Genomic DNA, 135,734 nt, shown 5'->3' with positions numbered 1-135,734 from the left:
ATAGTTTTCTCAAAAGATAGATGTTAAATTGAAAAGAATATCTAAGTGCAAGAGTATAATAAATGTAGTGTGTATATTTACTTAATAAATCAATGTTAGCGACTGTATATTCGGATAATTCAGAATCCAATTAGATTATCCTATCTCTATAACTAAATTTATGAAGTACAATCACACAGTGAACCAGTTTCAGCGGACATACGTTAGAAAAAAATCCATAAGCCAATTAACTTAAATTTATAATTAGATTATCTTAACATACATTAGATCTAATTATCTTAAAATAAATTTATAATTAGATTAACTAAATTAACATACATTAGATTATCTTACATTATAATTAACTTAAATTTTTGAATAATGAATGACTTAGAAGAAATTATTCATGTACTATTAACTATTTTGAAAAACATTGAATCTTGGTGCCAACTTCTGCACGTCTATTTTTGTATATTCAAGTCCATAAGATTACGAATCGTTTTTATTTTGATCTTTAAAGAAATTTATGTAAAAACTTACTATAATGGTAAAGAATAAAATTTTAATACATATTCGTGTGCATATGCAATGCAGCTTAGGAAACGAAAGAAGAAGAGCTAGAACAATAAAAGGTTACGTAAGAAAAAGAAAAGCATATCCGCAAAGGGCTAATGGGGCACATCTAAGGTTTATGTCAGTTCTCAAAACAAATAAAATAAGTGAATAAAATAAATTATATATATATATATAATATGTTCATTGGCCACTCATTAAGATATAGTTCATGTGTAAAATTTTTGAAAAAATAAAGTTAATTAGAAAAGGTATATAAATATAAAGCAGGGTAATAATTGTTAATGTGTGCATTCGTATGATAGGTTAGACATGATTTAAATGCATTAACGAATGTCCAATAGCCACTCATTCGAAAAACCCATATAATAAAAGAACCGACGAATGAATAAAAACTTAAACACTTTACAGGTTACTGGTTTTACGTTGTCCAATTCCCTGATGTGTTAGCTGTAAACTTGCTAAAAATGTTCAAACTGGGATGGTGTAATCAATTGCAAAGAAAAGGACATGGTGCACTATTTTTAGTTTATGACAGAACGAGATAATCAGATAACCGTTACCAATATATAGTGAAGTTTGTGCACCTTGATTTGAAACATAAAACGAGTTACATTCTTTAAGCATATGATATGCTATATTGATTAATTTATGAAATATGATTGTTAAGAGGCCGCCTTAAGCTTGAATTGAGAGGTGTTACTAAAGAACAATTCAGCAAATATATATATATATTGTAAGAAAAAGTTTGAATAGATTCAATTACGATCGCTAGCATAAGTCAGAGGAAGTCTCCGGGACCATAAGTCTAATGAAAGTACTTACAAATCGTTAATCAACACAACTCTTATACCGACAGCGAGATTTGAATATATGATTTTTTGTGAGCAAATTTATATGTGCAAGAATGAAATCGTCCCTTACCTAAGACCAAGTCCTTGTGCCCTGCTCCTTGCACCATCGCCCAACTCATTGACCATTTACACAAGACTTTTAATAGTTTTATGCCCCGGCCATGAGAGGACAAACTGAGAAAACAATAAACACAAAAAAAAAAGGGGGGGAGAAACTGAAGCAATTGAAGAAAGGGGTTAGGTGCGACTTGAGAGCCCTATGTTAATGCTGGCAAAAGAGTGGGTCAGACATGAAAGGAACCCAAAGCCCCACCAATGACAAAGCAAACAATGGACGTGGGGTGGGGCAATTTGGAGAGGGGAGGAGGGGGGGGCATCGGGCAGATGTCTCTTATCTGAAAAATATGGACTTGTTCCTTGGTTTTGGGAAATATAAAAACAAGACTAAGCACTGGCCTGATGAGCAGATTTTGATCAAAGAGACGGGTAGGCAGATAAAAGAGGACAAGTGAGTAAGGTTACATAATTCAAAGTTCAAAGCTAATTGCACCGGGTTGAGGTTACGTGGGGTTCATCTTTGATTTGACATTTATGATTCGTGTAACAAAAACAAATCTTGCTTAATTTTTTGGAGTGTTTGACAAAAACCCTTCAGCCTTCAGGGCAGCGGACTACTGTTCACCCATCACTTTCTTCAACTTTGATCTTAGCCTTCTCTGGCTGGCCATTTTTCCCAATTCTTCCTAGCATTTTCTTTGCCCTTTCCTTAAAAGATAGAGTCATTTGATTTCATCATTTGGGTTCCTACCTCTTTTTGGCTGTATAATTACATCTACAAGTACAAGTTAATCAACTTGAGGGAGAAATTAGACACTGTGGACTAGAAATTGAATGGCCAGTACAACTGAAAAGAATGGCCATCCTAACACGGAACAACTGTACGTGTAATTTGGTCAAAATCAGCAGATGTAAGACAAGGAAAATCTTGCTGAAAAGAATTTTAAAAGATTAACTACCATTGTGCGCCTCCAATAAAATGTACCGTTCACAATTTTCGTTTAAAGAGACACATAAAAAGTACTGATAAATTGGAAAGGAAAATTCCAAAAATAAAAATAAAGAACATATGGTACCTAATTATCTATTTGCAAGTACTGATCGATTTTCTTTGGATTGTCTTTTGTGTAACATGTATTGGTATATTAAATTGAAACAATTAATTAACAGCATTCTCACACGTGGCTCCCATGGTATGACTGATCCCAAGAAGAAAATTTTTAGCTGCTATTGGCTATATATGCAGCTTCTATTCTACCCGTTATACACTTGATTCTCCACTCATAATTACAATTAATACCATTATAAACAAATAAATTAGCAATTATAAATTATTCTTCTCGTGTATTAACATTGCAAAGTAATCGACCATCGTGATATTTGAAGTCACACCCCCTCAGCAACCGCAAACACACATGCACACACTATTTAAGGGGAATTCACGGTACAACTCAAAAGACATGTTGACTTTCAGGCCACACCGAGGACCTTAGGCAATCGATGTGAGATATTTGAAGTCACACGATGTCCTCAAAGATGGACAAATGGAAGCTAACTGAGGAAGTCAATTGCAGCCGCTGTACCAAATTTGACAAGGCATTTTTCAAGCTTTTGAGTTGAGACATAAATTCCAAGAAATGCTACTTTCTAAATCGTCACGCATGATCTATGAGGAGAAAATTTTTGTTCTTTTCTTAAATTGGAAGGAGAATGAAAGCAGCTAGAATAGAATTCTGGTCTAATATGGAAAACAAAGCTCTTTACATATACAAGACCGATATAACATTCTCATATTATTTGTTTTGCTAAGAAGATGTTGTAACATTTTCTTAAGCAAACGACACAACACTATTGTGAAGCTCCTTATGAGCCGTTGTTCAAGTTGTATAGCTTGTTTTGATATCAATACGATTCCAAATGTTTCCGTAAAAAAAAAAAAAGAAGAAGAAGATGCTGTAACAAGATAAAAACGAACATATTAAACAAAAACTTAGACTAATAAGAAATGGGCTTAATGCCCACTTGAATCCTTAACTTTGTGCAGCCTATATCATCACCATGTATGATTACTGCTTCCAATAATGCATAATTGTATAATCAGAGAGTTTATCTATTGGTGGATTGGGTGGCCAATCTGCTATCTTCTTATTATTGATATAAACTACTACTAATTGTTAAGATGGTTAGGTAAGTCATGGTCAAACTTCAATTTGGCTGTCCACGTAAGAAAACGCTATGCTTGATCCAAAGTCGAATTCTGAACCTCTGACTTGTCTGCTAAAGAAGACTTTCTGCGCAACACTAGCTCTGTAAAGTCCGCACTCCTTAGTTCATTGCCAAAAAATGCATTTCAAACTTCAATTTTGATCCTTCATTCTCAATTGTCTCCTGTTTGTTTTGATTAACTACGGCGTAACATTTTGTTGTTATCTCTTTTTTTTTTTTAATAGGGGAGGGCTAAAATATAAAAAGAGGAAAAGAGATTTGAACTAAAGATTTTTAAATCTCCGGGCCTCAAACTAACATTTCGTTGTATCCTAAAATTCGACGAGTTTGATTATTACAATTACATGAAAATTTTCTAACTTTTGATAATTACAACAACATGAAACAACTAGTTAGTAAATAGTATGTTCTTGGGGAATTTTTTTTTAAAAGTGGCTTAAATTTCATCATATGCACTCATTCATAGAATCAGATTTTTAACTTTTGTACTTTATGCTTTAATCTTTGCACTAATAACCAGCTTATGGGGAAGAGACACGAGACTAACCTAGTTAATAGCTGCCCTTAAATGAAAGGAATATTGACCTGGTGATTTAGATAGTTGTATCATATGCTATCAAATTTTTGTTTTGGTAAAGCACTTATTATTTAAAGTTGTAGCCTGCAAAAATTGTTCCCTTATAAAATTCTATTACAAAAAGTGGTCTTGGAAGATCATTGGGAAGAATCAAAAATTATCTTCTAGCTAAGGGAGGGGGGGGGGGGGGGGTGTGTCAATCAGTATCAAGACAATTCTCTTGGAAAGGTCCATGAATTCTTTTTGAGGGGCAATCTTTAATTGTCTACAATTATGTATGTGTGGTGGAAAGAGAAGGTTTGAGGAAAATGGGATTCACCAACAATGGAGCAAACTGCACTATAATTCATGGACAGGGTGGTCCGGATAATAAATCTCGTATATAATCCTCGATGACAGAATAGTTTTGAGAAGAATGATTTTGTTTTCGTGGTCGTCCATCAACCTGCGGAATAAGACTCCTTCAGCACCAATGATTAAAAAAAATTATATTTTTCACCAATAACCAACCATTCTTAAAGTCTCCCAGATTTGTGTTAGGCAAAAAAAAGAAAGAAAAAATCATGACTTGTACTTAATTTTTTCTTTCCAACGTATCTTCCTTAACTTTATCTTCCTTAACTTCTTTCCCTTTCTTGTGGGGGTAATATAGTGTTGTTTAATGTGGTGGCTCCAACTCGTTAATGACCTTATTAGCTTCTCATTCCAAAACCTCTAATTTAGAACAACTTGTTTGCTTAAAATTCAAAATGTTATGATTAAAACCACAATAAAAATGCCAAAAAAAAACCCACAATAAAAAGAATAGATCACGTTTATTAAAGTGCTTAATCTATGATTAATTTATTTGATAAATGCTTTTCGTAGGCATGTTATATACTTATCACTCAAATTTGTCAAAGTTTATACTTTTGAGAGCTGATCATGAAAATCAAACAAAAGACTACATCCATAAAGGTTGTGAAGATGTATATAATTAAAGCATATACCATTTTCAAATAATAGATATTGACATTTTTCAAGGAAAGATTTCTTTTCTGATTGACATTTCTATAATATTAATAGTGCCGACAAAATATATTTTATAAGTTATCATGTTAAACAAAATGCAAAATGAGTACATTTGTCTCTTTAGTTGACAATCAATCAGAGTGCTTATGCTGAATGCCAAAGTACGTATTTTGGTCAAGGCAAATAACAACGCTTAAAAGATAAACAATATGGCGCAGTAAATGGTTCATAATTTAAACATATCTTATGTTTTGTCTTGTATGGAACAAAATTTTATTGTTTATTATTGCTCTGATTCTCCTTTCCAACCTTCTTACTTCTTACATTTCCCTCCCACAAACTTTATCAAAACAAAACAAAAATGAAGAAAAAAAAGGAAAAACTCATGCAATTTTTCTTTTCTTTTCTTTCTGAGAGGAGGGGGAAGGGCTATTTGAACCAGAACCTCTAATTTCTTTTTTACCCGTGAGTCAAGAACACACGCATACAGTTAGATTAAACACTCAGCGGGAACCAAAAGAACGGTCCAAACGAACAATTTAAGGGGGACCCACAAAGCAACCAGATTCAGCCAATTGGTCAGAACCTCTAATTTCTCGACTCTCAACTTTTAGCTATTTTTAGGGATAACTTGTGTGTGCACAAACAAATTGTAAAGTCCAAACACGCCATAACCTAAAAGATGATTAATTTGCAATTAAGGTGGATGAATGAATTCAATTAAGGCGGTCAAACAGGGATGGCCCAAGGGGGGGAAGAATAGGGCCGTCCAGGGTGGGAGAGTGAGGACAAAAGTGGGATCCAGTGGCCGCAGCACCATCTCCCACTTGCCCATTCCCACCCGCTCTCAATTTACTCTATATAAAATTCGTCACACCTTCCCTCACGTTTAAGCTCAGCATAACCTGGTCAACTTAGCCCCCTTAACCCTGATTAGTCAGGTTTGACCCCACCAAGTCCAATTAATACACAGGTCTGAGCTCTGATAATAACAAAACCAGCATCTAATCATGATTGTAATCCTATTGACCCAACATAAATCCAGGTTTTATTTGCTTAAACAAAGGATCGATCTACATTGTGCCCTGGGCATGAATTAAACTCGTGCAACTTGAAATTTAAACTGCTGTTCTAATTATTCCATCAAACTCCTTTAATCCCTACTTCCAGCAAATTCCAGACCAAGTACTCGCCTCCCAAAGCTCCAAAACTATCCAATTTGCACCTAATTTCCAGGCATATGGCTATGTTTTGGAGGTTTCAAAGCATATGTAGGATCATTAGAGGAATCATGATGATGTTACAATATTCTAGGTCTTCCTCACAGTCAAAAATGAGAGGGGACCAGATTACCAAAAGCTAATGTGCTTGTAATAGAATAACTACTCTCATTTAAAGATGGAAGAGAGAATGTAAATCGCGACGGTCCGAGTTAATTTCACTTCGATATGGAGAATAAAGTTGATTCTCGGGTCGAGAAGATTTTGATCGTTAACGTTGAGATCTCAGAAATTAGAGTCACGGATTCAGATCTCTTCCCTCCTCCCACTCCGCTTCTTGATAATGAGCATCGTTATAAGCACTCCAATTAATTGTTAATGACACATCAATTGCTTTGTATATATATATATTTTAACAAAAGTTCAAGAAACAAATAGAGGGCATTAACAAAAAAAAAAAAAAAAAGGAGTGAGATCAAAATTAAGCAACAGAAATCTATGTTAATTATTTTGAGAAGATTGCGTGATCCATGTTGTTAGCTAAATTGTGTTATAGAGGAGTGCTTCCATTTGCATGCCTTCTATAGTTTTATAGAATTTTGCTTCTATGGAGAGCTAGTAGCTTGAGAATGAACGGTTAAAAGACCATTAAAAAAGTTTTTTTTTTTTTAAATCAACAAATCTAATCTTGTCCTCATGACAAGAATGATGTTCTTTCATTATTAATCACTGAAATAGCTTCGTTGACATATTAATCCAAATTTTTTATGAGTTCGGCCAAACGAAAGAGTAGAGTTTTACTTTATTGTATTTCTAAATAACCATTTCTTTTCACTGTAGCAAGTGATAAAAATTAATATATATCATGTACTTTATTGCTCCCCCCTCTCTCCCCTAATATTGAAATCTAACTAATTTATCATTACAATGCTGCTGCATCCTTGGTTTTACTTTATTAATTTTTCTCGTAAATTCATAGTTTAAAGTCGTGAATAAATTTTTCTAACAGAATCCAATAGCAAAACATTTATTTATGCCAATAAGCATTCCTTCATTTCTCAATATAAAATAGGGTTAACAAAAGCTATTATATTCTTTAAATAATTAATCCGAATCCTACCATGGCTAAGCTAGCTTTAACAAAGTCTTCTTAACAAGCTGTTACCACAAGGATCCCATTTTCTAAAACACTGCCTTTGTCTAACCCCACGCGCGCTACATGAAACTTGTCTTGGATTAACTATGGGGTTAACTACATAATTTTACCTCCAATCCTAATCTCTTGTGTAAGTCTTCTAAAACCTCCCAAAAATCTTGCGAGTTTTTCGGAATTTTTTTTTAAAAAAATCATTGTTAAATTATTTTTTTAATCTCACGTACATCACACCGCTGTCATACAAATTCTAAAAAGTTTCAATCCAATGAGGCTTAATAGCGTTAAGTTAGCTTAACCTTCTATAGAATTTACCGTTATACATAGTTTTACCTCACTTTAAAGCTTTCTTTGTCAAGACAAAATTATGGTAGCAGTGGCATTAGAGTAAAGAAATATTTTTCAACTTCGACAATATTTTAAGTCTATATTTAAGCATTTGGGGCGAGAGAAATGACTTGGTATCGAGTCCTTGTCCCCCTCCCGTCCCATCCCGTCCCTTCTCTCTCTCTCTCTCTCTTGCTCTTCCTCTCCTTCTTCCCTTCCCTTTCTCTGCAATCAAAATCTTCCGCAGTTGTTTTCTAATCTCTATTCAAATCTAGGGTTCGAGTTCCGGAGCTCTTTTTCTAATCTTTTTTTTTATTGCCTTATCTTTTCCCTCCCACTCCATAAAATATACTACCACAAAAAGAGGGAAAAAAAAAAACTGTACTCCTTTTCTTTAAAATTTCCCACTTTGATATTTTTTTACTTTTTCCCTTGTTTTCTGTTGTTCGTGCTTTGTGTTAGTATTTCTTTTTTGATGTTCTTGTAAACCATGGCCGGTTTAGATTTAAGCACGGCTTCTCGTTTCATCCACCACCAGCCGCAGCCACAGCCGCAGCTCCACCACCGCCCTTCAGACTTGCATCTCCAGCATAATACTCAAAGAACACTAGAGGATGAAGATGATTTTCCCAGTGATGATCACCAAGATGCAGATGCATCCCATCAGCTCGACCTTATAGGGGCAAATTCCGGGGGTCCCGGGGATGTCGTAGGTCGAAGGCCTCGAGGACGACCCCCGGGATCCAAGAACAAGCCCAAACCACCAGTGATTATAACCAGGGAAAGCGCCAATACTTTGAGAGCACATATTCTTGAAGTCGGCAATGGCTGTGATATTTTTGACTGTGTTTCGACTTATGCTCGTCGGAGGCAACGTGGGATCTGCATACTCAGTGGGAGTGGAACAGTCACAAATGTTAGTCTTCGACAGCCAGCTGCAGCTGGTTCTATAGTAACCCTGCATGGGAGGTTTGAGATTCTATCGCTTTCGGGATCCTTTTTGCCTCCACCTGCACCACCGGGCGCGACGAGCTTGACTATATTCTTGGCTGGTGGGCAAGGCCAGGTTGTTGGTGGGAGTGTGGTGGGAGAGTTGACGGCTGCTGGGCCGGTTATCGTTATCGCGGCGTCGTTTACTAATGTTGCTTATGAGAGGTTGCCGTTGGATGAAGATGAGCAACTGCAGATTCAACCACCAGTGTCTCAAGCTGGTTCTGTTGCTGCTGCAGGTGGTGGTGGTGGAGGTGGAGGAGGAGGGGTTAGCAGTCATGCTTTTCCGGACCCCTCTTCCGGGCTTCCATTCTTCAATTTGCCTCTCAATATGCCTAATTTGCCAGTTGATGGATGGACCGGAAACACAGCTGTTCGACCTCCATTTTAGTTAACTACTCAAGCTCAGATACGGAAGGTCGAGTGATAGAAAAGGAAATTCTGTGGTTTTGGTGGGCTGATTGGATTGGATTGGAGGAGAAACAGGATTGGTGAATGATGATGAAAAGGTCAGGAAATTAATTAAACCATTGTATTTTGATCAAATATGATCATTCTTCTTCTCCTCTTTCTTCTCTTACCTTGGGTTGTAAGGGGTTTTTCTTCTTCTTTCCTTTCTTATGCGGGGGTTTTTGTAACACTAGTTCCTGGAAATAGTCCTCTCACTGTTTTTTTTTCTTGTATCAAGCTCTTTTTATAAGAAATGGTTTGAGAATCAGATGTGGATTTTCCCCTTGTTTAACAGTTGCCTACTTAATGTTAAGTCTATCTATATGTACATGCTTTTCTTGTTATTTTTTTTCGAGCTTACCGCATTTCTTTCTTTACTCTTTTATTTTTTTTTATTTGTTTTTGGTTGATTTAATGCACGATATGCCAAAAGTATTGTAGTTTCACTTTTTTTTTTCTTCTCCTTTTCTGGTATTTAAGACTTTTAAGTTATCAATTCAAACTACGGATGGGTTTCAGGACTAAATCTAGTGGGATTGGAGAAATAAACCTGTCTTGGACTGCATTGCTTTCAAGGGATGATAAGTATACTAAGAAATGATTAAGGTGTTGTCTGAAGGATTCCTTTTGTTGGATGAGTTGTACTACATATGGTTTTTCTAAGACGAGCAACACTAATGTTTTTGCTGAATTTCTTGATTTACTTCTTCTGGGAAATTGATCCAACCGTCCTTTTACTGAAAAAACATATAATTTTCTCCCTCTCTCTCCCCTTTTCTCAGCTAAATGTTCTGGAAAATGTAAATCTGAACTGAAACCATGGGAAGTTGTCCATCACAATGTTTGAGAGACATTTCAAGAAATTAGTCATCTTCCCTTCCATCAATACAGGATGTAAAAATATTCAATTAATAGTAGTCCATTTTCATTTGGCTTCTTTCTGATAAGGGGTAACACCCATATATCTCAAGAGATTTGTATTGAGTTTTCTATTGCTGGTCAATATTAGAGACTTGAAACATACAATAGAACGTAGACATTTTCAGCAAGGCCTAATTGGCCACCAAAAACTCTACCCTCGGCATCCTTGGTCAATGTCCACCTGGTTCCACACTAAAAGCAAAGATATACATAGGGAAATTGCTCCATCTCAACAACTTTCCTGCCACAAAGATCGCAATTCTTCATTTAGTTGGGGAAGCAGACTACTGTGCCAGTACTCTTGTTCTGAGTCCACCATGCATGCAACCTTGCCACACTTGAAAGAATCAAAGTTGCAGAAGCTCGCAAGTTTTTTTAGTGTTAAATTGTGATTATGATCATGAGAACATGATGCTTTCTATCCAACTTTTCAATAAATGTTATTTGGGTTTTGAACAGTTAGTTGATACTTGATAGGACAAAAGAAAATATAATATAGCATCCACTCCTATAGCTATCGTTCTCCTTTTTGATTTTGTCCATGATTTAGATAGTTTTCTGATCAGTGTACAGTTTATCACAGTTTCATACCGTTTTGCATATTAGTATCCAATACCATGTTCTTCTATAGGTTGTATCGGTATGCAAGTCCCTATACACCCCTAACTCTAACAAAGTAGCAATAATCCTTGTATTAACATATGCAAGGGTTTTCTTTAGATATTGAAGTTTCTTCATCAGTTTGAAAGGCAGTATGAATTTGTTTTGAGTTTGTATAATTAGTCTACTGCGACAGATTACATCCCATTAGCTCAAAGGATGAGCAGTTTAATTTGCAGGTTCATTTTGTCGTTTGGTTTCATTGGGAAATGTTCAATTAATTTAGGAACTATTGGTTTCTCAGGACTGTTGATGCATCCACCCAATGCATTTGGTTTTCTAGTAGCTTGAATTTCTTCTCAAACAAGACTCAATTAGCTTTAGTTAAGGGGCTACATTTATCTGATATCGGCGGAACTGCAATACTGCAGATTCATATTAGAGATGTCTGATCTACTGATTGGCATGAACCAATACCCTATATGTCATTAATACTTCATAAACTCTTGAAATTCTCCAGCCTAATACCTTCAATACTGCAGATTCATATTAGACATGTCTGATCTACTGATTGGCATGAACCAATACCCTATATGTCATTAATTCTTCATAAACTCTTGAAATTCTCCAGCCTAATACCTTCAATACTGCAGATTCATATTAGACATGTCTGATCTACTGAATGGCATGAACCAATACCCTATATGTCATTAATTCTTCATAAACTCTTGAAATTCTCCGGCCTAATACCGCCTTTTTCAATAGAAGTATTTTATATTCCAGCATTCTTCTTCATCAAGAAGATTTTGAATAAACAACGGACCTATGCTACATAGATGCAATATCAACTCCCTTTATTCCCCACTTGAGATGCAATGCCAAGGTGCTACTGATTTGAAAGAAAATGGCCATTTTGTTTTGCAATTGGTGAGATCCTTACTGCACTTTCATCAAACACATTTTCTTCTGGAATCAATTTAGATTCATTAACTAAAAGCATATCCCTGGACAAATATGCTTGATTATGGACGTTCATACTAATGTTCTGGTGAGATCATCCTTAGGTCAGTTTGTAGACTAATTAACAAACTTATCTTATGTGACATAGAAAGATGATAGAGACATGGTTGCTTTGGATATTTTATATTCGAATGTTGCTTTATTTTCTTTTCACCAACTATATAAATCACTGTAAAGTACGATTTTATGGACTTAATTACTGTACATTTTTGCTCATTACACCATAAAACAACCTAATCTGAGTTACAGACATGTTAACATGCCTTATTTTTTGTCTGAGATTGAAAGAATGAAGCGCGAAAAATGATAAAACCAACCTGCAAAATGTAAAGTATTTTATTTGGCAACTTCAACGGTTGAGGCCGGAACCCTTAGACGTGCATGGACAAGGGTAAAATAGCTGAAACAACCATACCAGACTTCCAGCTATTGCCTGCAAGAACAAGTATACTGAATCCGTTTGAAGCACACAAGTAACTTGATGTCAGAGCACCTATATGTATGCCTTTGTGGGGTGGTGTTGAAATAGGTATAGATCGCTAAAAATGACCAGAGCAGAATCTATATGTATGCCCTCTTCTTTTGCCAGACCCCTCGATCGACACCTATGGGCTACATAAAATAACTTGATTTGAGACTTTTGCAGCTATACCGTGATTTTAGCTGCCAACCTGGTTTTACAAGATTTAAGGGAGAAACTGGATCTTGTTTAGTACAACAAATATATTAACCAACAGTCTAGCATCCATACAAGCTTAACTAGCTAGGCAAGAAATTATTGCACGTATAACACCAGCATACCGCCCCCTACCGTACTAATGAGCTCCCATTATATTTCTTCTACTTTTTCTAGCTATTTTCTATTAGCAAAGCTCAAAGCTTAATTATTTCAACATCTTGCACAAAGCATATTTTGTCGAGAAACACGGTTTGCATAATTAACCCGCGAGCAGGGCTAAGTCGCAACTAATTATTGTCTGCTTGTATTACAAACATATTTTAAGAACAAATCGCAAGAATCTTTGAATTTCTTGTTATTTGTCCTTGATAACTGATGATAGATGAATTATTGTTGGAAGACTTTGATTTTAAAATTCCCAATTGACTTTGTTTTAGGCATATTTACGTACATGTACAGTACGTGGAAGAATTTGGCCACATCTAATCCCCATGGGACTGCTAATTGGGGCATTTCATAGTGATATTTGAATAATTAAAACCTACAATTAGCGTGTCACTTTCACCCTCACGGTTGGAAATAGAGATGTGGACCAATATACACTTGATTTATATGTAGGAATTAATATACGTACAAACTTTTGTTCTTTATCATTTGTAAATCGAAAGGGAAGTGCAATTCAATCTCGACCACAATCTTGCACACTTGTTACAAACTGATAGCTGTGGAAATAGTATAGCAGTTGATGGAATCATATACTAGTCGTTTTGCTATAGATTTTCTATTGGCTTGAGAAGTCAAAGAGTTGACCACAAGTTTCTCAGGTGATGCTACAATTTTGTCTGTTCAGGTTAACAAAATAAAGGTGGTCCTAACATTTATGTAGTAGTAGTTTTGAAAGAGGCAAATTACATCAACTTTGCATTAATTAAACATATCAGGTACAGCTTAGGCAGACAAAGAAAGAGATTGGCTTAACTCATATTCCTGCCAGCAATGTGTGTGTGAGATGTCATGAAAAGCACATAGTATTATTGAATTAGAAGAACCCCATTACTGCAAAGTGAAAGGTTCATGAGATGATAAGATTATGCAACATGAACGATTTTGATTTTATTTGGACAAAGATTTGATGGTTTTGATCGAACTAGATTTGAAGAAGAAAACCTCTGGTTAGGACACCAAACAGATAGATAGTTCAAGAAACTCCTAGGTGATATCCTTTTATACCATACATTGAAGATTGAAGATTCTATAGCCCCTTGTAATTTGGATTCGATGTGCTATGTAGATTCTTGCTCACCCAAATATGCAAAACCAAAGGCCTTAAACTCTGTGGATTTTTCGTCATCCCTGAGATCATCTTTCTATTGGCGAAATCTGCCAAAGTTTGAGATAAGATAAGGAGAAGAGGGTAATCAACCATGACAGTATCCAACGCATATATGACCTCCAAAGAGGGACGAAAGGAAAAGAAACGTTCAGCATTGTCCAAATCAACGTTATGCATAAACAAAACTGATTTAACATTCTTCAACATTGCCAAAATCTGTATCATGCGTTGTTACACCATACCACTCTTAAACACTGAAATGTTTATTAGCTCTAGCGATTGCACCAAGAACTGGCTTTTTCTCCCACCTTTCTTACCTCAACTTGTAGAAGAACATCCAGAAATTTACGACCTCAACCCCAAATCATATGACCAACAAAACCGTGCACCATGGGAAGGCCAAAAGCATAATCTCCTTCTCCATTCAAGAAATAGTCTCTAATTATATCTACTACTACTACTAATCCCGGTTTGGCAAAGTGGTATGCATGACAAAATGCGATTCCTTCAAACTTTATATTGAGTTTGCATTTGGTTATCCTAGATAAGATCAATTCTATGTGGGAAAAAAATATCATACCATGGTTTTGTTGATGTAATTCCCATTTTCCTGTATATTATGTGAAGATTTTTGACTTTTTTTTGTCGATACGATAGATTTTATTCTACACCTATTCCTACTCTGTATTAGGAGGAGAGGGGATCTAAAGAGACGAAGGAAAACTCGATGAATCACACCAATCCAAACAGATGCCTATGCATCGTTAGCCAAATTTCTAAAAAAATCAGATATTAGAATGCAGTCATGTCTGCTCCGACCATGTATTATCCACTGGTTCAAGTCGAGTCCATTTAAGGTAGACAAGACAATATTTGGATGTTGGATATAAGCACAGAACAAGACCAAAATCTAAAAATTGGTCAACCCAAAATATACAAATCCAAAGTTGTAAAATTGTCTTCTGGGCCTTGGCAACTTTAGCAGCGCTTAAACATTTGTTGTTGTAGCTGGGCTTTGCTCATGTCGAAGTTGTTAAACAAAAATGTTGTGTTACAATTATGAAGCTCATCATCGGAATCGCAAGGTATTGAGGCCCTATAGATGTTGTCAATTTAACCCACAAACTGTGCCATTCTGGTCAGCATATGATGACCTTAAGCAGCCATATATCTGTTCTATTTTGCTGTCCCATTTTGATTGTTAGGTTTCTTTGCTTGAAACAAAGAGTTAAATACGCTAAGTCTCCATAACGTTTGGTGTGTCTGCACTTTCTCTACTCATTATTTTTTCTGCATTTTGTCCTTTCTATTAAGTCCCATCAGTTTTGTATGTTGAAAGATGTTGAAAGTTTCAATTTTGTCCTTATTTCTTCTTTTTTTTTTTTTTCCATTCTTCTCTTTGTTGCCTGAATTTGTCGTATCACTTATTTTCGTCGGCAAATCTTTTCTTTTTCTTTCTGAAAAATAAAGAACTAAATTCGGAAAATATTGCACTTGCATTTTTAAATAAAAAAGGAACATATCACAAACTTCAGTAAATTCGAGATCTTGCTATAGTTCAAATATTCATCCTCAAATTTTGAACAAAATAAGCGGATGTGATATGCAAATATGGTAAAATATCTCGTATACATGTTGTTGACATTTGAAAATTGTGAAATAATATGTTTTGTTGTTAAAATTACATAATATTCTTTTACAATAGTTATTAAATTAAAATTTTTTCCTACATGAAATGACTTTATTCTTACACAGTTCGCACGCAAAATTATTTTGTTCTTACATTTACCTTAAATTCCAAAGGTATGTGACTTTTTTTAAAGTGGTTGGATCCAACTTTTAGGTAAATTTTCTCAAAAAAAAAAAATTGTATCTTCTTTTTTGGTATTGTTTCAACTAGTTGTCAATTTGTGGGCATTTACGCATTTTCACAAAATTGTTAGTGCTAGCCATTAGTAAAGTAGGGAAAATACAACAAAAGGAACATTACATTAGGCCGGAAACCCCAAACCCTGCCTAACTTTAGTGGGCCTTAATGCATTTAAACAAACAAAAAAGCCAGCGAGATGAAAAAGTTAGGAGAGACCTAGTCAGTTGTTTTGGTCACTAACATTATCAGATTTTCATTTCATATATAGTCAATTGAAATTGCCGTGAATAAAATAGTAGCCCGTGGAAATGCGGCTTGATATAAAATGTTCCAGTTCTAAAATTCTAATTTTTAAAGGGAACCAAAACATTTAAAATAAAAATTATGTAGAATAAGCAACAAGCCAGTGCAAAAGTGCTCAATTCTTTCTTTTTACTTTTTTTTTAATCAATACTCGAGCATAAAGATTAAATTAAAAAAAAAAGGGAAACAAAACTTATTACTACAAGTATGAGTTGCGTAGTTCAGACAAAAGACTTCTTTCAAAAAAATGATTCTACAATAAAGTATTTGTCTCTTAAATTGAAGCATAAATTTTACTACATCTATTTAGCATAAGTTACGTCATTTGACCTTTGAAATACTTTTTTTTTTCGACACTCGGTAATAGTCTATTCAACATCTACTCCTACTTCTACTTTTACTCTATCCTATTTTAGGGGGAGACCCAACTCAATCTATGGAAGGGCCGATGGGGACTGAATCACCATTGGACCAGAAGGATTAACTACACACTCGTCTGGATTTGAAGAACCACATTTATGGCAATTAGTGGGAGGCAATCCTATCAAATTTTAAAGCCTTGATGGTGGCCAACTCCTCTATTGGGAGTTCATTTGACCTTTGCAATACCAAAGACAAAGTTATGAACTAATTTCAATTTCATGACAAACTGATGTACGAAACTGAACTCCAAAGCAAACTCTTTTTATAGGGAAATACAGGATGATATGCCCACGTTTGATTCAGGGGAATGCCACCCTCTTTGTCATAATCATAAACCTAGTATGCATTTTGACCATTCACCATTTTCTTCCGAGTCCTCCCATCTCTCTTCGCACTCTTCCACTCCAATTGTGAAATACAATATTCGAATTCTAAACTAAAAAGTGAAAAAAAAAATTCAAGAATTCTCTCTTAACCATTGAACCGACTATAGTGATTGATCATTCACACTTGCATGCTTGGTTTAGGGGCGGAATGGATTTTATTCTATTAAAAGTTAATGAATTTGAAATTCAAAGTATAACTGGAGAATACCATGAGGTTAGATCTAATACTTTCAATCCTATTAAATGTTTCCCATAATGATCACCAAACAATAGGTTACAAGTATTGTTAACTTTGATATCATTTTCTGCCCCTCATTTCCATTTACCAAACACCCCACACCCCTTAATTCTTTCTGATTTTTTTTCCCCTTCTTTCTGATTTCTTAACTCGTAATTTAAATCAAAGGCGGTCTCCAATTGCTATCTTATAAAAATGGGACTCAACCTATTGTTTCTGTACACTTATGTTCATCAAGAAATTCATCCATTTTTATGAATAGCTAAGTTTAATACCCATACGGAACAGGCATGGACTGAAATTAAGTATGACTGAGTGCTAGATGCATCCGTATGATTATATCTGCAGAAACTCCAGATGCAAGATCTTTGTCTGGTCGAATAAGTGGTCTAACGTTTGCTATGATCAAAATTGTAGTCAACATCGGAGGAAATGGAAGAATGGAACTTTTTTTTTTTTTTTAACTTTCATACCGTGGGGATAATTTTAGATGCTCTTAAATTACTCATGAAAATAAACCAAATTTCCTAATAGCATTTGTCCTTGACCCACAAGAATGAAAAGTTTTCATTTGTGGTATTATGTTGCAGAAAATGTCAATCTGCTACATGAATTTGCATGACCACTCGATGTTAAATCACGTGAACAGCATTAAGAAATCAAGAGGAAACTTCAATTGTAATAAATATCAATATTCAAGTATACATCATGTTATCTAGACCCTCTGTGTCTTAGTACACTTTTATAAAGTCCAAATTGAGTCCTTGCTCATATATTGTACTATCCTTTTATTCCGGAAAAAAAAAAAGTATACATCATGTTACCTTCCCTCAAACAGCAAGAGCAACAATTAATTATCCACCACCAACATCAAGTACATATATGAGAACTTTCACTTTTCTTCTTTACTTTTGGTTGAAGCCCATGTGTGAGACTGAAATTATATACACACACTAATGGTTAAAGAAAGTTGCCGGATGGAAAAATAAAATTTCAGAATTAGACAGCTTTCTCTTGCTCCTTTGCAGGTCCCCCTGTGGTCAAGCCAATGCCATGGACATCACATCTAAAACATCAGCCTTAATATATAGGCCAATCTTCCCCCTGTGAAAATAACACAAAATCAAGATTAGAAGAATATTCAACAATTGGGAAGGCCAAAAGGTGAAGGACTAGCTAAGAAGCATATTCTTTAGATTCATAATCAACATATACATACAATGAAAAAAATTTCTTATTATTCACAAAACACATTTGTAAGGTACTTTTTTATCTCACATATATTACATTAGATGAGTGTTACAATAAATAATACGAAAAAAAATTCAAATGATCTTTAATCCAAATGGACTCCTTATCTATTGCGTACCTTCATGACTAGCTTGTATAGCGAACCCCTGATTAATTCTCTTGTGCATAGAAGTCAATAATCTCTTTGAGGTTAAGTTGAAAGAAGGAAGAACAATCATTTTGCATCAGCCACAACATATGCTCAAACAAAATTGCATCAACATCCACAAATATCACTCTTTTAGCTCCCTTCATGTACACCACTCCTCCCATATTTTCCTTCTTCACCATATCAATCAGAACCCTGAAAGGGCTTTCTTCTAATACAAAAGGCTCAACCAAAAATTCCCTCTTCTCCTTCCCAACCACGACGGTCACCGGATCATCAGACTTGCCAAAGACATCATCCGTCAGCTGCCGGTAGCCAAGTCGTGAGCCCGAATAACACTTTCTCAATATTGCAACTGGCAAAATTATGCAGTCCATAACGAGCTTTCTTCTAAGAATATGTGTGTGAAAGCTTCTAGCGAGCCTATAGGAAACTCTTGGGGCTATATAGAGGAGAATCTATATGGGAGTTTGGCTATCTACGGTCTTTGACTTTAAGTATGTTGGCTATGGCTTGCTTGTTTTGGAGCGTTGTGGAAGGTTCTTAGATGCTATAGGAGATTTAAGGAGAAAGGGTCATTTGGATTGATGTAGTTGAAGTGGCCAGCCAACGGCTAATGAAGCTGTACATATACAACAAGCAAGAAGCATAAATTCCATGTTTCCCTATTTATAGTCCAGCAGGCATAAAGGAGCCGTTGGGATAAATAAAAAGTTGAAAATCAATTCTTGTATAGCCTCCTATCTTAAAGTATGTACAGCTACATGTATTTTTCCCACATATATGATGTTTATAGTCACTTTTTTCACATAAACTGTAAGTAATTAAGTGGTATGGAGTTTGGTAAACAAGAATCTAATGCATGATGGTGCAAGTTTAATTATTAGTGCAAAAGAATTTGGACAGAAAACTGTTTTTTTTTTTTCTAATACGGGAAGGATAGAATTTAAGAAGTAAGAAGGCAATAGGGGATTAATTTAACCGGCAGGAAACTGTTGCTAGTTCAATGTATCCACAATTTTGGGACCCAAAAAAATAAAATCAGATGTGGGATCTTTCTATCAAATTTATTTTCGTGACAAGGGAAAAAAAATAAAAGGGCAAACTCCACTTTACCCCCTTGTGATTTAGCGTTTTTTCACATAACCCCCCTGTGGTTTCAAAAGCTATACATAACCCCCTCATGGTTTGGATTAAAGTGTCAAAGTAACGGAAATGATCACTCGTAACGGCGTCACCTAAAATGTCAAAAATACCCTTATGTAAGGTTGAAATTTATGTATTAACCAAGGGGGGTTATGTGTATATTTTGAAAATCATAAGGGGGTTATATGGTAAAGTATTAAACCATAAGGGGGTTATATGGTAAAATATAAAAATCATAGGGGGTTAATGTGTCATGTATTTATAAGGGTAATTTCGACATTTTTAGAAGTTCCGTTACGAGTGACTATTTCTGTTACTTTGACACTTTAATCCAAACCATGAGGGGGTTATGTATAGCTTTTGAAACTATAGGGGGGTTATGTGAAAAAATGCTAAACCACAGGGGGGTAAAGTGGAATTTACCCAAAATAAAATTTGGAATGTGGCAGAAGAGGTCAAATTGGCGGATAGATCTGGACGAGTAGAGAGCGTGTGATGATTGACCGGGAGTGTGATAGGTTTATCTCAACCAAGCACATATGGACGTGTTGTTCCAGGAAACTTTAGCCATGTGGGCTTCCACTTTCATTTCATGCACTGAAAAGAAATTGCTTGGTGAAAATGAACCTCCACCAACTTCTTAATTTTCAGGGGTACTAGAGGATGCAATATACTACACTTACAAATTTTTAACTCCTGAAGAAGAATTTAATATATTTGTGAGCATTACAGACTGACTCAAAATTTATAGTGACAGCGAAATCTTTTCTTTTCTTTTTTTGAGTCTTTGGTAGGTCCTTTTTTCTTTATATATATATATATTTACAGGATGAGCTTGGAAATAACATCTTTTTTTTACGCAATTATGAATCTAATCACTTTTTTGGAAAGCTTATCATAAGTTCAAATGAAGTTTCTTTTTTTTTTTCTTTCGTCTTTCTTATTGATTGAGACATTATAGCAACTATTCTTGATAAGGCCATTGATTTCAAACAATACGTGCCAGTTGTGTGTTGGGATCGATACGCGTTATGAGCTTGCACCTGGTTGCACACTTCTACAGTTCTACCAGCTTCAAGTCTCAAAGTTTATTCGAGAAATGCGAAAGAAACAAATATAGTGGAAAATAGGGATCCCTATATATATATATATATGAGTATTTTACATGACTTGCCAACAGGTGAATGACACTTTTGAGAATTCAGCTAAAAAAAAAAGTTATGGTTGGAGAATTAAACAGCAAAAAATGTGACAGAACAGGATAGAAAACACATAGCCAAAATAAAGTAGGGATTTCTGGTTAAACATCAACTACATGGATAGGTGAAATTTAAATCCTCTCATCCTGTCATATCAAAGGTGTTCACTTGTTTCAAAATTGGTTACTCTTGTATTAGTGTACATGGTGATTGACAAGAAAGAAAGCCCGTTTGGATTACTATTTTTTGAAGTGTGAAGCGGAAAGAGAATTAAAAAATGTATTTTTTTTGGAAAGTAACGTACTGAGAAGTTATTATTTTCTTTGATTATGTTGTATAATTGTGTATGTACAGATAGATTATAGTGTTTAAGTTTGACAAGTCAAAACTTAATTTTAGGCCGTGGATTCATCGCAGCTCCATCTCAGAATGAGAGAAAAAAAATATTATATGCGTCACATTTAAGGATTTTATGTTTAATTTTTCAGAAAATTTCGGGGGAATACAAATTTTAATTTTCTCAGTGATCTTTTTGAAGATACAGAAGTATTTTGACTGGCTTATGAAAATCAGAGGTCAACTACAAATTGGTATTGTCAGGTTGTTCCGCAATGAAAAGGAGTCGGTGTTAGGCTACTTAGACAAATGACATACTTGGAGCTAAATGGCCAAATCTCATCATAATTTCGTTTCTTTCAAGTCAAACTGAAAAGTACTAACTCATAGGGTAAAACGTTAATTTCAACGTATTTCAACATGATTTAATTACCAGTATGACAATTGCCTAAAATTTATTAAAAAAACTAAATGACAATAATTTTTTGTACAGTAGACAACAAAATCTTTACATTCATTTTCAAGTACCAAAAGTTTTAAAATTCTTTTTTTTTTCCCTAGATTTTCAACCAGTACTTGGTTTCATGCCATCATTTATAAACTAAGTGTTCATTGGAAACATCAAGAACATTAGGGGGGCAAAGTAAAGGAACATAGAAACTTTCAGAGGGGTGCAATTATAGGATAAAATGAAAATTCCTCAGAGTTAAGATGGGGCAATTACCCACCTACACTTGAATTTGGTTCCTTCACTGCTTATTGCAACTGAAATACATAGGTTAGCTTCATCTGTCATTTTTCTCTTTTCTTCTTGATGCATCAGCTAGTTTGTAGCTTTCTGGAATTTTTTCCCCTTTTTTGTTTAGCTGATTAATTTTTTTGAGCTTCGTAAAATAACACCCAAAGTATTGTTAAAGTTTGTACCCCCATTCTAAAATCCGGTAGAGACCAATATTAGGTAATGATTGAGGAGGATGCCATGCTAACAAACCTTCACCAAAGCAAAAGAAATTGGTCCAATTGTCTTGGTTTCTTCTACAAATTAGACTCTTCTCGTGTCTCTTGTGTAGTATGTCAACCCACCTATTTATAGATAACATTATTATTTGGTCAAAACCCAAATAACAATAGGAAATCAATTTTAATTCCTAAACTTGTACAGAATAGAAAATAACTTCTAATCCTAAACAAAATAGAAAATTCCTTGACTACTATTTCGAGTAACTAAAACCAATTAGAAAACTAGTTACTTCCATACAAAACAAGAAATATGTCTAAAAGAAATTAAGCCAATTTCCTAACATTTTCAATATAAATTTTCTAAAATTACTCCAAAGAAAAAAAAAAAACCATCCAAATAGAATTGTCAATGGATTAATAGAATTCTCTACTCTTCTTAGAAGAGAAGGGTAGTTGTAAGTATCCGTAGTTGTCTCAAGGGTCAAAATTACTAAGTAATCTCTTTGTAGAAAGAACACAAATTACGCATTCGATGTCGGTAAGTATACATCCTCTCTACTAAGTAACTACGCGGCTTTGTTTAGAGTTGACGTTAAACAAGTGCCGGCTGTGGCACTAGCTCACCGCGTTTTCTTCTGTCTCTCTCAGCCCTATTTTGTATTTTCATGCCATGTTCGTGTGATTTGAGGGTTTTTTTTTTTTCTTTTAGTTTGGTACGAGTGAAATTTAGGAAACAGGAAGAGTCACGGAGAATTTGAACTCGAAATCTTTAATTTTTGAGATTTTAACATTACTAGACAAAGGTCTGCTCGAGGTATGATTTGAGTTGAGTGTGTCTTTCTTTCTTTCTTTCTTTATTTTTTGAATAAATTCCCGAAAAATAGGTGTTTCTAAATCCAAATCCTTGATAGTAGTAACGCATATTTCATGTGTGTCTAAAACTGAAAGCTGCAATTATCTTCATATCCTAACTTATTTTACAATATTGAAGAGATTAGATCAATATCAAGTCACATTTTAAATTTTAAGCTCTGAAATGAGAATAATCAACTTTTTATTGTGAATATTTGTTGATTTTCTCGTTCTTGCAGAAGCATAAAGTAACACTTGAAAAGCAACCAATGAATCTATACCATACTTTCATTTTCGTCTTGTCCTAATCTTGGGTTTAAAGCTACGGTTCTTAACTATGAATCTACGAACAATTCTAGCAAACAAAAAAAAAAAAAAAAAAAAAGAGAGGAAGTTTTGGCTTTACGAGTCCAAAATTGACAATTTGGAGCAAATTATTTGCAGCCAAATTTAGTTGCTCCTTCTCTTTTTCTTTTCTTTTTTTCTTTTTTTTTTAATATGATTACAATTAATTCATAATTGTAAAGTCAATAAATACGGACTATGATTCAATAACATGACTAATTACCACAATTACTGAGATGAAAACTAACGAGTAATTAAAAGAAACTCATATTTTGTGAGACTTAGAACCTACTACTTCTAACTCTTACTATCTCAACCTTGACAATTACTATCTCAATCTTGGACTCAAGCATCTTTTTAAACCGGTAGAACCATTTTTCATTCTTAATGTTCGCCTAATTAATAGAACGGCCCACTTAAATCTATAAAATAAATTTCAAGGGAGACATCGCAACCAACCGTTTCTCTAAGGGACTGGCCAACCGATTTGGAGTTATGCTATGGTTCTGTCCATATCATACTCGTTGATTACTCATAATTAATAAGAAAAGTGCACTCTAGATTTGCCTGTAATCCATAGTTATTAAATCCAGTCTGACCTAACAATTGAATCGGCCGTTCTAATGACCCAGGCATTAGCCCGGGCCAAGGCCCGGTCTCTAGTTTAATCGGACAAAAAATTGATCCAGTCAAACCCGAACAAACCCATTTAACCCGGTGGTTCAACTAAAAATTTGTCTGATTTTTCAATTGATCCGATTTACCCTTTTTTTTAAAAAAAAAAATTATGGGTCATTGTTTTGAAACTATATATATGTATGTGTGCGCGCACTTTTGATTACTAAGAATTAATAAGAAAAGTAAACTCTAGGGGTTCATCTGCAACCTGCATCTCTCAAAGGCTGTGAATAAAATAAAAAGAATTCGTAAGCAATGACCCACAATGGAAATTAATATAATCAAATATATGCTGTGACAGTTTTGCCGAGTAATTTACTGAATCATTTGCATAATCTTTTGAGAAGATTTGTGTGATAAAAATGGATTTAGAAATACATTGATACATGAAATATTTGAAAGAACAAGGAACGACAGGAAAAAAAAAAAAAAACTTAGAATACTAAAAGAGTGGCGACATTAGCCAATGATCGAGAGATCATTGATTTGCCTCCCAAGTTCTCACTTTCCACTTTCTACCTTGTAAGGCATTAAGTTTTCCTTATGCTGAAAATTAGTAAATTAAAATAAAATTTACAATAATTGCATGTATTTACACTACATTATATATATGGTTATTCATTGCCTTAGAAATGCCTCTTTACACAACTTTTTTCTATCAATTTCCAACCCCCACTGAGTTCATTTAACGCATCAAAGGGAACCCTGAGATTTTCTTGATTGGTTTTATTTCCTTTTTGACCTTTTTTCTAGCTGAAATAAAAATTAAAAGTTGATCCCTGTAATTCAGCAAGGTGGGAACCTAAATAAGATTATCTTGATTAGATTTATGTTCTTGTTAACCCTTTTTCTTGGGGAAAAATAGTCCTAATTAAAATCCAAGATCAGATCAAGCTTTTTTTTTGTATCTATTAATATAGTGGTAAGAGAAATATTGGAAAATCGACGTGGGAAATATTTACAATAACCGACTTTAACATTATTTGATAGGATGAACAATATATTCAAGGGGATAGCAATTATTTCTATACAAATATTAAGGGATAATTTCTGAAATTGTAGCCACCTCTCTTGAGGTTTGTAAAATTACAGAAACCTCCTCTAAAAGGTATGTTTTGGGTAACAAATGGTGATGTAAATACAAAAAATCTAAGGAATAGTCTATACTACCCCTATTTGATTTACAAAACAAATTAAATGATAAAAGAAATCAAATATCAGCATTGCTTACTGAGTAAAAATTTTTAAGGTAATTCTTTGCAACGAAATTAGGTTCTGTTTCAATGCATCATTGTTTAATGTTTGGAGTTTTTTAACAAATGTACCCTACTATTTGGCTGTTTATAAAACTAAGTAAGAAGTCCATTTAATTGACTAAGCAAATGAATACAATGTATTAGTTGAGATGAGTTTAGAGTTTCTGGATAAAAAAATATTTGCAAAATGCTGCTTTCCTTTCCCTTTACACCCACTTTTCACTTAGAATTTGTAGAGTCGTCAAGATTATTATAGTCTTTTCATACCACTAAGGGGGGGTAAGTACAATTTTTTAGACCTCAAGGGAGGTTTATGAGATTATCTCAAATATTGAATAAACTTATGCATGTTTGCTGCGGAAACTAGTTTACTTGATAAATCAAAAACTTCTTGCACTCCCTCTAATTTTAATTATTCAGTACCTTACTTTGATTGGTAATTTATGACTTTAGGGGTGCAAAGTGGAAGAAAATTTATCAAAATATATAAAAATTTCCTATAATCTATCGACTGTGAACCATTTTGCGGGAAACCTTCGACAAATTCATTCTATAATTTTATCGATTGTGAGCCATCTCGTGGGAAACTCGTTTCCTTAACAAATGCCTCTTTACTCAACTTTTATCTGCCAATTTTCAGAACAAATTAGTTCCTTTAACCGAGCAACGAGGCCCTAAGATGGCCATGATTAGTATACTTCCTTAGTTTAAATGTATAATCCATCAACTTCATGCACTCCCTCTTGAGCAATTTAGTTCCACTTACAAGTGTGTTTGGATAGGAGATTATTTGGAATAATTTTTTTTTTTTTAAATATTGTAGTACTTTTTTGATGCAATGTATATGAGATTATTTGACTTGATTCCATTCCAGTTTTCAATTGGATTTTAGGCACTGACCAGGCAAACAAATATTCACCCACACAGAGAAAAATAGACCCTTTTCCCAGCCTGCCTCAGTTTCTACGGTCAAATTCTAAACTTTAATGAATCCAATCGTAGTGGCATGGCCACGGTTCCAGAACCGGCGCCGGTTCTGATTCTTCGAAGAGGTAGAACCAAAACCGCACCATCTAAGATGGTTCTGATTCTGGTTCCATAACCGCCGGTTCTAGTTCTTCAAAGAGATAGAACCAGAACTAGATGGAAGAGATAGAACCAGAACCGCACCATCTGGTTCTGGTTCCGATTCCGATTCTGGTTCCGGTTCTGGTTCCTTATAGTTATGATTTCGATTCCTTATGGTTCTGGTTCTAATTCCGTATAGTTGTATACAATTTTATTTAATTTTTTATCCTTGCAAATTTTAATACTAATATAACAATATATTTAAAATTTTAAATAGAATGTAAAAAATAAATACAAAATAAAGATCATATTTTAATTTTATTATTATTCAACAAAGTACGAAGTAATAAATAGATAATACAAATTTTATGAAAAATACGTTACATTGTCAAATTAAAAAATACTTTACACTATCAAATGGTAATCATTTTAAATGAAAAAGAAAATACTTGATTTTTTCATTGAAATTGAGATGAAATATCAAAACAAACATTAATTATTTAATCATCTTCATTGCTTGCGACGATACTAGAATCAGTTGTATAATGGAATTCTTCTTCTTTATCTTTTTTCATTTCTTGTTGTTTATATTCTGCTCTAGTCCAATCATCCACGCATGCTTAAGCAAGTGTTGTACTTTTCAGCTTTTTTTTGCTGAAATATATCATGTTTCCATAAAGATTCCGTGCCAATCATTGATGGCTAGAATAGGCCTTTATTGAACCGATAATTCTATTTTTATCTCATTATTTATATTAATTGTTTTTAATTTTTTTAACAGTTCTAGTTCTGGTTCTATTTTTTAGAGAATCAGAACCGGAACCTTTATCTAAGGTTCTACCACAATTCTGGTTCCACGGTTTTGATTTTGGTTCTGGTCCGATTCCAAACGGTCCGGTTCCAATTCCGATTCCGGTTCCGGTTCCAAGTGGAACCATGGCCATGCCTACCACTACACTTTACTGTCACCCCTCAAAACCATTGCCCTAACAATTCAATCCTATGGCGTTTTGATTGATCCATCATCCACATGCAAGAAAGATGTGATGTACATTAGCCTGCATTTGATAGAGATGTAGCACACAACTGCTGATGACTTTTGATGCTGATTTCTCCATGCACATGCTATAATGTCATGATAACTAATAAGCCAAAAGCGACAAAGAAAAGGAGGCTTCTGAAGTGACAAAAAAAAAGTATATGCAGAAAAAATCAGCCAATGCAAAATCCGTAACAGATCGACATTTGAGCTAGTTACTAAATCAGTGGTACAGTAAAAGCTGAGACAGCTTCATTGGGTGCCATTATCACTGCAATGACAAAGTGAAAAACAGTGCAATGTTTCAATTTTTTTGTTTTTTTTTTTTTGGTTGCAAAACAATAGTTGGAACTTTTTTTTTTTCTCCATTTAGTCGAAGAAATCATCTGAATGAAGAAAATTTTTAAACAGTATACACCTAATAATAATTCCTAAAGGCAAAACCCAAAAGCTTACAAATAAGCCAGTTAGGTTAACAGAAATTAAATATCATGGCAGAAAACCAACACATTCTGAGAACAGGGGTGGCAAATAAATTATGCCTCGGCTGGCCAGCCATATCCAGATCTCTGACAGGAGCATACTAAACACGGACAGAACAAAAAAATGAAAGACTATGAAAGGTTGGGGAAGAGGAGAAGTCTACGAAAAGGAAACAAAAGCCCTATAATCTGCCTGTTAGCATTTTAGTCAATCTCTAACCTTGGCGCATCAACTAAACAAGTCAAGAGCCCAAGAAACATGAAGTCAATTTGGATGCATCTTAACAGTGGAGTTTGGCCAGCCCATGTTTGTGTACATTGGAATGTTTTGGATTGTTTGGGCATTATTGTAAGGCCCTGAGCTACGATTAAGCGGACTACCATTGTCGTCTGATGAATCACTGGATGCACCCTGGGAGGGAGGACTGGCTCCTATAACTGGATTACCAAAACTCAACATGCCTGGGGCTGGTGCAACAGTTGAGCCTTTTGGCTTTTTCCCATCTGCAATGAAGCTACCAACAACCACCTGGAAGAGACAAACAGATGGTACAGCCAGCACTGCACAGACACGCATCACTGACAGAAAGAAGAATAAAACAGTACCTGTACAGGTGTAGCAGCCATAAGCATTCCTGCAACTCCACCACCCAAGACTCTCCCGTCTGACCCTGCCAAGGACACGCTCAAACCTCCAGTTCTACTGCGGCTACCATTATTTTCAGATAGCAAGAAGGAACCTGATAATGAGATAATCTCAAATCGACCCTGTAAATGAAGCAGCACAGTCCATGAATATGAAATAATAGGTCAAAAAACAATGATAAAATCTCAAACTAAACAAGGTATACAAGTTCAATCAATTAAAGAAAAATGCCAAACCTAGAGGAGGACAAAAACAAGATAAGCAGCAAACTAGTCATCAATTGACTACATGAAGAGGTTTTTCCCACTTATGACTGGCAATCATTTTTTCAGCTTTGCTTACCCAGGCACCCCAGACTATCACAAGTGTAATCCACACATACACCAGGGAGAAGAACAAGCTTTACTGGCTCTGGTAGGGGGGAAAAAGAAAGAAAAATGATGCAAAGATACCTTTGGTAGTCATTATGGTAGCAATTTGGCTGTAATACACACACTTACAACATGTTACCTAGCACCAGTACACCATAAACCTAACTGAGAGTACATTAAGTCACATCTCCTCCAGGGTCCACCTCTAACATATACACTCAAACAACACTGAAGCAGAATAACAGAGTCGAGAAGATCAACATAAGGCACTATTACAGGTATACTCATGCATGTTTCTGATCAATTCTGTTCTCTGTTTTTAAGTTTCAAGTATCTGGTTCCTTAATTTCACGAATTTGACATTCTAATGTATTTGAAGAGACATAATACAATGGGAACTGCAATAGGACATGTCAAAAACACCAGTTTACCATATCTGGTGAGTTGAGATGTGGAAAACAAACTGAGATATTGCATATGTAAAGAAACTGCAATTTTTCCTCAGAAACTTCTGTGACAAGGAATAATACTGCTTCAGTATACAGACTCGTAACTCTGTAATCAATACAAGTTTTACTTATAGCTCAGCATTAAAAAACAAAGACTAGCCATGTCAACAAGTTAGGGTAAGATGCTCTAAGACTTAAGCAACACTATGAAAACAGAAGCAGGGAATGGCCTACAGCCTTGTAAGGTCTACGAAATTCAGTTTTATTTGTGCTTGCTAATGGAATGTTCTAGTGTATGTGTATCAAACCCATAATATCCATGCTAAAACAAAGGAATCTCACATTGCAGAAAATATGAGTTCAACATCCTTCTGAAATGCAAAACAGCTGAGAATTTCCTGAAAGAGCTAACCTATGCAGCTTTATTCCTGCTTATATATACTATCATACACCTCACGCCATGGTGACAATGATGCAAAGACTCATTTTGACACTTCAATAAGGGTAAAACAAGTATCTCCACTTCACCTCCCTAAAATTGCATACAATTCAAAACTCATGTGCCTTAAGTTTAAACCAACCACCACATAAAACTTGTTGAAAAAATTCAAACAGATGCCAAAAAAAAAAAAAAAAAAAAAATTTGTTTTGAGTTGGGGTGTGTGTGCACACGCACATGTGTAGCATCAGCCATGCAAATAGGAATGCTTTTTCCCTGAACAAAAACGACAAATCTCCATAAAGCTCCCTCTTTTTTCCCTCAGGAAGTTGACTTAAATTACATGCTTGAACATGTCCCAACTATTCCCATGTATATCACACCTCTACAGTAATACAAGTTTTTGCCAATTTCAAGCCTATTTGCAATAAGCTTGGCATTGCACCATTGTATTTGGGCTCCGAGTGACATTTGGTGTTGTAACTTTCTCAATAATTTGAAGTGAACAATTTCAGAAACAAAGTGAGCAAATCTCTAAGACTTGCCATTTTATTGAAGATAAGGGTAGCTCACAAGAAGGTATTAAGTCACGTAACACTAGCTGCCAACTTGAGTAGCATTTAAGTGTCACCACTTCACCACAAGCCCACAAATGAAAATTACCCAAGTAGATTAACAAGCTTCACTTTTATTACACAAAGGAAAGGCAAGGAACAGGATGATAGAAAGAGGGTTAGTGCAACACATGGCATATCATCATGTAATCTGGAGCCAACTGATCAGAAATTTACCAGATCATTATCACTACTTTGCTTTCATCAAACAAAACTACCTACCCCTTTATCACACAAGACTTAAACACAAGGCAAGGACTTGAATTGGCAGAAAACACTGGACCACTACAAAATAGCAAGACTTGTAAACAGCAGAAGTCTCAAACTCTATAAGTATCTGATATAACTAGCGAATAATATTTCAGAAAGAGAAAGGCTAGAAAATCGAAAGAAGTAACAAGGGTAGGATGAGATTGTTCCAGGCAATTCATCAAAAATCTGTAAAAACTCGCACATGTAAAAATTCATATATGAAGGATCATGTATTGCAGACCATGTTTATTTTACAGGAAAAAATCATCCCCAAATGAAGTGTGCTTTTGGGCAAGACGGAAAAGATGCAGAGCATGCAGCACCAACATGCTGGAATAGATCATGGGCCACACTAGGGAGAGAAAACCAAAAGTACACCAACTTGTCACCGAAAAGGCACCAACTTATACCTTTTTAACGCTTTAAGGGAGTGGGTGAAGAGGGGTCTACTTAGAACCAAGGCCAAGTGCTTGATGATCGTTACTTTCTATCTTTTGTCCTAAGATATACTTTCGCGAAAAGCATGACCTGATCAACCCAAAAACAAAGACTACAAGAAACGATGCATGAGCAAAAGAGAATTCCATAACCAATAGCTCAAGCTGAAAACAAGCAAGCTGGGTTATCTGGGCAACGCTGATCAATGCATATCAGGGTTGCCAAAATTGGATAACAGAATCTCTAGCCATCAACACCTTTACATATTCAACCCCAAAATACCAACAAAAAGACATGGAAAGGGAATGAAGATGTAGGACTTGTGTGAGAATAAAGACAGCATACAGGGCAAGTATATTAGACCAACTATTTCAGGGTGGGAACAACAAAAAGAGTTTGGTACTATATGAGTAAAGGTCAAGCTTACAAAAATTAGAATAAGAGCAAGCTTTGAATATCAACTCCACGATAGTTAAGTTCCAAGTACTTTCTGAGAAGTCAAAAAACAAAAGGTTGGCATCTCCAAGGACTGCAGTAATTCATGTAATAAACTCTAAAATTGAGAAATTTCCTCATTTTTCTCTCTTGATACTTGAGTCTGACATCAAAAGCCAAGTTCAAGTATAAACAAAGGCCTCTAACAGTAAAAGGACCATCAAACCCATGATACTCGAGGACTCTACATCCCACCTCTATAAACACAAGAAAATCAGTACAAAACAGGAAAGAAAACACTGTAATGGAGAACAAGTAGTAAAGCTCGAAACTTCATAAGCATACTACGTACAATAACACTGGGGAACCCATATTACAACAATAAAGAAAACTACATAAAAAACTGCACTTATTCTTGGTAGATAGGAATAATATCAAATATGAATTTGCATCATAATGTCAACAACCTGCTAAAATAGACTCCATTGTCCACAAATTAGAAACTGATAATATCCCAATCACAACAGTTGGCGCAATTATGACCTTCTGTACATGCATCCAGCCACAAAGGTACATGCACAGCAGTAAAACATGTTATCATGGGAGCCTAGAAATTGATTAACACACTCACTTCATATGTCACAGTGCCACCAGACATTGCTGGTTGTCTGAGGGTCACATTGCAGATGGCACCATTTGCAGATAGGATACAAACAGTACGTGGCCCTTGCTGTGAAAAAGCCATGATCTTCGATGCTATATCCTGCAAGACACAATTAAAATCAACAAAAGATAAATTAATTTCAACATATATTGAAAATAAACCATTACTATGATAAACTCATTTAAAAATACAAGTTGATACAGAAGAAACTTAAGCAGGAATAAATTGCAAAACTGTCTTCTCAAGATTTTGATAATTATGTTTAAGAAGCATAAGGCGTTCAAAGTTCTTTAGTCAAGTTGGACATTAGCAATTATGCAGCAATAAATAACAAGAACAATGAGATTCAGCGAACCGATTTTACAGGCAAGTACAACGAAAACCGTTTTTTCCTTGGGAACTAAAAACAAAAGGACAAATTTCGCATTAATTATTTTACCAAACTTCATGTTGCCAAAAACCGTGTTCATAAGTATACCAGAGATAGTTTTAGATCACATTAGTAAGATGTACAACTTTAAGTACTTTAAATAATTTTCAAGGCGTGTAAAATATTTTCCATATACATGGTGCATGTTTTGTTCCCCTCCTTATTCTGCCGACGATGTAGTGTGCACATAGAAACATAGGTAATACGAATTGAAGAACAAAAGCTTTGTCTCTACACGGTCAATGTCTCTGTAGAGATGTAGCTTGAATCTCATTAATTGATATCAACTGGAATAGGATAACACCATCACTACTTTGGGGCTCTTTAAACATACTCAAAAATTCATTTCCTAAAGGCACAGGTTGCAACTAGGAAACATGTAATGCAAATCCAATTCAACCCTCAAAAATTAAGTCAGTTGAGAAGCAGAAAAGTTCAATCAATTGACATTGTGATGTAGGATGATCAAAGTTTAGTTTAAAACATCACATGCATAAATCTTTGAAATGCAGAACCAATTTAGAGTGTCCGGTAGGTGAGAAATAATATTTCATATTTAATAGATTTTGTGCATAAAAACGTCATTTAGGATGCTAGCACTCCAGGCAATGGGACCATGCGCTAATTTACATATTGTATCCCACCTTTCGTAAATATAAGGAAACAGCTCATTAGCATTTCTAGCTCATTTATTAGTCAATGACGTGATCGTTTTCCAGGGCTCCCAACAAAACTTCTCCTCGAATTTGCATTTGACAGCAAGGCTCAGTTCAACTTAGGAAATCGATTTTTAAGTTACACACTCACTTAAGATAACTTTTCTATTTCCTTAATTGAGCTTCGTATAAACCAGATGAGCCAAAGACAATAAAAAGGAGCTATTTCCTTAAAAGTGATCAATATTTCTTTCTTCTCAAATTCAATGCAAAAAAATCACGAACAAGACAGACTAATCAATGAGCCAAATTACACAGCTCCCAGACAAATTACACTTGAAGGAACCGCATTCACGATTTACCTCGCCAGCTTTCACTGTAATAACATGCGGCGTAAACCCAACTCCTGCAGCTCCTGCCAACCACAATACCAACCCCACAATCATAATTTTACTCCATTATACTCTAAAAATGTAACTTTTAGCAAGAAATAAACAGAAGAAGCTCAGAACTACAACTATCATCATAACTATAAGAGGTTTAGTCCAATGATCAGAGTAATATGAAGAGGGGTAATTAAAAAATCACCTAAAGCATCAAGCTGTCTCTTTCCAGAGCCAGGGGGACGGCCACGGTGCTTCTTAGCTGGAGTCTCGGATGAAAGGGTCCCGCCACCGCCGCCGCCACCAGAATCCGCGAGGCCCACGACAGAGGCGGAGGAAATCGGAGTAACAGGGGTGGGCGAAAGCCCCAGAGCAATGCTACTACCAGCCCCATCAGGCGAATACTTCCTCGGCCTGCCTCTCTTCTTCTTAGCAGGTTCAATGTTAAACCCACCCCCAGGCCCACTACCACCGCCAGTGGTCGGCGACGACTGCCCACCACCATCTACATAGTCTGAAAACGGCTTCGGCCCGGGCCCGGGCCCGGACGAACTCACCATCGACGAGTTAAACGGGAATCGCGGGGGGTTCTGCTGCTGTTGCTGCATAATACTGTTACTATTAGCGGTGGGGTTGGATTGAAGAGGGTAAGAGTTGGGTTGGTGCTGGGATACTAAAATGGAGGAAGGAGGTGGCGGTTGATGGTGGTGATGGTGGTGTTGTTGGTGGAGGTGGAAAGATTGGGGGTGGTGGGACGGTGCTGCGGAGGAATCTTGGGAATCCATTTTTTTGTGGGCTTTGGATTTTTTATTTCAAAATTTTCTTTTTTTGGGTTTTTTTTTTCGGTTTTTGGTTTTTGGTTTTTGGTTCTGGGATTAATGGGGATCGAAGAAGAATCAAATCTAAAGAGGGGGAAAATGAATCAATGATGAACTAATGGAGGAATCTAAGTTCCAAGAAAGTAAGAAACCCCTACTCAGTTGTGACTGAGAAGGAGGGAGTCAAGAAGAGGAAAAAAAAAAGAGAAAATGAAATAGTAAAAGAAATAAAAGAAAGATGGGACTTGGGATGAAGAAAAAGCGGAGCCGAAAGATGGTGAAACTTGGGGGGCGGGGGGGGGGTGGGGGTTAGAATTTAGGGTTTTATATATTCTTTTTTTTTCCGTCCGTTTTATATGTGTTCGTGTGTGTTTTAGTGCGTGAGTATATAGATACAGGTCAATATATATATACACGTAGTGCAGGTGTCTTCAGTTCTGGGCTGGCTGATGCAGAGTTGTTAAGGTTGGACTGTAGTTGGGTCATAAATGTTTCAATGGACTTTTTTGTGTTGCTCTTGAATAAGTTTTCTTTAAAAAAAAAAAAAAAAAAAGAACTTCTTTGTTTCGTTTCTCTATTGAAAGTCTAATGAAAATGGGAAATTGGAAATTTTGCACCTATATCTAAAAAGGTGTCTTTCGGTATAGGTATTTAAGAAAGAAATTAACCTCCAATCTAAGGGCACCAAATAGTACATCCAATGGAGTCACATTTATTACTCCTCAATATGTTTCGTTTTAAAATTAATACTAAAGACTGCTCTTAATAAAACAATTAACACTTAAAATTCATTTCCATTAGTGTCCATTAGATATCTATCTGCGAGAAAATTCAACAAATTATAGAGGTCAAAGTACAATAGCTCCATCTATAACGTAGTTTTAGATGTTTTTTAGAAGAGAAGATAAATAATTGAAATTGTCTCTCAGGAAAATAATAAGAGCAACTTATTTAGGGTGAGGAATATTGGGTAAATTATAAATATCTGTGGTTAGGAAAAGGTTTCTAGAGTATTTTTTTTTATTGTCAGATTCAGGTTCGAATCTTATACATGACAATTGCAGTTACGAAAAGTGTAAGGAGGGATGAGAGAAAAAACAAAACGAATTATAAATAGAGTCATTCACAAAAAAATTAGAAAAAAGAAAGAAATACAAATAGAGTTTTTTTTTTTTTTTTGAGGGAAACTACAAATAGAGCTAAAGTTCGCTTTTGTAATTGGCACAATCTTCTGATTTTTTCTATCGCGTCAATCAAGGATCTTCAACTTTCTTCGTTGAACCTCCAATCTACAGCAAAAGATGTCACATCATTCTTCAATTTTGAAACCTATAGAAATGTTTACCTTGAAATCCATTACTAACACATTCTATAGTAATTTTTGGGAGGTAATGTACCTACTTTAATTATTGAAATATACCAACCCTAAGGGCCAAGAGGATACTTCTTTAGACGTGACATTTTCTACTTGTCTTGTCACCCAAAAAAACAAAAAGTTATCTTTGAGGTACATAAACTTGTCTGCACATAGCTTCTTTAGCATGAGATTTGAGTCTGAAAACAAATTGGATTTCCTTTAAAGAACACAATTCTAAGGAGTAGGTTCAAACAAGCAACAGACATTAATCGGTCTGTTTGGATTGTAAGTTATTTGAGATTATTTGAGATATTTTTACTGTAGCACTTTTTGTGATGTGATGCATGTGAGATAAAAAGATATTGGGAAGATAAAAAGGTGTATTGGAAATTGTAAATATGATGTAAGCAAATAAAATTGGGAAAATACGAAGCAATCCAAACAAACCGGACTAAAGGGCATAGTTCATTAACTTGGGATTTAACGCAAGGACATGGTTGGAGTGATGTCTTCTCCGCAGGAGCTAACAATCATCCAATGCTATTTGTACGTCAAGGTCTTCTAAAATTGCATCCATGCTTCAAAAAATCCAAGTTATTTTTAAAGCAGGAAGCCTGTCGTGTTCCACTAGTTATTTTTCTGTTGGTGGTAGCAGGTCAAGGCAACCTTAAATTGAGGTCAAGGCAAAATTCGGTCAGGGTCCTAATTGAGGAACCAAGAAAGGGTAAAGAAATAACATTGAATTTGACACCGAAAACTTTCAAAACTATTACATATACTAAACAATCCAAATCCAAAACTTTCATTACTTAGATGAAAATTCAGGAATTACTTCATTTTAAAAGTACAGCATTACAACTTCTAGAACATATGGACCATAAAATTTCATATAGTGTTCAAAACTAATGCAACATCTTCAATTCCAGCAAACCTTACTTCTGCCTTTGCTTGCCTTCAAGTACAACAAAAACTAAATGCAGCAACAGACACAAGCCAAGAACAAATATATTTTCACTTTTGCCTTCAACGTGTTGATTTCAATCTTCAATTCTGCATTTTCCCTCTCGCCACTTCTCATGTCCCTCAAAATTGCACCCATTATATTCTTTATTTTTTGGGGTATGAGCGGATCATACCTCCAAAAAAAAAAAAAAAATTACAGGCACCACATTTCTGCATTCATTTCCATTTCATAATCAAAATTCAATCAATATATCAATAGATCCTAACATTTAGCACACACAAAAAATTATCCAATAATAATTTTTGCAGCCATGAAACCTTCTTTGTTGGGTTTGCTTCCATTCATGCAGTCACAATTCGACATTGTTCGAGGCAGTGGCATCGCACAATTCTGTCTCTATTATAGAATTTTTTGTTTCCTTCATAAATCAGGCTTCCCATCTCTAAATCATTTGGGCCGACAAGGATGTTTGAAATTCGATCGCGAGCTGAGCTTGAAGCCAAATTAACCTTCTACTAACTTTATTTAGTTTTGGGGCCATTGACATTGCCATACATGCTTGACCCAAAAAAAAAAAAAAACAGATTTTTCCCCCTTGCCGTATACAGAGGCAAAATTCGCAGGGTTTTTCGAGCTAGCCAGTGAGTTCAAATTGACTAGTTATTATGATGATTTTTTGAGGCTTTCTGCTTGCCGTATCATGACCACTAATTTCTCGGTTGTGCCCTTTTTTCTCCTTTGACAGAAATTTGCATATTCCGGATCAGAATAGTTCAAATTATGATTATGAGATTTTTTTAAAAATTAATTTCTGTTACATCTTTTAGGGCGTTGAGCTACCCTTCCCGGCATACATATTTGATCTTAACTAGTTTCCTTCCTCGATGAAAGAAAATCTTGTCTTGAAAATTTTACGTATTTACTCAACAGTCAATAATAGAACGGTAAAACGGATGTTTCTTTGCTTCATGTCCTTGGCACACTGCTCAATTCATCCCGACTTAACTAACACCAACGTTTATATGTTTTAATAGCAGATCTTCATCTCCTACAGTTTGTGAGGATTATTATCATTAAGATTTTGGTAGTCATTTTAGGATTAATATAGACACCAAACAAGTTTTGATCATTCTTCCGACCCTTAATTGTATATAACAATAGGACACTGCTGGTAGAATCGAACCAATCACTAGACATTGCCATCGTTCAGCAGGAAACTCAGCACATGGTGCATGACGGTCTGCGCAGGAGATGACCTTGTGCTATCGTTCGTTGCCCTGTTGTGATCATGGTTCAAAGTTGCGGTCGCGGTCTGGACCGTTCCACGTCGGTCTCGGCATATCGGACGCGGTTTCGGCAGAAAAATATCATGCATGCCAGTTAGGCGTAAATTATTTAAACCTGTAGTATGGCTTTATATCTATTGAAGTAATGGTATAAATAGTAGGAGCAAGTAATAAAGTTCTAATGCTAAAAAAAAATAAATTAAGCATTAGAATGATAGCTATATATGTACAAATCTTCATTTGGTATTTATTTTGATTAGTGATGAACGATGTTGGGAGCACAAAAAATTTTTTTTTTTTGTTCAAGCGAGATCTATATGTTTTCATTCTACATGATTTTGTTATAATAGAAGGCTCCAATCCAAGACAATTGCATCCTAAATTACCAAATCATTTTTTGGGTTCATCGAGTGACCAATTCCTTCGAAAACTATAGGTGCCTGTTGCACATATTAAAGAGAACATTCAATTACTTGAACAAGCTAACTGTGAGAAGTTAAGTTCCCAATGATGAAATGCATAAGGTCCAATGTGAAGGTAATGAAATCAAAGGTATTAAGCCACAATAGCCATGACATCATCGAATATGCAGATGTTAGAACTCAAACACCACTTAAGAAGGGGACTCGTAACTGACGTCAATCTTTTCTTTCCCTAGAATAACTTCAGATTGAATAAGTGCATCAGAGATGATCAGTGTGTGATCTCTCTTAGTCTCTGAGACAGCGCAGCTTGTGTGATCAACAACCACAGCAGAAGGATATTATGAAATGGGACGGGCGGTGGTGGGTGCTTCAGCGCTAGGAGAGCTATATCTTCCAGAATTTCTTACCAAATTATGCACCAAGAGTTTTCTCAATTCAATTCTGACATCTGTAATTAGCTTAGACTTTTCCTTCTTCTGTCGATGTTTCTGGTTCGAGGCAGCTGGTAACAGCGAGTGATTGAGTAATCAAAAAGCATGAAGTAGCAGGGCTCATGTTTTGGCTAATTCCTGCCCAGATGGTCCGGCCACATTAGATCCTCTTCTTCAGCTATGCAAATCTTCGTAGCGGAGGGGTGGGCTGAAAACCAGCACTTACCATTAGCAAATTCATCTCCAAAACAATGGGTTTATAAAGTCAGAAGAAAGTCCAGATTGATTTGATAGGTTGGGACATTGTCTTTTGTGAAGAAGCCACCATCATCAATGCCGTCCGTTATCAAATCAATCTGGACTTCTTCTGACTTTATATCCATTGTTTTGGAGATGAATTTGCTAATGGTAAGTGTGGTTTTCAGCCCCCCTCCGTACCGAAGATTTGCATAGCTGAAGAAGAGGATTAATGTGGCCGGACCATTGGGCAGGAATAGCCAAAACATGAGCCCTGTATTCATGCTTTTTGATCTCCATCACTCGCTGTAAAGCTGCTGAACAGAAACATGACAGAAGAAGGAAAAGTTAAGCTAATTACAGATGTCAGAATTGAATTGAGAAAACTCTTGGTGCATAATTTGGTAAGAAAATCTGGAAGGTATGAAGTTCATGAATGGCCTAGATAATCGATCAATATAATCTTGGTAACGCATGGTAGTAGTTACTGCCAGTAAAAATAGGAGTAGAAAATTGGTTTTTCTTGTTTTAAGGAATTTCCAGTTGCCAATCCAAGAAGCACTACTAATTAGAATCTTAGTACAAAACCTGAATAACAACTTGATCTGTCCAATTTAAAGTCTCATACGTATCTGTCATTTTTGAATATCCAAAAATATTTATATGGCTAATCTTATTTTGAAGTGAAAATCACAATAATTTTGGCCAAATATCACAACAACTTGGTGCATGCAAATGCACTAATGTTCCTTAAACACGTTTAACATTTTTTTTTTTTTTGCCTTTAAAACTAAAGCTAAGAAATCAAATGTCACCCTCATTAATTCTCCAGCTGCAAGGCTGAAAAGTAATACAAAAACAGCCAGTCTCCCACCTAGTAAGCTCCATCCAGCATAAAAGAAGGTACGATCGACAACAACGGAGAAGAAAGTAAGTGCAGCGGTTAATTATTATTATTTTTTACCAATGTTTTCTTGTCAGCTGCGAAGCTAAACGGCGTTGCATCAATTGACCAAAAACACATTCAGCAGCCAAAACACAAAACGCCATCGTGCCACTTATTTAGGACACACATGCAGCACACGTGGTGACGACAAAGACGAAACTCAGCTAAAGAGGTCTTTGGCTTTTATATTCGCTCTGATTCGATTGATATTGATGAATTTAGGTCAGTGATACGTGATATCGATCGATACAGCCGAATTAATTTGGAATCGATTTATATTTTTTTTTTTAAATTATGGCTTTTTTATATATTTTAATTTTAGTAATTTTTTTAAATTTTTAAAAAAAATTTATATGCTATAATGTGTGTATCACCCGATATTTAATCGATATATCGCGACGAATATGGAATAATCGAGAACGCGACGCAACCGCAACGGCTAACCATGCTTATACTGTCTATGTTGAAGAGCAAGATACTCCATCCGTCCCATTGTTAATGTCATATTTCACCTTTTTTATTGTCCCAAAATTAGAGTCACGCTACACTATTTTCCTTCTAATGTTCCGTCCTTGCCCTCGTAGTGCATGTGCTAGAAAATTCAAATAAATTTGATGGGACCTGCTATTTATTATCCATTTGGAGAAGCCAGAGGAGTACGTGAAACTAACTCTCACTTTATAAGGCCAATAATAGCGCGTGTCTCTAACAAATAAAGAATGCTTTTGGTTAAGATGGGACCCACGAAATCATTAATCTATGAAAAACACAAAGTGCAGTTGACCATTGTACTTGTGATAGGGTAAATTTGAAACAAAGGCTTGGCTGTCAATAATGATATCACTGTACATAAGAAGTTACATTCCCTATAAATGTCTTTAATATTGGGACGGAGGGAGCACTATTTATACTGAATAGTCAACCCCCGGGCAAAAAGGCCCAAAACTCCCCAAAAGGCAAAAGGGGGGAAAAAAAAGAACCTAATCAGCAATGGCTGGCTGGGGAACGTGCGAGCATCCTCCACAAGTGAAACAGCCGACGTGGCCAATGGGTAACGCGTGGCGGAAGCACAAATCGGAGCCTGGGACTTGGAAAGTAGTGCGGCTACGTTCCTGAGCGACACATGTCACTTACTTCGTTGCTGATCGGGAACGACACAAATCAGAGCATGCTTGCTTGGTAGTATTTGTACAACTTTGCCGCCTTACCTTCCTCGCAGGGTTGGGTTTGTATGGCTTTTCCTCTTCAACTCTTTTTCTTTTACGACTATCAGTATAATAACCTTGGATGCTTCTGGCCTCCTACTACTACCACTATCATCCTCCACCATTACTACTACTATTACTAGCTATGGATATGGATATGGAGAAAACAACTGCTGGGGCTTCGGAGGATTCGGAGGAGAAAATGATCACCTTAGAGTTGGAGGCCGCGGAAGCTTTGGCGGGTTTAGCCTATTCCGCCACGCCCCACCAACAACCGGAATCCCCACCAGTGATCAACTACGGGTCTTCCTCATTCCCACCACAAAAACCATCACAGCCGCCCTCTACCTGTGATCTACCTCCTCATCTTCCTCAGGTTCTATTCTTATATTTAGTTTGGTTCATCTGGATGCTACTCTGTCTGGGCTGGATACTTTTGTTCACTACTACTAGTCTGTTACGGTTACTACCAGTTTGTAGTGCTAGACGGCTAACTGTAGCATGAAGTTTTACTTGCCCGACTGTTTACTACGCATACTGTTACTATTAGCACGTAAGGTGCAATGCGCTTTTTTTTATAGCTGATAATTAGGGATGGGCACCTGCCCGGCGGGAAGCTGATGGGGCCGGGGAGGGGCGGGCCGGCGGCATTAAAAAATGGGGCGGTGGGCGGGGAAGTATAGCCCTATCTCCGCCCGGTATCCGTTGAAAAAATTAAATATATATATTATATTGTTTGATTTAATTAATTATAAATTTATAATAATATTATTATTAGTTATAAGTATTATATAATGTATATTAGTATATAAAATATAATTAATATTATTAATTACACATGTATACTAATAGAAATTATTAATTAGTTATGTTAAATTTACTAATAAATTTATACTAAATTTTTAATTACACTTTATGCAATAATACTTTTTTTCTTCAACCAAAAAAAAAACACAATAACAATGGGCGGAGAAGGTGCTCCCATGGGGGAAGCAGGGCAGGTTGGCGGGAGCGGGTGGTGGACTATTTGCCCTCGCCCCACCCTGTTGCTATTCCTACTGGTAATTCGGGTAGGAAAGCTAGCTACTTGGTACCATTTAAGATGACAAATAACAATAAATATGTGTAGCCGCCATTCATGATCATGCGTACCAATAAACCTCCGAATTGCAATAAATTTTGATTAGGAATTAATATCTGGATGATAACTTTATTCTATTCTTGATGTGATATTCAATGGTTTATATGATTTTGATTCTTTGAATCGATACATGTCTAATGATTCGTGAATGCAAAACTAATTTGTCCGCAATGAAGAATCGTTTTATGTGCTTTTTTTTTTACCTTTTTTTTTAAGTGTAAGCAGGATGACTCGAACTCGAGAGATCTCTTACTTACACTCCCTCCGTCCATACAACCCAACCCATCCCTCTTGCTTTCTTGCTTTCAAGTAAATCATAAATTTTTACTTTTAAACTGTATTTGATTTCACTTGAATTGTCCTAATTGTATTGACAATTTCCGTTCATTATTTGAAGGCAGAAGTAGCAACGTCAAGTACTTAAAAATCAACCAATGGAAGTTGTGTAGTTTTACTGCACTTGAGACACATACACCTAAGTTAAGAAATAACTCTCCGTGCTTGTACAACACAAAGATCCTATTACCATTAGACTAAGTCCTACTACGTAGATGGTCTAGGGTGGATCTTAAAACGACTTTTGCCATTCATTATGGGGATGACATACGGGATTAAGCTGCTCATTACCCGTAGATTCTCTCTTAAATATCGTCGCTAGTTTGCACCTTATACAAATCATTAACTACAATGTATAGGGCCATGGCACTTGGCTTCTTGTAACCTAATAAATACAATGCGTCTTCCCCGGTAGTGATACTTTTGGTTGGAATACACCAGCATATCAGATCCTTCAATTCAAACAATGCTGGTGGACATGTTTTCTTTTAGACATTTTTGCTAGCAGTATCTCCTTTTTTAATTAAAAAACAAACTAAATTAAAGGCATAATTATACTGGTAACAGATTTCAAATATGAAGCTTAACATTCTTCGCCTGCCTTTAAGATTGGAATGTGCTTAAAAATGATCACACAAGGTTATCGATTACAAAGGTGCCTTGAAGCGTAATGCCATGCATCCCCCCATCCTTCTTTCTTTTCCTTGCATTATCTGCGCTTGTCTTCATGGTTTTCCAATTTCCATTTTTATGGTGGAAAGGGAAATTTTCTTATATTCAGAGGGGCTATAATCACTATTCATTGGAGCAGATGGTTTCTTATTATTCGAGCTGACTGTAGATTCGTAGAAATATCTCTCTTTACTATGTTTGTTCTTTATCTTTAGAGCTCCAAATGGTGCATAATTGAGCGTCTTTTGTTTTATAGCAGGGTCAGGCAATTGTGATCAAGGAGCCTTCCGAAAGGGTATCAAATGTGATCACTAGAACTGTAAAAGATGAGAAAAATGATGAATTTAAAGCAGGAGGCTTGTCGTGTTCCACTAGTTATTTTTCTGTTGGTGGTAGCAGCTCAAGGCAACCTTCAACTGAGGTACCTAGCGTTCAAGATCGTTTATTTTCGTCTCCCTTCTCCCCTCTTCCTCCAACTCAAAAGAAATGGATGATATTACTCCTCTTTAATTGGACTTAAATGCAGATTGAAAAGGAAACACGAAGGCTTCGTCGTGTATTGGCAAATAGAGAATCAGCGAGGCAGACAATTCGGCGTAGGCAGGTAAATGCAGTGGTTAACTTTTCTGCTTGAGATCATTACAAATGTTACTACAATTTTGTATATCTGGCTTAGAGGCATTTCTGCGATGAGTTTTGAACAAATTATAGAAGCTTTCAATCCATAGAAATTCAAGATGTAGCACTTACGGATATGCTATATTTATACGCTTGTTAGTTTTAAGCAGTGAGGAGCTTATTTGCTGCTATTGTCATATTTAAACAAAAGCAAATACTTTTCTAGAAGGGCAAATTACCCTCCTCTGATTTAGTATTTTTTCTACATCACCCTCATATGATTTCCAAAACTATACATAAGCCTCTTATGGTTTAGATTAAAGTGTCAAAATGACGGAAATAATCATTCGTAGCAGTGCTTTTTAAAATATCAAAATTACCCTTATAAATGCATGACACACTAATCCCGTATGATTTTTATATTTTACCATATAATCTCCTTATGGTTGAGCGTTTCATCAGATAACCCCCTTATGGTTTTCAAAATATATACATAACCCCCTTGGTTAATAAATAATTTTCAACTTTACATAAAAGGGTATTTTTGACATTTTAGGCGACTCCGTTACGAATGATCATTTCCATCACTTTGACACTTTAATCCAAATCATGAGGATGTTATGTATAACTTTTGAAATCATAGGGAATTATATGAAAAACCACTAAAACACAAAGGTGTAATTTGCCCTTTCTAGAGTCATTTATTTATATGTGGTTAGGAGCTTGAAAACAAAGTTATTTTTGGAAATACTAGACTCGAGCAATTCTTCTTCTGCGTTCAAGTAAAAACTAGTTGCTGTGAAGTGTTCGATGATAAAATTATTACTAGGTAAGTTGGCTCAATAACATGGCTCTACATTCTGCCATATAGTGTTTTGACGTCTTTGACTGCTCAGCTGTCTCGTTTGTATATTTAGTTGATATCTGGTAAATGAAACAACAATGGTACGATTACTTTTTATCCAGAAAAACGTTTTATATTGATTCTCCTACTCAAGTCTTTTGCATGGACAGTGTAATGCAAGACTTTGATATGTTCTGAGGGCGTCACAGAATATTTTATACCTCAGATTACCTGTGATGTGCTGTTCTCTCTATCTATCATCACCGTTTCTCAAAGTTGCATTTTTCTCCAGTTAATTTGGTTTTTGAAAGTCTATAATTCGATCAATGTCATCCATTCGTTTGTTCTTCCAGGCTATATTTGAGGAGTTAACTAGAAAAGCAGCGAATCTGACACTGGAGAATGAGAATTTGAAGAAGGTGGGTGGTCATTTCAGCATATCCTTTTGTATAGCTTTTAACTTAGATGGAGACTTCCTCAAAATCTCTAATATATCTTGCTATTTATTTATATTTTGGGTCATAATTTTTTTATGAGAAGAAAAAGGAGCTGGCAATGAAGGAGTATGATTCACTAAAAAACACAAATGATTACTTGATGGAACAGGTACTGCATTTTGTTTCTGAGAGGAGTTTTTAATCTGTGCAAATGTAGTATTTGAACTTCGATTTATTTGTCCATTTTGCAGATGGCCAAAATGGTGAAGCCCAAGTCAGAGCAAATCACAGGAGAATCAAACTTTAATTGTGGAGGATGTTCTGTATCTGCATGTTCAAGAACTCCATTTTCTCCTTATACACCATCCCCTATTCTTCCACTTCACTGGCCATCAGCAGTTCAACCTCTAGATGCTACCCTGTTTCGAAGCAGATCTCTATGTGATATTGCAAATCCATCGCTTTTTGCCATGACACATGAGCCAAGGCCGGAATTATTGTCTGATCAAAGAGAATCTGCGATGGTTGCTAATCCAGGAGCTTTGTTATACGTACTGCCATTCCCTTGTTTCTTTCCTCTGCATTCCCCAACAAATGCTCTTCGCCGCCAGCCCTCTCCCCAAAACGATGGACAAAATCAAGCTTATTCAAATAATCAGTGCGCCGCAAGTTCTTCCGCGAAAAACAGTCTGCATGGAGAGGATGACCAAGCCTGTTTATCCTTGAAAGTCAAAACAGAAGCTTCTAATTCAACCGTGAATAGCTCCGTTGATGATGTCCATCAGGCTGGATTTGGATACCCCCCAGACGGTGGTGGTAACATTGGAGGAACTTATCCTGATAGGATGGTTCTCATGCCGACACCCTTGAGGTGTGTCAGGCCGGCAACTAGTTTACCTGTAGGACTAAGTACTGCTGCGAGGAGAAATGACACTTTAACCAAGGCGGAGGTTGCCGCATCTTCTGCCGGACAAAGAGAAAAAGGTGCATCGGAAGAGTATCAAAAGCCAGTGGTTTACAGCAGGAAAATGTCAGAGGATGCAACCACTGCTGCAGAAGCCAGGAGGAGGAGAAAAGAATTGATGAAACTGAAAATCCTGTAGGTTGGTCATTAACATTGTAATTTTTGTCGTAGTAGGGTCTGAAGTTGCAGGCTTGAAAGGGTTTATCGAATTTTCCGGCAACAAGAGGCTATCGAGATTGAAAGCAAACGGGGGACCAATTCAGAGGAGAAGATTAAAGAAAGGGCAAACTCTGCAGTGGCTCTAGCATTTCTTGGACTTTTGACGTTGAATCTCGTGCTTTTGGCTCCAAGTTTTCACTTGAGGTTGAATAAATGAAATCTTTTAGAATGAAACATCAGCTTTGGGCGAGCATTGTATAAACATCAGCATTAGCAGAAGTCTGTTCTTCTAACTGGAGCAAAAAAAAAAAGTGAAGCCTATTTTGTTTCAAATTTCTTACAGAAATGTCTAGCTGCCGAGTCGAGGAGCATTGAGATATCAGGCTCTACAGGATAGCCTCTTCTCGCTGAAATCCTCTCAGTGACCGGTATCATAGTGCTCCTGAACGCTGTGGCTAGAGCAATTGAAATTAAGAATATATATCACAATCAGACTGATTATATAGGGAGCAAACAAAGAAAAGGAAAAAAAAAAAAAGAAAAGAGAAGAGATTAAGGAGTATGAGTAGGTAGGTTAGTGTTTGGGGGACTGATTGGTCTATCATATCATGTTGCTGGACTGGATTCAGTCAGTATGGCAGCCAATCCAACTAAACGGGAAAACTGCTACTACATGTTAGTGGTGTAGGTGGCGGCGTCCCATTACAAGTCATGCAAACACTCTCGCACAGCGGCAAATGATTTTTGCATATAAGATTTTGCTTCCAAGCTTTACTCATGCAGCTTTGCAATGCACTGATCGAAAAAGGAATTCGGAGCCACCAACTTCATCTTTATGGAATTTGGAAGTACAGCAAAAAGAATATTCATAAGAAGCAATCATTTCTTTTTTTAACCCCTTTTCTTCAACACGGACGTTTAATCCATAATCAAATTAAATACCAATTGAAATTCCCTAAACACGACCAATTTCGAGTTCAATTCGGAACTTTGAAATCGGCAAAAACAGAAAGCGAAAAGGAAATCAAAAATTCTAATTTCGAATTGTACGAAATAGGTTTGAATTCGACATTACGTTTCCCGAATCAAAAATTCCTTAGAAATTGGTAAATCAAGTACCTATTTTGAATTCAAATTCGTATATATAATATACATATGCATATATATATATGTATTACTATTAATACATCTATGTAATATAAAATATTTATATGATATAATAATACCTCTAAGGTCTAACTACTAATTAGATTATATAATAATAGTGAGTCTAATTAAGTTTGTTGTATGGAAACAAAAATTAGCATCTAATTTAGCAAATTATGTTATCAACTTATAAGTTTACCGAATTCGGTGAATTCAGTAGTTTACCAAATTCCGAAATGAAATCTAAATCAAAATTTGTGAATTCGAAATTGAAATCGGTTGAAACTTCTAATATCCAAAGATTCCGAAACTTCCAATTTCCAAAGATTCCGAATTCAGAGTTTTGATTTACCGAAATTGAATTCGATGCACACCCCTAAGCATTTTTGTCCCAATTCCTCCTCGGATGCATTTAATTGTAGTGATTTTTGTACACGAATTTGAAAAATTTTGGGCAGATCTCCTTTTTTGGGGTAAACCCCAGGTTTATAATTGGGGTTTTTCATCAATTTACTTCTTTTTGTTACAACCCCAACACCGAAAATCCCCAAAATACCCCTTCTTGGTTGCTCGATTAGGAGTCCGATTGAATTTATGCGGTGGCGCCGCCATTGAGATCTTGATTGGAACCGTAGTATAAGTTTATGAATCAAATTGGCTAAAAACAATATTAAGGGGATGAAATCAATGGAAAAAAAATTTTAAGATAAGGGTGCATTTGATAAAATTAAAGTTTAAAAACTAAAATATGAAATCTGAATTCATTAAATTATTAAATTATTAAATCTAATATATCTGAGTGTATATCACATTCAGTGATAAGTAAATAACTACTTAATTAATTCAGATGTTCAATTTTTTGGTTATCAAATGCATCTGAACATGTTAAGATATAAATTCATTAAATTTAAATGGTGAATGAGGTTATCAAACAAGGCCTAAATTGGCCATTTTTCCAAAAAAAAAAACTATACAACTTTGGGTATAATTATTTTGTAGTCTACACCAAAAAAAAAAAAAAAAGAAAAGAATTGAAGAGAAGTCATGTGAAATGCACGTGGAATAAACACACTGTGGAAGGGAAATGCATTTTTTTTGGTAAAAGGAAGGGAAAAGTATGATGATATTGACCAGGAGAAACGTTTCTTCTATGCTATCGTAATTTTCCTTAACAGCTCCGCAGACTAATTCAGATCTTACTACTTGAACCATTTCGGCATCAACATTTTCTCCATTTGCATTTTCATTCATCTAAAATTGATGCAATTTTTTGGTTGTTGTATGACACCTCGAGGGTCGAATTGAGTACCCTGGATCTCATTCTCATCTGATCTAGGAGTACCAGCTAATTGGGGGAAGGAAGAAATCGGAGTTGAATTATGCCGGTGGCGGCGTCGGCTATATATTTCTTAAATCTTCGCGGCGATGTCCTCATCAATCGCCTCTACCGCGATGACGTCGGGTAAAAGACCTACAATTACCTCTGATTTTTCCTATCATGCGATTTAATTTGAGTGATTTGATTCTTCGAAGTAGCAGTAGCTTGATGTTTGCGACGTTTTTTTTCCTTTTGAGTGTCTAATTTTGCTTTAAAGTAGTGGAAATATTGTTGAATTGTTTAACTTTATCTTTTACCATCTTTCGAGTAAACGGGGGAGTATGAAGCAGAAAAATTGTAGGTATTCTGCAGAATGAGGCTTCTATAGATGCAATTTTTCGTCTGCGAGTTGGTTTTAGGATCTGATATTGCTTTATGCTGGATTCATTTCATTTGCTCTTCTTAAGCTTAAAAAAGCTCAAGTCTTGCTGCAATCCAGACGACAAAAAATTCTTGACAGTTGGCAACCAGCTAAAATAATTACTCTACAGTACTAGGATACGGGGCCTAGTAAAAGTTTCAGAGGTTTTGAAACTGATTAGCTTTTCAGGTGGGACATTTGGAAATTTTAGTAATAACGCATATAGTTTTGTTTTGAGTTAATGACGGCACAGTGATATAGATAGGAAGATAATAGATTAGCTTTGAACTACTTTGCTTATTTGCCAGCGTTACATGATGCACCACATCTAAATATGATAAGAAACATCTCTTTCCACATCTAAATATGATAAGAAACATCTCTTTCCAACAATATTAGGTTGTTTTAGGAGTCTTTTGCTCCCAATTCGTTTTTCTCTTAGTCTGGCTTTTCGTAATTCTACCTCATGAAGCCTTTTCTTTGTACTTGATGGTATAGTATTATGTGTACCTTTCTTCCTACTGAAATGAAAGTTAATCACATGCAAAGCCTGTTTGACAAAATTTTTCAATTCAAACGCTGGATAAGAGCAGATATTGTACACTAAAGAGAAAAAAGGGGCCTTATCTGACTAAAAGTAAGGGCAGCGATACTAGACTGAGTACACTAATCAATTCATCTGAAAGAGGAAGGCAAGAAAAAGCAGATTGTCACTCATTCAGCCAAGCCAGTCTGGCATCTATATCACTTCCCTTATCTTGAAGGGGCATAGAATCTTTCAATTTTTCAATATCACAAGTTCTCAACTACTGTTAGAAACAACTCATATCCATTTTCATTTCAAACTCTTCCAACTTTGTCCTTTGTGCAGCAGATGTGCCCAATAATGTGTCAAGTATCTCATGTTCATAATTTCTGCAATAGCATAATATCATTATGTGTTTAATTGTTAAAGCCGATCCTTTCTTCTTGTCCCATATAGGGAATATACAATTTTTTCTTCATTAGGAAAACAAGTTAATATATTATTTAACAACTTGATTAGGAAATATACAATTTTTCCCTCATTAGGAATACAAGTTAATATATTAGTTAACAACTGGCTCACTTTCAAGTTGACCAATTGAAGGATTGAACTTCTAAAACCATTTTATTTTCCAGTTCCAAGCCCCATTTGTGCAGTTCTTTTCTGGCTGGTCTGGCAGTTATTATTGTTGCTATTATTTTATGAATTTTTAGTTCTGTCTTTATCTTATTGCAAGAAGTTCTGTTATCACGTGACCTTGCAAACAAGTTTAGCTCACATGCTCTTTTTCATTCTTATCAGGGGCAATATGGTTGATGCCTTTCGAATGCATATAATGCAAACAAAAGAGCTCGGAACATGCCCAGTGCGCCAGATTGGAGGATGCTCTTTCTTTTACATGAGAATCAGTAACGTCTACATTGTGATTGTTGTGAGCAGCAATGCCAATGTTGCTTGTGCATTTAAGTTCGTTGTTGAGGTACTCAGCTGCTACCTAATTCATACACTTAAGAAGTGTGTGGAAGTTTTTTTTTTTATTTTTTTTATAAGTTGTGACGTAGCTTTTACAGCTGAAGTTTGTTATAATTACTAAGCTATATGTCTTGCTTGCTTGTCGAATTGGTGTTAGTAGGGTAATATGGTTTCCTTACCACTCCCTTCATTCAAATGACATCACTGCCGATGCTTGAACAGAGTTTGTGTAGGTATTGAGGTGTATATGTATAAAACAAAATGACAAAACCTCAATAAACATGGTAAGCTTGAAAAGTGTTTAAATAGACGTTTAGCTAAAGTTGTCAAGGTGTTAATGTTCTTGCTTGGGATAAATTACTAGATGTTGGGACGAGGGTACTACTATTAAGTTCTGGGGTCAATGTATAACTTATATCCTTGAGGCTGCAAAGCTTTGAGGGTGATGGCACATGGTCTGTCTTGCGAAGGCTTGTTGTGAAATTGGATGAGAACTATGAACTTGGAAGGGATTCTACTTGAACAATGGATGGGGTAAAACTTAAGGAGATAAAGTTTTCGAAACTGAAAAGGTTGGAGGATTGTTGTCCAAACAGTAATGTGAATGGTGATTTAGTTTCATCCATGTAAATTGTAGCTCACTTGGAATTGTTGTGCATTTTCTCACAGTAGGTAAGAGGAGGATACCATTCCAGGAATTTTTTCAAGGGTTGAACTGGTCAGCACCTATTAAGTTAAAATAGTGTAGCATAATGCAAGATAAGTATGATTTCTTGGGTAAGCTTATAATTTAATTACTAACGAGAAAAGTTGCAATATAAGGGGTAAAATGGACATTGAGAAACAGAAGACATACAATAAATAATTTATGACATAACTTTGACTCTGGATAGTAACCCTTTTCCTGTTTTGTGGAAACTCCAGAAATTCTTGGAATTATGATACTACCATTACTTTATATAATTTAGAATATAAAACATGAGGAGATCGGAGTGATTTTCCTACACTGGATACTACTACATTTCGGTTGCCCACGTTTTATATGGATTAAACTAATGAAGTAATGCTTTATGTTTGAAGTAAAACGTCCAATATTCTCGAAATTTATCTTTGCTTAATTTCTTTATGGCTGCATCAGCCCCATGTGTTGTCTCTGCTTTATCACCTATAGTTAGTTTGATATTCTTTGATAACTGCCTTCATCTCTGGTTCAGTTCAGTTCTTTCATGTTGGTAGTTTAAAAAAAGTATGTATTCATCTATTGATTTATTTGTACAACAGAACCCATGCCTTTTGTGCAGTCTGCATTTCATATTGGCTTGACAAGTAAAATTTGTTATATTTTTAAGAGCAGCTAATTTCTTTAACTGATCTAACCCGGTTTTCAACTTTTATTTTTTTCCCACAGGCAGTAAATTTATTCAAATCCTATTTTGGCGGGGCTTTTGATGAAGATGCTATTCGGAATAATTTTGTTTTAATCTATGAGCTGTTGGATGGTACACTCCTTACCTTCCAAGAATACCTTGGACATCTTTGATCAGTACCTTTTAGATATTCACTTGTAAATCTGTATTTCCTCTATCATTGATCTGTATATTGTTGTTATCAGTGTGCCAAACAATCTGCTTGTTAAGACTCAGGATGAGTACCAAAAGCTTGTTTTTAGTGCCTTACCTTGTTTTAATCTTTGGCGGATTTCTTCTGTCAATTTGTATATCTTGTGGGGTGTGAATTGCATTCTTTTGTGTGGATGAGATTACTTATTTGCGTGGTTAGAGCTGCATTGTTGACACGTATCTATTTGTAGATTTTTGTATGCATTTCATTCAGAATTCTAGTATCTTCATACAGGCCATTGGATTGATGTTATGATTTCAATGCAGAGATAATGGACTTTGGTTATCCACAAAATCTTTCACCGGAAATCTTGAAGCTTTATATCACACAAGAAGGTGTACGCTCACCATTTTCATCTAAGGTTAGATGTTTGCTTGTTCTTTGGAAATATTTGGGAATGTTCATGGTGTACTGGTTTTGAAGAGTCCCTGTGTACAAGTATTATATGAATACTGATCTAATCTCTATTTGAATTCCATAACAGGCTGCAGAAAGACCGGTGCCTAATGCAACTTTACAAGTTACTGGTGCTGTTGGCTGGCGTAGAGAGGGTCTTGTATACAAGAAGAATGAGGTATTTCTTTTTCCTTTTTCTTTGATACTTTGTTCGTTGAACTTAATTGGTTGATATTTAATTATACTGTTTTTGGTTAATAGGTGTTTCTAGATATTGTGGAAAGCGTCAATCTTCTTATGTCTTCAAAAGGTAAGTTCAATTTAGCCTAAAGGATGTATTGCTCTATATTCATGTATGCTGCTTTCTTATATCATCTTGACACTTATAGGCAGTGTTTTGCGGTGTGATGTAACTGGGAAAATTCTCATGAAGTGCTTCCTTTCTGGAATGCCTGATTTAAAGCTGGGTTTGAATGATAAGATTGGCCTGGAGAAAGAGTCACAGATAAAATCACGTCCTACGAAGAGGTAATTGTGATTTTTCACCCTTGGCTTTTGTGGTAACATGAATAAAAAAGAATAGAACTCTTTGGCAATTTAGAAAGTTCTTTGGTTCCGATGGAGTGTATTAGAGCCTGAGGTTGGTAGGGACTCATGTTTGGTTTCTGAACCTTTCCATAGTTTTTGGTCACTTTGGAGAGGAAGGAAAGACGGCGTCAAGTGGAGCTTTTAAGAAAATAGCACAACTGAGAACCGGAGTACCCATTAATTTCGGGTTTATTGATGTTCTTTGAGTGAATGCCTATGAATTGCTGAATATTTTTTATCAAGCAAATAGATTTTTGCATTCACAGTTTTTTCGTTGTGGTCTGGGTGGCAACCATTTGGTGCCTTTAGTGCTGCTTATACGTTATTTAAAAAAATGGGTTGTACTTTAAAGAACAAAATGTTAGAATGTTGGCTTTTTCCTCTTTGTATTTCTTTGCCATTTTGGATATAGTGGTTAGATGCATGTAACCTTTCCTTGCTGTAAAAGGGTGAAGAACCTTATTGTTTGCTCCTCTTTGGGCTGTTTTATTGTTTTAAAGTCTGAGGACAGCTTTTTCTACACATGTAATGTTCACAAATTGGTACTTTATATTCTGCCATGGATACTTTTTCTTATTTTTTCCTCAGACTCTGACAGATTTGCTGCTTACAAGCTAATTTGGTTAGCACATGCTTGATCAGGTTTCCTCTTTCTACTATGTCTTTTGCCTGAGTGGTATGTAATTTTTGCAGTGGCAAAACTATTGAGCTTGATGACGTTACCTTCCACCAATGTGTAAATTTGACGAGATTCAACTCAGAGAAAACGGTCAGCTTTGTTCCTCCTGATGGTGAATTTGAATTGATGAAGTAAGCTTGTAGTCCCTCAGCAAACTATGCTAGGTTTCCCGTTTCTCTTTTTTTTTTTTTTCCCCTTGGATGATTGTCAGAAGAATTTTTTTCACATGCTTTTACTTTCTGATGCTGGGCTCTGATAGTGGCTGTAAGCAGTAATGTAACATCCAAAATGACTGTGTCTGTTGTCCTTTTTACATTTATGTGTGTTCATCTTCGCATTAAAAAACAACATACGGCAATTGCTACAGATCAAACTGTAGGCTACTTGATGGTTTTTTTTGAGTCTATTGCTTGCCAATTGCATACAGAGAATACATGAACATTAGATGCAGAATACATTTGGTTGCAAATATTTTATAATACCTAAGCCTATTGAAAAATTGCTTGGTTGTACTTTTCCTTCTGAGCAAAATGCATCTCCTTGGAGGATCTTTTATTTTAGAATGCTAAAATTTTACGGTCTGGTTTCTGCTTTTCACACTCTGGGGAGTTGTACTATTTAGGTATCAATTGATACCAAGATTTGATGACAAATAAAAATTTCTTCTCATTTGAGTATGTAGGAGAGCTGGTCAAATTTTCTAGTGTATTCAAATTGAATTCTTGGATGACAGTTTTTTTTAAGATTTATTTTTCCTTTTTCCTTTTCTCAAGTTTTTTTGGGGGTGCATGTGGTGGGATAGTTGAGTGGGTGGGGTTATTCTGAATAGTTTCTTACCTCATTTTTACATCAGCCAAAGGATGTTGTAGTCATGAGCATCTGATATAAGTTAGCAGTTTGTGTATTCTGTTTCTGACAACGTACTTAATTTTATACGAGTCCATTTTATGTAATCTTCATTTCTCTAATTATGAGGCTTGTTGGTTTAGTTTATTTTGTTTTCCCACGTACATGGCTCTGTTTAGTTCATTCTTGATTAGACACGCATGTACTTTGATTTCAGGTACCGTATCACTGAGGGTGTGAATCTCCCTTTCCGGGTATTGCCAACTATCAAGGAACTTGGCCGTACACGCATGGAAGTGAATGTTAAGGTTTGTCGTCTTATTTTTTGGATATATGCAATCTACTTGCTGTTATCATTTGCTCAGTTTGTATATTTGCATCCAGGTTAAGAGTGTTTTTGGTGCAAAAATGTTTGCACTTGGCGTTGTCGTTAAGATTCCAGTACCAAAACAAACAGCAAAAACGAGCTTCCAAGTTACATCCGGTCGAGCGAAATACAATGCATCTATTGACTGTTTGGTCTGGAAGTGAGTATTTGATGCAATATTCTATGTCTTGCATCTGTATGTAATTACTCTTAACTATAATGGAGCTATCCTTCTCAATAAATGTATACCACAATTCTGTCTGATCAAGACAAGTATATGCAAAGGAGTGCTACTGTAGAATAACATCCTCTTGCAAGTACCTTTTATATTGCTTATATACGTTGCTGAAATTGTTCTTCATGTACATTCATTGGTTGGCTTTTTTTCTTCTCCAGATTTTGCACATCATTTCTGTTGGGCTTGAATTTGATTCTCCTTGGTGCCTAGAATACATTTTATTGAAGTGCCGCTGTTTAGTATTTAAAGCAGATGCTACAGTAACATTTTAAGACACGTCAGCTTATAAAATTAAGATAATATTTTTTTGTGATAATTGTAAAGCTCATCGTACAAGTGTATTTATATTCTGTGGAGAGCTTAACTTCTTTGAGAGATTAAAAACACCGTTGATACCTGGTAGCTATATGGCAGCAGACTGTCGGGATGTAGTGGACTCAAGATTTTTGTCTATTGGTCATGGTACATAATGTTCGTTAGTTTGTTGAAGACAGCCTATGATTTTTAGTTGCATACCTTTTAGACCACATTTTTATGCTAAACTACTATTTATCCTGTTCTAGGTATTCCTTAATCCTCAATGGTGGCTGGTGGTCTACAGTAACATAAGTTTCCTTTTCTTTTTGTATCTTGCAGGATTAGAAAATTTCCTGGACAAACTGAACCAACACTAAGTGCCGAAGTGGAGTTGATTTCCACAATGGCAGAAAAGAAGTCTTGGACTAGGCCACCAATTCAGATGGAGTTTCAGGTATCTTACCAATTTCTATGTTTACAAGCCTTTTCTTCAATTGTCTATCATGTTATGTTCCCAGTGTCACAGCTTTATGATTAAGATAACAGGTCCACAAAAGGTTTTTTTTCATCAGCTAGGCTGGCAAGAGTAGGGATTGCAAAACGAACTTTTCTTCCTTTTCTGAGGCATGATATAATTTTTCTCCAAGTTTGAATGCTAGGTGTCATGAATGTAGGCAAATTACTTAACAAAAGTTTAGATAGGTAGTTTTCTGGTCCCAGATCACAGTACTAGGTGCTGAGCAATGCAAAATTAGCATCTCTTTATTTTTGGGCAACTAAATGTTAGACTTCATCCCTTGCGATTAATATCAGTCTCAATTTAGTTCCTCTTGTTTCAGTTACAATACATTTGGTTGAATTTCATCCTACTTTTGGCTTTCATGTTTCAGTATTGGGACATTTGTTTACTTATTCTTCTAAAATTGTGCTTTTTGAGGATGATTAACAATGTACTAAAGTAAAAAAAGAAGCAAATATGTCAAAGTTAAATCTCATGGACCTGAAATGAGACTGGTACAAAAGAGAAGGATGAAATGTATTCAAACTGTAAGAGACTGAAGTGGAATTAGTCCAAAATTTAGGGGATTAAAACTGCAATGTGCCCTTTATTTGTTGTTCCTGGTATCTTCTGTTCTCACTCATGTTACATTGATGAATTGTTCACAGCAAAGGAAAGAACATGGGAGATGATATAAACAGCTTAGTCTCACTTTGGTACTTGGTATAATTAAAGTAAACGTGTACATTAATTTCGAGTATTTAGGGCCCTCTTTCTCCTCTTAGTTGAGCGCTGATTTTGTTTTGAGAAAGATTGATTGACTACAAGCAAATGTAAAACAAAGATTGATATGGACCTATTTTTGTTTTGCAGGTTCCTATGTTTACAGCATCTGGATTGCGTGTGCGTTTTCTGAAGGTATTTTCATTGGCTGGTGGCTGAGTGCTTTCTTTATAATAGAAATGGCTCTTAACTACTACTGCATTTCTGCAGGTATGGGAGAAGAGTGGGTACAATACAGTTGAGTGGGTCCGTTACATTACAAAGGCCGGTTCATATGAGATTAGATGTTAGGAACCACAGGACCTGTGGGTGCTGGTGTGGAATGTTTTCTACAGGCTTGTTGTACCGTGGGGAAAATTATTCAGACAAGCATGGCTTTCAGAATTGGAAGATTTGCATAAGATGCTACTGATGGATCCGTTCTCCCCACACGCTTCAGTCTCATGTTTGTGTCGTGTATAATTTGAGAGATACTTTTCGCGTAAAGAGAGAGAGAGAGAGAGATGGAAGAGTTTTGACTCTGAAGCAGCATGTAATTTGTAAGTCATTTATATACATAGATCAGATGCCATTTTTCCTGACACAATGATTGTTAGTTCTGCATGTGTTATCAATTTATTGTTCAAAATGAGTTCATTGAATCTGATAAATGACCCAAGTTCTCGGGGATGTTCCTCCAATGCTACGTTGAACTAGCTGTGTGTTTGTGATGGTGCTCGTCAAGGTTACGCTTGTTTGGAAAATAGTGCTCAGTCAAATTCTTGTTTGCAAGTATGAATGCATGTAAATGTACGTGTCAGGTCTTGATAATTTCCCTTTTCTCGTCGGGATGTGCAATTTTAGAAATCATCCCTGCACGAGCAGGTTTGCAGAATGCTCGCGTAGCGCGGACCAGGGGTAGGGTGCAATCGTTTCTGGCAGTTATGTGTATTTTGCACACGGCGTAACTTTGTTTGCACATGTTATAACTTATACTTTGAACAACGTGTAATTTTAGAACAAAATTTTGTGGGTTTCACATATGTTAAAATTGAGTTACAAAATGAAATCTGGATCCTATAATTTATTTTTTACTAAATCTTGACCGTCAACTGCCAACCCGCATAGTGTTCATCTGCCTGCAATCATCTGCCCATCCTGCCACACAATCGACTAAGTTTCTCTAGCCAGGGCCTGCTAAAGAGGAGTAAATAATTACTGTAGTGCTGCCTGTTTAATTGAGCTTGGTTTGCGAGTTGGGACCGACTCTTTATGTGAATGACCACTCGCAGTCTTTGAATTTTGGAATGGATTGATCAATAATAGAATGTCATGATGTTGACCTCGTTGGCATGGAAGGAATTTTTTTTTTTTGAAGGATAAGTAGAAGTTGTTGAATTTATGATCTCTTAGATACAAATTTTTTTACGTGACCATCTAATTCAATCCTTCCTCAAGTAAAAGGAACTTAATTACTCTTTGTTCACTAATTTCCCTTTATCGATTCTTCAAATATAATATTTTACAAGTGCACAAATGCTACTTCTGAATCTTATCAGAATCTTTTCCACCAAATCTTTGGATTGAGCATTATTTCTCCAATTTTATTTGCTTACATCATCATTACAATTTTTAATACACCTTTTTATCTTTTTGATTACCCTTTTATCTCACATACATCACATCACAAAAAGTGTTACAGTAAAAATATCCCAAATAATTTACAATCCAAACAAATCCTGAATAGCGTATGGTGAACAAGAATCAAAATTCTCACTTTCAGGAAACAAGTGATGACATTTGTGCGAAATATGTCTATTGGCTCTATATATGGTAGCGGTTTGCACGTGGCTCTGTTTGGATTGTAAATTATTTGAGATATTTTTATTGTAGCACTTTTTGTGATGTGATGTATGTGAGATAAAAAGATAATTGGAAAGATAAAAAGATGTGTTGAAAATTGTAATGATGATGTAAGCAAATAAATTTTGGCAAATAAGCCTCAATCCAAACAAACATGCTCACACTTTGATTAATGAGTAGTAAAATTGTTCAAGAGTCATGTATTTTCACATAATTAAGTCAAAATTCTACCAAATTTTATATTAAAAGAAGGAAATCCAATCCCAATGGAGATTTGCAAGTCCATTTGGACATTGAAAAAAAATTGAGAGATGCAATTCCGAATGCATATAGACTGTAGACATAAATAAACACAACAAAAAAAAAAAAAAGAAAAAAAGAGAGTACTTTATTCTATTGGGCCTTCAAAGCTCAAACTCGAGCAATCCAATTGGCCGAGTCTCTCTTATTTCTCTCCCTGTCTAAAGTCTTTCCTCGTCCTTGTAGCTCTCGACATCGTCGTCATTCCCAGGAAAATATTCCCGAACTGCCCTTCTTGCTTTCACCAAAATTCCACTTCGCTCCTTCGCCGCCGGCGCACCCGTATTCTCTCTCCATCCGTCTAACCCATTCGTATAGGAACTCTTATCTTCCCGCATGATAAAATTATACACAAGCAAGGGCCGATGGGTTTATTCAGAAGACTAGCTGGGTTTTTAGGGATCGCCAAAGATGAAGCAGAAGAATTGAAAGAAGAGGATGAGAACGACGCCGTCTCCACTTCCGCAGCCGCTCAGCATCCCCAACGTAAAGGCTTCAGTGTCCCCGTCCAAGTCGCCGTCGATAGACCTCTATCCGGTCCTGTTCTCGTCCCCTGCTCCTCCGGCAATGGCGGCGTTCAGGTTAAAATCTTTCACCAAATTTTACTTTTATTCCAATTTTGATTGAAATTATTGACGAGTTGTGTTGTAATATGTGAAATTAGCGATACTGAGCGTTTAAAGTTGCAAAATTTAGTTGAACTAGCATGGATTTAATACTCGAATTATGAGTTTATTGCTGTTGATCATGGTTTTGAACGATTTTTAGTCTGTGTTGTAGTGAGCAGTGCTCAGATAAAAGTATGCGATTATTGTGGAATAATTGTGATTGATTTACATGTTTTAGTGAATGGATGGTCAACGTATTGATTTTGGGGTAATGATAAGTGCGGAATAGTAAGCAGATATCTTGTTCTGATTGAGGCAAGTAGTTTAATATAAAGGTTGTGACTTGTGAGCTATAGGGAAGTGGGCAGCAGTTGAATCCGTAGCTGTTAGCTTATGTTGATGGAAATTGACGATTTCTGGAGGAGTGTATCACGATGAGCAGAACTCATATTCTGTCAACTAGATCATTTTCTGTTAGCTTATCTCCTATTTAAGGACCGTGGCAAGCTTGAACTCTCCGATGTTACTCAGCTGGTGTCAGGTTGCATAGTTGTAATTGTAAGCCTAGGTACATCGATAAGTGGTAATGCATCGTGCTGTTGGCAATATGAGTGTACATGCCAATTGTTAGAAGTAAAGAAAGAACAAATGGTTCATCACAAGGGAGAAAAGTTTTGATTTTTCATGCTGCGCTAGATATTTCTGGAGCTCAATTTTAAAAAATCAGTGTAAAGAAGCATTTTTTTTTTAAATGTTTATGTCATTAATGGAAGGAATAATTTTTTATGATGCTGGCATGCTGATGAACAAGCTAAGACACTTCTTTTTAAGCATGTTAATTGTAGCTTAGCATGCCACTGATATTGCACGATCCTGGTGTAATGCAAACTGAGTGGTGTACTCGACTTATGTCAGCCAGAAACATAGGTTGTTCATGTGCAATTACTACATCTAGGAAATTCATTCTTCTATAATTCAGAAAAGTCTTTCTCTGTCTTAATTCTTCATCATCTGTATTTCCATAATTTGTAACAGTGTCGTCAACTTGTAAGAATTCCTTTATGTTGTCTTTAAATTTGCTTTTGCTTGTTTTCTTTTTTCCTCCCCAGTCTTCTACTCGCTTCCTAAGTGAAATCCAATGTTTTTAAGGAAAATTTTTTGGTTGCATCTGATGTGATTGTGTGCAGTTGACCATATTTCCTGTTTCATTGTACAGTAAGAGAAAATGAGCCTTTTCAAATTTAGTTATTTGAGTGATAAGTATAATTAATTTAGAACCTTATAATCTGGTAATTGTGGCCGTCAAAATTTGGCATACACGGGCAAACTCAATAACAAATGGGACCAAAGTACCTCAACGGGAGAAAGGTTGGATTATTGATGATTAAACAGCAAGAGTTCATGACATATAGCTTGCTTAGCCCCTGACATTTCTCCCTTCCTGTATGTGTTAAAAATCCTTTTTGCACTTGCTAAGCTTGTGACATTGTTTAATTTGGTCTTCTGGGTCCTGTTATGGCTAACGCAATCCATATCGCAAACATGTAATCAGTTCCTGTTGTCCGAGAACGCTGTCTGGTTTTTATATTGTCTGTGATGCTTGCTAAATCCCTATGTTTGTCTTTTACAGGTTCTCTATTCTATGCTTTGATTTCCACTGCTGTCTGTTTGTCAGTCTCTGGCAACGGTCGGGTAAACCTTAATGGTTATGTAGACTTCTGAACTTTTTGTTGTTGAACACTCAAGTAAAAACTTAATTATGAAGTTGCCACTTTGCCCAGTTTGTCTTGATAAGAATCTGATTAGGTTTGTTTGTAGCCATTGTCAAATGTATACTGGATCATGTTTCAACTGGGCATCATGGTATTCTGTCTTTGTCTTGAGTCCTCATTAATCCTCTATACAGTTCGTATCAATCAGAGTCCATGTTGAGCTGGCATGAATATAAGCTGAATCCTATGCTAATTTTGTTGTAGCATTGAATTGACGTGGGGCAGTTTGCAAGATATCTCATTTGAAATTTAAAGTTGGTTTAATGGATCTGGGATAGTTTGCTGTATTGAGAGGTGGTAACAAATATGATGGCCGACTTAGCAGTTTCATGAGGCAACTCGTGCTTTAATAATGGTTATTTGACCAGCTGCCTGCAAACTTTGCCCTTATTGGGCAGCTTAGGGAAGATCTATGGGGGCATAGTAGTTTTGGTCTTAGCCGAGACATTTAGTCTCTGTGTATTCTGCTTCACTCGTGCAAATTCTGAAGTTTAGCTAACTATTCTTTCATGATAAACAAAAGTCTGTATTAAACGATCCTTGTTTTAACGTTTCAGGGATTTAGATGGTATGCCAAGCGTCTTAGGATGGATGAAGATGGTGATGTTGCAGATGAGTTCCTTGATGAGATTCCCCCAGAGAAATATGCAATAGATAAAGAGCATCACAAGTCATTGCCGAGGTTTCAAGCCAAATACAGCACCAGGCCGGTGAAGCTGAGCAACCAAGCAAGATGTCTCAACGGTACAATTCAATTTGGTGTGGAATACCAAGGTAGGCTGGAGTGGGTGTAATTGATCTTCTTTGAGGTGGTTCCCCTGCCGGGATTTACTAGATCACAAATTGGTCATTGGTTAGTCCATCTAGCGTGTTTACTGGACTCCTAGAACATGAACTTTCGTGTTCTTTTTCTTGTTATTATTAACAAATTGTAAAATTAACTTGAGGAACTCGAAATTGGTGCTTTTTGAATGTTAATGTATACAATCATTCTGTCATTCATGAACTCTCTCTCACAAATTATATATGTTGAAGACGGTGCTTTATTCTGTGGTTTTGCCTAGAATATGAAAGAGAGATTTGTCAGAATTGTGTAATAACACTGTATCAATGAGTAATCCCCATCAGATTCCAATTATTCTGGAAGTACACTAGACCGGCGCTTCTTGCTTGTTGATTTCTAAATTGTACAAGGAAACTTGCCTACTCCAATCCGGAATTTAAACGAACATAAACTTGCAGTCAATTACAGGCAGAAAGCAGCTGGACAAGCACCCATACATACACTGACTGTGGAAACGCTAGACGTGTTTGGTATGATGGTGGCCGGGAGGATGGCTCCCCGCAGGGTAAGCAGCAGTTGGAACCACAGTTGTTGGGTTGGCTGCAGTCCCAACAGGGGCATGATGCCCTTGACCTCCTCCAACCACTGGGTCGTGGTGACCATAAACAGGGCGAGAATGCTTTAGCTTTTCTGCTGCGTTCTCTGCTTTGGTTTCGTGCAGCTTCATCTTTGCTTCAGCTTCCTTAACTTTCCTTCCCTCCTTGGCTATCACCTTTTCTGCCTCTGTCCTTGCTGCAGCTTTCTCCGCCTGAAAAATCCAACCAGAATTTTGATATGTTACCACTTGATTCCTAAAACATTACAAAAGTGATACTGTCCAGTCTTTGATTTTATAAAATAAATGCTGGGATATTAAGAACATAAGAAAACCTAAGCACCTTCTCTTCACCTTTGGCTATCATGATCTCAACCTTCTCTTGGGCTGCAGCTGCTGCATTGCTAACCTTCTCTTTGACTGAATGCATTTTTGTTTCCCTCTTTCGCCGTCACTATGTGTCTTTGTGTGTTTTTCTGTAACGTTGGATAAGTGAACGAGCAATGTTGTTATAGATGCTTCATCCTAGAGAAGGGGTGACCGTTTGCAGGGCTTTAATGGCGCCTGGACTAGCATGGGATGCCACGTTTGCTGCACCGTGTCCTCCATGCAGCTGGATCTTCTCTGGGTCGTTGGCCCATCAAACATGTGTAGAGGGTGATAAAACCCAGTATAGAGTTATCATATCCCGTGAGTACCTAAGGAAGGGATTGAAGTGTTGTACATTAATTCCTTTTAAAAGTTAAGTTAATCAGAGAAGATGTATAATTATAGGAAATAATAAATATAAATGTGTGTATTCAAAATGATAAGTTTAGTTTACTTTAGGTATAATTCAATTGCCACTGAGGCACCTATTATAATAGCCCTTAAACGAATGCATTACACAAGGAAAATATACGTAGTTAATAGAACTTTATGCTGCTAGGCTAACCATCAAGTTTGATGTAAAGGAAAATCTACTGATTTAAAATTAGAAAACTGGGCATTAATGAAAAGGAGATCAAATTGGACTAATAGGATCCAGACGCCACAATTGATTATATGAGATTATGAGGGGATCCAGACGCCACAATACATGTAGAACTAGTGTGAATACCCGTGCTACGCACGGTGCTTACATTATTAAAAAATGAAAATAAAAGGGTGAATTAAAAAAGATTAAAAAATTATACCAACATAATTAAAATATAATATCTGTCTAACAATAGTTTGAAATATGATAGAATGTGTATATTATTCAAAAATTACCTTTTTTTCGGAAGTTAGATCCTGAAAAAATAATAGAAATTTATATTAGAAAATGAATGATATATGAATAAAAATGAATGTAATTAAATATTGTTAAAATAAAATACTTACAAATATTATGCATTCGATTTGATAATCTTACATGAAGGTGCGAACACTCTTCACACCAATCAACTTTTAGTACGAAAGCCAAAATTGGTGATTTAATTAATTCTGTTGAATTTTGTGGAATGCGTACTACAAATGAAAATGCACGATCTTTGCATGAATTGATTCGTTGGTTGAATAACCTATCACCATTGTCCTGAAAATTAAGTACGTGCAAAATTCAAAATTAGTGTTTTTTTTTACATAGTTTATAAATAGCATTATAAAAAAATAAACATATATCAAGAAATTCTACCTTCCTTTGTAATTCTCTGAGATAAGAAACATTACAATCAAATATGAATCGTGCATGTCTGTCCTGTATATTAAGATGCATGTTACCACTGGAATCTTTGATTTGTATGTTAACATTGTACCTGTTTGACAAATAAAATATTATATACAATACAGAAAAATTTGTTGAAATTAAAAGTACATGAAATTAATTATTTAACAACAGTGTCGATTACGTCATTATAATACATATACACTGTTTTTCAAAAACGATCTTCATATAGTTATTCATAATTTTTGCATATCTCATAGAACATGTTTTCTATGTTAATGCTCTGAATGTAAGCAAGTATTCGAAAATATTTAACCTAGTAAGAATGAAAGAAGGTATAGGTTATAATTATAAATTTAAAAAATTTGTACAGTAATTAAATTAAATAGAGTAAGTTTACCGTACGTTTGATTGTATATTCGGATATCCATATTCTCTTTGAATTTGCTATCAACAATACTTGTGATGTTGTAAAATTGCTTAACCTCAATCACGTAACTAACTTTCGAGCACATGTATCATTTTCAAACCTACAATCTTTTGAAATACATGTTGATAAGAGTATGAAACAACATTAAAAGTTTGATGTAGTGTTACTGATGAAACTCACCAACTACGCAGGTATCGAGCAAAACCTAAATTGTGATTGATATACAATTTGCTAGCTCTAATTGTACAAAGTGATGGTTCTGCATAGTATGGTTATATTCGCTAAAAAACTATTCAAATTATATAGAGTATAAGTAAAAGCATTTGATTTACCTCTAAAATTTCGTACGCAAATACCACATGCTAGTAAAATATTATTTTTTTGTAGCAGACTGATATTATAGGATTTGTAATATATTCAATAACTTGATACTCAAATCACCGATAAGGCAAAGTTTGTCTAAATAAGTTTTACAGTGTCCTAACTCCTTGCAAAAAAAAAAGCACTAAATAGTCCTAATTGGCATCGCAAGTTACGGCAACGTGCTAGTGCCATCTAAGCCTAATTTTTTTTTTTTTGTCAAAATCTAGTCCTAATTAGTTCTGATGTTTCTTGATCATGTTGTATGCTTGCGAATTAAAATTATATTAAAATAGCATGTGAATGAGTATTTGTTTTTATTTAAGGAGTAAAAAGGATTTAAAGTATAAATAACAAACTATAAACGGTTTATGAAGTAGATTATGAAAAAGTTTTAAATTTTAAATTTGACTGGTGATAGGGTTGGTTATAACCCACTACTTTTTATGTATTAAAATAAATACAAAAATCTGTAACCCACTACTTGTTACGTTCTTGGGATTTTTTTTAGAGTTAAATATAGTAAACCCGTCAACTTTACATTTAGCTGCACTTTACCCCCTCAATTTTACATTTAGTTGCACATTTGTGATTTTTTTGAAACGTGATTGTAATTTGCAAAACTCATTTGTAGGGGTAGTTATAGGGTTAGTGTGGTGACAAATATTTCTTAATTATAAAAATGTAGCATTGTATTAAAATAGCATATGAATGAGCATTTGTCTTTAATTAAGGAGTAAAAAGGATTTAAAGTATAAATAAAAAACTATAAACGGTTTGTGAAATATATAGTGGGAATGTTTTAAATTTTAAATTTGATTGGTGATAGGGTTGGTTATAACCCATTACCTTTTATGTATTAAAATAAATAAAAAAATCTAAAAAAAAGAATGAGAAATTTGGAAGTCACTGAGAGAGTCTCTAATAAAAACCTCTTCTGCAATACATATAGATATAGGTTCCGTTTTAACCAAAAATATTAGTCCATTTATCATCTATTGGATGTAAAAGGTATTTTTCATCTCATACAGGAACAAGAACATAATTTAAATTGTGATTTTTACCAAAAAAAATTTTACATTTTTCGTGAACACATTTTCCAATCACCTTTTCTATCTCACATACATCAAATTATTGCAATATATTTTGCTACAAAAAAAACTCCTAACAAATAACAACCCAAAGGGGCCATGCATTTTTACTTAGATTAACTTGAAATTGTGACTACCAAGAAATATTATGGTATTGCCTTAGATCATGGTAGGATGATATACTTTGAGAAAAGTGATGGTGGCTGCTAGATGGATATACCATGATGTAAGAAAAGTGATGATAGTAGGTGATATATAATGATGTAAGAAAAGTGATCTAAAGTTATGTATGATGATATATGTTGCTGTAAGACAAGCAAAAGTAGGTGATGTATGATAATGTAAGAAAATCAAAATGACACTACTATTATTTGTATCACCACATGATTAGTATTAAGTGCAACTTAATCGGTATACATCTGCTTATCGGGCTATAGACCAAGGTACATAAATTTTTGCAAACAATAATCTATTATCTAATTATTGTAACCAATTTTAAGGTAAATAGGCTGTCATGAGCTAATTGTTCTTTCTTGTTCAAAACAAGTGTCTAGGATTTGGGTGGTAAGTTGTAACGATTCCCATATCTTTTCTTTACCTTATTTTTATATTATTAAAATTTGATTAAGTGCACTTAGAAAAGTTTTTGCTTGTTTTGTTTGAAAGAAAAGTGCACTTAGAAAAGGTTAAAAAGCCCCCAAAGAGTTATATACATTTTTTTGCCTCTATATAGGATAATATCTTTAATTGATACCCTCCGGAGTTTGGTCTGGCGGTTGAGATTGTTGAAGATGTAGTCTTAAGTCTCTTGTTGAAGATGGAGCCTTAAGTCCCTGATTCGAACTTTATTGCCAGCAAGTTGTGGAGGGTAGGGAATAATCTGCAGGGTCCACTCCCTGCGAAACATCTAAAAAATATATATATATATCTTTAATTGATGTAATGAGGACTCAATTTTAATTTTTTCCCTTTGGTAGTTCTCCAACATAAATATTCTCCCAAGCGTTACTGTAAGTCAGTCGACGTAACCGAGTTATAACGTCCCGTTTTTCCGTTAATTCGAGTGGACAGGAAAAGAGGCAGATAACAAAACATGTCCGCCATCTCTTCTTCTCTCTTCTCCCGGCTACCGCCTATCCACCGCCACCGACTTCACACCGCACCTCACCTAAATTACCCCAAACACCGATGCAGCAGCAAAACGACGTCGGAGCTCCGCACGCCACCTGCTTCGGTCACCGGCCAAAACGGTAGCAGCAGTTGCTCCCTGTCAGTCCCGTCCCACAAGGTCACCGTTCATGACCGCCAACGTGATATCGTTCACGAATTCTTCGTCCCCGAGGTACATTATCTCACGCATTCTAGCGTGTTTGTTCTCTTTCTCTGTTTTTTTTCTCCCCTTTTGAGTTTAGTTATATGAGTTATTTGTTCAATTTACTTATTTATAGTAGTACTATGGATTTTGAGCAGGACCAGTATATATTGCATACGGCTGAATCGCAGAATATAAGTCTTCCATTTGCTTGCAGGCACGGTATATATTTATTTTTTGATTACTAATACTTTTAGTTAATGATTATTAAATAACTAATTAGGGGTGTATTCAAGCCTAATCAAGGTCGACACAAAATTTATGTGCTTTAATTTGAGCTTGAGCTTGAACAAATATCTGAAGATAAGCTCGAGCTCAGTGCTTAAAGTATATGATAATATCTAGCTCGACTTGTGTGATCTTGATTTGAGTGATGTTACTTGATCTTGAATACAATCTTTTCTTGAACTTGAGTTTGATTCTTTTTTCAACTCAAGTTGGGCTCAATCGAGCTTAATTGAGCTTATGTAAGATACATTAATATTGTGGATGGAGTTAAGAGAATGAGATGATGGTTATCATTTTTTTTATCGGTTTGATAGCCGATATGATGGCATTTTATTGTGAATTCTGGCTGATCATTCTCTTCATTCTCCATTTTTTGTGTCCACCTACACTGCACTCATTATCTGTATGATTTTCTTTTTTCTTTTGCAGGGTAGGGGGTGCAAAATTGTTTGTTTCACTCGCATAAATTATGATTTAACATATTTGAAATTTTATGCTGAAAAGGTTGGAATTAGTTCCTCTTGTCTGGCGTTGAAAAGATTTACTTTGTGTTGTTACTATGTGGTTCCGGGGAATGAGATGATGCATAGAAATGAAAATTGAAGGCCAATATGATGGCTATATCCTATACGTGTGAATTCTGGCTGATCAGTCCCCCAGTTCCACAAATATAACTAAACTATGTGGGGCTTCTGTTGTCCCTATCTTGATTTGGTATTAGACTCTTTGCATATGTGGGGTTTGCTTTTTGATTTTGTATGCGATTTTGTGCCTGCATGTCTGATTTTTATATTATTTGTTTTGGTGTGTTTTGGCATGAATTAAGAGACAATCTTATATATATTGACAGTGTATACACTATCATGGTTGGATGCATGATGTGTATGCAAAATTTAGATTTAAAATTCAAATTCAGATTATGTGTCATGCATCCAATGGTGAAAGTGTATACACTGTCAATGTATAGAAGATTAATCCATGAATTAAACCCAATAAATTGTAGAACTTTGAGACACATTAAGGCATCTCTTTTTCATTTCATATAATTGTAAAAACTCATTGTCTGGCAGGTTGTTGTACTAGCTGTGCTGTTCGCGTAAAATCTGGGCAACTTAGACAACCAGAGGCCCTCGGGATATCAGCGGAACTGAAATCTAAGGTAATTTGATCCTTACAAGATATTCCTTCTGTCCAGATTGTAAATTAGTGCTTCATTCGCTTCAAAGGTTTCCAAAGATATGTATTTTTTCAAACTAATTAGTGCTTCATCTCTTTTTGCTTCAAACCAAGTCAGTCCTTATTTGACGTCAAAGCGCTATCACACATTCATAGAACTATAGATAATGATTTCACCAATTCTTGCATTGATGTTAAATTCTTTGTGTGCAGGGTTATGCACTTCTTTGTGTGGGTTTCCCATCATCTGACCTTGAAGTTGAAACACAAGATGAGGATGAGGTAATGTAGATTACTAGGTCATTGAATCTATCTATGATTCTTTAAGGTAGTGCATAAATCAAAGAATTGTTTCTGAAAAGCTTAAGAGCATTAATTACTGATGCAGGAAGGCTTCAAATGTTGAGGGAGAATTGTTTCTTTAGGAGTAATTTGTTGCTTGGTGTTCAGTGTCAAACTCTCCTAGGATCATTTTGACTTGAATTTTAGCTTTTGGGAGTCAAACTTCATTCTGGAATCTCTCTATCTCTCTCTCTCTCTGTGTTGCGCCCTCTTAACTGGATTTGTTGTCTGTAAGTGATTGACATTGTGCACAAACAGTTTTTTTTTAGTTGGTACGAAGTTATGTTCTTCTTGAAAAGCATAACCAGCATTCTGCTATCCACTGACACAAGAATTGGCCCCAATTTTCCGCAGTCAAATTAGATTTTTTTAAAAAGAATGTTTTCATGTAGTGGTATTTATGCTCAGTGTGGTTATTCTCTCTTAGCAAGTTTGACAAAGATAAATAGATCAAGTGGAGTTTTGATTCAGAAAAAAAAAACAATCAGGAAAAGAAAAATGGTGTGGGGGGTTGTTATATCAGAACCCAGTCTCATTTGTGGCTGAAGTTCTTGCTCAACAAATTTGTCAAATGCTCTTTAGCTCATCTAATTCCTAATGTGGAACTAATAATGCTATTCTGTGTAGGTGTACTGGCTTCAATTCGGAAGATATTTTGCCCGAGGACCTGTCGTAAGTTCTCTTATGCATCCTGTAGATCAATTGCAAAGAGATGTCATTTGTTGGGAACAAAGAAAAAGAACATTAAAGTTGAGGACTAACCACCTTGCTTTTCTTGCTGCAGGAAAGGGATGACTATGCCTTGGAGCTAGCCATGGGAGATGAATAAGCTGTCTTCCGGTCCCTTTCAAAGCAAGGTTTGATGGAATGTGTGTGGATGTACTAATCTCTCGTCCCAATTTTGATGTAACATAATTAAGTTAGTTGGCCATGATATAAGTTTCTTCTTCCCGGCCTGTTGTTTTGGATATGAACGTTAACCCTCGTGCATCCTGATCCAATGAGAAACTTGAAGTTTTCTTGCTGATGATGCAGTCCTTTGTGTAGTCTATGATTCTATGCCCGGTTGTCGCATGTCAACTGCATTTCACCTTCCACCAGTGGACCTCCTTGTGAGTTAATTGTAGAAGATTGATGCGCATTCTATAGCACTAGAGAATTACTGTTGATATTATATCGATATGCTGTTTACTGCAGAGAAACGAAGATTCCAGCATAATTCAAAGAAATATTGCTGAAATGTTTCGGGGAACGAGTGGTTGTGATAAAAAAAAAATGTTTAAACGGTATCATAAACTGCAGTTGAAAGCTTTCTTGATCTGGTTTGTGCCTTAAAAAGTCCTTCTAATGAGGAATGACATTCCTAAGAATCTTAATCCTTCTGATCTTATGAGAATTGACAAAGCAGATCTGCCTTTTTCTCGGGGATCAGATAAGCTTTCTCTTTCTTTTTCTTTTTCTAGAAAAAAGAATTGTTAGACCTTGCACGATAAAAAGAGGAGCTTGTGCAAGGGCAGTGCTCACTAAAACCAGCAGGCCCCTGTCAGGCTACCAACATACAGGCCAAAATAAAAGAAAGAAAACATTTAATGAGTCGACTCCAAGGAACGACAAGGACAAAAATATCATTAGGCCCCCATTGGGGACTGGAGGGTCTCATGACAAAAGTGGCAGTAGTCCTAGTTCTTGACACTGAATTCTAATACCATTGGATAGCTGTTCAAAGTCAGCCAAGTGTTCACATGGTTTGTCGAAGATGTGAGGGGGTAATGTTATTTATTCACAGTTGGAAAGATAAATATGTTGCATTTATAGCTCTTTTTTAAATTGACAATATCTTATTAAAGGTAACCCCTGTACTAGGACTTGTGGTGGTGGTCCATATTTGAAATTTTCCTCAAAAATGAATCTGGCTTTGGTAAAAGGTCAGCTGAGACATTTTGTCGGGCATTGGATGATCTTTGCTTGTCTGGTTTCTCGTTCACCCCTTTACTTCTTTCGCAATCATATTGAAATTACTTGCATGCCTCCTTCTTGTCAAGAGGTCAATTTTCTTACAATAATTAGGTCAATTTTCGTTTGGTCATACTTAGGGTGCGTTTGATAATAAAACTGAAGTCTGAAATTTGAAATCTAAAATCTAAAATTATTAAATTATTGAATTATGACGTATTAAATATAATACATTTGAGTGTATATTATATTCAGCGATAAGTGAATAGTTTATCACTTAATTTTGAAACCAAGTTTTGCCTAGAAAATTCAGTGTCACTTAATTAATTCATATGTTCAATTTTTTATTATCAAACGATTTGAATATATTAATATTTGAATCCATTAAATTTAAGTGCTACATTGGATTATCAAACAGGGCCTTAGAATTGTAGCAACCCTCTTGTGGTCAAAGTAGTATCCATGAGGGATATCAAGAGATTGAGAATGGAAGATGTGACAGTGTGTAATTGCTATTAAATTTATAAATATCTTTCCTTGATTTTGGTCAAATATTGTATTGTTGGATGGATTCTACTTATATTTGACAACCGGTGGTAATTTCCGGAATATTGCAAGAAAAAGGAGTAAAAACTAAAAAGTGGATTAATGAAGATTCTTAGCCATTCCGTGGGGGCACGCCTAAGTTAGCCCCAAAATCCGAAGGAGTCGAGATTTATGTGCGTGGCAGTTCCCAATTCAAGTTGAAGACGTAAGAAGCATGTCCCCAATTGATATTAGGAAACGACGTAGTTTTTTGTTCTCCATGGGAACTTCTTTAGTTTTTAGTAGTAATTAGGAAAGCAAAGACGAAAATCAAAAAGAAAGAAGAGTGCCCTTTTACTTAGGAGTTTTGTTTTTGTTCTGAAGATTTGACTAGTCTCGGCACTAGGAGAAGAAAACGGAGGCTGCTGGTTTTCTCGCTTGATTAGTACTTTTGAAAAAAATAATTCGAGGAGGGTCGTGACTATTACTTAGAAAAGCATAAAAATGATGACTCTTGTTCTGTCTCTAAACCGCAGGTCTTTTGCTCTTTTTATACTTTTGCGTTGGAGATTTTTCACGCGATGAACAATTAATTTTCTTTTCTAGTCAAGAGATGACGAAGGATTTGATTTATTTATAATTGTGAGATCTAATTGTTTTTTTTTTATTATTCGTTAGTATTCATAAGTTTTTGATTTGATTTCTCATGATTATTTTGTTGTTTGAATATCAAGGACGTCCGATATTTAATTCAACTTAACAAACTATTGTCAATTAAGATAGTTAAATCCGTAATTATTTAATTGTCTTAAATTAGTGACGACTACCATGATTGGTTTCATGTTAGGGAACATATGATCTAATTTAAATAAACTCTGGTAGTGCATTTATTAATTAGAACAAAATTTTTTCTAGTTTCTAATGCAATCAAGAAATTAAATTCTATGAGCGTACCTAGAATTGTTTTTTAATTCGAAAAATAGTTAACAGGCGTACCTTAATTATCGAAACAGTAAGAAAAAGTAGATTGTTATCGCGTGTTTGGCATTTATAACCTATTTATTAACAAATAGATAAAATAATTATTGCATCAATGAGCAATTATATGAACCATTTTCAAAATTATATCTTTGGTTAGAACTTATTTATTCTTGATTTAAATTTAATTTTCTTCTATTTAATTATTTTTATTTATGTTGAGTATTTATTTTAATTTTAATTTTTCAAAATCTCCCAGTTGGCTTTTACTTGGAAGAAAACTAATTTTTTTTCTAATCCCTGTGGAGACGACACTATTTGTCATTATATTCGTTTATATATTTTTATGAGTAGGAATTTATTATTGCACAGGTTCGATATCTGTCAATTTTTTGGCGCCATTGTTAGGGATTGACATTGGTTTATTTGTTTCTTTTTGAATTTATTTTATTTTATTTCTAATATTTTTTCTAGTTTATATCTCGTTCTTTTCATATAGGTGATTTGATTTTCAATCTCAAGGTTGAGAAGACTGCATGTAAACTAATAAAAGAAACTAGAATATGAAAGGAAGAGCAGTCATCTACTACATCTCCAGGACTTAACTTGATAGTTTATTGAATTCTTTCCGTGATTCTGAGTAGAAAGAAGTTTTGATGGCAAATAATAATAATAAAACTTTAAGAGAGTTGACTGCTCCTAATTTAAATCAGCAGCTTTTATACATTACTTTTTCTAATTTTGTTGAAAATGTAACATTTGAATTAAAATCAGGATTAATTCACCTCTTACCTAATTTTCATGATTTGTCAGGTAAATAGCCCCACAAACATCTCTGAGAGTTCACCGTTGTCTGTTTGAGCATAAAATCACCTAATGTTATAGAAGAGCTGATAAAGATGTGAGCCTCCCCTTTTTCTTTGATAGGAGCTGCTAAAGATTGGTTATACTACTTGTCTGCGGAGAGGATCACCATATGGACGAACATGAAGAGAAAATTTTAGAAAAATATTTTCTTGCATCTCGAACTGCTAGTCTACGGAAGGAGATTTGTGGTATAAATCAGCAACTAGGAGAATCCCTCTACGAATACTTGGAGAGGTTCAAGAAACTATACTCTAGTTGCCTGCAACACCAAATTAGTGATCAGTTGCTCGTCCAGTACTTCTATGAAGGCTTACTCTATAGAAACAGAAACATCATTGATGATACAAATGGAGGTGCTTTGGTGAACAAAACTCCTCAAGAAGCCTAAGATTTGATTGAAGAGATGATTGAAAATTTTTAACAATTTGACATGTGGGATGAAGTACATGCTCGTCGAGTGAATGAGATAAGTGTTTTATTAATTCAATAGCAATTGTTTGAATTAAAATCTATGATTCGACAGATGGCAGTGGGGAACATGCAGTAAGTCAAGACATGCAGAATTTGCAAGGATATTAGTCATTCCACTGATGGATGCCCGATGCTACAAGATGATAATGCTAAACAAGTGAACATAGTTGAAAACGTGCTCACGCCTGTAGGCAGTACGACCCTTATTCTAACACGTATAATTTGTATTGAATGTACCATCCAAATTTCATTATGGGGAAAATAAACAGCAAGATTTCTTTCCCGATAGACAGCAAAGGTTTCAACTACAGTATCCATCAAGATCTCAATTCTCTCCGTCTAATTCAGAAACATCTCTTAAGAATATGGTCAAGGCATTGGCTTTTAACACCATGTAACTTCAGTAGAATACCTTGCAATTCTAATAGAAGACGAAGCATACAAAATCTACAAAATCAGATGAGTCAGATGAAATCTGCAATAAATCGTTTGGAGTTTCAAGAGAAAGGAAGATTTTCTTCTCAACCTGAAGTAAATTTAAGGAATGTTAGTGCCATGACCCTCAAAAAAAGGAAAGAAATTGAAGGACCAAAACCTACAGTTCCGAAGGATAAGAGCGAAGATCAAATTGAAAAGGAGTTGGAAGTAGAAGGATTAAACAAGACAACTCCTGAGATAGTTTCTGATCATTTAATTAAAGTTAATACTAATCATCACCTAATTCAAATAAGTTGGAGTAGCCAAAAAGGCAAGATAAAGAAAAAGAGATCTTAGAGGTGTTTCGAAAAGTGACAATCAATATCTGTTTATTAGATGCGATCAAGCAAATACCCAAAATATGCTAAATTTTTAAAGAACTTGTGCATCAACAAGAAAAAATTGAGAGGGGCTGAGAAATCATAGTAGATGAGAATGTCTCAATGATTTTATAAAGAAAACTACTGCCTAAATACGGGGATTCAAGTATGTTTACTATCTTATGTAAGATAGAAAATTCTAAAATTAGAAATATCATACTAGATTTAAGAGTTTCTATAAATGTGATACCTAAATCTAGGATCCTTGAAAGTAACAAGGGTAATAATTTAATTGGCTGATCGTACATTTGCTTATTCGAATAGGATAATTTAGGATATTTTAGTTCAAGTAGATGGATTAGTTTTTTCTACTAATTTTTATGTGCTTTACATGGATATTAAAAGCTCTCCAAATTCATCACTCATTATATTAGGGAGACTCTTCTCGAATACTATCCAAACTAATATTGATATTAGTAAGAGTACTCTTACGATAGAATTTGATGGAGAAATAGTTCATTTTAATATTTTTAATAATATAAAACATCATATTAACTTTCATTCTATATTTGCCATTTATGCTATTAATCGTTCTATGCAAGAATTTTCTGAATATAATTGCATGGATAAGTTAAAAGTTATTGTGACCAAGTGTCATGGGTTGAAAATAACTTATGATGTGAAAATAGATAAAAAGTTAAAAAAGGTGATTGCACATAATGGTGATTTGAATTCTAAAGAAATTTCACCAATTACAAGAAAGTTTAAATTACAACCGGATTGAGAAATAATGTTTTATATCTAATCAAAGATGTTTATTGGGAGGCAACTCAATTCACTTTTTAGTTCACTTTTTTATTATTTTTATCTTAGATTTCTTATATTTTATGTGTTTGATTTTTGTTTTGTTGTTTTAGTAAATAGAAGACTGCTACCTGACAAGGCGTGCCTACGCATAACTGACTGACAAACTCATATTTCAATTTCAGAAGACAACTAGACATAACATGTGGCGACGTCTTAAGGACATACTAAATCTCGTGAAAATTTCAAAACCATGATCAGAATACTACAACGCAACAAGATGTGCCCGCGTCTTGTTACGCCAAGAGGGAAGCAAAAAAAAATTCCCAAAACCCTAATTATTCTTCTTCTTTTCTTTTCTTTCTTTTTCATTTATCTCTTTCTTTCTTTTCAATTTTTTCTCCACCTTGTATTCCAAACGACGAATTCCTTGTTGTCGCTATTTGGAAAGTGTCGCCGAGTTTGAATGTTATCGCCGCCACTTGTCTTTGTCAATTGTGGTCAGCGCTGTAACCATTCCGTTCGTTGTACTCCTTCTTTTGCCCCTTACCCATAGTTGTTATGCCCCCTTGTTGATTAGGGAAGTTTCGTTATTCCCTTTCGATTCTTTTGTTCTTTATTGCTTATATTGGGGACAATGTAAGATTTAAATATGGGAGGTATAGTATCATGATACTATTCATTTTAGTCATTTTTATTGGAATTTCTGTTAAAAGTTTTTGAATTTCATTTCATTTTTGTACATTTTTGTGGCTAATTGTAATCATCAATGGCTAGGCATTTTAAATTTTTACCGTTGCTAAGGTATTATAAGGTGTTATGTTTTAATGTGTCAAGTATGACGTAGTGAAATCTGAGAATGTCTCTTTGGTGAATATTAAAAATTTTGTGACTTTTGTACTTTTTGGTTAACTTCTCTAAGCATTGTAAATATTTGTATGACATTTTTCGTATAAATTAGTTCAACTACTAATCTTAATTCTCCATGTTTGAGAAATGAAGTAGACTTGTGATGCTTAATTTTATTTTTTTACTTATTTTTGAATAGTATTTGGTTATACTTCACTAGTATTTTTTACCTAGTAACCAGGAGTTTTCACCATAAGTGTTGACTTTCGTGTCAAAAAGTGGCGATAGTTATGAGTATTTAGTGTTTAAGCAATGAAAGATGAGTAATCAAATTCCTTCATTTGGTAGATGTCGGAGCTCGCATCAAACGGTTTGAATGGCTAAGAACTAAGCATTTCTCTTGAAAAATTGAAAAACAAAGAAAAATCAAGTGTAGGGGGCATCTTAGAAAAATGTTATGCTAATAGTGAAAAGTGAAAATGTGTATGAAAGTGGAAATATGTGGATGGTTACATTAGCCCGCTGATTCATAAATTTTAATGTTGAAATTTTTGCTTAATAGTCGAATCATTTGCCGATTGATTGTTGGGTAAATATTTTATATTTTTAAATTAGTTAGCCAAGAATTGAAAAAGTTTTTGATTTTAAAAGTTAATTGAAGAGATATTTCTTGGAGGCTAGCTACTAATACTTGACACGTGTTTTAATTGTACTCCAACTATAGATAATTTGAATGATAACTATTGTTTGAACTCGATTGTTTGATTTGTTGTTCTTATGATTGAGGGCAAACATGGGCTAAGTGTGAGAGAAATTGATAAGGTGTATAATTGTTATTGAATTTGTAAATATATTTCCTTGATTTTGGCCAAATATTGCATTATTGGATGGATTTTACTTATATTTGACAACCGCTGCTAATTTCAAGCATATAGCAAGAAAAGGGGTAAAAGTGGATTAATGAAGATTCTTAGACGTTCCGCGGGGTCGCGCCTAAGTTAGCCTCCAAGTCTGGAAGAGTCGAGATTTATCCGCGTGGCGATTTCCCAATTTAAGCTGAAGACCTAAGAAACATGTTCCCAATTGATATTAGGAAACGACCTAGTCTTTTGTCCTCTATGGGAACTTCCTTAGTTTTTAGTAGTAATTAGGAAAGGAGAGACGTAAAACAAAAAGAAAGGGGAGTACCCTTTTACGGGTTAATACCATTTTGTCCCCCCAAACTTTGGACGATTACCTACTTCAATCCCTAAACTTCAAAATGGGACACATAAGTCCCTAAACTTATAAATACCTCTCACTTAAGGAAAATTGTTAACAAATCCTGAATGCCATTGGTGATCGAAGTGTCCCATTTTATAAGGGTTTAGGGATTTAAGTGTCCCATTTTATAAGTTTAGGGACTTAAGTGGGAGATATTTATAAGTTTAGGGACTTAGGTGTCCCATTTTAAAGTTTAGAGACTGAAGTGAGTAATCGTCCAAAGTTTGGGAGGACAAATTGGAATTAACCCCCCCCCCCCCCCCTTTTACTTAGGAGCTCCATATTTGTTTTGACGATTTGATTTGTCTCTTGCACTAGGAGAAGAAAACGGAGACGGCTAGTTTTCTCGCTTGATTGGCATTTTCGAAAGAAACAATTCGAGGAGGGTCATGACTCTTACTTTGAAAAGGAGAAAAACAACGACTCTTGTTTTCTCTCTGAGCCCCCGTGTCTTTTGCTCTTTCTATACTTTTACGTGGGAGATTTTCTATACGATGAACAATTAATTTTTACCACAGTAAAATACCACATTAGAACAGTAAAGTATGGAAAAGTAACATTTGAAGTGGTATTTTTTTCCCCGCAACAGTAACATCTATCATATTCCTATACTAATCTAGGCTATAGGAAGTGGAAATTTAAAGAGACTTGTATAGGGATTAGAGGATCTACTACATTTTTTAGATTATTTTAAGAATGGACTGTGCTTCTTTGAGATGCATTAGGCGGGATTTGAGCCTTCGATCTAGTGCACAAGAGAGCTTTAAAGAGATTCTCCCTGGCCATTGGACCCATTGGTTTTGAACTGGTATTACAATCACCTGCTAGGAGACCAGGTCTAATTTTTGATGAGACATCCCATGTGGATAATTTCAGGCATCCAACTTTTTTCACCAGGAACATTTGACCCGATTCCTATCTTCAGGATTATCCAATTGGAAAAACTCAATTTTTGGAGATTGATATGTTGGTGTAAGCATTTAATTTCAGCATCCCACTGACAATTCAAAAAGATGGATAAAGTGAAATATACAGCCTGATGTCGTGTGCTTGATGCAATTAGAAGAAGCACTAGAAGAAAATGATGTTTTTCTTATCCAATAATTTGAAACAACGCTAGCAACCTAAAATTCATAGATAATAATCTTGTGCATTTACGCAGGAAAATTTGCTTATTCATATCAAAATCACGCGATGGAAAAAGAACTCTATACAATGCAGCAGAAATATACTTTCTCTGCTTCCAGGAATTTTGCAGTTTCTGGCAGCTCTTCAAAATGGCAATATATTGTGGTATTGAAACAGAAAACTTCAGAGTTCAGCTGTTGAACTTCTGCTCAATAGTGCTCGCTGATGCCTGTCGTTCAATGGAAATTTGTTACATGAAGTTGAAACAGTGGACATGATTATTTTGTATTAAGATTAGCATAGGGTTCCATTATCTACATGTGACAATGCTGAAAGTTATTACTCTCCTCCACCAACATATATCCTCAAAGTGCTTAACTAAGTTTTAATCTAGTCATAGTACTTAACAAAGTGTACGGGCCATTCCAGAATGCAAGCTGGTCAGAGATCCAAGGAACTCAAGAGGGGAAAAAGAAAGGGCAAAATTGCTGTTTTCAGAGAGTGGATGTTTGGCACATGTGAAGAAGGTTGGGAAGAGGAGGAGCTTACTAAGGTGTTTCCGCCAGAATGTCAAATGTTACTTTCTGGGAAGTTCCCTTATGCCTTATAAGTGAGAGATCAATAATTGCAATCATGATAATCAGCGGATGACTGATGATTATCATTTATTGAACCATATGACATTCTTGGGATCAAGAATGTGAATGGCTTATGGTTAACTGAATAATTTGTGTGGAGGATAATCAGGAAAGTAAAATTTTTTGCAACTGTTAACAGCAAGAGTTTGCTAGAACATCTTCTGATATTCAACCAACTTAATCTTTTGCTCCTAGTTCATTTGATCCAACTATTGTGCATCTGCAGTGTCCAGCTGCACAATTAGTAGGCATCTCTTGTCTCACAGTGTCTGGGACTTGGATACACTGCAATCTGCATTATGCTGCAGATAGCTTTCACAATTTGATCAAGTTTTTCTTTTTAGCTCCTCCTGAAATTTATCTACCTACCATGATTATGATTTAAACTTGTAAAAGCTGGTTAAACAAAATATATACTGACCCCAATTGATGTCACAAAATTGCAGACGGCGCATTTTACAGATCGCGCCCCATATTGGTACATCAACAGCATCCGGCAGTTCCCACAATTGACATGTGCTACCTGATTTGCTGCCATAAAATACACATGATACTTAACTGCTGCTATCTCAGATTAATGATGTTACAATCTTCAGAAAACCATACTATCACTTAATTTACCTTCCATTGCTAAATTGATGGTGTGACAACAAGAACACTGCACGCTTGTTGCTCCACGAATATACATTAACAAAGTATGGCAGCCCCCACAAACCAACTGAGCCATCTCAGTGCCTGCTAAAGGAAAATCGATACTGAGAAAAGCCCTCCTAAATTTGTTAGCTTTTTAACTAGAATGAAAATTGAGAGGTATGAGTTGGGGAGTCACTGCAAGTATACCAGGAGGAGGTACAGCTGTGACTGCATTGCAAACTGCACAACACACAGAGGTTGCTCCTACCGGATACACCAAAAGGTTTCGACAACCAGAACAAACAAGCTGGCTCTGTGCACCTGATAACCATCAAACTTATTGAGGATCAGAGACTATATGCAACATATCATAAGACAGGTGAATTCTACTTAAGAGATGCACAAAAAATTTCACGGTGACAGGAAGCTTTGAAGTCAAATCATTTTGTAGAACCATACAAATTTGTGAAGTTACAGAACAAAAACCAGAAAAATTTATTGTTCCAAAATTGCTATAAGTGCAAAAACCTTTTGAATACTGATTATTATTGTCAATCTGAAGAATGCTTTCTTTTGCCTTAATTTACTGTTCTTGTTTGTATTCAACAGGCTGAATTTGTGTAAAAAAAATTCTATCTTCAAGTGCAAGTGCTTGACTTGACAAAATCTGATGCTTCTCTGCAGTAAACTCCTTCAGTTGAATTATCGGTAGGTGGCTATGAAAGTGAAAAATGATGGAAGTCACAAATTCCATCTAGCTTTTTAACTTAAACAACATAAGCAATTCAAGAAAACATGTTTCAATATCCTATGCAGCAAAGCAGCATATGTCCATTCAAGTCTCTTGCAGACTATGAATGCTCCTGGATATGATACCATACCAGTTGCAGGTGGTGTAAATGGAACAGGAGGTGTTGGATACGGAGCAAGAGGGACTGGCATTGCAAGACCGGAAAAGAGATTTCTTTTCTTTGCAAACTCTTTAACAATTTACTGCTTCCGAGACGTCAAAAAGAACAGCTCCTATCATCCTTACTAATTACATCCCCTGCAAAAAGAAGCAAGTGAAAAATCCTTTAGTCCCAGAGATTTAAGTATCTCATATAACATTCCGTTCTTCTTAGATAGACGACAGAGGTCAGACCACAGTCAGTTACAGTTGGATTTTCGTGAAAGGCAAATAGGTGGAGAGAATTGGAGGAGTCCGAAAGGAGAAAAACTATTGCAATCAAAAGTTAATTTGCCTGTTAAATCATAAACGCCATACCTAGCAGGTAATGTTGCATACCCCATGCATTGAAGTTCAAAGCCTCTTTTCTGGCTATGATTTCAGTTAAGCATTACAGAGTGGAGTGGGGCAAGCACACAGCTTATCAAGAGGGAGAGAGAAGAAAGAGAAAGGTTGTTGATTGATTGTAAGTAGACAAATGAAATGTTAAACAAGTGATAGATTTTCACAATTTGTCGCGTAGACACAACCTTTCACGCAAAAAAAATCATACATTGCATACTCGTACACTTCTCAAATTGCGAAGTCTGAAGAACCCTGCATTCTTTTTCCTTGATTATGTGTCAAATCATCAAGTTTCCAAACCATGAAGATGCCTTTCTCATGTCCATTGTTTGCAAATTCCAATTTTCCTGATATCATTGGAGGGTTCTTTTCCTCATGTCAAAAAAAAAAAAAAAAATAGAACTGGCAGGAAAGTCTCAATTGTTATTGACTCTTCGGTAAGGACAGACCACTTTCTCACAAAAAATTGTGTATTCGAATCTCATTATCGATGTGAGAGTTGTATTGGTGAGTGATTTGTAAGTGCCTCTTGTAAGCAACCTATGGTCTCGGAGGCCTAACCTAACCGATAGTGGTAATCGGAGCCGAACTCATCAAAACTTTTTTCAAAAAAAAAAAAAAAAAGGGAAAGTGTCAATTGTTGCAACTCAAAGTGGAGACGAGGCAGGGACGGTCATCAGAAAGACCGTCATTGAACAGTTCACGGTCAGGATTTGGTCCAAAAAAATTGTACGATCCAAATCACTTATTATACATCGTTTTTAACAACGTGTGTGGGGTTCATAAAAATTTGTTCTAAAGTTACACGTTATGCAAACAAAGTTATATCATGTGCAAACAAAATTACGCGGTATACAAAATACACAAAATCGTCAGAAACGATTGCACCTGCAGCCGTTCTGCCCGGTTGCCTGCCCGTGGTCTTGAGTATCAACGAGTATGCACGAACTTTCCTTAAAAAGACAAAAAGGTGCGAATACACACATACTCAAAAGTTGACTGAGCACTATTTTGTAGGTAGATTTTTTTTTTACCATGTTTGGTTGCCTCTGTTTCATTTTTGTAGGGTGCAAAATTTATTTCATTTTCTACTTTTGGAATTGAAAGGGGTATGGTGCACAGATGATTTTCCCATGAGCTGTTGGTGGCGCATCAAGATCAACTTTTCTCATGATTCTCTGTGTCCCAAAAGCATGCACGTGACTGGAGGGTTTAGCCACACGCACCTTTCCTTTCTCTTGGGTGGGGTGGGACGGACTGGACTAGGCAGAGTGGACCACGCAAGCTTTCTCGTTTCAAGCTGGGCCTTCAATTAAATCTTCATCGCTTTCTACCCTTGTGGACTGATCTATGGCAAGTGACTAACACTCTCGACGGTGGTCCACTATTCCTGGACCGCTGCCCCGTCTTTGCCCATCTGAAATCTTGTACTTGCGGCGAATTGTAATTATCAGTCCCTTTCTTTTTGTATGGCACTTATTTTTCACTTTTTTGGTTGTCAATGGTGGCTAAATTTATCGTAATTCATCAATATATCTACAATTGCTCCCTGTTGGCATTCAAATGAAAACTTAATAGGCTCTATTTCACTTAATTTTGGATGATAATTTTTTTATGCTCCTGTTTGCTTTTGCAAATAGATTTTAGATCTTTTGATGGTGGTAAAAAAAGGTATATATTACAAATTAGGATAGGGCCATAATTTCGGATCTTGTCTTATAATGGGATTATTATGTCATTTGCCAAATACAAAAAGCACATGATTATGTTGGGAATTGAAATGTTTAATCAGAGTTGAGTCCAATGGACTAGGTCCCTCTCCATTGTATCATTACAAGACAATTAAATTAATTTAAAAATTATCTTCCAAAATCAGTAGCTTTCATAATACTCCCTCCGTCCCACCTTGATAGTCCTGGTTTCTTTTTAACACAGTTTAAGAAAAAGTAGTTAACTCTGTTGGAACAATCAATTTAGATAACTATTTTCCTAAAATACCCTCACATTAATTAAAGTACAACTTTATAAAAAATTGAATTGATAGTAAAAAAGAATCAACTCTCGTTAAATGGAGTAGGTTTGTAGTAACAACAACTTACATTGAATAAGGGTATTTTAGAAAAATTAAAATACAACTATATTTTTCAATTGGAAAGTGGACTACAATTTGGGACGAATGAAAAAGGAAAACAGGGCTATCAAAGTGGAACGGAGGGAGTATATTTCATCGCTTGTGTTAGTTATACATAAAACTTTGTATGAAATTGGTGAAATTTTGCCGTCTGGTTAATCATTAGAAATTTTATTATAATTTGGACCTATTTTTCATCATTCAAATGTTTCACACGAAATTGAATGTCAAAATTTTTGAAAAAGAATATCATCTTTTAATATGTTGATCTAGATATTAAAAAAAAGTAATTGATATAATTAGATGATTTATAAAATTATAGTAATTTAGATATAAATAAATGAAGAGAAAGTTCAATGAAGAGTAATCTAATTCTAATGATGAGAATCCCAACCTGAGTAATAATACCCTAGGAAAAAAAATTGTTATTATAAAAGTTTCAACTCTTGTTCTCTTGATACCCCCTCTCCACTGTAAAGGATTTCACAGATGAACTGAAAGCAACAAAAGGCAAAATGATAAAAGAAACAAAAAGAAAAAAAAAGCTACCAGCTGCCGGCTGACACGAGTCGCTGTAACATCTACTTTTACAAATTTGCCATACTTAAAAGTAAATATTCAAAACGACATCCATTTCCTTTAAGAAAAGTCAAAACCCACTTTACAATAATTAAACCCTTTTCTTAGGCAAAAGTTTTAGGATTAATCTTTCTTTTACACTACATTGATAGTGCATACACTGTTAGCATTGAATGAATGATAACTATACAAAATTTAAATTTGAAATTCAACTTGTACACACATGTCATGAATCAAACGGTGATAGTATATACACTGTGTACATAAGATATATTCAAAGTTCTGTATTTAAATTTAACTTGCTGGGTCATGGTCGCAATACACCACTGGTTTTATATTTTTGATAAATATATTTTTTAATTATTTTTTATTTCATTTACATCAACTCGTTAAAAAATATATAATTTTTTATAAAAACTTTAGAAAAATAACAATCCAAACGGGTAAAACTCTTCTTATTTTGAGCCACTAGTCTTCTCAGCGTGAAGTGAAATTCGTCCACTGAGCTAAGAGACAAAGGAAATTATTGAGACTAGAATTAGTATCTACTAGTTTCTAGAGCGAGGTAGGGGAGAAAAAAATCTCTTGTAACTCGTGTAGGAAAAGATTCGATGTGAGAAGACTTTGTGCATTCATGGCTTGACTTGGAAAAACAACACGGTTTCATTCTGTCGCCACTCACACATGTCGGCCGGCAAGCACAGTTCAACCAACGCCTCATCTTATGGCATCAGGAATTACACGATCCAAACTACTAGTGATGGGGCATGAACTTGTCATTTTTCTCAAGGACAGAATTGCATCATATATCCTGGTGGGAAATGGGGCCGGAAGTTCCGAAAGGCAAATGGCTAAGATTTGATCCAAAAAAAATTTTAAGATTCAGATTTTACCTTATGGCTTATACATTATTTTTTATATCATCTATGGAATTCACAAAATTTTGTTCTGAATTACACATTATACAAAATAAATTACATCGTGTGTAAACTAAATTATATCTTATGCAAAATGCACAAAATCGATCTCAACGATTTCTCTGTTGACCGTCCCTGCCCCTGGTCTCGTCTCGGTGACTTCACGCTGCAGTCCATTGTTTTCCATACGTTTTACACTTATTTCGCTTGTATCCTTCGTGATATATAACTCCCATGTATTTATTTATAAAAAAAAATAGAAATGTTATAGACGCTATGATTTTAAGAATTATAGATCACTCTTCATTATTAGAATTTCCAAGATTATTGTTATCCTATCTTCTTATCATTATATTTTAAGTATTTTCATCTCCTGAATTTTAAACACTTTTATAAGTGTTGAACTCTAAAAAATATTTGTCAATCTAGCGCGTAAAGAAATATTGATCAAACCCAAAAGCTGGTCTCACATCAGATATTTGGTATTGTTCCTAGCCTTCAAAAGACTGCCAAGAAAAAAAAAAGTAACTTTAGGATATGCACAAGTGTCATTTAATATATTTAAGCAATATAAATCATTAAGTATAGAATCTACAAGTTTTTCAATGAATGCAGTACAGCTAGATGATTATAATTCTAGGGAAAAAAAAAGACTACAATAACTTCATTCTAAAGTGCATCCAAATACAACCAAGATTTCTACCTGCGTTAATTAGTTGGAGAATTTTAATAGAAAGATCATTTCATTCAATAAATTTGCACTAATGGTAAAAATATGTCAAATCAAATATGACACAGGTACAAATCTAAAATCAATAGATACAACAGATCTGAAAATTCAATACAAATAATGATAAGTTCCAACATATCCTCCATCTAGATGAATCATTGTAGTTCTATAGATATGTATATATTTTCTAACAGTTAGATCTAATTAAACATTGGTTTAAATTCAAAGAAAAGAAAAGTTTAGATTTGACAATAATAAACGGAGAAAATTAGAGAAATCTCAAAATTGACAAAAAAAAAGGATAAAAACTGAAACAAAACTCTTACAAGGAAAAACCTAAGAGAGAATTAAACTCTCACTAGAACAATTTAGAAGAGAAGAAACTCTTATTGAGAGATTTTAGAAAAGAAGAATCTATCACTAAGAAACCCTAAGAGAGAATTTATTTTTACAAGACAAACTAAAAACAAAAATAGAAAGAGCACTCCCTTCCATGAGGAAAGGCTAGATAAAATTATCTGGACTCTCTCCCACGGAAGAGTTAGATAAAATTTTGGCCAGAGGAATTCTAGAGAGCAATTTAAATAGCATAAACTTCTGAAGAATGGCAGATTGTGGACACATTTGATAAGACTGATTTTGCATGTGTTTCATTGCAAACTTTCGGGATTACAAAAAAATTGTCTGATCTTTTTATCATATTATCTCTTTTGCTTTAGAAAAGTTACTTATCTTATTTCTGACCAGATGTTAAAGTGTATGTAGAATGTGTAGATCATCACACGTTTTTCTAATGGTTAAAAATAAAAAAAGTTTCGTGTGATATACCTAATATACAGAAAAATCTCCCGTGATTTCAAAACATACAAAACGACATCTTATGTTTTGAACTAAATTATAAATTAACAGAATTCGTTAAATTTAACGGAATCCGGTAAACTTAATGGAATCCGGTAAGTTGAACAGTCGAGACCGTCATTTTCGTTAAATTTAACAAATTCTATTAGTTTAAAACATGAGATGTCGTTTTGTCTGTTTTGAAACCACAAAGGGTTTTCCTGTATATTAGGTATATCACATGAGACTTTTTTATTTTTAACCCTTTTTCTAATTTACTTCCCAACACGAAAAACTACCCTTCAAGTCGTTTCTACCACCTCAATCTTCAAGAAGTATTTAGTGTTGTTGATAAAGTTGGGAAAGTTTCTTGTGAATAAAAGTTCATTTCTTGCAAGATAATCTCATGTTCTTGTTGATTTCGTACGTGATTCTAGAGAAAATATTCACATGACCTCTGAACATGATTATGAAATTAACGTTCTGTCTGCAGACAACAAGAAAGAAAGTAGAAACCCAAAGCAATAATAGATTGAAGTGATAAGGATGGACAACGACTCCATGAGGCTAATTAATCAGATTACCAGCAAATCAACTAACCATCCACGTCCATCACAAATACTTGCGAGCGGTTGAACTATCAAAAGAAGGCCAACACTGAACAAGTTTAAATACGTATGACCATTTCCTAAAGTATGAAAATGGCATCAAGAACATTCAAGTAATTGGTCAATCTGATTTTCAAATGTCCGATGCATGCATCGACATTTCAATCTTATCAAAACATAAAGAGACATTAATACTACTTTTCGCTGCTCAACCTGGAACGCAATGTTTTACATAAACTATACGTGCAAATTTAAGAAGTTCCAAGCTCAGATTCATATCTGTTTGGAATGGAGATTATTTAATCTTTTTTTTGGAATAATACTCTAATACTTTTGGTGATGTGATATATGTAAAATAAAGAGATGGTTTCAAAACGTGTTTATGATACAACAAAAGGAATTAAAAAAAAACTATATCCAAACAAAGTAATTTTTCCGTAACTTAAGTAATTGACAAAATCAACTATATATCATTTTCATGAATCTAATGCTAAAACTATATAGACATTTTAGACTAGTAGCCTAATACCCTATTCTTCAAGCATTAAGATTTTTCACTCTTTCTACTTTAGGCTATATCATTCGAGAACTCTAGCATTACAAAAACTTTTTGAAATGAGTTTTTAATTAGAAAAAAGGAAGGAAACTTGCATGGCTTGAGAAATTTAAGGAGTTCCAAGTTCAGAGTCGTATCTGTTTGGAATGAAGATTATTTATTTGCTTAAATATTATGAGTAAATTTTATATATACTGTCAGTGTATACATTATCACGATTGGATGAATGAAACATGAGCAAATTTTAAATTTCAAATTCAAAATTTGCACATATATTATATATCTAATGATGATATCATAGTATATATAAGATTAATTCATAATATTATAATATTTTTGTGATAAGATGTATATAAAATAAAAAGTTATTGAAAAATTGAGAAGATAACTCGAAAACGTGTTTATGATACCCAAGAAAAAAAAAAGGGCTATCCAAGCAAAGTAATTTTCCCATAATTTAAGTAATTGAGAAAATCAACTGTCATTTTCATGAATCTGTGGTTATAGACTATGCCGATATTTTTTATTAGTAGCCTGGTATACCCCATTCTTCATGCTTCAAGATTTTTGACTCTTTCTACTGTTTCTACTTAAGGCTATCATTCAAGAAGTCTAGCATCTCAAGAACTTTTCAAAATGAGCTTTTATTTAAGAAAGGAAGGAAACTTGCACGGCTTGAGAAATCAAATGGCTTTGTTCGACTGAATGTAGCCAAGAACGCTCTCTGGAGTGTTGCGTTTCATTATTGCACTTTTGAGATGCGGCAAAACAATTGAGTAGCTGAACTTTGTCCAACAAGGTCTAAGTACATTAAAAATTGGTGCTATCTTTGAGAACCACAAATTGTCTGCTCAATCATGAGACACTTTTCGCATGCCATTTTAAGAAACTTGAAAAAAAAAAAAAAAAAAAAAGACAATTGCTCGTGGCCTTACGCGCGAAGCTGTTATCTGTACTCTATTTTTTTGTTAATTGTACTCGCACCATTTATTTTATTAGATAATTTAATAAATAAAAAATTATACAATAAAAATAATAGTAAGAGTGTGATTAACAAAAAAAAGGAAGTGCAAAAAACATTTCCTCCCTTATATATTAGGACAATGTCACATAAAAATGTTAATTTAGAACATCCAGTATCCACTTGTTAATAAACTTAAATTATATTTAATTTATCATATAAAAACACATACTCCATTCATTCCACCCCTGCATTGAGATTTCCGAATAAACTTCACTTTTGTTTAAAAAAAAAAAAAAAAGGAGTTTAACGCTCTCAATGATTGCCCACCGGTTCCTGTCAACCGAACCCTTATCTTTGTAGCAGTATTGGAGGAATTTGACACCCCATTCCCAAAGAAAAGTCTTTGCCACAAGAAAAGGAGAAAATAAAAGGTACAATATGAAAAGTGAATAAAACAAAGGGGAGAGAGTTGGAAGGAGGCCAAATAAGTGAGCAACAAGGGAGTGTATGAAGAAGAAAGCATGGGCAGCGACCCTTCAAAGGCTGAAAACTCACAAGACAGCAACATTACGAGTGAATTGAAGGGAAGATGATCGATACATAATAAAGAGACTGGACCAGTTGGTTTGTAGTTTGTACACTTTTTTTTGGCTGTTCTCCGCATTCCTTTTTGTGATCCCAAGTGGATATTCTTATCTCCCTTCTATATAAATAAAATCCATCAATTGATGCAGCAAGAAGAATTGAAATTCTTGGTTTTTTGCCTTTTTGTGTTTCTTGAAGAGAAAAAATTCCTTTTGGCTCTTTGAAACTTGAAACATGCGGATGTCCGATCTTCTGATGCTCATATTTTGTTCAATTCTATGTGATATAATTTTATTTGTTCAAAATGTAAATATAGAATAAAATTTTATGAATCCCACACATAATGTTAAAATTAATGTATAAGACGTGATCTGAATCTTATATATATATTTTGATCAAATCATGATCGTGAACCTTTTTGAACAACTGCTACCTGCAATCGTGCTGGCCCCAGAAATTAATAATCTTACAAGTTGAAGTTCATTTCATCAATTATACACAAATGCAGCCCACCATGACATGGAAAAGAGAAACAATAGGCAGTTTTTTTTAGCACAATTGGCCATTTGCTTTCTTGTGGGTGTTTATGTCACCTTGCACTCTCGTGGGGCTTTGATAATTTGCCGACTGGGAATCTATGGTGGCTCTAGTTTTTACACTAATGAAAAATTTAATGATGTTCTTTAACGTACATTTGGCTAGACACTCATAAGAGCATGAGAGTGTTTGGAAACCCAAATTATCTCAAATAATATTTCGCTTGCATCATAAACACATTTCTCAATCTACCTTTTTATATTCTCAATCACCTTTTTATCTCACATACATCACATCACAAAAAGTGTTCTATAAAGTCAAGTTCGTACTTTTCAGGTAAAATGGACAAGACAAGTACAGACTTTTTTTTCGAAAAAATTAATTTAGTTATTCGTATAAGTAAAATTCTTACTACTCTTAGTATACCTAGAACTATTACTCTTTTTACCTCAAAAGAATTATTACTCTGTTTTAAAAAGACCTAAAGATCATTACACCAAAAAAAAAAAAAAAGGAAGGAGGTAAAAGGGAAATTTTTATAAAATACAAGGAGTGAACACTAATTTACTTTTTCCAAAACTACAGAAATATGGAGATTTAGATTATACAAGGATCTACCTACTTAAAAATGACCAGAAAATGTATAGTTAAAGTTCTACCATTAGTACAAATTTTAATGAAATTATGATATTTTATCGTAATAAAAAGAATGACCAGAAAATAGAAATCACAATCTATACAAAATATATATATATATCAATATTTGCTTTGAACTTGGGGGGAGGGTTGGGTTGGGTGGTACGGGGGGAGGGAGTGTAAGCAAGAGATCTCGGGTTCGAGTCCTCCCGTTTACACAAAAAAAAAAAAAAAAAAAATTATTTGCTTTGAACTTGTGTAATCTTCCAATCGATGAGTTCATGTTATCTCTTTGCCTAGCGCTAACCCAAAAAATATCCAAAACAGATCTCGTCCATAAACCAATTTGCAACCTATCAAAAGTTGGCTTTACACTTTCTCGATTGACTGGACAAATCCCTTCATGGTAAGAAGAAAATCAGTGAAAGTTGAATCTCTTCCCCAGACTTTGCTCTCTTGGGGGCCTACATAATTCACGCCACATCATTTTTAACAAAATGTAAAGACAAAATTAAAACGTTGGCAGCACATCTAAGTGTTCCCTGATGAAGATTTAAGGACCCCCCTCATTCACACATCTTGAACAGACTGTCAAACTTGGGCATCGTTTCAAGTGAACATCCTCATCACTCGGATGAGGTTGCTATCGTCCCCCCTGCCGAAAATCTGGACTTGTTTTTCATGGATATCACCTTAATGAGTACGTTGATTGGAGGGTTTGCGATAATTTTGGCTATTGATGACTATTAAGCATGAAACATCTAGAAAAATGTAGGTTAGATTTGGATAGTATAATAAAGAAAAATATCTCTCTCTCTATCTCTGACACGTACATATAAGAAAAAGTTAGCTGGGGCGAATTCGATCACCACCACGTGGATCAGAGGTAATCCCCCGAGGCCATAGGTCATTTATAGAATTCTTATAAATCACCCATCAATGCAGTTTTCACATCATCAGCTATCGTTCACCTGTCAAAAATTTGGACTTACTTTTCATGGATATCACCTCATCTTTAAAAAAATGTAGGTTAGATCTGGATCGTCCAGTACAGAAAATTATCACATATATATATATATATAGGAAAAAGTTAGTCTGGATGAATTCGATCATCACTACGGATCAGGGCAATGACCCGAGACTATAAATCACTCACTCACCAAGATAGCTCTCACACCAGCAGTTGAATTTGAACACACAACCAATTATTCGTTCTTACTAATTCAACCAACTTGTGTTGACAAAGAAAATATGTATATGTATACGTCAAATGACAACAGATTATATCAGGCAGACGTCATGATTGGTGTCCAGATCTAATAGCTATCCGATAGGGACGATTCAATCTGCGGGGTGCTCAATTATTAGATGGTTTTTTTTCCTGCCTTTTGGGTTTCAGGATAAATTGCATAGTAATTAGTTGCATCAACGAGTTAGTGTCAAAGGTACGAGAATCTAAATTCATTACAATCATAGGGGTCCGGTTTGATTCGTGGAAACATGATGAACTCATCAGTCATCGCCTTAGCTGGTGATGATCTTTTTTGTTACGTCCTTATTGAAGGCAGCAACGGAGTGGAGTGATTATTTCACAGCCATGTGGTATATGGACGAAATTAAAAACAGTCTGGATTTAGCCTATCTACTTATCCTTTAAAAACCACTAATTCAGGATTCTGCAACTAAACACACTCTGGATTAGCCTATCTCCTTATCCTTGGAAACCACTAATTCAGGATTCTACAATTAGCGTCGCATCATATGATAATTTGAAGGTGAGACCAAAAATTAAAATCTCATACTGGGATTCAAGAATTCAGAAGAAGATATGCCACCTTATAAGACCTGGTCTGGTATTGAAGTTAAAATTGGCCCTTCAAATGTATGGACTTAATAACAAGGCAATCCATGCCACCAACAGAGCTTAAAGCCTTTGGCCCAATTCTTTTGATAAACTTTGCACCAAATGGATAAACTATGCCCCTTTAAAGGGAGGGATTTGTTTTTTGAAAGATTAGAGATTGGATTTAAGAAAGAAAGATGGCAGATTTGAACCCATATTTCTAATTTTTGGAGTTTCAATTTTAGCTATTCAATTTTAACCATTAGACTAAAACCTCCTCGACCTGAAAGCAGCTCGAGGTAATAGACTCGAAATCTTTTGGCTCATGGCTTTCTACATTAAGGATGACAATTTTGAATAAGGCAAAAAATATATATATAATCCACCCCTAGACCATGGATTTTAACTTTAATCTAGGCGAGGAATATCCAAATCATTCATTTATAGGTTTCAATTGTCAAAATGTGCATGCCGCACGGATATTAACATGTTGCAAGACCCATTAAAGAGAAAAGAACATTTGGCATCTCTTTGTACGTTTTTCATGGATGTGTAAAACATTTGCCATCTCCTTGGACGTTTTCCATGAATGTGTTCCAATGGCTTGGTCATCATCTTCTTCTTCATGGAAGTTGGTAAAAGAAGCCATGCACAAGGAAAGAGTGGAAAGCACTTGATCTACTCCATTGGAAGTTGAAGAATAGAACCAGCCACTGTATTCTGGCTATCGAAATGATCCTACTCAGTTCACCATCCAGAAGAATATGGCTCTCAGGAACTTTTATTGCATAAACTGCAGCCTCAATTTACTCAAGCAGGGCCTCAAAATCAGCTAACTTCAGCACTAAAGTTTGTGTTCTGAGTATATTGAATTACTCTTCGTTTTCTCCCTCAGGATTTCCATATACAACAGACCGATAGAGGTCCAAGTCTTTCAATGTCAGGCCTGGAAACCTATGATAACTGGTTGACCATGGATCAACTTTAACAAATGGCCATCTCATTGCTTCTGCAGCTTCACATTCCTCCCAACCGTCGCCAACAACGCAAAACTGGACATTTGGCCTGCTAAATCGGTCTCTTATCCATGAAAAGCACTGGAGCTTCCCCACTTCCCATGAGCTATACACTGATAATATTGTTGAAACGTTAGAATCTATTTCTCCTAAAAAATAAATAACAATAATGTACAGTAAAATAAAAATAACAAACAAGCGCGCAGGTATATCTGCTTAAAGAAACCAAAAAAAAAGGCAATGCAACATGTTTCATCATAACAGCAATTAGTTATCTCAAAAAGAAACTTCAAAGTCTAGCATGCATGTTAGATTGGACACAAGTTGTTCCTTGTCAGTTCAATCTGTTAAAAACATGACACCCGCACTGCCATTCTCATGTAGAGCAAGCCATCTTGCTAAATCTAACATGTAACTCTATGAACTTGAGGATTCTTTTAATTTATCTCAAAACAATCGACAAATAATGGTAGAATTCTCAATTAGGCATGAGTACAATAAGCCTTTCACAGCAGATGGCTACACATTGATGATCTATGAAGCAATAATGAAGGGACAAATAAAATGTGATTACAGAAAAATCGGAAATGGGATGTGGCCATCCACATTCTTTTCTTTCTTGTTTTCCCTTCTCTCCTTTTTGTTCTTTTGGGTGTGAGATTTAAATAAGCATCCTCTTCCATTTTCAAGCAATAATTTTTTGGGGATATCTAATTTCACAGGTAAAATCCAGTTATCTTGTCCATTTGTTGACTATTATTCAGAGCATGCTTACAAAATATGCTTGCTCTCACAGACTTCCACATCTGACAGGTTACAACTTTTGGTTAAGAATAAGGAATTCCTTCATTAGATTCAAGTCTATGCATCTAACTAAATCATAAAGGCATCCTTAGCCTAGTGTGAAACAAGGTGATACTAATTGCCATGAACACCTGCTATAGGCATGTCAATGGATCAGATCTTACCCAAATCCAACCTAGACCCACTATATTTGGGTAGGGTTTGGATTTAATTTCTCAAATCCAGATCCTATCCAGATCCAAATCCTATGAGAGAGTCGTGGGTTTAGGTAGGGTCTGGTTTTCTAGAATTCATATCCAACTCCAGACTCGTACCAGAACTTACCCAGACCCATATATATATATATTTAATTAAATAATATATATTAGTAAATTTATAAAATAATCTAATATTTTATGGCTATTAGATCGAATATAGTAAGATTTTATGGCATTAGAATCTGCATTTAGTATTGGTGGTTGGGTGATTGATGAGACTCGTGCCAAATTGCTTCTAGAAATGGTTGAAATATTAGTGACTACTAATGATTGGATTGAATCAAAGAAAAAATAAATAAGTGTTTGTAAATCTTCTTATTCTATTATTTATTTGTCATCGGTCCTTGGTCAAATGACTTTTATTTCATTCACTATTTTAGTGCTGGATTGCAAGACATCTACCAACATTGAGGTTTAAATAAGAAAAAGAGGCACAAAATTACATTTTTTTAATAAGATTAAATATTTATATATGTTATGGTTGTTTTCTTTTTTAAAAACTAATCCAGTTGTCATTGTAATTGATAAAAACTTTTCAAGAAAAGAAGAAAAGGTAAAGGCAAACAAATGAAATATTGGATACGGATGCAGTTGAATCTTTGAAAATATATAGAAGTAGTCAATAATAATTCTTTCTTTGAGTTCACAATATTGCATTCAACTTGTCGAATGTTAATTTTATTATTTGAAAATAAAAATTGGATGGTATTTATATTATTTATGAACTCTATAAATTTTAAATACATTTTTACTTTAGTATGTTCAGAAAATACCCATGGATGCCCATTGGATACCCAGATCCATAAGAGTCTAGCTATAGACTTACTTTTTCAGACCCAAAAGGGTCTAGATTTGGGTCTGGATCTAACTAAATTAAATGGGTCTAGATCTGGATCAAAGGGATACAAACCAGACCCTCCCCATTGACATGCCTAACCTGCTATTTGAGTTTTCAAGATGAATAAATATGACAAAACTAGAAGCTCATCTTAATAATTATCTATTAATTCCAAGTAAAGCTTAAGTGGGTAGGTATAACCAACATTCTGAATGAAACACTAATGCAAACAAGACCACATGCACAATCATACATCCTGAGTGCCTCAAACAGTTCAGGGAAGAAAGTGACTGACCATTCTCACAAGCAATCAGACCATCCAGTCGAAAGAGTAAGCATTTGGCAAGGCTAGGAATCAGTGATCCAGAAGTCACTAAGACATTTACATGATCACATCCAGTCCTTGCACAATTAGATCTATGAGTTGAGTCTATAGGGGGTATGAGGTCTGTGTTCCCAGCAGCACAGTGCTCCAAGCACCCCCGAGCTGCATTGCAGAGATTTACACTGATCAATTACACATACATAAGTTACATCTAATCTCTTCAAAAGCACAGCTGATCAATTCTGATGAACCACCAGAACGCAACAAGCGAAATGAGCTAAATAATAGAGACCATCAAGCATAGGGTTAAGCAGGTCTATACCACATCAGGTCCACTACACCAGATCAGACCTGGTTCCATTGTCAAAAATGTCAAACATGACCAACGTACAGTATGAGTTGCATTCCATTGAGAGTAGCATTTCAATAAAATCTCATTCCAATGTAAAAAATTGGGCCAAAGAGTTAACACTTGCAAACTTTACATTGTGTCCCATATCACACCAATGTGAAAAAGTAACCTCAATCCAACAAAGTATTCAAGCAATTTTACCTGTGTCTCAATGTGGAAAAGAAGCAATCATGCATATCATGTTGAAATATATTTAATTCACTGAATCATTGCAGGATAAGAGTGAGGCAAACAGAGATACAGCAACTTGCATCACTATGATAATTTCAAAATTGTCAGTGATGATTTACCTACCTGAAGACAACCATCTATCTGTATATCTGTCAGTTGAATCATAGAGAATCTCCCAGGATTTCACCATGTCTTGGTCAATGATGTTGTGTAACCCCTGAAAGAATTTAGAGGGTAAGATTTTCATAGATATGGTAAATCCAGAAAACACCACAGACATTCTTGAATTACTGTGCATCACGAATAAGATAAAAACACTAACTAAAAAACAGAGACATAACACTGGTTGACTGAAGGTCATTCTTAATAATGAAATACGTGTGATTGAGCATAATGCAAACATCTTTATATGATTAAGCAGTTTCTATCACTAGGAAATTACACAATCAAGTCAGGATTGGGAAGCTTAGAAATTTTTTTCCCTCTTTTGCTAACCTTTTATCTTGGAAAGTTTTGACTTTTTTTTTTTTAATTCTTTTCACCTTATGTCCCATATTTTACAAAGAGAAATAGAAATCATATTGAACTCAAAAAGTGCTATTGATATCTCAGGCACCAAAATAATCAAGGACATTGTAAACTGAGTAAGAATTAGATAAGACATGATTTAAAGGAATTAAAGTATAGTACCTTTTTGTACTTCTGAGCTATAACCCGGTGGCGGTATGCTAATTTTCTTTTATTGACATCATCAAATGGGGGCCCAAAACCATCATGATGGAAATCATAACCAGAGAGGTTTAGACCATCATCATATTCACGCATGACATCCAAATATGGTTGATTGCAGTTTTCAATCTGAATGATTAAACCATGAGAACTCCAACCAATAACAAAAGAAGGCCTAAGATCAGCCATCCACACTTATGAACTGTGAACGAAATGCAACATTTTGAAATTTAGAAAAGATACGCTGAGGAGGCTACTCACTTGTTCATAGAAGAAATAATCATCACATATTTGAAGAATATGATTCTCCCACATCTTCCCCATTTCTACACCATTTTGTACATTCTTTACACCATTGAATGCTTCAGCATATGTTCCATTTATCAAAGACTTGAGCAATATTAGAGTCTCATCCATGTCCCATATATACACATTGATTTTCTGATCTCCGCTGGTCCCAGCAGAACCCATTATAAACGTCAATCTAATTGCAACCCTTAATCAGTTGAGGTATCAATGCGTAAAGTCCATGCGATATCACTGACAATTGCACGCAGGAATTACATGAGATTCGATAAGTTTAAAGGAATCATAACTGCATATTTTCGGGAGAAAAAAATAGCAAAAAGCAGCAAGCAACAACAATTAAATATAAGTTGGTCCATAAAATTCACATAGCTACTTGCAGCATGAGTTCATGTCTACACAATCTTGAAACCTCGAACCACAGAGGCCAAAAGTGGAAATGCATCCTTGTTTCTAGATTATTGTTTTTTCATTTTTAACTGTAATCATGATTTCCAATTTCAACAAGTAGAATGTCCCCAATGTATTTTTCACCAAGAACATATTTTTAAAAAAATTGTCATCACTCTAGCGGTAAAACACCTATCTAAAAAATCCCACCTGACTAACACGACTAATAACAACAGGGATTTCAAAAGTTCGCAGTCAAGTATAGGTTCCATCAATTTTCAGCACTTCACCACACTATATCAAAACTATTCAAGTCGAAAGCACTGTCTATTTTATAGAACCAAAGAAACCAAAGAAACATAGTCAACACCCCTTGTTTCTTGACAAATTCAATCCCAGTTACTAAACCAAAACTTCACTTTCAAGTAAAGCATTACATCCCAGGAATACAAAAGTAGAATAGATTCAATAACCCATTTTGCAGATTCTTTTGTCATGAAATTTGAGACAGAAACCGGGGGGGGGAGGGAAAAAAAACATTTATTGGAAGCATATTGTCGAGACAACAACCAAAAACGAAAAAAAAAAAAAAAAAAAAGGTCTTGTTTATCTGGGAATGAATGAACATAAAAATTAAGAAAAACATGTATAAGAAAAGCAGTAAGAATCGAAATTTATCAGCAAAAAGAGCTAGAGCACCTTGGTGGATATGCAGATTCTTGAGCCTGCTTGGTTATGGATGCAGATTACTAGCAAGTGGGAAGGGGAGAGAGCAAATATATATTTTGGGCTGCCTTTGCTGATGAATTGGAGATTCAACGGCGTCGTTTCTATTCCTGAATGCTAGGAGGATCGAGCCTAACAAAAGAAAAGGAAGAATGCAAGAATGGGTTTAATCGTTTAGGGAAAATTTTTAAGTGGACAAATATTCTGTGAAATAACACCACATTAATAAGGGTTAATTTCAGAAACCTCCCCTGAGGTTTCTAACAATTTCAATGAGCTCCCCTGAGGTTTTGAACATTACACATACCTCCCTTGATTTGATAGTTTTAGTACAAAACCTTAAAATAATATTGACTTGGTCAAATTCTTAAATAAATATCCAAAAATGCCCTTGTGTAATAAGTTTTAATTTACTTCCTTATAGAATTATAAGATTATCTAATGTAATTATAAGGAAACAGTGTCGAAATTTTCATGTCCATACCTACTATTGATAAACAACTATAATAATAATAATTTTATTACTATGATAGGATACTTTTGATGGTATTTTATTATGGATTTAGATTTATAAGATAGAAAATAAAATATTGAAATAATTGATTCAGAGTTTATGAATTTTTTGAGTAGTAGAATTATCATAATTTAGTAGTGATTTTGGACAATTTCTTTTTGATTTATTGTTAATTTTAATACCAAAAAATAGAAAACAAAGATTAGCAAAAACATCGAATTACGTATAAAGTTAACTTATTAAAAAAATCATTAGTTCGACATTTGGTTACAATAGAAACTAGAGATAATAATGGTAATTTTACAATTTTATTGGCAAAGAATTAAAATAAAAAGGAATAAGAAGGAAAAATAATGAAAAATAATTTTAAAGTCATTCTAACTATAAGCATATCAAATAAGGGAATTTCATTAAAATATTTAAGGGTAGTATTGTCATTTTAAATGACAAGGGAGGTATGTGTAAATTTTCAAACCTCAGAGGAGCTTAACAAAATTGCTAAAAACCTCAAGGGAGGTTTCTGAAATTATCCCAATTAATAATTTTTTTTAATCCTTTTTCTTTTCTTTTGTTGGTTTTTTTTACTTTTTCTTTCTCTTCTTTTTTTTTTTTATTTTGATCGTGCAAATAAATAACTGTAATTAACGAACTCAAATCAAAGAACACATTTGATAAACTTTGGATTTGTTAAAGATAATTTTTTATACATTATTAGTGCATAATTTTTTAAACACTAGTTGGTATAAATTATGTGACGTAGTATAAATTCAAATTTTAAATTTAAATCATGTAATATGGTATACATTCAAATTTGCTATTTAAAAAAATCACTACACTATCAATGCATAAAAAGTTAATAATTTCTTAAATAAGTTAATCAAAATTTTAATCTCTTTGTAGATTAAATGGAGTGTCTCAAAAGAGAAATATGAATAACAAATGGATTAATCTATTTGCTCAGGTATCAACTTTTTGCAGTTCATAATCAGTTGAAAAAGGTTCCCAAGTTATTAATAATCACTTCACAATCACTTAAAGGATTTTTGGCAGGAAACTTTTATATTTTTCACAAATCAAATATGGATCATGAATCTTTTGGATTAAAAAAAAAAAAAATCAAACATGAGCACTAAACTATGCTTCCCACTTTTTTGAATTTTTATGAGAACCCAACGTAAACTATACTTGCAAATGCTATAATTTCTTGCCTTTCTCCAAGAAAAAAATGCAGATTAACACTAGTTAGGTAAACATGTCCTTAGATGTAATCAAATTTTTTTAAAGATTTGCTATCTTAGACAACTGTTTTGAAGAAACCTTAACCGGGGAGGAGAAGATTCACCATTCAGATAATGTTGTTTAGTCCAACTCTTTGCATTTCTTAATTGTTTGGATTTGGTGAAATATCACTAGCATGAAACATTTCATCAAATGGAAACAATGTCTATCCATAATGCTGACAGCAGATTCCATAAACCATTTTTTTTGAAAGACTGGCTGAAACCAGGCCAAATTTTCTGCCCTTCTTTGCCTCTATGAATACCAACGCCCCATCAATGTAGAGACATGTTAATATTCCCAGCAGCAATACCAGCACTACTTCAGCTGCCAAGCTCTGTAAGCATTGAAGCTCAACTTACATTCTTGATGATTTCCTCTAGCTAAAACGCCCATACTTAAACATTTATCTGCCACAAAGGGTTGATAGTTTATAGAATAATCTTGATTCAGCATGACAGATTCATGCAGCCAATACTTGTTCTGTATGATTGAAGCACGTCATTTTAGTAATCAAAAGTACATTTAAGGATCCACAGATGCTATGATGATAGAACAAATGAGGTGGCCTTTCTTTCTTGCCTCTCTTCAATCAAGTGAAAGCAGAAATTCGACTTTTGCACATTAGCTTGCAAATACACACAACAATGAACAAACTCAACCAACCCCTCTTGCATCTATCTATAGATATTGATTCACTTGCAATTTTCATTTCTGTTGATGGTGGTGTGTATATGTGTGAGAAGGAGACTATATACATATAAGCAAATGACTAAGCTTATAAATTCTTTCTTGCACTGAAGGTGGTGTGTATATGTCTGAGGGGAAGGCTATATACATATCAGCGAATGACTACACTTCAATTCTTTCTTGTATTGATGATTTCACGCTGTCTCGACCTGAAAGCAATTGACAAAGAACTGGAGACAAAATCCTCTCTGCTTCACTGGCCTTTGAGGTCTCATATCCCTTGTAGTAACAAATTCAGCCATGAAATTGACAACGGCCTAATCAAGCATAATGTAAACAAGTGAAGATCAAACATGCAATAGGCAATAGGGCTTAAATGCAACAGACTAAACAAAGAATACCTCGGCGCCAAGCTTTGCTATTTCCGTTGGTGGCAATTCTAGAGGTGTCTGGTCAGCGTGGAAAACTTTTAAATTTGCGAGGAATCTGAAAGAATCGGGCAACACAAATATTTGATTGTCACTGATATCCAGCTCTTCAAGCAGTTCAAGATTTCCAATTGATTTTGGCAAAGCTCGCAGGTCTGAAAAATTCTTCCCAACATTCAATTTTTTCAGGCTAACTGCGTGACATAGGCTTTCAGGTATACTCTCAAGTTCATTGAAGCTGACATCAAGTTCTTTCAGATGTAAAAGATTCCCCATGGTAGGCAGTACTTTGATTCTATTATAGTGCAAAGTAAGAATCTCCAAGTACTGGAGCTTACTGATTGAAAGAGGAAGAGCTTTGAGCTGATTGAAATCTAATCTTAGCTCTACAAGCAGCAGACATGATCCAATTGTATAAGGAAGCTCTTCAAGCTCGTTTAATTGCACACTAAGCTTCTTCAAAGAAGTCAGATTCCCAATTGCATCTGGCAAATGAGCGAACCGATTTGAACTTAAATCAAGATTGATCAGGTCCTTTAAGTTTTTAAATGAAGCTGGCAGTGACCTCAACCTGTTTGCATGCAGGTCCAGATCAGTAAGGCCAAGCAGTTCACCAAATGAATCAGGAAGGTTAAATAGTTGGTTGGAATGGACATCAAGCTTTCTCAATGACTTGAGGCTACCAATAGTAGAGGGAAGAACCATGAGATTATTGTCTGCTATATTTAGCTCAATGATATGCGATAATTTTCCAAGTGACAATGGAAGCCACTCAATCTTGTCCATCAATTTACCCTGAAGATCAAGGAACTCTGCTTCAGCTTTAGCAGAACTTTCAATTATGGCAGCCACTCTCATTAGACTTAGTTGCTTAGACTCTTCATACTTTGCGGCTGCAAGCAAAAACAATTAAAGCCTTTTCACAAAATCCAAATTCTCCAAAAACATATAACTAATCCCTATGGCTCTATCTTTAAGTGAGATACGACTGAATAAGGCCAATTTTGACTCCATTGAAATGCCTATTTTCTAAAGTACATGATGAAAATGTGCACCCAAGTTAAAGGTGTCCGGACGGCAATATAGGATTTGCAAACAGGCAACAGAAAAGGAGCAAAATGAAGTGACTTGTGCAATTAGTAAAAATTTTTGACATGTTTCTCAAATTTTGTACGGTTTCTACATCTATTATCCAAGGAGACCAGAAATATGATGCTGACAGATTCCGGGATAATAAGAACCAAGTTAACTGACCAATTCAATAGGATGCATAATTTTGGGCAATTCCAACAATATTTCAGGAAAAAACAAAGAAATTCAATTGTCAAACTAAAGAGATTTCATCATGATCTAGTTTTTAAAAAAATTCTTTTGAATCCATATTATGCTATTTGGCTCCTAAAAGAATGCATGATAAGAATCTGCATCCCATCATTTTCTTCCTGTCAAGTTACTTCGTCCAGGCTGGTAAAGAAGTCAACACTAGTGACCTTGTCGGAACTTGACATTTCACTCAATAACTGAAGCAAATTCTTGCACGGCTTTTATAGCCATTATCCTTGAACAAAAAGACTCTGATCAAAAGTGACAGCTAGATGATAAGAACCAACTGCATGAACAATTCAATTCCTACTTCAAAAATCTCTTACCAAGAAATTAAAATGTAAAATTTTCTAAATTGAGCAATATTTCTTGAAAAAATTAGAAGTTTACTTGTGAATCTAAAGGAAATTTGCATTTGCTTATGACCTGAAGGAATTGAAGAAGGCTCAGAAGAAGCATTCAAGGACATTCCTTTTGAATCCTCAATCTTTGGCTCTTCATTCCTATGGACACTCTCATCATCGCTGATCACCACTTCTATCCCAATTTCACCATCTGGGCCACCAAGATTGAGCTCTTTTTCCGGAGAGGTCTTCCCAGAAACTAACTCAGAAGCCCTCTGAATAAGCTCATCAAATGTCTGAAAAATCTTGTCGAGTTCAACTAAGTGAACTGCCTCTTTCCTCTGTTCATGGCTTCTGAACAAAACCTTGGATTTCCTCACTTCTTGTAGCACAGAAAAGAGTTCTGGTGGAACATCTTGTGGAGCAACTTGCTTGGAAATCTCTTCAAGTCTTTCTTGCTCTTCATAGCTAACTGTTTTGACAACAGATATGGCTGCTTCAACCTCTTCAATAGAGGGTCTAGGCGGGAGTGATTTGTAGGATTTCATGATTTCTTCAACGGCTTCTACATAGGTAGGTGATGGTTCATTTTTGTTGGGTGTCAGAGCCATGGTTGGAATGTTTTTTTCGGTCAGCAGGAAGAAATCTTGGAATATTTGAGAGAGGGGATTAGAACCAATAAGTGGTTTCTGAAGATAGTCAATGGGCTCGATTGCATACAGATTGCTTGTGTTTACAGATTTTAAATATGCAACTTCAAAACAAAAAAGAAAAAAAAAAAGAAAAGAGGAATGAAATATGCAACTTAGGATTGCCATGTAGGGAGAGCAAATGAATAGTAATTTTATGTTGAGCATTTGCATACAATAATTATTTCAAACATAATTTTACTTGCATCATAAACACCTTTTTTCAATCTGCTTTAATTTTAATATTCCTAATTATTATCCTATCTCATATAAATTATATCACAAAAAGTACTACATTAATTATTTTAAATAAATATTTCAAATATTCTTGATCTGAACATAGTTAATTGAGACCCTGTTGAGGTACGGACCTATAATAAACAAAGTAGATAAAAATTACAAGATTTTGTTCGTTCCTTTTCTCTTCTTCACCAAGATTGTTTCCAGAAGTTATCGAATCAACACGGAATTGTTTGACGAAGTGAACAAAGAAAGGGACTTTTATAGTTTGAAACTCATTTCGACAAGAATATGTAGGAGGAGTATAATATAAAGAGAAATCTATAGAAGTAGAGCCTGCATATGTATAACTTGGAGGATTGACCTTTCCCACAACGGTACCATATATAACTATCCTAATGACAAGTTTGGCATGTTTAATCTAATTAAAGAGCAGGAGAAGAGTTATTCATGAGACTAGTATATCATATATGTCTTTACGTGAAAAAATACTTTTCCTGATATAGTTATGGTATTTTTCCTCTAGGTCATACATTTAAATTCACGTTAACAAGTGAATGAAGAGATTGGTATTGTACACAAGGCATACTTTAGTAGAACTACTAGGGGAAAAAGCCCGCACAACGCGTGGGAGCTTAGTGCTTATAATTAAAGATGGTTAATAATTATTATTTGACATTTTCTAGTATAAGGATTGAAGTATGACAATTTTTATTATGTGATATTAAATAAAAAAAATCATAAGTTACATATTGAGTTAAAAAATATAATATGCAATAAAACATAATTATAAGATACGATCAACTACTTTGCATCTAATCTAGTATAATAAAAGACCTATTTATATCTGCCCATGCACTTTAGAGATATTAAAATTTGTTATTTAGTTTGAATTTGATCTTGATATGAGGGCAATCCACCACATTATCTTGTCATATAAGTGATATTTGAACAATTAGCATACTTGAAGAAATCATTGCTAGTGGAATTTCGGTTCTTGCAAGCCAATTCTTGAATTTATATTTATTCCAAGAACATATCATCACAAGGCCTTTACATTGAGCAAGCAATTAATTATAATTTATTGTATGATTTAGGACATATAGCAAAGCATCTCCTTCTCGATAGGGTTTACAATCACGAAATATCAGTTTTGTGTTAGTTGCAAAGATATACAACAACTAACATGCTAATTTAGCGGAATAATTATCTCAAAAAAGTACTAAAGTATCTTAATCCACTCAATTCAAGAAAAACAATTAAAAGTGATGAGGTACATACTTTAGATTTGTAGCCAAATAGTTTTAAGTAAATAGTTAAACATATTGGCAAATCAGATGAAGTGAAAATTTGTCTAAATGGAATAGTCAATAAAGTAGCAAACGATTTGAAAATTATCCTAACTTATAGTTAAAACAATAAAAGAAGTAGATGCAATCTGTAAATGGAAAAATTTATGATGATAAACTTTTTTTAAATTATAAATAACAATTAACAAATGTGGTCTCTTCCTTATCAAGCTTGTCTAACATGGACAATTGAATTAAAATACTAAAAAATTATTACACATACAACTTGCAATATTACAGATTTTTTACAACCAAAAAGTAGATTGGTTAAAGAAAACATACCTATTGGAAAAGGTGTTGCAAAATGGGGAAGAGGAGTAACTAATGTAACAACATCTGAATTCAATATACTGCATGATTGTGGTGGAACAAAACCTATAAGTAAATAAAATGAATTTGAATAGATGGGAGTTACTATGGTAACGGCCAAGAAACCAGACTTCTCTACTAATTGACAGTAATTGTATCTTCACATCTATATATCATAACTGCAAATAACTGATGAGAAAGCTTTTAAGAAATTAAAAGACTTAAGGGCCTATTTGGAACCCCAAGTTTTTAGAAAGTTTGTATAACACTAGTTTTTTAACAACTTTTGCTACATGAACCCCAAAAAATTTATCAAAATTTTTAACCTACACACCTCAAAAATCTAATACCTCAAAAATTTTTTGAACAAAAAATCTAATACACAAAAAATTTGTTCCTACACACCACTCCAACCACCACCTCCACCACCTCTCCCGGCGCGGTTGGTCACCTATTCCGATACTGGTCACCTAAAATTTTTTTTTTCTAACTCTCTCCCTCACCCTCCTGTGGCAGGGGAGGGTGAGGGGAAGAGGAGAGAGGGAGAGAAAAAGCTAAAAAATAAAAAATAAAAATCCATTGCAATCATCTTCCTCTGGCGTCGAAGTGCGAGGGGGAGGGGAGAGGAGAGGGAGGAGGGGAAGAGAAAGGGCCTGAAAATTTTCCCATGGCATGAGTCGGGCGACCAGATCCATGGCTGGGGGGAGGGGTTGGGTGGCGGGAAAGGGATAAGAGAGTGGGGAGAGAAAAAACAAAAGAAAAAATCCATGGCTGCAAGTTCTCATGGCTGCTGACGGCGACGGGGATGGGGAAGGAGAGAGAGAGAGGGAGAGGAAGAAGAGGGGAAGAGAAAAAGAGGGAAAAAAATTTCCATGGCTGCTGGTTTTTGCCGGTCAGAGGTAGAGGTGCCGGGGGAGGGGAAAGGGAGAGGAAAGAAAAGAAGAAAGAAAGAAAGAAAAAGAAAAAGAAAAAGAAAGAAAAAAGTTTTTCATCCTAAAAATTTTTCTTACAACTTCTACAGTAATCTACAGTAAAGTTTTAGACAAACACCCAAAAAACTCACCTTACAAACAGTTTAGATGTTAATACAATTAAATAATTAGAAGAGCTTTTATGTAATTTCACTAAAACACAAGCTGAATTCAGTTGTACCCAATGTTTAATCGGATATTAAACACTATCACATATTAAACTTATCCCTAGGTTTAAATGTTTAAAAGGACATCCAAGTAATTACAACAAAACTAAATTAGTTATAATAACTCATATTCAATACTCTAATTGCACTTCAAATACTCTCACATTTCCCAAAAAACTCCACCCTTGCGGTTGAAATTTAAACCCTAAACTTATTCTTATATAGTATAAGGATATTCATGTCATTTTGAATTTGCATATTTTTATGAATCAATCCAACTGCTTATACTAGATTCAAACGATTGTACTTATGCTAAAGCTAAAATTACTATGTGCATCACTTTTTTCACCTATTAAATTATATTGGAGTGGAGAATAATATGTTCATCTTTCTTTTTTTCCTACAAGTTTTATGTTTTGAAAAGGGTGAATTTTGACATTCAAACGATTGTACTTGTGCTAAAATGGAAATTATTATGTTCATCTCTTTTCTTTTGCCTAAAAAACTATATTGAAGTGGAGAGTAATATGTTGACCTCTTTTTTCTCTACAAATTTTACCTTTTAAAAAGGGTAAATTTTTTACATTCAGGGTCCGTTTGTTTCGGGTGAAAATGTTTTCCAGAAAAATATTTTCCTAATTTCTCGTGTTTGGTTGCACAAAAGTTACTGAAAACATTTTCCTATGTAAAATATTTTCACTCATTTTATGGAAAATAACTTCCCTTCCAAACTTACTGAAATTGTTTTCCGAAATGCATGCATCCCGCCTGTAGTATGTTCCAAACTTACTAAAAACATCTTGTAGCATTTTTTTTTTTAGTGTAAACAGGAGAACTTGAATCTAAAACCTCTTCCTTACACTCCCCCCGTACCACCCAACCCAACCCAACCCTCCCCCTAATATATTCAAAATAAAAAAAAAACCTCATTCTGCTCATCCTATGCTAGTAATTAATTATGTATAATAGGGATATTCTTTTCTAGAGAAACTTTCAGCAGTGAGAGTGCAAGATATATATCACAATAAGCATTGCATGTGATTGATATTTGACACTAAATGGCCAGCAATTTGTTTATTGTTTAAGGAGATATTTTTTATTCATATATACATTTATCCAAGATTTTTTAAAGTTAAACAATGAGATAAATTTTCTTATTTTGTATGGGAAGAAGTATGTAGTTATAATGTGTAGAAAGTAAAGATATAAATAAAAGTGAAAATATTTCAAAAGTTAAACAAACACCAGAAAAATGAAGTAAGAAAATATTTTCAATAAGCTAACCAAACACCGGAAAATGATGAAAGGGAAATGATTTTCATGAAAAATTACTTCCACGAAAAATATTTTCTCAAGGAAAACATTTTACTTCCAACCAAACAGACCCTCAATGGGAAGAGACACACATTTTCATGCACCATATGACCGTACCGATCAACATTCATTTGGTCTCTTGATCGCCATCAAAACTTTAAGTCTTGTTGTGGACGAGGGGTTAAGAATTCAAATCTTACCTCTCATCGATTACTATTTGTAATTTGCCACTTCAATGGCTTCCTCTGATAATGTTTTCCATAGGTTAGGTTTCTCCTACCCCTGGAATAGGATAGGATAGACTATAGCCTTGTTTGGTACTCGAGTTTTTTGTCAAGTTTGTCTGGTACAAGTTTTTTAAAAACTTTAACTACAGTAACCTAAAAAAACTTCTCAAAAATTTTAAACTAAACACTTCAAAATATTCAAAAATTTACACATTTCAAAAAATTTTTTAAAACTTTTATAGTAAATTACAGTAAAGTTTTAGACAAACACCCAAAAAGCTCACTTGCCAAACGGACCCTATGTTATACAAATATGTCGTTGCTGAAAAAAAGAAAAGAAAAAAATGACTTACCATATTTATCATTATTTAAAAAAATAAATACAAAATTTCCTTGAAGAAGGACAAAATTGGAAATCCAGCCGCAGGCATTCACACACCTAGCCTCACTGCTCCTCAATTGCCATAGATATTCGTCCTCCTCAAAGCCCACCTCCCTTCCCTGCCTCCTTCCCCTCCTTTCACTCCCCTCTTTACAGCTCAAACCCCCCACCTTCCAATTCCTAAAACGCTAATCATCATCGCTCTTGTAAGTCTTCTTTCTCTTCTTCCTTAATCTTTACATTCATATTTAATAGTTATACATATATATATGTGCTTACATTTTATCTGTATCTGTACCATTAATTGATAAGATTTTTACTTTTTTTTTAGGGTTGATTTTGAATTTAATTTGTAACTTTGAAATCCCAAATGGGTTGTACCGTCAGAGATAAACACATCAGAACAAATCGGCGGGCTCGATCGGTAAAGCCCGAGACCGATCATCATAGTACTAACGCTCCCACCAACACCCCTAACAGCTCCACCATCAACCACATGGCAATTTCGAAATCCATAATGGAAACTGGATTGAGGCCCTTAAATTATCAAATGGGTACAAGTGATTCGGTGCAGAATCCGAACCTGAGTACCGGCCCGAACTCTGTTTTTGATGATAGTGGGTGGGGATACTGTACTGAGGAGCAGTTAGAGGACATTTTGTTGAAAAATTTGGAGATTTTGTATAATGACGCAATTTCCAAGCTCGTGGCGTTGGGTTATGATGAGGAAGTGGCTTTGAAGGCTATATTGAGGAATGGGCATTGTTATGGTGGAATGGATGTGTTGACTAATATATTGCATAATTCTTTGGCTTATTTAAATAGCGGTTGTTGTCTGAGTAATGGGAATTCTGAGGAATCTGAGGCTGTTTTTGGGGATTTGAGGCAGTTGGAGGAGTATTCTCTAGCGGGCATGGTGTGTTTGTTGCAACAAATCAAGCCACATTTGAGTCGAGGTGATGCAATGTGGTGTTTGCTCATGAGTGATCTTCATGTGGGCCGTGCGAGTGTGATGGAAATTCCTGTCCTTCCTTCGCCTAATGGAAATGGTGCATGTGCTAGTGGTTCAGTAAATAGTGGAAATGTTGAGGCACTTGGTAATGGTCCGGTTGGGGTTGCCCCTGCTTTATGTAGGTTTCATAGTGGCTGGGGTTTTGGAAACGGGGGAACTTCTGAGTTTCCGATGAATGGCTTTTTCTCCTATGCATCTGAAATGGCTTTGCAGAAGGAGATTGAGTGTCCAAAGAGGTTCAATCTTACTCCTTCCATGAAGACTTTGTTAAAGAGAAATGTGGCTATGTTTGCTGCAGGATTCAGAGCAAATGCGAGACAGTTTCACAGTCAGTTGCAGACTTGCCCAAGCTCTGCGTCCAGTGGGGATTCTTCAGTTGCAAATGGAACTAAGGCCGAAAGTGCTCCAGTAGGGCAGAATGAGGAAAATGTCAAGAATCAAGATGTTGTTAACTCAGTGTTGAATAAGTTTCGACACTTGAACCTTGATGAGAATATTGAGCGGGTGCCAATGGATCAGAAAGACGAAATGATCCTAAGTTTGATCCATCAGATTAAGGCTCTTGAGGAACAGGTTAAGGAGCGGAAGGAATGGGCCCACCAGAAGGCAATGCAAGCTGCGAGAAAGCTCAGCCATGATTTAACTGAGCTAAAGATGTTGCGGATGGAAAGGGAAGAGACTCAGCGGTTGAAGAAGGGGAAGCAGAATCTCGAAGATACTACAATGAAGAGGCTTACAGAAATGGAGAATTCTTTGAGGAAGGCAAGTGGTCAGGTTGACCGTGCAAATGCTGCAGTCAGAAAGCTTGAGACTGAGAATGCAGAAATTAGAGCAGAGATGGAGGCTTCTAAGTTAAGTGCATCAGAGTCAGTCACAAGTTGTTTGGAGGCCGCAAAGAGGGAGAAAAAATGCCTGAAGAGGCTGTTGGCTTGGGAAAAACAGAAAGCTAAGCTGCAGGAGGATATTGCAGCAGAGAAACAGAAGGTTTCGGATATAAAACAACAGTTAACTCAAGTTGAGACGGCTCAGAATGAGGCTGAGGTGAGTTGTCCTTTTATCAGTTTAGTAATTTAACTTCACATGTTTTAACAGCTTGCTGCGAAGAATGGTTTTACATATTCATGAGCTTTTAATACAGTTAGAGGCATGTTGAATCAATTGAATTGACAAGCTCTGTTGCAATATGGCATATTGGTGCTTTTCTGTTTGAAGGCCTAGCAGTCTCTTGTTGAATATGTCAGACTTTTTCTCTTATCCATTTTCTTCGAAGTTTGACATATTTGGTCAGATATGAAGGTGGCTCAGCTAATGAATCGGCATGTTTTTTTGGTATTACAGATATAGAATTGATATGGCATGTCTTGGTTTCACATGTCAAGTCCATTTTGCTTAATGTCTCTTGTTTATTTGTAACGCTTACACTTTAAGTGATAAAGACTTCACAATCCCTTCTTTAGCCTCAGACTCTGGTTTCAAGTGAAAAATTCTAGCTGATAGCATTTTTCATCTAATAAACACTTGAAGAACTTAGCTAAATGCTATTATCTCCTTTACAAAGTCATACTTAAGGATAACATTCTCAAGTTCATTTTCATTAGAGACTTGGACAGTATGCTTTTTGGTTTTCTTCTTTCGTATCACAACCACCTATCATGCTGTATAGAGATGATTAATGCAGAGAATTCATTTATATCTACTTTGATGTTAAACCATTGCAAGAGAGGGGATGTTTAAATAGATGAGTGTCCATATTCCTCATGTTTGAATGTTAGCTTTACTTTAGATTATAGTTTTGTGAGCAATTTTATCTAATTAGTTGTTAAGTACTCAAAAATTAACGTGATGTTTTTAGTATTAGTTCATTGTGGATACTTGAACCTTATCCGTCAAACGCTTTGTTTCGTGCCTGTAGATGTGCTCTATTTGCGTTTTCATGCATGACTTCACTCCTTGGCATCTTGTAGTATGTTGTTTTTTGGGTTTAACTGGCTTAAGCTAGATTCAAAATACATGTTTTGACTTCTATATTGCAGAAAGCATGATAACTTGTACAGAATGTTGCAGGAGTGCTTTCTTTACACTTGGAAGTTAAGTTTCTCTTGACAGATTAGTTCTTTGTTTTTCTGCCATATTCTTTGTATGAATGAATTCTGAAGCTTACTCAGGTTCAGTTGTCCTTTCATAACGACACTGGCTGAAGTTTACCTGCATACTTTCATTTAGCAAGTTCTACCTGCATATTTTAATCTGTGGGCTGCAAATCCCCTAATCAGTCTAGTTGGATATGCTTATATGACAAGTGTACACTTGACAGATGTGGTCACCTCTATTGCTCACTTATGCCTCTGACAATAGAAATAACGTTCTTTTTTAGATACCTGTGTATTCCTGTAAAACAGAACTTGCAGTGAGATCCTTTTTTTTTTTTGGGTGCTGATTTTAGCCATTAGAATTGGGCCTTGTTCAGATGATTTGTCTTTCTTCATTCTTTACCTGAACAATTTCGATGGAGTACACGGGGCTTTTATCATGCTTCCTCCTTTTCCTCCTGTTCTTAATCTTAAATGCTCCTCGTCCTTTCTAATTGCATTTGACATCTGTCAACATCTTGGATTTTTGGTGAAAGTATTGGTTATACGATTTTATGCAACAGGCAAAATGGAGGCAAGAACAAAATGATAAAGAAGTAGCCCTGGCTCAAGTAGAGGATGAACGACGCCTTAAGGAAGCTACTGAGTCTAATAGCAAAAGAAGGCTAGAAGCTTTGCGCCTGAAATCGGAAATAGATTTCCAGCGCCACAAGGATGATCTTCAGCGACTGGAGCAAGAACTTGCACGCCTGAAAGCGTCACAACGAAGTAATGAGCTGCAACATCCGTCTACCGATCAATTAACCGGAAACTCTGAGGTAACAAAGCCTCAAGCAGAAGGCATTGTAAGGCTGCTTCATGAATTGGATAATTTGGACAATGCATCAGAGAAGGAAACCAATTATAATAGGGAATGCGTGATTTGCATGAAGGATGAAGTTTCTGTAGTTTTTCTTCCTTGTGCTCATCAAGTTCTCTGTGTGAAGTGCAATGAAGGTTATGGGAAAAAGGGTAAAGCAACGTGTCCATGCTGCAGGGTTCCAATTGAACAAAGAGTTCGAGTTTTTGGTGCTGCTTCGTAGTGTTAAATGTGAGACTTGAAAACTGCATGAATAGAATAAACTTTCGTTCATGAGGAGCTATGTTCATGTAATTTTTCCTTATCCTATACGTGTCTGGGCTACGAATTTAACCGTAGGTCTTGGACATGGTGGTTGGATCAGCGTTATACGGTGTATGTAATGAAGCGGCACAGCCTGGAGCAGGCTTATGGCATAATTATTCTCATTAACATTGTTACAGGCAATTGTCATTTGGCATGCTGCCATCTGCTCTGCATAAGGGATAAATTCGTGCATTTGTTTTGGTTCATCGGGGTGTGGTCGAAATTAATTCTTGTAGGAGACAACCAATGACCACACAGGGAGAAAATTAATGCCAAACGCACTCATTTTAACAAATAAGCATATACTGCAATATGTGCCTCGACTGGTGCAATTCAATTCGGGCGCTACAGTATTTTAATGGCAAGCGGGACATAACTAGTTGGGATTAGGTGACAACTTCCCAGTTGGGTAAGTATAGAATGGAGGAGGAGGTGTGATGATGGAAGGTGAACACAATAGAGATGTGACAATCAAGTTGTGAGGAACTGGATGTTAAAACTGACGACCAAACATAGCATCACCTGAACTAATTTTTATCATCCAACACCAACGCACAAGAGGAAGAAAGAGAAATCAAAAAGTAGCCCTTTTTTTTTTCCCTTCTTTTACAGCAAGACCAACAGAACAAAAGGGTGTTTTAATGTTACGTGCACCAGTCTTGCTTAACTTTTCAGACAACCATGCCAAAGGCTGTGGGTGGAATCAAAACCAAGGTACCGAATAGTTTTCCATGGTATTAGGAGCAGCCTATTGAAAAGGAGGGAAATTAATGGAGATCTTATACGTGCTACGGATGGTAAGGCAGGAGCAGTACAATCATTACGACAAAAACGGAACAACCAAGGTGGCGCCAACAAGTAAATTAGTGATCAACTGAGTAGTGAATAACATAGCATAATCCTGAACATGCATGTGAGAAACCAAACTGCCAGCAAAGGTATGGATCGAGCACGTCAAAACAGTGGTTGACAATGGAGTTGGAGAATGGGGTATGAACAAAATTAGATACGCCAGGATGAAAGGGTTGGCCTCCGTAGCAAATCTCCCAGGAATAGGACCTATCAGGCCATCAATGCAAAGTCCTGAGAAAAAAAAAAAAACAGATGATGTCAACATACACAAACCTACCAATCCCGTGGGGTAAACAAGGATAGGATAGCATGCTCATAGCTAGCTACTAAGGCCCGAAACAATGAGCTGCTGCCAAAAAATAACCAGGCAAATAAATTAGTGATCCATTGAAGGTGATCGGCCGACAGTTTGCCTGCTGGCAACGGATTCTTCATGTCTTTGGACATGGTGATGATTGTCGTAGCTGGGAGTTTTGTGTTGCACTTGGCTGGATTGGTTCCAATATTTAGGGTCTTGTGTCTATTCAGATCAATGATATGACACCGATCTTTGTATTGATTCTTTCCAACAAAAATATTATGATTCTTTCTCCTATTCAGACTTAGCTTTAATTAATTTTAGGGTTAGTTACAATTTATACCCTCAACAAGCACAGTAATTAACGATTCACTTCAAGGATGCTAAGTCAGATTTTGAAAACCTGAAGGGAGCTAAGTGATATTTCACGAAACAGCAAAAAGACAACTGTATACTGTAGCATATATTGTAGCAGTACTGTACACTGTAGCAAACAATAAAAATCACTGTAGCGGGTAGCGGAACCATGCTGGCTTGTAGTCCCAATAAGTATTTTCTGGTAGATTAAAGGTGGTGGTAAAAAGTTTGGGTTTACTCAAGTTTGTTCCCCATTCTGATGGTTTGATTACTTTTAATATCTGGGTGCTGGAATGAATGTTGATGAATTTCCCGGTTGGAACCTCGGGGGAGGTTTCTGAAATTATCCCTTTTAATAATTGCTTCATTAAGGATAAGCTCATCTCCTCCTACAAAACTTGCATTTCTAAAGTACCGTTGTAATTTTAACTTATTCCAACAAGATATGAAGTGTGTTCAAATCAAAGTTTTTACTGAATGAAGAGAACATTGATGAAGCTGCATGTAGGTGCTGAGCAGCATTTGTTTAATTCGCCAGGTTTTCCTTCCAAATCTTCTGGTACTTAATCATCTAACCCTGGACTAGTTTCTGTAAACAACAGAACGAAAGATCCTACTGCAGAAAAAATAATATCAACTGCAGTTGTGTGGTAAGGAAAATTTGTCTTCGAATGGAGAATAAGAAGTTTGGTAACGTACGACGTGGAAAAATAAGAAACTCCCATGCGGTTACACCTATGCTTTTCAAGGGCTTGATGGTACTACACGAGAATACACCAAAAAAATTTTCAGGCCAGCTGTGTGAGAATAACATGAAAGTATGACCCATGATTTTTGTTAAAACGTTAGGTTAACAAGAACCCTTGCATTTCCTTTCGTAACTAGCTCAAAAACAACTCATTTATGCATGAAAGCTATTACAGCTATACTGATGTATGTGTATATATAACCCGTGACAGCTTTTATGTTTGCCCTAAGGGGCTGGACTTCTTCTGCAGTTGTTTGAAACAGCAGAAATGGTGGTTTGCAGTTTGCAGATTCACCATCTTGCAGTTGGACATTAAAGTACTTTGGTCAACAGCGGTTGCACCAGTATTAAGAGGCTCAGCCGATCATGAGCGGACAAGCGTTGAAGTGGCGGTTGACTTTGTAGTTTCTTGCAGGAAATAGGTGGAACTAATGTATCATATGGATTTCCCAAAAGAGGGGGAAAAATGTATGATAGATGCATTATTTTGATAATCCATTTAGTGACTCAGGTATTGTTGAGTAATTTACAGAAAATTTTATGGATACGTTGCCTTAGTACGTTGAAATTAGCACTACTTTGTCAGTATTTTAGTTTCTCTCACCAAAACAATTTTTTGAATTTGATTGACTTGATTTATTAGTTTTATATATAAACAAACAAATAAATAAATAAACATACACACAAAACACCCAACCCTCCCCCCCTTTATGTGCAGTTGGGATCTTCTATGCCACTACTCGGTGCCAAATCCAGTGTCAATCTCACTTATCATGTGATGGTAGAAGAAATTTAAATAAACAACACATGAAAAATTAAATAAATAGAACACTTGGCATAAATATAGAAGTGACATTGAATTGTCACTGAAAAAGTGGCACTAAGGATCCCCTGTGGTTTATGTGAGACTTCTTTATTTTTTTTCCGCTTTACAAGATACCCGAGGAACCTATTGTTATTAATACAAACAAATTGCGATTTAATAATGGATTAATTATTCCTACATTGATAGTACACTGTGAGTAGTATAGGATGAATGACAACTATGTAAAATTTGAATGTAAAATTCAACTTTTAGATATATGTCATAGATCTAACGGTGATAGTGTTTATATTATTGCCAGTATGCATAAGATTTACTATTTAATAATATATTACAAACAAACCAACAAATGGTGATTGAGATGAATATTAACATATAATTGGATAAAGTTCATGTATAGTAGGACTCGAGTTTGTAACCTCTAGTTTCTTCTAGGATGATGTGAATCGCCCAATGAATCAAATTATGAAATGGAAGTTCTGGTGATGTTTTCTTTCTCTTCTTGAGATTTCCATTTCTTCCAATAGAAGATTTCTATTTCTTCAAATTGAATAACTGGGGAAAAGAAAATGAAAGCTTTATCAGCAACCAAAAATTGTACACTTGAAGTCGGCCTGCATGTGATCGTCTATAGCTTTTAGTTGTCTACCAATATATTTTACTCCGTATGTTAATAGTAAGAGAGAAGTAAACAAGAAGTACATGTAAGATCAGAGAAATTCACTCAAATAAAAATTACTCCAAAAAAAAAAAAAAAGATCAGAGAAATTCAAACTCATACTTATAGCCTTTAAGGACTCTAATCAAGACAATTCATGATATACTGGATTTTAAATCTCGATTGGAGTCACCCATGTTTTGTCTACCGCGATAATGGATGGAGAAGATTTATGTGCCGAAGCTGTAATTAAGTAAGAGATCATGCAACATACCTAATTGGAGATATCATTTTCAAGTAGTGCTGGACTACATTTGTCAAAACAGGGAAAAAAAAAAAATAAAGGGTCATGAATGCGCATTAGCACTCATTAAGATTTACGATTTATCTCCATCCCGTGTTAGATTTTTGAAATGATGAAGTCAATTTGAGAAAGCGTATAAATGTAAGGAAGGATATTAATTAAGATTTACTTACCGTGTCAGAGTTTTGAAATGATAAAGCCAATTTGAGAAAGCATATAAATGTAAGAAAATATATTAATTATTTAGATATACACCCGTTAGAAAATTTGAAAAAAATAAAAAAAAAAAACCAAAATGGTAAGATCAGACTGTGCATACCTCCAATCTTAAATTCATGCCTGTTACAACTTTTAATGCTAATGGTACAAATTATTAATAATACTGGCATAAGTCATCACCGCCTATTCCTAAAGAAATTAATTGAGAAGCCTAGTGATGTAAAATCAGAATTCCTACAGTCCCATCCCGCAAGTTGTACTGATGTCGCGTAAATTGACTGAAGTCTGCATATCTTCCTATATTAGATGATTATGTATATGTTTTACATATTAGTTCACATCAGATTTCTTACCATCTGTCATTATTCATATCATATGCTAAAGTAACCTATAAATTTCACTTTCGATTTTCACGACCGCCGAAAAAAAGAAAAGAATCCCATATACACCTGTGAAGATCTGTACACCTTTAATACTATCTCATTTGCTTTTCCCCCAAGCATGTGAGCACATACACATCACTGCTTCCTTTTGATCCACATATAAAGCAAACCTCAACTCACTCTCTGGTCTCTAATGCTTGGAAGACAATTAAGTATTGATTTTCTGAGCATTATTTTTTGATCTGCATCCCAAAACCTGCCAAGTTACTGCAGAACATAGCGTTCTTTGTACCGACAGGATGGGTGTAGAAATAGTGATAAACGGGGACAGCCCTTATGGAACTAGTGCCAGATTGGAGAAGATGAAGAAAAGTCTGAAGATGTATGTGGAAAAGGTGAAAAAATTTCCGGGATTAGCATGGAAAATGATATGGAAGGTGGGAAGAGAAGATCCAAGGAGAGTTATTCATTCGATCAAAGTTGGTTTGTCATTGACACTAGTTTCCTTGTTATACCTTTTGGAGCCATTGTTTGAAGACATTGGCCAGAATGCCATCTGGGCTGTTATGACTGTGGTCGTTGTGCTGGAATTCACCGCAGGTTTGTGTGTGTGTTTTTTTTTTTTTTTACCTTTCATTTCATGCATACTCAGTTTTCTTTCGTGATAATAATCTCAATTACCAAAGAGTTGTGATTTTTTTTTAACTGTTCTTTTAATTCTTGAATGATATATAGGAGCAACATTGTGCAAGGGTCTCAACAGAGGATTCGGGACGCTGTTAGCAGGATTACTTGCATTTTTCATCGAATATATCGCCACAGCTTCTGGGCAGATTTTCAAGGCGATTTTCATTGGAGCTGCAGTTTTCTTGATTGGTGAGTTCTATTTCTATATAAGTCAAAAAACTAGGAGAGTTTTCGGCTCATCTTCAAACAAAAAATGGTTTTTTCTTTCTTTGGATGCTCATATGCAACTTCAAAGTTTGTGCTTACAAAATCTTTGCTGATTCATTATGAAGTTTAGAGTAAATTGTGCCCAGCCGGCACCAAAACTATTATTTTTGTACACTTTTATCCCCTAAAAATGCCATGTATCATTTAAACCCTTAAACAACTTAATCTGTAAACCTTTAGCTTTTCTTTCATGTTTGAGCTAACGGAATGGACTATGTACATATTAATACTTTTTTTTTTTTTTTACATATTAATACTTTAACTATAGGTATAGTACTTATGCGATTTTATTGCACCCCAAATAGTAATATTAATAATTCTTACCATGGAATAGAAAGTAAGATATCAAACTAGATCTGTAGCGTATGTAAATTCTTATCTAGTAATCTTTTTCTCTTTCGATTTAGTTTCTGTGTGATAGTATCTCATTCAGTTTTTATTGTTGTCTAATTTGACAGGAATGTCAGCTACTTACGTGAGGTTTGTCCCATATATAAAGAAGAATTACGACTATGGGGTTGTCATATTCCTCTTGACCTTCAATTTGATTACTGTATCAAGCTTCCGAGTTGAGAATGTGTTAAAGATAGCCCATGAGAGGATTTACATGATAGCTATTGGTTGTGGAATCTGTCTCCTCATGAGCCTCTTAGTATTTCCAAATTGGTCTGGGGAAGAACTCCATGATTCCACTGCTTTTAAGCTTGAGGGGCTAGCAAAATCAATTCAAGGTAATATAGGACTCAACTTACTAAGTTAAAATCCAGAATTTTCTAGTGAATTTCCGCTCATGCTGCAAATTAGAAGACAACTTGAACGAGTTGGAAGTCATTTCTGGCTACCTCCAGATGAAAATTGAAAAGCCATACTGTCTTAGTTATAATCACGTGAATTGAAGGGTTGGTGTTACATTATTTGTGGTGTAGCTTTAAAGATATATATGTAGTTACAAAGTCAAAAATCATGAACTAAATAACCAATTCTGTGATACTAGGATATGATAGGTCAAGCAGTAAAGTTAATGTGAATTTATGAGCCGTAATTACTAACTGACTTTTTTTTTTCATGACAGCAACTAGTTACTGATAGCCAACAATATTTTTTTTTGCAGCTTGTGTGAATGATTATTTTAGTGAGGAGGAACCAAAAGCAGCAAATGGAGAATCATTGGAGGATCCAATTTATAAGGGCTACAAGGCAGTCTTAGACTCCAAATCCACTGATGAGACCTTGGTATGTTTTTCTTAATCTATACCATGTTTTATGTCAATCTCAATTTACTTTCTTAATTTTTGATCCCTATGTTTTGTGAAGTTCATGTAGGAATAAATTGACACCATCGAAGTAGGATCCCATTTTGTCTAATATAAACTGAAATTTGTGCAGGCAATGTATGCAAGTTGGGAACCAAGGCATTCAAGATATTGCTATAGATTCCCATGGCAGCAATATGTTAAACTTGGAGCTGTTCTTCGCCATTTTGGGTATACTGTCGTTGCTCTACATGGATGTTTGAAAACTGAAATTCAGGTAATCCTACAAATTTCTTTCTTTCTTGTTCCTGGATCTTACTATTCAATATTTATGCACATGATCGACTTCATACCACCATGATTTTTAACTTAATGAGGCTTCAAAAAGCTGTGCTGTTTAATTCTGGTGCATCTAAATTTGTGAAGAATATTATCTAATGGTTTTATCTTTTCTGCTGCAAAATACTTTTAAGGAAGATTCTTTGAACATTTCAACCATCAACTTTGTTTTCCAACGTCTGTCGCCACATCTGGCTCCTTGTGAAGGCCACTGCAGTATTTATTGACTTGCTTCTCCAGTTTAGTCGGCTAACATGGATCGTTATAATAAACTTGTCCAAAAAGGCCTGTCAAATGGGTGCAGGATGACAATCTTGACACACTGCTAAATGCTACACAATTCTTGTATAGATTGGATTAAACCCTCTTATTTAACCCTATGTTTTAGATCCCATATCTCAAACCTGTTTTCACATTGTGGTATATATGCGTCATTGAACTGATAAAATTAAGTTGAATTTCATCATAGGCAAGCAAACGATGTAGCTTTCCCTTGTAATCAAATCCTATTTTCCAACTAAACTCATTATTCTCTCTTTCTTGTTAGACTCCACGATCTGTTCGAGCTCTTTTCAAAGATCCATGTATTCGAGTTGCTAGAGAAGTATCAAAAGCACTGATGGAACTAGCAGATAGCGTAAGCAAACGCCGCCAATGCTCGCCAGAGGTACTATCCGATCACCTCCATGAAGCCCTACAAGACCTTGATACCGCCTTAAGATCCCAACCAAAACTTTTTCTTGGCCCCAATGCCAATAGTAACACCAACATGTTAGCCCTTGCAGCTGCACAAGCACGACAAAAATCCGGAAAAGATTTTGGAATTTCATTATCAAGCGTAAAAACCGACACATCTGCATTGCTCGAATGGAGATCCAAGAGGGCTTCCGAGCAATCGAAGGAGAATGATCGAAAAGTGCTGAGGCCAACTTTGAGCAAGATTGCAATCACGAGCCTTGAGTTTTCGGAAGCACTTCCCTTTGCTGCTTTTGCTTCTTTGCTAGTGGAAATTGTGGCAAGGCTTGATTTAGTGATTGAGGAAGTTGAAGAATTGGGAAGGTTGGCTCATTTCAAGGAATTTGAACCAGGAGACGCAGTTGTTAGTGTGATTTGTCAGACACCTAAAGCTGAAAATGCAAAACCTATGGAGAATCATTTACCATCTCATGGTGCAGCTGAATAAATTGATAGGCACAAGGGGTATATATATGTAGAATGTACTTCAAGAATTAGAATATTGCCTTAAGCCGGCTCTTGATGCATTGATGTGCATTGCTACCTAAAAGAGCAAAGAAGTACATGTAGGGTTTTTTTTTTTTTTTGAAGTGCATGTGCGGTTGATTATGAATTTGTAACATTTGTAATGGTAAATCGAATGCGATTTGGTTTTCTCTTTTGATGATGTAGATTTATTCCAAAACACTTTTTCAGGGAAAATCTAATTTTTCTTCTTAAACTTTGTCAATGAATTAATTTAGTCTTCGAAATTGTAGAAGTCTATAACATGTTGTATGATCGTGGTTTATAACTTTCGAAATCCTCTCAATAATTCTTTCTTTGTTTTTTTTTTTTGGAGTTCCGTTTATAATTATGGTTCGTCTTTTATCAATTTACTGTTTCCAAAACTCTCCAACACTCCAATAACGTATTAGACATTCAAAATGAGAAATATTCAGTTATTGAACTAATCTGAGAGTGAAGTACAAGTATTTGCAATACAAAACTAGAATGAAAAATCAAAGAGTTGAAGGAAAGGAATATTCAGTCGATTTTTTTTCCCTATTTTATTTTTTGAAGGAAAGGAAAACCGTTGATAGTTGTACGTAATTGTTTTCTGTGGTTGACTGGTTAATTTCTCACTGCAAGAATACCAGGAACAGTTTAAAAAATTATTCGAAAAAGGAACAGGCGAGGAGAGAAAGGCAGGGGAAACTAATCAGCACGCAGAATTTGAAAAAAGTGCAAAACCGAAGGGCCCTACCGGGTTCGAACCGGTGACCTCTCGATCTGCAGTCGAATGCTCTACCACTGAGCTAAGGACCCGGACGTTGGCTACTGTCGAATTGCTTAAATAAATTTCATATAGTAATTAATGCGGTTGGGCTTATCGTTTCTTTAAATAGGCCTCCTCACAAGCTCAATAGCCCCAGGCCTTCTGAAATAATCAATCGGCAAAGCAATCCCAAAATTAACAAAAACCTGTAATAAATGAAAATTTTGAGTATTTAAGACCAAGCACAATTGGGACACTCAAGTAACAGGGAAATCCATAATTCTGAAATCCACCCCTTTTCTCTTCCCCTAAGAATAATTTGTTGAGTAATTTTGTTATTTTACTAATTGCAAACTAAAAACAAAGTTAGATCTTTTATTTTTTGGTAAAATCAAAATTGTGTCATTTGCTCGACGCGTGAAAACGCTAGAAAACTAAAACATGTTTAGAACTCCTTTCTTTTTTTTTTTGGTCAAGGGTTCATTCTCAATTAATTATGATGAATAATTAAAGAAGCGACTATAACTGGGAAGGGTTGTGTTAAACAGTAAAGCAAACGAGAAAAATCCTAATATGAGTCCGGATCTGGATTCAATACCTCCCACTCATTTTAAAAAAAAAAAAAAAAAAAAACAGAGAGTAGCTGTAGCTAGTTTTTATCAATTATCTACATTACAAAATAATTAAGGGTCACATATCACCTAGGATCAATATAAAAGAAGTTATATTCATGTTGTGTAATTTAGGTGGAGTTCTTACTGCTTTGAACCTTGTTGGCCGAATTCCTACAATTTCAACAAAGCTTAAACTAAACTAATGAATAGTTCAATGGGCAAAAGTACCCCCTGGTAGATTGATAGAAAAGATGGTAGAACCAAACCTATGTCATAAAGGGAAAATAAGTCGGACCAATGTATGGTTCAACATCATGCAGTTGGAGAGAGGATAAGATATATATAGTCTTCTGAAGTCGGTCAATATTCCAGAGGCAAATGAGTTTATAAAATCGCAAGTGGAAATTCGAGAATGCTGAAAATGGATTAAATCCTCCCGAAGATGGCTTGTTTCTTCTCAAATTCTTTATCACATGGTTGCAAGAAATGGCCACAAAACTTGTTCAATTGGGATTTCGGCAACAAGAAGAATGATTCAAGGCCACAACCAAAGTACCATGACATTCAACTCCCCTTCCCACCTTCCCTAGTTAGCAAAACGTACTTGAAGGGTACAATTTCGTCTCTCTTTCTCTTAGTTATTCTTGTATTCGTTAATGCAGCATCTTCTATTTTGTGCAAAAAGTATTCCTAAACAAATGAAAAAGCAAGCATAGAATCCCATTATTTAATCCTTTCAATAAGTGGGAATAGATTTCTGTTTGATATCTGGTTCATTGAAGTCAAAAGAAAAGTGCTTGCATTGTGGGATAAGGTCGGCTAGCTTTGGGCCATCTTGATGGTTAAAAACTGCTTCCTTCTGGAGATAAATTATCCAGACATGCAACTGAAAAAGTTAGAGATTCCTCCTTTAATTCCAACAATCTACTAAAATGTTCACAAAAAGAAGTAACAAAGAAGTACGAACTTGATGATGCAATAGCAAACAATTACAAAGATTGCAGAACAAATTTGAACTTTATGCCTAGATACAAAGATAAAAGATTAAAAATGTAACCGGTAGCCAATTTGTTAGGCCTAAGTTTTTTAATGGATTTTACCAGGCAGGGAGCTGAGATGCTGCTACAAGGCCACTGTTGATGGCTTTAGTGCAACTGATTTTCACAACAGCAGTGACTTTAAGGGACCATGTGTGATCATTGGTTACACAAGTAAATCATTCAAGTTTGGAGCTTTTAATCCTGAAGGATATAGAAGCACAGATGACTACTATGATACTTTTGATGCATTCCTTTTTTATTGGAGAGAAAAGGAGGAGAAGGAGAGGGATGGTGCTCCTATAATCTTACCTAAAGTAGGAGGTAGTGGTGCTGCCCTTTTCGATTATGCTCGAGGAGGGCCACAATTCGGTGCAGATGGCCTGCTGATTGGACCTCCCTTGGCTCCTGTTATGGGAGGATTTGCAGGCCCTGATACCAATTCAGGGATTGGTGATTTGAGGCAAGCTAAGTCCAGACTGGGATTGTCTTATGCCAGAAGACCAGATGGGAAGGAATCACTGTTTGGAGACGAGTCCAAGGCTAGTCTTGACGAAGTTTTAGTATTTTGTTGTCCTGAAATTGCAAGCCTGTACTAATTCAGGCAGTTTTATGTTTCATTCTTGCAACTGCAATTTGTGAAAAGCAAAAGCTGAGGCATTTTCTTTCACACATGGACAAATAACGCTTAGGATAAGATCATACTATACTTCCTTTAAGTATTGAAGCATGTAAATCCGGTTCTTCATTCTCATTGCCACCCTTTTACAGATGATATGAGAAGCTATAATCTTCATGAATGATGATGTACAGGTTTCTAGTGCAGAATAGATGTGTCAACAATAGAACTAGCCATTTTTGGACATAGGAGTTCCTTCAGAGGTTGTTTCGTGTAGCATTCAACAAATCTGTCGTCAGAACAGTAACGATACATCATACATTTGAAAAGGATTTCTATATTAATGCGTTCTACATTTTCAGAACTTGGTCCTCAAACTTTAAGAACTTTATGTAACAAAAGGCACCCTAGCCCATGACCGCTAATTTGAGCCATGCTAACTTGATTGGTAGCTCTCATGATGTAGCTTTCAATCACAAATTCAAAGAAGGAAAGCGATAACTCATTCTTGAAGAAGTGGAGCAGTACACTAAAGCAGACTAAAAAGAGCCTCAGAAAGAAAACCGAGTGCTTAAAGGGATTTTTTGGACTAATCAATTTATTTGCTTATTACAGAGAACAAGGGGCCACAAGCATGCTTGATTCTGCTTACCCTGGCAACTAGGTTTAATGGTTGATGTTTGTAGGGGCGGGAGAATATATGTATTTTGAGAGAATCTCTGTTTTCTTTAGCAGTGGATTACAAGCTTCAAAAAGCACTTTGGCTAAAGTTCATTTGTGTAGCTTCTTTATCAATATATATTCTTACCGAAGGAAGAAGGATCGGAAAACATTTGAAATCTTGTAACTAGATATAAAGTTAAACTTGTTAGATCCTTGTCAAGCCAAAGTTTTTAATGACCTAATCGGAAAACATTTGAAATCTTCTGTTCTGTAGCATTAACTTTTAGATGTCAGAAGTAATGGCTTAATTCCCACGAGCATGGTTGATCATGCTATGGACTTCTAGTATCTGGAAAGTTGAATTGAGTATAATCGTTTAAGGAGAAACCAAAAGTACATAAATGCTGTGCAAATTTGAGCTTTCACAATTTTTTGGAGCTGATATTAGCATCCTTCCTCTGGCCCCGGCCTTTGTTTCCATTTGCAAGTTGGAGCACTCGGGCTGTTTTCTGATCATGGTGGGAACTGGGAAGGAATCATCTCTGTCAAACTTTAGTGGTGATTACTTGATCGATTGATTAGGACCATGGTTCGCCATCACGGGTTCGCGGTCTTGGTTGTTCCACATTCGTGGCATATCGATATTTTGTTCCACATTCGTGGCATATCGATTGAATATCGAGTGATACCACATTATAACATATGAAAATTTCCAAAAATTTTTAAAAAAATTACTAAAATTAGAAAATACCAAAAAGGCACAATTTAAAAAAATATCCGAGCCAACTCCGAGTTGACTCGGATATATCAGCCGATATCATGCATCATGGATTCCAATCGGCCGATATCGTTCGAGTCAAAACAAGTCATCGCGGATATGATAATATCCGCGATTTGGGATCGATGTCGTATTGATCTCCTCCATTCTAGTTACGACTTGGCCAATACGTATCCGTATTGGCCGATATTGCGAACCATGATTAGAACACTTACTAAGATTTTGAAGCTAGTCAGTTTCAAAATTGAGGATTTACTGACGCATCTGGCATATTTTTAGGAGAGGAAGTTGCAGGATGCCTGAGCTAAACTTCTGCAGTGGTTAGACTAGATCTTTCAGACTATTTTGTTGGCTTTAGCGCAATGGATTCTTCTTTACGGAGAAAAAAGAATTGCTATAAATGAACAAACTTTCGATAATTGGGGTGCCTGATGGACCTCAAGAAAAGGAAAGTAACAAGGTCATGGCGTGTTAATCTAGGATCCTTTCAAAAAGCATACTGATATATTGTCACCCTTTCTGTTTCCCATTCCCCTTGTACGCTTGAGGTTTTCTTCCAACCAAATGAGCAGATGAAGCTGAACCAGGCCATATGATTTGCAAACATGCTTGTTTCATTACTTCTGTGTCCATAAGCGAGTAGAATATTGAAGATGTCTCAGAAATATAATATCGACACAATAGAGCAGCATTTGGTAATTTTATTCCATTACAGGATACATAGATTTTCCAGGATGCAAGTAAACAACGCCTATTGAGAATCGACAAAACTCGGAGATGTTTCTTTGTTAAACAAAGAAAAACTATAAAGACACCCCTCATGTCTGGCCGTTGGACTAAAGCAATGCCAAAACATGACAGATGTTTCCACAAACACCTTATGCTAGAGAAATTTTGAAGGGTTCTACTTGGGTTTCCATTCCACTCCTAGAGAAACGTTAAAAGGTGTTCTCTTGGAGTACACCTCTAGATTATTACATGTAAACATATTCTGACAATAAAGTAGCCAAGTCATTTTCCTCCAATCATAAAGGGTTAATTTCTCCAGCAACTCCTGGATTTGAGAGGGAGAAAAATGAGCAACATTCATTTTTCCTGTTGTTGATCCTTAGAAAGGATTTGGATTTAGAGCATTGGGCGGGCCAAAGCTATCATACAACATATCCTCATTTCCGTAGTACCCCATATAGCTTCCATGAACCGAGTAAGGCGACATGCATCCATAGCGAGTGAAATCATCAGAAGTTTCGCCTTCCTCTCTAAAATTTGAGTTTGATGAACTTGGTGAGACTTCGTATGGATCATATGTCTGCCATGAAGTTGAATTTTGGAATTCAAATTGTGGACAGTAGTATCCTGATAGACGCTGTCCTTGGCGGTATTCCTGCATTATTTCAAGCATTTAACCTCTTAGTTTAAAGTCCAAATGCAGAACAAACCCCTAATGCATTACAACATGCCTAATGCAAATGGGCATTTTCAGTACCGTCGAAGAATCCAGAATCATATCAGGTGAGACCCAATTGCTTGAGGGATCCATCCCCATTGAAGAGTGTGTTGAAGAGTGATCATACTCTCCCATTACTGAAGCCTGATGAGGAGAGGCAATAGGAGTTGAGTTATTACTCTCAATATGACTGGCCTGCATTGGTATCTCTTCAGAAATGACAACCGGGTCATTTGAGATTGTTGCTGCTGGTGCAACATTTCCAATGTGGGAGCTACTTCCCACCTGCTTCAATGTTGAATCTCCATGAACATCATTTGTTTTCTGCTCATTCTTCTTGATGACACGACACAAGGCGTAAGGTCCCTGTAGATATTCACTCAGTTAGCTGAATGCGATAGATGTTTGTGCTGCAGCACAAGTAAAATGATCAGAACCCAGGCTATAAAAATGATCAGAAGAGGTTGCATTTGCTACCTTAAAAACTTGACTGCCTTGAGAAACATCATCAGAGAGACGATATTCGTGCATCACCCAATCTGTTCTATCTCCAAGCGGGGCTCTTCCACGATAGAACACCAGGGTTTTTCGATAACCTATCACTGCAGACCGGCAGACTACTTTTCTATCTTTCCCTGTAGCCTTCCAGTATCCAGCTCTAGTAGCTCGATTTGTTCGCGAGCCATTGGGATACTTTTTGTCCCGAGGACAGAAGAAGAACCATTCCATGTCACGCTTTGGCAAGAATGACTTCTCTGCAGTTCAAAGCCATAGCAATGAAAACATCGGATGCATGAAATCTACGAGGGTATATTAAAAGAAACGCAAGAATGACAAAATGAAGTAGACATTGCTGAATGTCTCAGTGTGAAACGTCACTTTAAATCTGAATTAAACTAAACCTGAAAAGTAAAAAGTATGATGGATGTCCCACAATCAATGTGTACACAATCTTGTCAGCGGTTTTTAAGTGGTTCTTGTAAGAAGAATAAAGAAGAAAAGGAATAGACATGTGAGCAGTAAAGCATCAACTTTCTAACATCATTACACATATCACACAAATTGGAATGATTTAGAAGAAGCTCAGTCATGATTGAGTTAAAAAAAAAATTCTTTACATTCCACCGCCACATACTAGCTGAGATCATATCTCCAGCCTAAGATACGCTCAGGACAATGACAGCTGCAAGTCAATATTATCCAAATTCTTGTATAATCTGCAATTGTTCCGAGATTATTTCTCAGTTGCTTGAGTAAACAGGTTGTATTTGAATTTTAAAATACCTGGCAGTTCCCAAGGATCAAATTTGTACAAGTCAATAACTGGGATTACTTCTAGCTCAATTTCAAGTCCATCTGTTTTCCTTTTGAGATAGTAACCAACCAGTTCCTCATCAGTGGGGTGAAAACGAAATCCTGGAGGTAGTGATGCTCCTCCCATTTTGTGTTTCTCCTGACTATATACTCTCTAACGCTATCAAAAACAGAGGAAACAAAGACTTCTGCAGGCGTAATTTACTGGTTATGACAATGTACCATCATACTTGACTAAGTTTAAGTGCCAAGACTGTACCTATTAAAAATTTGAAAGATCCAAAAATAAAAGCTTTTGTCAACCACAAACTTTGTTTCAAGAACTTCAAAGAATTTCCACAAAACGCACCTTTGGAACAACAAACTCATTTTCCTTGAAAGAAATTCGATGGTTTTCTTGATTACAAAACCGCTCCCCCCTCCCCAATTAAGCTCTCTTTGGAAACAGTTAAGGTAAAATTCCAGCAGAAAATAAGCAAAAATTTGACCAGTACCAAGAAGTTAATATGTGCAAATAAGACAAAATAAATAGTCAAGACAAAACACAAGACAAGAATTTAAGAAATGTGATCTAAAGATGGCCTAGTTTAAAAATTTTGACCAGCTATAGAATTAAACTGAGTGAAAACTATTGGCTTTGGTTAGCTATCCATAGAAGAAGAGAAGATGTGTAGAGTAAACATAGATGAGTGCTGGATAGACTATATATAGAGGGACTGAAGGGTGAAGGAGCCAACAACCTAAAATACGAACACCGAAAGCCGAAAGGTTTCTTGCTTGTCTGAAGCTACCAAAAATTCCACAAGATGACCCCACAAAACCCAGAACTCCATTCACACCTAGATCGACCTAAAAACGGTAAATTTAAATATTTTGACAATTAACGATACTGAAGGCAAGCACTGATTGGAGGGGCATTCGGGAATGTTTATATATAGTATGATTTTTGGTCATTGTTCTTTACTCTTTATCAAGTCTTGAATCTCTTAGGTCCTTCCACATCATCCTGAGTCAGACAAAAAAACTTTTGCTTTGTTTAGTGAAGTGATTGTGTCATGTTATGGCCCAGCGTTCAAAAAGAGGGGGTCCTGAAAGTGCTTAATGAGCTTGTTAGTACTAACACTTTTAGGAGGATGACCAAGCACACAACTTGGTGGAGGAAAATCTTGCTGATATTTGTTGAATTCACATCTAATTGATCTAAAGTTGTACTTATTGAAGGGCCATGTAATTAAATGCTACCAACCAACTAATAAAAAGGTTTAGCAGCAAAAATACCAAGTAGATGTGATGGAACTGCTTGCTTTTTAAACATCTACAAAGTGTTACAGTATAAAAGAGGAGGAAATTGTTAGTATTGCTCATTCTCATGGTTTTGGCCTTTGTGAAGGTATGGGATTTTGGGAGATTCGAGGGATTTTGGGAATTTGAAGCAGTGGCGAGTTGCAGTCCTAACTTGCACAACAAGTTTGAAAGAAAGGTTTTACAGCCACAAATTCTGCTTGGTTAAGCTTGACAGAATAATTGACATCAGAACTGAACTTATTATGCTGTGGTTAACTTAGAGATAGACAACTGGAAATCATTTGTCTTTTCCTTTTCCTTTTGAATTGATAACTGGAGAAATATTCAACAAAACAGCTTGCTGTGCTTTACAGATGAGAAGAAAAGGTGAAAAGAGACTCGAGAAAAAAGAACCATAGCTCAAGGCTTTTTAACACAAAGAGAGTGGTGTTACCGTTGTAAGCCAATTGTGAAATGGACTTCCAACACTTGCATCGTTTCATGAAAATGGCAAAAAAATGAATCTTTTTGTTTCCTCGGGACATGTCTGAACTGAATTAACTCGTAAAGATTTCACTGGAACCTTGTAATTTGTCCCACTAATCCTCATTATCCAGAACCAAAAAGGAGAGTTTCACATTAACGATATCAGATAATTAACATCACAATTATCTACTCATAACCTATTCACACGTCTTTCTGACGGCAGATATAAAAAGTGTTCCATTATTAGTCCATTAAATGCAGCCAAAACTAAATCAATATAAGATATCAATGGAGAATCAAATCTATTTTTAGCCCACCACTGAAGTAGGTTCGACAAGCATCACCATCAAGATAATGCCTACTCAAAGGCCAAAGCGTCACATGAAAATAACTGATGGCTTCTATTCTTTTACATTTTTTATTACTAATTATCTCCAAATTGCAAATCAACTTTACTCCCATTCACATTCAATATAAATCTGAAAAGGGTAGCTTTATAAATCCCGTTAATTTCACGTTTTAGCAAAGTTGCTAAAAATAACCATTCATGCATTTACTCGAAAACAAAAATTAGAGTAAATCTTATATATACTGACGGTGTATACACTATCACCGACTCTTATTATGTGCTCTAGAGTAGCTATGTCGCGGGACTCCCGAGTTCATGTCAGATTTTTTTACTTTCGAATGAAATTTTCATTGGATCAGGTGATATCTCAGTACAAAGTACGAAACAAGAGTATGAAGAAATGTCTAGTACTTGCCTCATGGATGGCTTGATTTTGAATTTTGGTTGGCTGAACTTGCCCGATAAACCAAAACACTTGCAGTTTTGGAGCAATTTTGCCTGTAATTTCTTTGTTAAGGTCAACTACAAGAATCTCAAACGCGTGATCATATCATAGACGAATTGACAAGTTATGCCGTCTTTGTGTTGTGTGAAACTGTTCATGGAAAATGCAGTTGATTTGCACATCTGCGGAATGATGATTAGGCAGAGTCATTACCTCAGTTTTAGGAAGTGCAAGTTTTGGTAGTTGATGTAACAATTGTCCATTCCTGGTTTACATTATGCATAGACATGTATGTGTCTCTCACACAAACTTCCAAATTTCATGATTTTAGGAGTAAATGAACCTTGATACACTAGCTTGAGGTTCCTGTTTTCCCCTTAACTTATTCTGAGTAAATAAACTGTACTGTAATAATTAGATCATGCAGTGCTTCAATTAGTGTTTTACTTACTAATAAAGATTACTACGCAATCCCATCTACCGTTCTAGAAAAAAAAATTTTAAAAGAAAAATTATGAATCTAAGATTGAACCAAACCAATCTAATGATGGCAGTAAATAATTCACATATGTGGAATATCAAAAGCAAAAAATTGCAAAATGGGCTCAGCTCAGGACCATTTTCATCAAGTTGTAAACTAATTGTATTAATTATATTGTTGTGGATTAACTGTAATATTATAAAACTCATTAAAAGTGGAAGAGCATTATTTTTTTGTCAATTCTAATTGCTCGAGACTAATCTTGGCCTTCTTTTGGCTTCTCCATTCTTAACATTATCCTCAGAATCAAATGGATCGAATGAAAAGATCTAACCTTACCAACTCTTGAGCAAATTTCAGCCAGACTTGCTAAATATTTGCATCCCTCGAGAAGTTGCTATTCTACTTGCCATTTTTATCAAGTTTCTTGCGGTGGCCTAGTATAATTCGTCCTCCCAAGGGGTGGTAAATTTAATGAAAACTCATGATGCCTGCGACCAAACTTACCATTCGACATGAATTGACGGCTACAATATGAAGATTTACACTTTTTAGGAGCGTTAGTTATCTCATATGAGAAAAAAAAAAAGACAATGGACCAAAGATGTTTCACTTACTCTTTATTTTTTTGAAAAAAAAAATCTTATTGGAGGTGACTAATTAGCATTGTCCAATTAATGGTAGGATTGGTGTGAATTGGACCGAGTTTTCTTTAAAAAAAAAAAAAAAGGTTGGTCAATTAGTGTGAGAGTGGATAATCATTTTGGAAGAAAATTATGGTCTTTTTCTAGGGAATTGTAAAGTTTCAAAGGCCACAAAAGAAATCCTTATCATCCTTGTCGTTCTTGGTCTACTCCCTTTCGGCCTTTTGTCTCATACAATGGTGGGATGTGTCTCACTCCACCTCAAACCAACGGCTAGCAAAAGAAGAAGAGGAAATAATTTCTCATGTTGAGCCAAGAATTTATTGTCAAGCCAGCAATGCAGTTCATCAGTTCCAATTGATTTTTGGAAAAAAAAAAAAAAAACAACATTGTAGATAAGATGTCAAGGTATTATCAGCTGGATTCAATGAATGGAGTTAATGGACTCATTCCTATAGTTATGATGATCAAGCAAAAAATAAGCATGGTCCATCCATTGTGTTATTATGTGGTGCAGGGATAATTACAACTTTTTCACAACCAAAACTTCATTAATAGCATTGATTAATTATGAAAATAATGAATAGAATTAATATATTGAGCAAGAAATTAACATGTTTAGGGCAAAAGTCTTTTTCACCTCATGTAAACTCAATTGTGGATCAAACTATTTTTCCTTTTTAAAGGTGTTTCATGCTGACATTAATTAATATAATGTCATTTTCCAATCATGCACTTTTTAGCTGGTCAGTGATTGTCCTGTGCATGCGCAATTTCAATCAATTTCAATTTTTAAGCGACACAAAAATAAGCTTGTATTGTATGTAGAAACAAAATATGGAGATTTGACGAAACATTTCCCCATTCCAGTGGATCCAATGTTGACTAAGAAGTATCTTGTTCTTTTCTTTCTTTCAACCCAAAAAAAAAAAAAAAAAAGTTCACTAAGGAGGGAAAGAAAGCATTTGTTATTCTAACTTTATAGGGTTAGGAGTGAAAATTGAAAAACTGAACGGATTGCTCCATGCAATTTTCTGCATTTTGCTTTGTATCGACCAAAAACAAAAAAAAGGAATGAGAAAGATAAGTTATTTTGGCTGCATACATGCGAGACTGATTAGTCGTTGAGATATGCCAACTTTTGCAGATTTTTCTAGATTCATTTGGTGCTAGAATAAATTAGCTAATTGCTAAATAAATGTTATTTTTAGGATATTTGTTAACAAAAAGGACAAATATTTTTGTTAAGATTTACGTTACGTTAGTTTTGTTGAGATTTTTTTGAGAATTTACTATTTGAAAATTATGTCAGTTTATTTCGTGTAAACATCGTAAAAAGTGGTTTGATGAATTAAAAACATAAGATTATTTTCAGCCTTTGATATATACAAGCCTTTTGTAAACTTTTTTTTTGTTTTTTTGCAATACTAATTATAGTGTTGTTTATTAATTTATATCCAAAAAAACTACTCTTACATTAGTACAGAAAGTCATTTAGCGTAGTCTACTCTTAAATTAGTTTTCCACGGCGCAATAATTATGTCATCTGAAGATTTTGTAAAAGCCGCCTTTAGAAGTTTTTGGCATGAGCCAAAATCCGGACGACAAAAAAAAGTAGAAGTGTATATAAAAAATGGTCGCCGCGGATCGGCCCGGACAATATCCCATAATGAATGTGCGACACTTGTACAATCGGGAAACAGTTTGGCAGAGGAATTTCAATCATATCTTATCAGCCACCTATGGCATGTTGGACGACAGCCGCTGATTTGTGGACTTAGTTTTCAAGAACCAATTCAAGTTTATCGTTACATCAACAATTAGACAATTGCCAGATTCAATTACCAATCTCTTCCATTTTCATTATGTGGTTCAAAACGAGTTGGGCAAGTTAAATTTTGACCTCTTTCACTCTTATTTTTGTGGCTAAAAACAAGTTGAATTTAAGTTAAGTTCCAATTTAACTGAATCAAACCAAGATTGACTTAAAACCTAATTGACCACAATCTTACCACGGAAAACTGTAGCCGTGAAGTGAAATTAAGGGTGCGTTTGATAAAATTGAAATTTGAAATTTGAATCCATTAAGTTACTGAATTGTTAAGTATTAAATCTAATACATTTGAACGCATATCGCATTCAGTGATAAGTGAATAGTTTATCACTTAATTTTGGGAGCAAGTTTTGCCTAGAAAATTCAGTGCTACTTAATTAATTTAAATGTTTAATTTTTTATTATCAAACGATCTGAATATGTTAACATCTGAATTCATTAATTTCAAGTAGAGGTGGCAAATCAATCCACTTAACTAGATTTACCCATACCCGCCCATGAATAGATGGGTATGGGTATCTTAAATTTTTGTATATGGGTATAAATGGGTTACCCAATAATACTCATTTAAAATTCTCTTCCCCCCAAGTCTCTTCTTTTCCCCTACCTTTTTTTTTTCAATTTTTCATTTTGTCATGATGTTAACTTTATTATTATTATTATTATTATTTGTTGGTTTTATCTTATTATTTTATTTTTTTCTTAGTTTGTTAACTTACTCATTTTTTAGCATTACCAATTTATGATAAATTTTAGCCTATTTTCTTATCTTTATAAAATGAAATTTTAAATTTATATATGAAAAAAATGTTAGGGGTTCAAAATTTTTGGATTAAGTTTTTATATTAATTTTTATAGTACTTAATTCAAATTTTTATATTCGTATTATTCAATTATTAAATAATAGGTAATTTTGTGACATAGAGTATAAATGAAAAAAATTGGTAATTAAGTTTATTGAACATTATAAGTAAATATTTAAAACTAATGATGGGTACAAAGAGTGGTATAAATTGATAACTTAGTTTGCAAAAATGAATTTAAATGAGTTTGCAAAAAGTTAAAATAAATAAGTTATAAATGGGTAATTGGGTTACCCAATTCATTTTTTGACTTACCCAT

At 35.3% G+C, this 135,734-nt stretch overlaps 15 protein-coding genes, 1 long non-coding RNA gene and 2 other non-coding genes across 26 annotated transcripts; 9 read left to right on the top strand and 9 right to left on the bottom strand.

The window, feature by feature from the left end:
- The first annotated feature begins 8,118 nt into the window (after window positions 1-8,118).
- Window positions 8,119-9,709, top strand: LOC113706309 (AT-hook motif nuclear-localized protein 23-like). The gene has a single exon (XM_027228182.2). It carries the CDS (start codon window positions 8,468-8,470, stop codon window positions 9,356-9,358), a length of 891 nt encoding a protein of 296 aa, XP_027083983.2. The 5' UTR covers window positions 8,119-8,467; the 3' UTR covers window positions 9,359-9,709.
- A 670-nt stretch (window positions 9,710-10,379) lies between these two features.
- On the bottom strand, window positions 10,380-12,928 carry LOC140013903 (uncharacterized). The gene is made up of 2 exons (XR_011820749.1): window positions 12,276-12,928; window positions 10,380-10,666 (listed from the first exon to the last, which is right to left on the bottom strand). It is a non-coding gene; the product is annotated as an uncharacterized lncRNA (long non-coding RNA).
- A 5,143-nt stretch (window positions 12,929-18,071) lies between these two features.
- On the bottom strand, window positions 18,072-19,116 carry LOC140003668 (uncharacterized). Its single transcript, XM_072062499.1, has 2 exons — window positions 18,560-19,116; window positions 18,072-18,294 (listed from the first exon to the last, which is right to left on the bottom strand). The coding sequence occupies exon 1, from the start codon at window positions 18,964-18,966 to the stop codon at window positions 18,592-18,594; it is 375 nt and encodes a 124-aa protein (XP_071918600.1). The 5' UTR covers window positions 18,967-19,116; the 3' UTR covers window positions 18,072-18,294; window positions 18,560-18,591.
- An 8,978-nt stretch (window positions 19,117-28,094) lies between these two features.
- Window positions 28,095-34,824, bottom strand: LOC140004593 (AT-hook motif nuclear-localized protein 10-like). The gene is made up of 5 exons (XM_072063395.1): window positions 33,933-34,824; window positions 33,707-33,759; window positions 32,226-32,357; window positions 28,557-28,718; window positions 28,095-28,479 (listed from the first exon to the last, which is right to left on the bottom strand). The coding sequence occupies exons 1-5, from the start codon at window positions 34,510-34,512 to the stop codon at window positions 28,216-28,218; spliced, it is 1,191 nt and encodes a 396-aa protein (XP_071919496.1). The 5' UTR covers window positions 34,513-34,824; the 3' UTR covers window positions 28,095-28,215.
- A 6,350-nt stretch (window positions 34,825-41,174) lies between these two features.
- LOC113705422 (uncharacterized) lies at window positions 41,175-46,900 on the top strand. 5 transcript variants are annotated; one of them, XM_072063615.1, is made up of 6 exons: window positions 41,175-41,772; window positions 43,802-43,966; window positions 44,072-44,149; window positions 45,361-45,426; window positions 45,554-45,613; window positions 45,696-46,900. In XM_072063615.1, exons 1-6 carry the CDS (start codon window positions 41,479-41,481, stop codon window positions 46,545-46,547), a joined length of 1,515 nt encoding a protein of 504 aa, XP_071919716.1. In that variant the 5' UTR covers window positions 41,175-41,478; the 3' UTR covers window positions 46,548-46,900. The 5 variants fall into 5 exon arrangements, with proteins under 5 accessions (XP_071919716.1, XP_071919714.1, XP_071919717.1 ...); XM_072063613.1 differs by having other exon boundaries at window positions 41,177-41,772; window positions 45,548-45,613; XM_072063614.1 differs by having other exon boundaries at window positions 41,186-41,772; window positions 43,805-43,966; window positions 45,548-45,613; window positions 45,696-46,846.
- Window positions 46,901-48,812: 1,912 nt separating this feature from the next.
- On the top strand, window positions 48,813-57,904 carry LOC113706871 (AP-2 complex subunit mu). Its single transcript, XM_027228907.2, has 13 exons — window positions 48,813-49,175; window positions 50,780-50,957; window positions 52,359-52,449; window positions 52,837-52,931; window positions 53,055-53,144; window positions 53,228-53,276; window positions 53,356-53,494; window positions 54,248-54,364; window positions 55,297-55,387; window positions 55,464-55,606; window positions 56,321-56,435; window positions 57,354-57,398; window positions 57,474-57,904. The coding sequence occupies exons 1-13, from the start codon at window positions 49,093-49,095 to the stop codon at window positions 57,552-57,554; spliced, it is 1,317 nt and encodes a 438-aa protein (XP_027084708.1). The 5' UTR covers window positions 48,813-49,092; the 3' UTR covers window positions 57,555-57,904.
- Window positions 57,905-59,525: 1,621 nt separating this feature from the next.
- LOC113705419 (uncharacterized) lies at window positions 59,526-62,791 on the top strand. The gene is made up of 2 exons (XM_027227271.2): window positions 59,526-59,986; window positions 62,343-62,791. The coding sequence occupies exons 1-2, from the start codon at window positions 59,771-59,773 to the stop codon at window positions 62,577-62,579; spliced, it is 453 nt and encodes a 150-aa protein (XP_027083072.1). The 5' UTR covers window positions 59,526-59,770; the 3' UTR covers window positions 62,580-62,791.
- Window positions 62,792-62,896: 105 nt separating this feature from the next.
- Window positions 62,897-63,699, bottom strand: LOC113705420 (late embryogenesis abundant protein 18-like). The gene is made up of 2 exons (XM_027227272.2): window positions 63,508-63,699; window positions 62,897-63,377 (listed from the first exon to the last, which is right to left on the bottom strand). The coding sequence occupies exons 1-2, from the start codon at window positions 63,592-63,594 to the stop codon at window positions 63,087-63,089; spliced, it is 378 nt and encodes a 125-aa protein (XP_027083073.1). The 5' UTR covers window positions 63,595-63,699; the 3' UTR covers window positions 62,897-63,086.
- A 3,996-nt stretch (window positions 63,700-67,695) lies between these two features.
- LOC113705601 (ferredoxin C 2, chloroplastic-like) lies at window positions 67,696-70,874 on the top strand. The gene is made up of 6 exons (XM_027227512.2): window positions 67,696-68,071; window positions 68,200-68,263; window positions 69,400-69,488; window positions 69,719-69,787; window positions 70,475-70,519; window positions 70,632-70,874. Exons 1-6 carry the CDS (start codon window positions 67,823-67,825, stop codon window positions 70,674-70,676), a joined length of 561 nt encoding a protein of 186 aa, XP_027083313.2. The 5' UTR covers window positions 67,696-67,822; the 3' UTR covers window positions 70,677-70,874.
- Window positions 68,603-68,685, top strand: LOC113707527 (small nucleolar RNA Z102/R77). Its single transcript, XR_003452254.2, has one exon. It is a non-coding gene; the product is annotated as a small nucleolar RNA Z102/R77 (small nucleolar RNA).
- Window positions 70,875-79,426: 8,552 nt separating the features above from the next.
- LOC113707377 (protein LOL1) lies at window positions 79,427-82,385 on the bottom strand. Of its 5 annotated transcripts, none has more exons than XM_027229674.2 (6): window positions 82,256-82,385; window positions 81,635-81,801; window positions 80,961-81,074; window positions 80,742-80,858; window positions 80,542-80,651; window positions 79,427-79,711 (listed from the first exon to the last, which is right to left on the bottom strand). In XM_027229674.2, exons 2-6 carry the CDS (start codon window positions 81,693-81,695, stop codon window positions 79,673-79,675), a joined length of 441 nt encoding a protein of 146 aa, XP_027085475.2. In that variant the 5' UTR covers window positions 81,696-81,801; window positions 82,256-82,385; the 3' UTR covers window positions 79,427-79,672. The 5 variants fall into 5 exon arrangements, with proteins under 5 accessions (XP_027085475.2, XP_027085478.2, XP_027085476.2 ...); XM_027229677.2 differs by having other exon boundaries at window positions 80,742-80,855; window positions 82,256-82,369; XM_027229675.2 differs by having other exon boundaries at window positions 80,742-80,855; window positions 82,021-82,286.
- Window positions 82,386-93,395: 11,010 nt separating this feature from the next.
- Window positions 93,396-99,139, bottom strand: LOC113706426 (protein phosphatase EYA-like). Its single transcript, XM_072063730.1, has 6 exons — window positions 98,918-99,139; window positions 97,784-98,062; window positions 97,484-97,651; window positions 96,917-97,010; window positions 96,181-96,372; window positions 93,396-94,099 (listed from the first exon to the last, which is right to left on the bottom strand). The coding sequence occupies exons 2-6, from the start codon at window positions 97,991-97,993 to the stop codon at window positions 93,843-93,845; spliced, it is 921 nt and encodes a 306-aa protein (XP_071919831.1). The 5' UTR covers window positions 97,994-98,062; window positions 98,918-99,139; the 3' UTR covers window positions 93,396-93,842.
- Window positions 99,140-101,384: 2,245 nt separating this feature from the next.
- On the bottom strand, window positions 101,385-105,694 carry LOC113706398 (uncharacterized). Its single transcript, XM_072063528.1, has 3 exons — window positions 103,604-105,694; window positions 101,828-102,747; window positions 101,385-101,743 (listed from the first exon to the last, which is right to left on the bottom strand). Exons 1-3 carry the CDS (start codon window positions 104,382-104,384, stop codon window positions 101,621-101,623), a joined length of 1,824 nt encoding a protein of 607 aa, XP_071919629.1. The 5' UTR covers window positions 104,385-105,694; the 3' UTR covers window positions 101,385-101,620.
- A 3,517-nt stretch (window positions 105,695-109,211) lies between these two features.
- On the top strand, window positions 109,212-113,570 carry LOC113707201 (MND1-interacting protein 1-like). Its single transcript, XM_027229405.2, has 3 exons — window positions 109,212-109,375; window positions 109,501-111,222; window positions 112,835-113,570. Exons 2-3 carry the CDS (start codon window positions 109,540-109,542, stop codon window positions 113,351-113,353), a joined length of 2,202 nt encoding a protein of 733 aa, XP_027085206.2. The 5' UTR covers window positions 109,212-109,375; window positions 109,501-109,539; the 3' UTR covers window positions 113,354-113,570.
- Window positions 113,571-118,285: 4,715 nt separating this feature from the next.
- LOC113706653 (aluminum-activated malate transporter 12-like) lies at window positions 118,286-122,017 on the top strand. The gene is made up of 6 exons (XM_027228584.2): window positions 118,286-118,678; window positions 118,814-118,954; window positions 119,491-119,763; window positions 120,144-120,265; window positions 120,419-120,562; window positions 121,172-122,017. The coding sequence occupies exons 1-6, from the start codon at window positions 118,378-118,380 to the stop codon at window positions 121,805-121,807; spliced, it is 1,617 nt and encodes a 538-aa protein (XP_027084385.2). The 5' UTR covers window positions 118,286-118,377; the 3' UTR covers window positions 121,808-122,017.
- A 578-nt stretch (window positions 122,018-122,595) lies between these two features.
- On the bottom strand, window positions 122,596-122,667 carry TRNAC-GCA (transfer RNA cysteine (anticodon GCA)). Its single transcript has one exon. It is a non-coding gene; the product is annotated as a tRNA-Cys (tRNA).
- Window positions 122,668-123,529: 862 nt separating this feature from the next.
- LOC113707070 (uncharacterized) lies at window positions 123,530-125,068 on the top strand. Its single transcript, XM_072062434.1, has 2 exons — window positions 123,530-123,842; window positions 124,335-125,068. Exons 1-2 carry the CDS (start codon window positions 123,674-123,676, stop codon window positions 124,865-124,867), a joined length of 702 nt encoding a protein of 233 aa, XP_071918535.1. The 5' UTR covers window positions 123,530-123,673; the 3' UTR covers window positions 124,868-125,068.
- Window positions 125,069-127,000: 1,932 nt separating this feature from the next.
- On the bottom strand, window positions 127,001-129,916 carry LOC113706458 (NAC domain-containing protein 71-like). The gene is made up of 4 exons (XM_072064041.1): window positions 129,060-129,916; window positions 128,253-128,530; window positions 127,815-128,141; window positions 127,001-127,712 (listed from the first exon to the last, which is right to left on the bottom strand). The coding sequence occupies exons 1-4, from the start codon at window positions 129,214-129,216 to the stop codon at window positions 127,437-127,439; spliced, it is 1,038 nt and encodes a 345-aa protein (XP_071920142.1). The 5' UTR covers window positions 129,217-129,916; the 3' UTR covers window positions 127,001-127,436.
- Between the last annotated feature and the right edge of the window lie 5,818 nt (window positions 129,917-135,734).

This window comes from Coffea arabica, chromosome 8c (assembly GCF_036785885.1).
Source record: "Coffea arabica cultivar ET-39 chromosome 8c, Coffea Arabica ET-39 HiFi, whole genome shotgun sequence".
Taxonomy (NCBI): Eukaryota; Viridiplantae; Streptophyta; class Magnoliopsida; order Gentianales; family Rubiaceae; genus Coffea; species Coffea arabica.
The sequence above is the reverse complement of the archived record's forward strand: the minus strand, read 5'-3'. Positions and strand labels throughout refer to the sequence as shown.

Bases quoted from the DNA above. Each gene is read 5' to 3' on its own strand.
- LOC113706871 (XM_027228907.2), top strand. From the start codon at position 49,093: ATGCCGGTGGCGGCGTCGGCTATATATTTCTTAAATCTTCGCGGCGAT. The intron at 49,176-50,779 runs GTAAAAGACCTA...CATTCTTATCAG, and splicing joins CTCTACCGCGATGACGTCGG to GGGCAATATGGTTGATGCCT. The intron at 57,399-57,473 runs GTATTTTCATTG...GCATTTCTGCAG, and splicing joins TGCGTGTGCGTTTTCTGAAG to GTATGGGAGAAGAGTGGGTA.
- LOC113706426 (XM_072063730.1), bottom strand. From the start codon at position 97,993: ATGGGTTCTGCTGGGACCAGCGGAGATCAGAAAATCAATGTGTATATA. The intron at 97,652-97,783 runs GTGAGTAGCCTC...TTAATCATTCAG, and splicing joins ATTATTTCTTCTATGAACAA to ATTGAAAACTGCAATCAACC. The intron at 96,373-96,916 runs GTAGGTAAATCA...TCTGCAATGCAG, and splicing joins AGATAGATGGTTGTCTTCAG to CTCGGGGGTGCTTGGAGCAC.
- LOC113705422 (XM_072063613.1), top strand. From the start codon at position 41,479: ATGCTTCTGGCCTCCTACTACTACCACTATCATCCTCCACCATTACTA. The intron at 41,773-43,801 runs GTTCTATTCTTA...TTTGTTTTATAG, and splicing joins TACCTCCTCATCTTCCTCAG to CAGGGTCAGGCAATTGTGAT. The intron at 45,614-45,695 runs GTACTGCATTTT...TCCATTTTGCAG, and splicing joins ATGATTACTTGATGGAACAG to ATGGCCAAAATGGTGAAGCC.
- LOC113705420 (XM_027227272.2), bottom strand. From the start codon at position 63,594: ATGCATTCAGTCAAAGAGAAGGTTAGCAATGCAGCAGCTGCAGCCCAA. The intron at 63,378-63,507 runs GTGCTTAGGTTT...TGGATTTTTCAG, and splicing joins TAGCCAAAGGTGAAGAGAAG to GCGGAGAAAGCTGCAGCAAG.
- LOC113707201 (XM_027229405.2), top strand. From the start codon at position 109,540: ATGGGTTGTACCGTCAGAGATAAACACATCAGAACAAATCGGCGGGCT. The intron at 111,223-112,834 runs GTGAGTTGTCCT...TTTATGCAACAG, and splicing joins CGGCTCAGAATGAGGCTGAG to GCAAAATGGAGGCAAGAACA.
- LOC113706398 (XM_072063528.1), bottom strand. From the start codon at position 104,384: ATGCAAATGCTCAACATAAAATTACTATTCATTTGCTCTCCCTACATG. The intron at 102,748-103,603 runs GTCATAAGCAAA...TTTTGCTTGCAG, and splicing joins GCCTTCTTCAATTCCTTCAG to CCGCAAAGTATGAAGAGTCT. The intron at 101,744-101,827 runs GTATTCTTTGTT...ATGCTTGATTAG, and splicing joins TAGCAAAGCTTGGCGCCGAG to GCCGTTGTCAATTTCATGGC.
- LOC113705419 (XM_027227271.2), top strand. From the start codon at position 59,771: ATGGGTTTATTCAGAAGACTAGCTGGGTTTTTAGGGATCGCCAAAGAT. The intron at 59,987-62,342 runs GTTAAAATCTTT...TTAACGTTTCAG, and splicing joins CCGGCAATGGCGGCGTTCAG to GGATTTAGATGGTATGCCAA.
- LOC113707377 (XM_027229674.2), bottom strand. From the start codon at position 81,695: ATGCCAGTCCCTCTTGCTCCGTATCCAACACCTCCTGTTCCATTTACA. The intron at 80,652-80,741 runs GTAAATTAAGTG...ATTTTATGGCAG, and splicing joins CATCAATTTAGCAATGGAAG to CAAATCAGGTAGCACATGTC. The intron at 79,712-80,541 runs GTCAGTATATAT...ATTGAACGACAG, and splicing joins ATTTTGTGACATCAATTGGG to GCATCAGCGAGCACTATTGA.
- LOC113706309 (XM_027228182.2), top strand. From the start codon at position 8,468: ATGGCCGGTTTAGATTTAAGCACGGCTTCTCGTTTCATCCACCACCAG.
- LOC113706458 (XM_072064041.1), bottom strand. From the start codon at position 129,216: ATGGGAGGAGCATCACTACCTCCAGGATTTCGTTTTCACCCCACTGAT. The intron at 128,142-128,252 runs GTAGCAAATGCA...GAATATCTACAG, and splicing joins AAGGCAGTCAAGTTTTTAAG to GGACCTTACGCCTTGTGTCG. The intron at 127,713-127,814 runs GTACTGAAAATG...GAAATAATGCAG, and splicing joins TGATTCTGGATTCTTCGACG to GAATACCGCCAAGGACAGCG.
- LOC113706653 (XM_027228584.2), top strand. From the start codon at position 118,378: ATGGGTGTAGAAATAGTGATAAACGGGGACAGCCCTTATGGAACTAGT. The intron at 120,266-120,418 runs GTATGTTTTTCT...AAATTTGTGCAG, and splicing joins AATCCACTGATGAGACCTTG to GCAATGTATGCAAGTTGGGA. The intron at 120,563-121,171 runs GTAATCCTACAA...CTTTCTTGTTAG, and splicing joins GTTTGAAAACTGAAATTCAG to ACTCCACGATCTGTTCGAGC.
- LOC140004593 (XM_072063395.1), bottom strand. From the start codon at position 34,512: ATGGATTCCCAAGATTCCTCCGCAGCACCGTCCCACCACCCCCAATCT. The intron at 33,760-33,932 runs GTGATTTTTTAA...TGTGGTTGGCAG, and splicing joins GAGACAGCTTGATGCTTTAG to GAGCTGCAGGAGTTGGGTTT. The intron at 28,480-28,556 runs GTACTGTTTTAT...TGTCTCTTCCAG, and splicing joins TGGCTGCTACACCTGTACAG to GTGGTTGTTGGTAGCTTCAT.
- LOC113705601 (XM_027227512.2), top strand. From the start codon at position 67,823: ATGTCCGCCATCTCTTCTTCTCTCTTCTCCCGGCTACCGCCTATCCAC. The intron at 69,489-69,718 runs GTAATTTGATCC...CTTTGTGTGCAG, and splicing joins CAGCGGAACTGAAATCTAAG to GGTTATGCACTTCTTTGTGT. The intron at 69,788-70,474 runs GTAATGTAGATT...TATTCTGTGTAG, and splicing joins AAACACAAGATGAGGATGAG to GTGTACTGGCTTCAATTCGG.
- LOC113707070 (XM_072062434.1), top strand. From the start codon at position 123,674: ATGGCTTGTTTCTTCTCAAATTCTTTATCACATGGTTGCAAGAAATGG. The intron at 123,843-124,334 runs GTACAATTTCGT...GGATTTTACCAG, and splicing joins TAGCAAAACGTACTTGAAGG to GCAGGGAGCTGAGATGCTGC.
- LOC140003668 (XM_072062499.1), bottom strand. From the start codon at position 18,966: ATGGACTGCATAATTTTGCCAGTTGCAATATTGAGAAAGTGTTATTCG.